At 40.7% G+C, this 144,179-nt stretch overlaps 2 protein-coding genes across 2 annotated transcripts; one reads left to right on the forward strand and one right to left on the reverse strand.

Annotated features, from left to right (window-relative positions):
* Positions 1–22,568: 22,568 nt before the first annotated feature.
* Positions 22,569–32,683, reverse strand: LOC307127722 (heat shock 70 kDa protein 12A-like). Its single transcript, XM_079819140.1, has 4 exons — positions 32,343–32,683; positions 32,013–32,225; positions 31,360–31,531; positions 22,569–25,072 (listed from the first exon to the last, which is right to left on the reverse strand). The coding sequence occupies exons 1-4, from the start codon at positions 32,628–32,630 to the stop codon at positions 24,033–24,035; spliced, it is 1,713 nt and encodes a 570-aa protein (XP_079675266.1). The 5' UTR covers positions 32,631–32,683; the 3' UTR covers positions 22,569–24,032.
* A 6,049-nt stretch (positions 32,684–38,732) lies between these two features.
* On the forward strand, positions 38,733–83,121 carry LOC307135689 (uncharacterized protein). Its single transcript, XM_079832264.1, has 15 exons — positions 38,733–38,802; positions 41,147–41,233; positions 41,355–41,399; positions 42,267–42,311; positions 44,191–44,238; positions 49,167–49,211; positions 49,936–49,980; positions 54,874–54,921; positions 57,597–57,644; positions 58,628–58,672; positions 58,966–59,013; positions 62,059–62,263; positions 68,797–68,898; positions 76,576–76,662; positions 82,217–83,121. The coding sequence occupies exons 1-15, from the start codon at positions 38,795–38,797 to the stop codon at positions 82,400–82,402; spliced, it is 1,092 nt and encodes a 363-aa protein (XP_079688390.1). The 5' UTR covers positions 38,733–38,794; the 3' UTR covers positions 82,403–83,121.
* The last annotated feature ends 61,058 nt before the right edge of the window (positions 83,122–144,179 follow it).

The following is a 144,179-nucleotide window of genomic DNA, read 5'->3' on the forward strand; positions in this document are numbered from 1 at the left end:
GAACATAATTGTGAAGACACTGCCTTTTCAAGTATTTTTGACAGAAAGGGTAGATTTGAGATTGGTCTATAATTGACTAAATCTGTAGGATCAAGTTGCGGTTTTTTAATAAGTGGTTTAATAATTGCCAACTTAAAAGTTTTCGGTACATATCCTAATGACAAAGATGAATTAATGATATTAAGAAGAGGATCTATGACCTCTGGTAGCATCTCTTTTAATAGCCTAGTTGGTATAGGGTCGAGCATACATGTTGTCGATTTTGATGATTTAACGAGTTTAGCCAATTCTTCTTCTCCTATAGCAGTGAATGAGTGTAATTTTTCCTCAGTGACACTAAAATGCTCTGTCTGATGTGATGCTGTATTAGACGGCTGCATGGTTAAAATTTTTTTCCTAATATTATCAATCTTACATGTGAAGAAGTTCATAAAGTCATTACTGCTGTGCTGTTTACAATCATCAGAAGTTGAAGCTTTATTTTTGGTTAATTTAGCCACTGTATCGAATAAATACCTTGGGTTGTGTTTGTTTTCTTCCAAGAGAGTTGAGAAATAAGCAGATCTAGCAGTTTTTACAGCCTTTCTGTATGTGATCATGTGCTCTTTCCACGAATTACGAAATACCTCTAATTTTGTTTTCTTCCAGCTGCGCTCCATTTTTCTGGCTGCTGTTTTAAGGGCCCGGGTGTGCTCGTTGTACCACGGCGTTGGACTATTTTCTTTAATCTTCTTTAAGCGCAGAGGAGCAACTGTGTCTAAAGTACTGCAAAAGAGAGAGTCAATAGTTTCTGTTGCAACATCGAGTTCTTCTATAATATCTGGGATGCTGAGCAGATGATACTGATGAGGGAGATTATTTAAAAAGCAATCTTTAGTAGCGGCAGTGATTGTCCTGCCATTTTTAAAGCGAGGGGGCGGCTTTGCAACCTTAGCTAAATTAAGTATACATGATACTAAGTAATGATCTGAGATGTCATCGCTCTGCTGCAGAATTTCAACGGTATCAACATTTATTCCATGTGACAATATTAGGTCTAAAGTATGATTATGGCGATGAGTGGCTCCTGACACGTGTTGCCTAACTCCAATAGAGTTTAGTGTGTCTTTAAATGCTAATCCCAATACGTCTTTTCCGTTGTCAACATGGATATTAAAATCACCAACAATTAGTACTTTATCTACGGCCAGTACTAACTCTGATAGAAAATCAGCAAATTCTTTGATAAAGTCTGTATTATGCCCAGGTGGCCTGTATACAGTAGCTAACACAAATGTTGAACGGGTTTTATCATGTACACTACATAGCGTTACATAAAGCACCAAAACTTCGAAGGAATTATATTTGAAACTAGACTTCTGAGTAATACTGAAGATATTATTATAAATTACAGCAACCCCTCCCCCTTTACCTTTCAGACGCGGCTCATGTTTATAACAATAATCTTGGGGGGTGGACTCATTTAAGGTAATGTAGTCGTCAGGTTTTAGCCAGGTTTCTGTCAAACAGAGCACATCTAGATTATTATCTGTAATAATATCATTAACAATAAGCGCTTTTGGGGAAAGGGATCTAATATTCAGCAACCCAAGCTTTATCAATTGTTCATCTGTATTATATATTTTGTTTATTTGTTGGACGTCAATTAAATTTTTACTGTTGAATGGTTTTGATGTTTTTTTGTATTTACTAATTCGGGGAACAGACACAGTCTCTATATGATAATATCTAGGTGAAAGAGTCTCTATGTGCTGGGATTTATCTGACTCCGGTAACGCATTAAAAATTATTCTACATTAAGTTACTATGGAGATTTACACTTTGCAGCTAGCCTGCTCCGGAGCAGGCTAACAACCAGGCTAAGATTAATCCTAGTGATTTATCGGCTAGTTCCTCCCTAAATCCTACTAGATATTAATGTGTTTTAGTCATTTCATGGTCCTGCATTAAAAAATTATGATTATTTTAAAAAAGTCATTCATCTAATTATGCGTACTGTTATTTTAGATATTATTGAAAACTGCTGTTCATTTCACTGTCAGAGGTTTGATGAATATATATATTATTCGAGATTTAAAGCGTTTATTGTCATACACCCAGTGAGGAAAGCAGATTTTCCTGAGCAATTATTACTTTGCTGTCCACAATGAATGCCAACACAGTGTAAAAGAACTATACTATAAAATATTAGAAATAGAATATAGAGTATGTATATCTATATATGGAAGTATAGAGTAGAAATGTACTGTTGAATGATAAAAAATATCAATATATTATATTTTATTGCAGTTGATGAGATAAGAAATGGCTCATGAAGTTGCAAATGTGGTTTCAATTAAGTCCGTAACGAGGTCAATATGTAGTATATATAGACTAAAGATTTGTGTGTTTACTATTCACAATGGCTTGCCCTTTGTTGAATGATGTAGTTGATGAGGAAGTTTTAATACTCAGACGAGCATTCAGGCATGAAAGGGTCTTCCGAGATAGGGCAGACCCATTGGCCTTTTCAGACGAATATCTGACTGAGAGGTACAGATTCTCAAGTGATGGCATCAGATATTTGTGTAGGCTGCTGGGTCCAAACATACAGCACAGGACAGCACGGAGCCATGCTCTCACTGTCCCACAGATGGTCTGCGTAGCACTGCGATTCTTTGCAAGTGGCATGTTTCTGTATTCTGTCGGTGATGCAGAAAACCTCAATAAAGCCACTATTTGCCGCACAATAAGAAATGTAAGTCTGGCATTGAAATCTCTTGTGCACATATTTATCACCTTCCCTGGCCACAGAAGATTCATCCACATCAAGGAGGAGTTCTACAAGATTGCAGGTAACACGAATAACAGATTACTACAAAATTTTACATTAGCACAGTCACAGTATGACACTCATTATTTTGTGTTACAGCTTCTCCTAATGTAATTGGTACAGTGGATTGCACCCATATTCGTATCCAACGCCCCTCAGGGGCACATGAGGAAGATTATGTGAACAGGAAATCCTTCCACAGTGTCAATGTTCAGGTAAGAATGAGTTATGGTTACTGTCAGCTACATAATTATTCTGTGCATTAAGTAAGGAATAATTGACTCCGGGCCGTTCAATTATTAGAATGATAATGCACACCCGAGGTGGTGATGCGGTCACGACGTGAAGCGGAGTGGCCGTTACACCTCGGGTGTGCATTATCATTCTAATAATTGAACGGCCCGGAGTCAATTATTCCGCTTATACTACGGTTACCACACCTCAAGACATCGATCCGATTATATATTTAATGGGATTCGTCCGGTTTTTGTACTTAAATCGCTATTGTGAGTAGGACTATTTCTTCCGCGTCTCATCCAACAGCTCTTTTGCTAGTTCCGAAACGTCATTTTAAAGCTGTTAACGAAGGCTTGAGCCGTTGATAGCATTCTTCTGCAGTTATTAATAAAGTTATGAGAGAGAGAGAGAGAGAGAGAGAGAGAGAGAGAGAGAGCAAGTGCTTGTGTGAATTAGGCTACCTCTGTGCGTCTCTAAACAGCGCTGTTATTACCTCGCTAGTGAAAAAATGTCACGTGTAGCCTTTAAGTTGCTCCACTATATAGGCGAACTGATCAAATCGTCAGGGCAGCGCTGACACCGTTCTGTGCAAACTGTAGTGTGTGTGCGAGCATGTGTGATTTCAGTAATGTGACAGAAAAGCTTGCCTTTGGTGTCTGCTTCCATCTGTTGGTTTTCATCTGGACTGTCTAATACTGCTGCCGCCCAGTTGTTGAACGTTTTATATTCACCGTAAATATTAAGATTTACTTTAGGAAAATCGTCTGTCATATTGTTGTTTTTTAGTCCTGTAATTTCCGTTATTACAGTTAACTATGCAAAGTGATATGGAACTGTAATGCGGTCAAGAGAGCTGCCTGGAACTACGTTCGCTGTGCATCTCCCAGAAAATAATTGCACACCTCAGAACGTTCATCAGCCAATCAGATTCAAGCATTCAACGGCCCCGTAAGTATAAGTAAGGAATAATTGACGACGGGCCGTTCAATTATTAGAACAATAATGCACACCTCAGAACGTTCATCAGCCAATCAGATTCAAGCATTCAACGGCCCCGTAGTATAAATGACCTTAATAGGCTATATATTTTTACAGATGATCTGTGATGCTGACTGCCTTATCACAAATTTAGAGGCAAAGTGGCCTGGCTCAGTCCATGACTCCAGAATCTTTCGGGCCAGTAGAATTTACCAGAGACTCTCTCTAGGTAAGCCACCCCATTTTTTAAGCACCTTGAACATCAAGAGTACAGTACTTGTAAGAATTATGTTTTGTATTCACAGGTGAGTTCTCTGGTGTGCTGCTGGGGGACAAAGGTTATGCCTGTGAGACATAGAAAAGAACAGAAGAAAAGAAAGGGCTCCCAGAGTTGCTTTGGATGTTGATTGGGACAATGCTGCCATATTCCCAGATAACAGAAATGGTAGACTTGTTAGAGAACAATGCATTGCATATTATTTCAGTTAATTTAGTTTTGATTTAGCCCATCCCTTAATAAAGGATAATGTAGGCTATATAACTTTTTCATGTGTACATGCATTTTATTTGGCATCAGTAGCACACACTGTGGTTATCTTCCCAAATTCTAGTTCCACTTCACTGGATCAATAACTATAAAGTGTACTTGACTTTTATTATTTTGCTGTTATCACTTGTCAGCTTGGAGCTTTGGAGAAAAGAAATTATGATGATTAATACATTGTGTTACAGTCATGGTTACAGTATGAACTGAAGTCACTTACTTCTCTTTCTAGTTTCTGGATTTCCAGTTCTAGTTTCCTCAGTGTCTTGCGTTTAATTTGCATCTCAAGGTCCATGTCCTGCAGCTTTCTTTTATTCACATCAATCTTGACTTCTGTCAGCTCGATCTGTCTCTTAAGATGTGTTGTGTAGAGATATCTGACCGTTTGTGAATTCTGTGAACACCTTTTAGTTAGCATAGCTGAATTTTTGCATAATGTAAATTTACTTTAGGCAATACTCACTATGTTACCAGGCTGCTTATCAGGCTGCCCAATGTCAGGATCCTTTAACAAATGTTATTTTCTATTAGTACCACTTCCCTGACTTCTTATCTATTATAAACTTAAAAAATGTGTCTATTTCCACAAAATTGACATGATACCTCGAGCCTTCTGGAGTCCAGCAACACGGTCTCATCATCGGCAGAAGTGCACTCCACTGCTATAGATGTGGCTTCCCTCTGCCATATTCATTACTGGTATTGATATTTTTGACAGAACATGCAAAGCCTATGATTTAATAAAGAATACTCACCGGCGAATCATAGTCTGGTGGCTCCAAAAGTGTAAGGGTGTTACCAGCCACTGCAAGGTAAGGCAAAGTCACACAGTCCACATAACAAAATATAAATGGATTTCAATATTTTCCATGTGCAGTAGTATGGCAATAATGTACATTGTATGAAGAGGCCAGTATCCCTTGCTGGCCCAGAGTCAGTGGCTGTCCCTCCCTGGATCCCTTCAATCACTGGCTTCCCTTTATTTAGGTCCAGGGCCAGCTCCTCTGCTGGGGTGAAGTCTTGGGTTGGAGGGCCACCCCCCGTACCAGTAATATGATTTTTTTTTTTATTGCTAAAATCAGCACAGATAATAAAATGTCAGCAAACATGTCACCTATGTTCTCAGCAAACAAGTCACTTACCAGCCTGCAAAATATTCTTGTATTTAATCTTGACTTGCTGCCAAGTCCTTTTTTGGCCAGACATGTTTGTTCTTTAAGAGGAATAGATAGATACAAATGATAAAATAGATTAGATGGATAAAAATAGAGCAAATGATCTGATTATAGATTACACCAAATCAATTAGAAACAAAACCTACATACAAATAGATAGTAAATAGTAATAGTAAAAAGATTAAACAGATTAGAGACATAAAAGAAACTAAATATATCAAATATATGTACATAGTGGGTAAGTGTTTGCAATTATTCTTCATGTTAAATGCATGTCCACTGGACACATTTAAGGCAAAGTATACAATTATTTTTGAAAATGACAAGTAACTGAAAAAGAATTGTAAATACAAGTAAAATTAATTGTAATTATGAGGGTTTCAGTGGAGCACTGTTTATTTGGACTACTTACGCATTCAATCGGTCCGCTATTGTTTGCCAAGCATTCTCTCTTTGCTTTATTACAGCAGCTGTATTGCCTTTTTTACAAATTATATGTTTCACTTCTTCATACGTTTCCATAAGAAGCTGTTGCTCATTAGGCGAAAAGTATGCCGCACGGGTTTTGTCCATTTTTGCATCGGTGATTCTGTGATCAATTTCGTGATCTTTTTAAGAATGCCGTGAACGCGCATTTATCCAAACTATATACACCTGGCTTGACATATCCGCGCGTTCTCATCCTGGCTCAGCAAACGTGCAACGGATTAAGCCAGGATGCACTGATTAAACTAGGTCAAGCCGCGACTGTTCTGTTATCCTGGCTTTCTTAATTCTACTTTTGTGCAATACCCCTCTGATCTGAACGACAGGAGATGAAAGATGAGTACCGCTAATATTATGCTAATGTTTACATGGCCGGTCCTTTAGCATTTCATTTAACCCTTTCTTCTCTGGTGTATTTATTGCAAAATCAAGTTCAGAACATGAATCTTGAGTGTTTTAGCTTTCAAATGATGCATAGTTTGTGATAGTTGATTGAATAAAAGTAAAGACACGCCCACTTCAGTCAACCTCCCCGCCCACGAAATGGTGCGGGTTAAGAAGTTAAAGGCTGAAATATGTGAGGTTTATCTTTTTATAAAACCTTTTTTGTCAAAACTTATTTGAATTTCATTTTATGATATGTGCCTATAGGGGTGGGCCGGGGATGGCGGCAATGAATGTTTCTGGACATTTGCCGTGGGGCGAGGGCTTCGATTACCTCTCTCTTTTTTGACCATACATTGAGCGTCAGTGTTAGTTCTGGCAGGCCAGGTAGTCAAGACGCTGCTATGTTATTTGTAACAACACTGTCCCGTCAGCTGATCTGCTCCAGCTGATCTGCTTCAGCTGAGCTGCATTAGCTGGTTAACTCCCCTCGCTGCTCAATGGCCAAAGCTCAAACAAGACGCCCTATTTAAAGCACATTCGGTTTGCTCATACATGCTTGCTGCTCGCTACTGCTGATCTGTATGCTGTTAAAATCACTCATGTTGTTAAACATTAAAATACTGATTCTACTCACCCTATTGTCGGCTATGACTTCCGCCGCTGTCGAGGAAGAATGGCAAGACTCTTCTGAGGAAACCCGGCCCTTACCATTCCAATCTGACCAGGGGCAGGATGCCTGCCCGGAAGATAACGCTACCGTTCGTAGGAGTTCTCGGCGGTTGGCGAATAGATCCTCGTCCCAACCATGCATCGACGATTGGCCCGTGGCAAAAATACTGGAAACCCTATTTACAAATGACATTCAGCCTCCGCGTGGCGCCTCTCACGAAGACCTATTTGTCCTCCTCTGCGATTCTAAACTAAAACTAGATACCTATCTGGCCATTATTTCTGATCTAGCTCTCTCTTACGGTGGGGTTTTGTTCTACGAGTATCACAAGTCTTTTTCTGCAAAGGCAGCTATGTTCATTCAACGCTTTAATCAGAGACTTGACTGGTCCGTGGTCGATCTCGCGCTCATAAGTAGACACTTCACAGGTCACCAAATCCTGTCCTGCTCCGTTTGCGGCTCTCTCTCGCATTCTACTAATTTATGCTCTAAATCTAAGCCTATTTCTTCCATGTCTCATCCCGGCCCGAGCCATACATCTGGGCCCCAGGTGAAAAACTTTGGTACTCCTATTTGCTTTAATTTCAATGAAAATATTTGTAGGATGCATAATTGTAAATATTTTCATGTTTGTAGCTACTGTGGGAACGCCCACCCAAAGTCTGTGTGCCCGAGGAGAACCCGCTTCATTAAAATGGAGCGAAAGAAATAAAACCATCAACTCCCATTAACGTCCCCAAGCTGGGACAGGCGTTGAGAAAGCATCCTGACCGCTGTTTTGTGGATTATTTACTGACTGGTCTTGTTCAGGGTTTTTTTGCTGGCCTGCTGCATTTTCCTGCTGTATCTTTTCATTGCCATAACCTATTGTCTGCGTCTCAGGAGCCGGAAACTGTGGATACCTTGCTCGAGAAAGAGGTTAAGAAAGGATTCATTATAGGCCCATTTGATTTTTCTCCTTTTCCGATTTTTAGGGTAAGTACTATAGGGGTAGCCACTCGAAAATATTCGGGTAAAAAACGTTTAATTATCGACCTTTCTGCTCCCCACAATGGTTTGGCTGACAGCATCAATAGCCTTATTCCTTTAGCCCCATTTTCTCTGTTTTACAACACTGTCGATGATGCCATCAATTTCATTAAAAAGGCAGGACGTGGAGCTTGGCTTGCAAAAGCAGATATTTCCGATGCTTTTAAAGTTATGCCATTGCATCCCTCACAGTGGCATTTGTTCGGCGTCCAGTGGAGGGAAAATCTTTATTTTGCGGTTAGACTCACTTTTGGCTGTCGTAGCAGTCCAAAAATATTCGATACCTTGTCTGAGGCTTTGTGCTGGATTCTTCTTAATAACGAGAAATTATCCTTCGTCCTTCATCTTTTAGATGATTTTCTCCTGGTAGATTTTCCTTCCAAAAAATCTGACTTCTCTATCTCGACTCTCAAACGCACTTTTTCTGGATTAGGCGTTCCTCTCTCGGAGGAAAAGACCTTGGGTCCAGTCAAAGTAATCGAATTCTTAGGCATTTCTCTCGATTCAAATCGCATGCAAGCTTCACTCCCCCTCGAGAAATTAGCTCGAATAAGACAAGTTATGAAAGTATACAAAAAATTCAAAATCTTTTTCAAAAAGGGACTTGCTCTCTCTTTTGGGGCACCTTAATTTCGCGATGAGAATAATTCCTCAAGGCAGATCATTTATTTCCAGGCTTCTTGACCTTTCTAAATCTGCAAAAGCTCTCAGTGACATAGTTACTTTAGACGCAGGATGTAGATCTGAACTAAAATTTTGGTCTGTTCTTCTAGATAAATGGAATGGAATCATCTTTAGCTCTTAATCTGTATACTGATGCTGCACCTTCCATAGGGCTCGGGGGGATTTTCAAAAATGAATGGTTTGCGTCCACCTGGCCAGAAGAATTGCGTTCCTTACCTGCCGGTGATTCCTCGACAGCCCTATTAGAATTGTATCCGATCGTCGTTGCATGCATTCTGTGGGGTAAACACTGGGCTAGGAAACAAATTCTGTTTTTCTGCGACAACGAAGCTACGGTTAATATAATCAATAAGAGGCGTTCATCCGTTCCATTTATCAACAGGTTCATGAGACGTCTTACATGGCTGTCAGTCATTGGGAACTATTATTTTCGTGCAGAACATATTCCCGGTTTGAATAACCAAGTGGCCGATTCTTTGTCTCGTTTCAATTTTCAGAAGTTTCATCTCCTGTGTCCAGCTGCAGCACCATCAAGCCTGGAATGCCCACCTTTCAGCCAAACCATTCTAGATTGAATAACCCTCTTCAATCCTATATGCATTCTGCTGCACAGTACATGCGGGGGGGGGCTAGTTCTACATGAAAATCGTATGACTCTGCATGGTCTTATTTCATCAGTTTTTGTGCTTCTTCATCTGTAGCTGCTCTGCCTGTCAATATATCATATATTAGTGCATTTATAGTCCACTGCTTCGAGGATCGAAAACTGCAGCCTTCTTCAATCAAAAGTACGGTCGCTGGCATTCAATTCCATATGCGCTGCCTGGATCCATCTGCCTCCAGTATTTTGGGAAATCCTTCCATTCGCCTTTTGCTGAACGGAATCAAAAGACAATCTCCACAAGGCAATGATAAATGTCTCCCTTTTACTCTACCTTTGGTTAAACAAATCATATCAAAATTACGGGATGGGTGTTTTGGGCCGTACACCGATCTGTTGTTAGAAACTGTCATTCTCACAGCCTTTTTTGGTTATCTAAGGGGTGGTGAAATTTCTTCACGCACTCGTTCATTTGACCCAAATCTCAATCTAACAATTTCTGATGTCTCATGATCACCCTTTCACATTATTTTTAAAGCATTCCAAAACCGATAAAAATTCTAAAGGCGTAATCCTGTACATCTCTGAATCTAACACTATGTTTTGTCCTCTGACTTCCATGTTGTCCTATTTGAGGTACCGCCCCAGTGCTGATCCGCAGGAGCCGCGGTTCGTCACACAGGCAGGGAAAACAATGTCCAGAACCTGGTTTTCTTGTCACCTACGCCTCCTTTGCCAATTCTGTGGACTGCCCCCGGACCGCTATACTGCTCATTCTCTGCGCATCAGCGCAGCAACAACAGCGGCAGCATCTGCTCCGGTTTTAACCCTTAAAGCTATGGGGCGGTGGTCTTCTGCTGCTTACGAACGATACCTCCGTCCCGACGTTCGGGCTATTCTTGACGCTCAGAAAGCCATGAGCTCAAGTCTCTGAGTTGTTTCGCTAATAAACACATTTGATCATTATTTTGCTCGCGCTCTGCTCATTGGACAACTCCCCTGGATGCGCTACCAGCTGTTTAATTCCTTCATCTCAGAAGGTGGTTTAGTCATCTCTTCATAGCGCTTACACTGTAGACCGTTAAAAAGTTAAAAGACAGAATAGATAAATAGACAGAGTTCTAGGTAACGGCATGTTTTAGATATTGCGGTCTTGAATAGTCATTCCAGTAATTAATTAATAATTTTTACTATAATATAAATCGCTAAATTAGGGCGGCTCAGACGATCGTTCGAGACACTCAATTTCTGTTTTTGGGGGGGGGGGGGGGGGGGGGGTAGCTCATCTAGTCAAAATAAAGTAATTATAACTTATTGCAATTATCCGTATATATTCATAGATTACTAAGCATAAATTGTTTAAATAAATCATCCTCTGTATCTCAGAGGATTGCCAGGTGTGGTTTTTGTTGGGGGATATTTTAGCTCTCAGTCCTAAACTGTGAGCGTTCCCTAATGCTGCTGCTGCTGCTGTCCTCTGACTCTCTGCTATTTCATGGTGCTCAGGAAAGGTCAGAGGACTCCCTGAACAGAGCCATACCGCCAAATTTCAATTCAGGAACATCAACTTGTTTGCAATCTATTCAATAAAAAATCTTAATTATTATTATTGTTTGTGTGTTCTTGACTTAATGGACCTGACAGAAATTGAGCGTCAGCGTCAGTTCTGGCAGGCCAGGTAGTCAAGACGCTGCTATGTTATTTGTAACAACACTGTCCCGTCAGCTGATCTGCTCCAGCTGATCTGCTTCAGCTGAGCTGCATTAGCTGGTTAACTCCCCTCGCTGCTCAATGGCCAAAGCTCAAACAAGGCGCCCTATTTAAAGCACATTCGGTTTGCTCATACATGCTTGCTGCTCGCTACTGCTGCCCGCCACCTCCCCAGCTCCTCCTTATGCATAACGTGGCATTTTGCTTTTGTCATGTTGCCTGCTCTGTTCACAGGGGGATATTTTAGCTCTCAGTCCTAAACTGTGAGCGTTCCCTAATGCTGCTGCTGCTGCTGTCCTCTGACTCTCTGCTATTTCATGGTGCTCATGAAAGGTCAGAGGACTCCCTGAACAGAGCCATACCGCCAAATTTCAATTCAGGAACATCAACTTGTTTGCAATCTATTCAATAAAAAATCTTAATTATTATTATTGTTTGTGTGTTCTTGACTTAATGGACCTGACAGAAATGTGTTTGCATCCCTAAATATACTTATAGTAATATAATATTTATATATAATATTCTACTAGCCTAACCTACTACATTCATCATTTTAGGAGCAAAGATAGGCAAAATAAACAGATAGATAGATAGATAGATAGATAGATAGATAGATAGATAGATAGATAGATAGATAGATAGATAGATAGATAACTTTTTTCCCTTTTCAATTCAACAGGCACTGAGGGAAAATACTTTCTAACTGATTTCATCTTCATGGAAAGCTGCAATTTTTCGACATTTTCACAGGCAGTACTGCAGTCACTTCATACCAGTCAGTTGAACTTGATTGACATCCTCACAGTGGGGACTGATAATGCATCATACTGTCTGAAAGCCTACAGAGAAGTACTGAAGGGAGTCATGCCTCACAGTGTCCATACAACCTGCTTATGTCATGTCATCAATTTGGTGGGAGAGACCTGGCAACACTACAATTTCTTCAGTGAGGCTACATCTCTTGTGATGTGGGTTAAGTCTGCCTTCTTCAAAAAGCCTGGAAGGAAGAGAAGATGGTTGTACTTCTTGACAATGAAGGAGGCTGAGAAACCCAAGGTACCCCCTGACTCTGCAAGCACAAGGTGGAACAGCTGGTTTGAAGTAGGGATGCACCGAATCCAGGGTTCGGGTTCGGATTCGGCCGAATATTGGGCTTTTTGACTGGGTTCGGTTTCTGCCGAACCTCAGAATTTATTTCCACCGAACCCGAACCCGAACCCTAGGCTTGCGCTATGCTCACCCCGCTGGTCAAACGTAATGACGGCACTGTTGAAAGTGAAAATGGAACTCATGAACAGAAAACGTGGCAGTATACTTTAAGTCAAAAGAAGGCGATTCAAGTTTAGCTACATGTTCAATTTACAATGCCGATTTGTCTCGTGATGACAAGGACCCTAAACAACATCCGCTGTTAAAACATTTGCATATGAAACATCCGAGAGAATACGAGTTGTGCATGAAGGAATCTACAGACAGCAGCCAAAATGTATTTTATTTTACCGTGCAAACAGCCTATAGATCTATAGATCAGATCAAATATAAATAAAATTAATAAAATAAGCTATATAGGCCTACACTAAATATTTTTCACTTAAATAATTACCAAATTAAGATGACAAAACGAAAATACACTGAATCCGTAAGCTTTGAAGAACCGGAATTAGGTAAATAGGTAGATAATATACTATATATCTTTACATATATACTATTCTCTTAAAACCATCATTTCGTTATTTTTACTAACCCAAATAATGATTCATCCGCTAGGTTGCACGTGAGGGGGAAAAAATAGGATCCTTCCACTTAAGAGTTGAGCTCTTTTTATTTTAATATATCTCTTTACATAAATACTATTTTCTACTTTTAAAAAAAATAACTTCGTTATTTTACTAACCCAGTGTTTTGTATGTGAATGCTGTTTCACGTGAATATTACCACAGGAGTGAAGCACAAAGCTTTGTTTAGCCTAGAAAGGAAATAATGGTCAGATAGCACTTTTTCATTCTGTTTTGCGATCTGGATATGGTCACTCGATTTTCTGTGAATTTGAACAATAGGCCTAGTAGTCCATTTTATCCCAATGAACATGGACATCTCGTTTCTTTTCCCAAATCTTCACTGACGTCGCACCCATGTTCGCAGGGGATTATAAACGTTTCTTCCTTTCGTTTGCTTATAATTAATCTATAACTATTCACATCCTTTACTGTGGGAAAGTATAAAAAACCAGCCTGGTCTCATTGCGAAAATGTACCTCTGGCAACGTTTTTGCAAACCCCAAAATACGTACCAATATGTACATATCACTGCAGTTTCAAAGTGATATGTCCACTGGGTGCCGCCAAAAGCTTCGTTTTTTTCCCGGAACAGATGAGCGTCAATCTGACGTTTTGTGACATTGTTTTTTTAACGTACACCTACACTAAACCCTAAACCTAACCGATAGTGTTAACAAAAGCGAATGTGACAAAAATACAATAGTAACCATGTCTTGTTAGCTTCTGTGAACTCATCTTTGAGCTCTTTTATCATGACTTGTCTTTCACAGGATTCGTACCTGAGCTTTCATTATTACAAGTACAAATCTGTACCAGCTGAGCTACTGAGCAAACTTATTATATAAAAAAAGCCGACGCAAGTGACGCAAACTCCAAAATGTATTCATTTACATGAAAAAAAAAAAAACGATAAAAAGTGCTTTCTGTTTTACTGCCTCTAGTGTTCATTTCACTTTGAAACTGCAGAGATATGTACATATTGGTACGTATTTTGGCGGTTTGCAAAAACGTTGCCAGAGGTACATTTTCACAATGAGACCAGGTTGTAAAAAACACTGTAAGACGAATACCTTTTTACTTCAAATTTTATTTAACACAGTTTGTTCTTGTTATTAAACTTGGTAAGGCGCGTCAAGTTTGGTTTATTTGAATTGCGCATTTCACACACGCCGGTGATTTTTGTTTTGTTTTCTCTGGCAGTGAGTAATCAAACATTGCCTAAATGTCTTGACCCTGTGGAAAATAAAATCCGCTCTTCAGACCTTTTACAACAAGTGTTGCTTTGCAACATCAGTAGAACATATGAAGACGAAGATATTCAAGAAGGTGTCTATTCAGTGTCCCATTCCTCTCAAAGCGCAGAGCGGTAGGCCTATATGACGCATCTTTGCGGGGAAATAGTATGAATCAAATATTTTTCTAACTAATATTTAATTTTTATATATTCTTGAGGTTACCATTATTTACTGAAAATCGTTTTTGTTTTTTAGGCTGTGTTGTTTCACTGACGGAAGTGCTAAAATAAACACGCATGCTTATGGATGTTTCAGTCTCAAATGATTTCAAAATGTAGGCTATATATCTGGCATAGACTACAGTATTTAAAATAGCATATATACATTAGTTACATTCTCAATTTAATTTACAGAGCAATCCCTGCTAAGTTTTTAGTTTAACTAATACTATAGAAGAGGATTAGTGTGTGTCGCACACAACAGACTCGCAATGGTGGCGCTCCATCTTGATGTTGGCACAACCCTAGCACCTGTGCTCTCCGTTGGGTTGTTCTTTGAAACGACAGAGGACAACTCGGGGTAATTTTTCTATAAACCATCATGAAATAGCGTCGAGAAGAACATACACGACAATGTTTACTTTAGTAAACTTGACCAAAACAGTTAATGGTCAATAGCATCCCTACACTCCCTCTTTTGGGTCTGGCCTTGACGTGGCGAGGGGGCTTGCGTGTTCCAGTGACCCTGCAGAGCGATACCGTCGGGAGCTTGCTCCTGGTAGGGTCACCCTAGGCGGGCCGGTCTACAGGGTAGGTTCCAGACAAACAAAGACCCCAGCATGTCGGTATGCTGTGAGGTGGCAGCCCCACCAACCGACTATCCTGCGGAGGGCTAACAACCCACCCAGGAGAAACCCTTTTGTTACGAAACCGATCAGAGAAAGTAGCCGGACTGCTCAAAATGGTAACGGACCCCAGCCTGCCCCCGACCAACGAGTACGGATCAACCTTCTTCGCAGGACCCGAGTCGCCACATGGAATGTCCAGACACTCCTTCGCCCCGGAGCAGCCACCCTGCTGTCCCGAGAGCTCTGCCGCTATAACATCTCCTTGGCAGGGCTCTGTGAAGTTCGATGGCACGGCAATGGCGAAACAACAGCAGGCGACCATTGCTACTTCTGGAGTGGCCCCGAGAGACGGACAGGCCTTTATGGCGTGGCACTTGCCATCCCAAAGGCATTCCGCAAGACCCTCATCAGCTGGACTCCCCTGAGCGACAGATTGCTGTCGGCCCGCCTCCTCCACCAACACGGCAAGATGACAGTAATTGTTGCTTATGCCCCCACCGATGTCGCTGATGAGGATGCGAAGGATGCCTTCTTTGACCAACTCCATGAGGCTGTTGGCCAAGCCCCACCACACGACATCACCATCATCCTCACCGATGCCAACGCCACTCTGTCTAGCAGTGATCGGTCCACAGGCTCACCTGTCGGCACAACCTTTGCTGACAGGTCCACAAACGACAACGGTAACCGCCTACTCCTTCTCTGCCACCATAACAACCTCTGCATTGCTGATACCTGGTTTCCCCGGAAGCTTATCCATCACTGGACATGGTACAGCCCAGATGGCAGAACCAGGAAAGCGTTAGACCATATCCTCATCTCTCGACGCTGGAAGTCGTTTGTCACCAACTGCCGTGTGTACAGAGGAGCAGAGCTTGGCAACACAGACCATCGCCTGCTGGTGGCCCAGCTCAAGTTAAAGCTGCGAGTTAACCAGCACACCAAGACACAGCCTCGCCTGGACTCCTCCCTACTCAGTGACCCAAACATCGCCACAGACTTCAGCCGCGCCATCCACAGCACCTATGATAACCTGGCTACCGACAAGGTGAACGACTGGCAGACCTTCAAGGAAAGTGTCATCCAGTCAGCTCACAATGTCTTCGGATGCTTTCGACCTTCCCCGAAAAAGCCTTGGATATCAGAGAGGACACTTAACATCATCGACCGGCGGCGCGAGGCCCGGCTCCGAGGTGACCTGACGGAGTATCAGCGACTGAACCGTCAGCGCAATGTGGCTATAGCTGAGGATAGGGAGAACTTCTGGCAAGCAGAAGCTAAACATCTAGAGTCCGCGGCCAATAACAACAATATGAGCCGTGTCTTTAGTCTGCTGCGCAAAGCTCGTAATGGCCCACACATCAAGACAGCCCTGGTGAAAGATTCTGATGGCAACCTCATAGCAACTGAAGCTAACTGCCTCGAACGCTGGAAAGAGCACTTCAGCCTCCTTCTGCAGCACGGTACCTTCCCGGCTGATCCCGCCATCTCATCAGCCGCCAATGCTGCAGCCCCCAGTGCTGTCTGCAGTACAGACCCTGTCACACCTGAGGAAGTCAGAGCTGCTCTGGAAAAATTTAACAACAGGAAAGCCCCCGGCATCTGTGCAATAACCGCGGAGATGCTAAAATCAGGCGGTGAAAGCATTGTCGAGTGGCTTACCCACATATTCAATGAGGTGTGGGAGACAGAGAGGCTCTCCCAGCCATCAGAAGCAGCCGCCGTCCCCAGCAGGCTGGCTTCATGCCTAACCGCTGCACAACAGATCAAATCTCTGCCGTTCGCTTGCTGATAGAGAAGACCTATGAATTCCGTAAAGACCGACATCTTTACATCGGGTTCATAGATCTGAAGGCTGCATTTGACACCGTTTGCCACACTTCACTGTGGAGTATCCTACACGCCCTTGGAGCACCACCCAAGATCGTTGCCCTGTTCAAGTTGCTTTATAGCAACGCTCAGAGCTGTGTCCGCATCAACGGCAGAGACTCAGACTGGTTTCCCATCTCCAGTGGCGTTCGCCAGGGCTGCGTGGCTGCTCCCGACCTCTTCAACTGCATCATTGACCATCTGATGTCCAGGGTTTGTGAGCGGGTCCCCGGAGTGTCCTTTGGCAGTTACACCCTGACTGACCTGGAGTATGCTGACGACACCATCCTGCTCAGCACGTCCTACAGCCAGCTGAGAGACGCTCTGGGCATATACAGTGAAGAGGCTGAGAAGCTTGGCCTTCAGGTGAGCTGGGCGAAAACCAAGTTCATGTACGTCGGTGACGGACCGCATCCACCTTCCCTGCGGCTTGGCAATGACATTGTAGAGCCTGTCAAAAGCTTTGTGTATCTGGGATCCATAGTGACAGACAACGGGGACCTAAAACCAGAGATTACCCGCAGAAGAGCCCTGGCTGCGTCAGCCCTACAGTCTCTCTGGAAACCACTCTGGCGGCACCAGACCATCTCACGCAAGACGAAGCTTCGGATCTACAACTCCGCAGTACTCTCCATCCTGCTTTATGGCTCGGAGACTTGGCCCTTAAATAAGACACTGGCTACAAGATTAGATGGTTTTGATAGCAGGGCTCTCAGAACCATCGAGAACATCAGGTGGCCCCAGCGGGTTTCCAATCAAGTGCTTAGAGCCCGCATGTGCCAGCCCAGAGCATCCTGCCTAGCTGCGCAACGTCGCACCCGCTGGTTCGGCCATGTCCTCCGCCTCCCTCCTGACCATCCGACGAGAGCCATTCTCCAGTTTGATCCGAGAGCCGCAGGATGGAGACGACCACGAGGTAGACCCCGCACCCGATGGCTTGACGTCCTAGCAGGCGACCTCCAACAACATGGAGTTGCTGTGGAGGATGCAGAGCAGCTGGCACAAGACCGTCAGCACTGGAAACAACTGGTTCATCTGGTCGGCTCAACGCACAGGGATAGGACACCCCCCTACCCATTGCAGGAGCCAAAATAGAATAGATAGAATCCCTACACTGCTGTGGATGTTGTTAACTTCATTAATGTGTTTACTGTGATAATGTACTGCGGAATGCGGAATGGGAGTAGGATTCGGTATTCGGTCTCGGATTCGGCAGAATCTTAACCAGTGGATTCGGTATTCGGCCGAACCCCAAAAATCTGGATTCGGTGCATCCCTAATTTGAAGCAGTTCAATACCATTCTGCTCAGACAGTAAGAAACATCATTGAGCTGGTTGAAACTGATGAAAAACAAGAGGCCCTCCACTTCAAGCTGACCTTTATCTCTGAAGGGTGTGGGAAACTGGTTACAGCTCTGAAAGTGCTGGAGGGCACCCACACTCCTGTAGCAGTCTCTGCATACAACATCATGGAAGATCTTAGTTCCTTTTTAGTCAATGGAACAGCCAAAACCCTTGGCTTTGGGGTCAAAATTGATGAGCTGCTGAACCAAATGAGAATGCCAAAGAAAAGGGATATGTTGGATCACCTTCACGATGGATTTCACATTGCATTTGATTTTTTTTTAAAAAAAGCATTGGGATGTCCATCCTGCCAAATAAATCTACAAGATGATCAGAGTGTTTGATCGCAGACAGGCTCCTGCCATGGAAAGGCATATTGAAGCCAATGGCACACTGTGGGAATTGAGGACCCCGGCATCTCCAGAGCTCAATGAGCAGTGGGCTGCATATCAACACTGTGTCAGAAATGAAGGCATCTCAGCTTCCTTGGACCTTGCTGACCAGTGGAAAGGTAAAAGCCAAAGATTTCCAGCCATTGCAAACATTGCCATGTCCTACATATACTTCCCAGTCAGTTCTGTTGACTGTGAGAGGAGTTTCAGCAAGTAGAAGACACTGCTCACTGACAAGAGAGAGTCTCTGACTGAGCTCAAGACCAAGTGCCTTACCATCATGTACTTCAATGGAGATGTGGGCAAAAGATTGGAAATGCCTTAGAAAGCAACACATGCCTGCTTATATCTACAAGAAAGTAGTTTTAGGTTGTGTAGGTTGTCTACAAACCGGAAGGTTGGTGGTTCGATCCCCGGTTCCACCTGACCAAGTGCCGAGGTGTCCATGAGCAAGACACTAATCTAACCCCAGCTGCTCCCGACGAGCTGGATGGCGCCTTGCATGGCTGACACCGCCGTCGGTGTGTGAATGAGTGTATGAATGAGTGTATGAATGGGTGAATGTGAGGCAAATCTCACACGATGGGGATCAAGACAAAAGATGATCCAGCGGCTGTTGGAACAAGAAAAGGCCATCACACTGGTTTTAGCTTTTATGACAGGTCAACCAGACACCTGGTGTTCTCGTGGCAAGATGTAGAGGTCCTTGATTCTGTGAACAAGGCTCTAGGTCCTCTCCTTGAATTTACTGATGCATTCTCTGCTGAAGACTACGTCACCATCTCATGCGTAAAGCATGTTCTTCAGTTATTCAGTAATAACATCCTACAGGCAAAGGAGAATGACACAGACCTCAGAAAGGCAATCAAGAAGTCTGTACTGCACTACATGAACAGCAAATATGGAGACACTGTGACTGAGGAACTGATCAATCTGGCAACTCGTCTTGACCCACGTTTCCGCACTGAACACAAGAGCGAAACCGAGAGCAAAGCTATCCAAGCCAGAGCAGCTCGTGAGGTGGAATCCCTTCTATCAGAGCATACAGCTGCATCTTCTGAACCCCCTCTTGAAACAGAAGAAGACACCCAACTGACTCAAGGTGCCTCCAAGAGACCAAAGAAGACCCTTGGAAGCTTTTTCAAGGGTGCAGCAATAGAGAAGACAGCCGTGTCTGAGAGAGAGAAAATCACAGCTGAATTACACAGCTACTTGAACTGTCCACCAGCAGACAGTGAGTGTGATCCCCTTATGTGGTGGAAAATGCCTGAGGCGAACATTCCTTTGATCAGCCGTTTAGCCAAGAAATACCTATGCATCCCTGCCACCAGCGCTGCCTCCGAGAGGCTGTTCAGCACTGGCGGGAATATAGTAACTTGTCAAAGATCAGCTCTTAAGCCAGCATCAGTGAATATGCTGGTGTTCTTGACAAAGAATCTAAAGCTCTGACAGTGATGTGTCTGCCACGTGGATGGCTAGCTAACTATTTGTGTTTACTTGTACAGTTCCAGCACTGACATTCTAACTTGACTCATTTCATGGTATATCCATTTTATGTTTGCACAAGTTTCAGCACTGATATACCTGATGGTAATGCAAAAAGATGCATTAGATGGAAGACAGCATCTAGATGCAAAAAGATGCAAGACAACTGTTATTTAAGTTTTAATAGCATTTTTATTTTATTTTTTATAAGCAGTGAGTGTTTTACATTTTGAAGGTATGTTTTGCTGCTGTTGTTTACATTTGTATTTAAAATTTTAGGTACATTTTATTAGGTCACAATATTGTGCAGGCTCCTGAAGAGTTACAGGGTTAAATTACTTTAGTTATTGTTCAACTAAAATGTTAAGTTATGAAAATGCCTTTCTTTTTGTTTGCACTTATAAATGCTGTTGCCTGACAGCTGCAATCACCAATAAAATTTTGTTCCATATATTTATTTTCTTATCGTCATAAATATCGTTATTGCAAATATTCTTGAAATATCGTGATATAATTTTGAGGCTACATCGCCCACCCCTGCGCACATACACAGATACACAGTCTCTCCAAGGTTGAAGTTGGTTGAGCTCTGGTCCAAACCAGAGAAAGTTTTCCAAAACATACTGATAACATGTGCTTTTCTCTCAGTGAGAGAGACAGACAATAGTACAGACCATATTCATCTTGATTCTTTAGGGTTTCAGTAAGAGGAAATATAAAATAAAAATAAAATGAAAGCCAAATCCATATTTCATCTCTGGAAGCCGGGATAAATGAGCAATCCCTGTTATTGCATTACTGTCGAGTTGGAGGTGTGTGATGCCTCCAAAATCCAAACACACGACAACATGTTCTGAAATCAGCTGTTTTTGCGAAACATCACACACTGGGCGTGTGGTGGGAAAGACCCTCAGTCACCACTCAGAGACCAAATACAAACTTTAGAAAATAATAATGTTGTGTAAAAGGTGTATAATACTATAGACACCGCCACTTGATTGAGAGATTTATTTGTGATGGAATAATTACTTTATAATTTTATTGGAGTTTTACACACATGCTGTACAGTTTCTCTGAGCTGTGCATTAATAACAGGAGTGGCTTGATGCAGCACAGGAGATGCAGAGAACTTGATCTTAAGAAACTTTAATTAATGCTGTCACGTAACAAATCTGTTTCAAATTGAATTAAAGATTAAATGAATTGCTAATTACAAAATTGAAATAAAAATGTAAAGGGTGTACAAATACTATAAAATCGTGAATATAAATAATTGGGAATCATGTTTTTAAAACAAACATTTATCATTGATCTATTATAACGTTTATGGTGGTTTGGTCGTTTGGCTGTTTCCTTATAAAGGTTCAGAAATTTGTGGGGTTTTTTTGTGTAATTTGTCAAGTTTTTTGCCAGGTGGCTTTTTAAATTAGGCATGATGTCATTACGTTGTTGTCTTGCCGCCAGCCAATCGCTGCATTACTGATCGTGGTTTCGAGTATCGATGCATCTGCCCTCTTCCGGAAACACAAGAATGTGCAGTAATCTTAGATCATTTAATCCAGATATTTTAATCCAATCCGCAAATTCGTTTGAAGAACTAAATTAACCAGACATCATTTATCACGATTAAAAGATCTGGGATCTGTCAAATCATCTCAGATGTATTAAGCGAGTTACGAAGAACGGACCCATGAGCTCAAAGATAGTAGTGTGCTTAATAGGTGCGTTCATCCTAATCCAACACACCACAGTTGTTTAATTAACTCAGAAAACAGGAGACCCGGATGCAGAGATGGTAAGCTAACAGGCTAGCGAAATGCTAACACGTGATAGTGATTTAGATTAAAAGCTAGTGATGTCAGATTTAATGTGGTAGGCAATATTAAACAATATATGGCGATGGGTAAGTTGTATTTAGCAGTTTAAACAACAGGGAATGGTATCAAATAGAGATTCAAAAGCAAGCAAAGCACACGCGAGCACAGCAGGTGCAAAAGAAGACAAAAGAAGAAATTTTGAAGAATGTTTATAACCAAGCAGACTATTGACTACCATAGTAGGGGAAAAAAGTTGCTCTCTTTGCTTTATTACAAACATTCTTCAAAATATCTTCTTTAGTGTTCAGCAGAACAAAGAAACTCATACTGGTTTGGAACAACATGAGGGTGAGTAAATGATTTTTGGGTGAACTATCCCTTTAACTTTATGAGAACACACCAGAATAAACTGATTTATCTTCAGGACTTGATCATTTAGATGCTAGCAGAGGCTTTGGTCATCAACACAAGGAAGACACAAATGTAATCAAGTTAATTAAATTTATTGACAATAGATATGCATAAATCCCACATCTACTAATACCAACAAATGAATATGCACTGCTAATAGACAGTAAAATAATAACCAAAAATACATATTGATGCAATGCTGTTGAACTGAAAGTACATAATATGGTTATAATATAGCAAAGCATTATCCCTCAAGAGTAATGTGAATGGGACATAATAATAGAAATAAGAACTAATTAAGGGGCAAATCTTGTGCTGAATTTTGGGGAATTTTAAAAATCAATTTTGATAAAGGGCAGGTACTTGAGCAACACTTGAGGTATTATCTGTGCACATGCCTAATTTTGATCATCGGTTTTGAAAAATGACATCAAGGTTCTGATATTAGTGCCAAATGTATTTCAAACACAAACCGGTAAGTCAGGATAAAAGGAGATGCAGTTGGTGAAGTTTGTGACAACTATTTGTTGTTTTACTTTACATTTTTGTGATCAATTTACTAAATCTTTAATATTTCTATCACTTAAAATATCACATTTACATTAGGCTTGCTACGATAGTCAGTGTTGCCGGTGTTACCGGTGTTCAGACTCAACACCGGTTACATCACTTCACATCACCGCCCCACCGTCGTTTAGATTTTTTTATAGTAATAAAATAATTTAGTTCAGTTAGAGAACAGATAATACAAATAAAAACTGAACGTGTCTGCTTAATAAAGCATGATCCGACTGTGAGTCTCAGCAGGAGTCATTCATCAGATTTCATTCATTAGAGAGTGAGGAGCTGACTGAGATGATCACGGAAGATTTGGTTTCAAAGTGAAACGTAAAAGCGCATATTTTCATTAAAAATAATAGGCTAATGAACCCACAATTCAAGCAACCCGCCACCGAATTGACGCTAATTCAAAACCTTTTGCAGACGAACTGTCATTCATTCATGGATTCACAGAGCGCGCATTTACGGACGAACTGTCATTCATGGTGTGTGCGCACTGGCGCGTTTTCAGTTCAGTTTTCAGTTGCATTATGAAAGCCCGAGCGGTCGTGTGCATGTTACTTTCGGTTAGATAGAATTAGTGATTTAAAAGCCGAGTCGGTGATACTGGTATTACCGGTGTTGTCACTCGTCGATTAACCGGTGAGAAAATTTCCTCACCGTCACATCCCTAATTTACATGAAAAGATATATGTATAAAGAAATATAATAGATCTGAATTACTATTAAACAACTGTCCCTTTGACTTGCAGAGTTAACATGGTATCATCTCAAAGCATTACATTTTGATCTAATAAAAAAGTTATTTTATTTTTTGAGAAATTGAGAGATTTAAGAGAAGTCATGTACTAAGTATTATTAACAACTGTATCTTCCTCATAACAATGATAATCTTTGATTGTTAAAAATGACATGTGCACATAATGTTAGCTTTCGGTTTGCTTAAATGCGTTTCCCATTATCCACACATATTTAACTCTTCATGAAGTGTTCATGAAGTCAAGTGTGACTGACCCGGTTTCTCCAGACTCCACATCAATTGCAGTAGCTTTCATTTCAGTGAAGCCAAATTGTATATTCAGAATGACCACACGGTCCATATCCCTGTTAGTTTTGGGCATATCAGCTGTTAGAGAGGCCATGCGTGTCAAGTCATCCTCATCCACAAACTTTACCTTTTTTTTTTGAGTGCTATAAAAGTTAAATCTCATCGCTTTTTGATTGGTTTCTACAGGGCGATATTCAAATGATCGAACGTCATCAAAGAGGACAGATTCTCCCTTGATAACAAGTTGTTGAAAGCAGACATCACAGTACACTTCTCCTAGGCTGTTGACCATTGTGCTCTTTCCCTTGTGAATTAATTCATTGTACCGCTGACATGTACCAATCCCATATGTGAGAGCACTGATGCGTGATTTTACTACTGAAGGTTTTTGGCCATATAGAACTGCGCCCTTTATAACAGCTGCCTGGGGATCAACTGGACAGAGAATCTCGTGTCTAGACCCAAATTTCTCTTTTAAGAAATTAGTCAAAATGCGAGATTCAGCGTAACCTCCGACTAACATTATGTACTCAATGCTAAACTCTGGATTTGACCACAAGATACGCTTTATGCTGTCGACAGTCGCCTTGAGACTCTCGTCAAAAAAGCTGCTCAGTTGTTTCTCGTTTATTAGGATCTGTCCATCTTCCCACTCTGCTCCCTCAACACCCTCAAAGTAACTTTCTAGACTTTTTTTTCTACTGGCAATTTCTTGCAATTTTGTTGGACAGTCGAGCAGCACAGGTCCATCAAAAGATTTGGACATCTCAATTTCATGCTTCAATCTCAGTGCTTGTGAAGGATATTCTTGCTCAAATTCATCAAAGACTTCTTCAGAAAATATACTTCTCAGAAAAGAGAAGAACTTCCTGTCTACTGCCTCTCCACCCATGCCATTTCCAGAAGCAGCATGCAATTCCTTTAATCGACCTTCCTCCACCACCTCATGTACTGTTATGTCAATAGTTCCACCTGCAAATGCATAACAGTGTTTTAGTCATTAGTTTTTATTCATATGTACAAATAAGTGATTTATGCCATATAATGTCATGTTTTGACCTCAAGGAGAAAAAGGCAGTTCTTGGCCAAACATTTGAACAGAAACTGAGACAAGGACAGAAAGTGTTAATGTGAAATTTTCCTTATTTACTCCCTAAGCTTATAGATGCATGGTGTGGTAAAAAGACAAAAGGAATTACAAACAGTAAACTGTAGAACAAATACATGTTAGTTTATCAAAACATCTCATACAATACATAAGAAATTTACTTTGCGACTGTATGATGCGAGTAAGAGGGTTGTGTGAATGTTAGCCATAACTTAAGATGTTTTCGAGTTCAGTTCTGTGGCTTGTCCTTGAAGGGAGATATGGCAGTGCACAGGGAACGATAGCAAGATAGCAGGACACAGCTGTCAAGCTGACCTCCCAACCGAGAGAGATAGGGACAGGGTGGACGGTGAGGTGAGGGAAGGAGGGGGTCAATATCTTAATCCATTTAGCTGATCTTTGGTAATTTGTCCGGACCATAATCAATCAATCCGTTCTGATCCTCAGCGTCAGTGGCGAGCGTCCGGTTCATGAATTGACTTGGACATTTCATCCAATTTCAGGGTCAGACCAGACATACTGCGTAGCAGTTCACTAGCCTGACCCCCGATGGAGCCCACTCTTACCTTCAGTCGGTCATACACATCCCCGAAGCACTCTTTAATTTCCACAGACAGCGGCTGGGTGAATTTGCTGGCAGCTGTCTTACCAATCTTCCGATAGGTCAGGGCAATCCCAAGGCCGAGAAATAGGAACCCCGCTATCAAAATGCCAATTATGAATAAATCCTCCACATCCTCCACGGACAGGACTTCCAGGCACAGGACTTGCCAGCTGTTCCAGGCGTCCCGCATGTAGCCCGCAGCGAAGGTCCCGTCTGGGCAGGTGGGTTCTCCCGGTGCACCCTTCCTTAGTGAGAAAATCTTCTCAATCGCACTGAGTGACCAGTTAATTCATTCCATTTCAGTATTTTCAGGAGTCCAGCAAGCAGGGGGTCATGAAAAAAAGACAAAAAGATCAGCGCTAAAGAAGAGCGAGAGCATATAGAAGGCACGTCTGCTCTGTATGAGATCAGGAAGTGGAAGATGGAAGGTATCAGTATTTTTGTATCTCACAAAAAGCAAAGAGCATTGGACAGCCACCAGAAAACCCCCCAAATACACTGAGAATTGGTGGGCTGGCATTTTGAGAAGCCTGGTTGCCTGGTTTAAGGGCCCGTGTTTCCTCCGACAGGAGCAGCTCACAGCGCCCTACTGGCTGATGAATGAGGAGCAGCCTAAATTTAGAATGGCCGATCGGGAAGGCTCTTGCTACTTCTGATGGTAGGCCATGGCTCACTGCATCAGACGGTAAAAGCTGATAAACGAGGAGCAGCATGGTTTGGAACCACCTGACCAGGAGGGCTCCGACCATTGTTGCCTCCGACGGCAGCCGCTCACGGCGACGGGCCCTAATAGCTGATGAATGTGGAGCAGCCCTAATTTAGAAAGACTGATCGGGAAGGCTCTTGCGACATCTGAAGGAAGATCGAGACTCCCTGCATCGGACGGGTAAGCCTTGCTGGCAGACGGGTGGAAGGTACAGCATAGATGTTCGTCCAGGAGAGCTCTTGCAGCGTCCAAAAGGAGATCAATACTCACGATATCAGACGAGTAAGTCTCACTGGATGGAGAAAGAGAAAAGATAAGTATTGACCAGGAAAGCTCTTGCAGCGTCCGAAAGGAGATCAAGACTCATGGTATCGGACTAGTAAGCCTTGCTGGATGGGGAAAAAAAAGAAATGGATGGAGCGTGACCGTGAGGGCCCTCGCGGCATCCGACGAGAGATCAATACTCATGGCATCGGAAAGGGAAGCCTTGACGGACGGAGAAAGAGAAGGATGGATTCTGACCGGGAGGGCCCTCGTGGCATCCGACAGGAGATCAAGAGTCACTGCATCGGATGGGTAAGCCTCGCCAGAAAGAAAAGATAGAAAGGTGTCTGATTGCTGGAGAAGAGATTTGAGATGTTTTTTGGACCCAGAAACATGTGATGTTTTTTTTTTGGAGGCGTCTATGAAAAGGGGTTCAAAAGAAGATTTAACCTGAGATTTCCTCATGTGGAGGTACGCAAGAACAGTTTGGTATGGTTGGATTGGAGACGGGATGTTGAAAATTTAGATCAAATGGTCTTTCTTGCTTCATTTGATATTGTTTCGCCATTGAGTACTGATAGGTCTGAGATAGTGGGGTGGACTTTAGGGTCGAATTTGGAGATGATCACGATTTCTAAGCATCTAAGGAAATCGAAAAAAGGTTAAAATAAACATGGTGTCTGGTGTGTGGGCTGCATTGAGGGGCTGGTAGCCTGTGCGGAGGGCGTGAAGACATTTGGTGAGATTGTCTAGCGTTAAGGGTTATCTGGTGTCGGGACGGGTGGGCTGGGATCTTTGAATCCCTTTGAACCATGAATCCTGATGGAAGCAGCAGAAAGGGTGTTTTAAGTAGCTTAGAATTTTGTAAGGAAAAGATTTTAGCAATGTAGAATTGCTTAGGACGGCGTTTGGAGCCATGTATACAGCGTGAGTGGATGGCGAGGCGAACTGCCGGAAAAGCCGTCTGTGCTAAAAAAACTGTCAATGAAAGGAGGTAAATCTGCTGTATATATACACCTCTTATCTTTGATTAAATTGATGAACTTAATGTGCTCCACTTGTGTTTAATTAGGTTTAATAATCTGAACGTGCTCCTCCCGAAATGTGTTAATAAAACATTACATGATGGGTGCGCGTTATGTCAAAAAGGCACCTGGGGGCGTATTACAGAAACATCTTAACTTTAGAATCCTATCTTATCTGTTTGGTAACCATGGCAATTTCAGTTAGGACCGCATTTAGGACAAAGGCTATTACAGAATGACTTTTCTTAAGTGCTTCATCTTATCTTAACTATGGATAGGAAAGGGGTATTACAGAAGCATCCTAACTCTACAAAAAGTCCTATAAGCCCTCTTAACTTTAGGACAACCCCACTGGTGTCCTAACTTCAAAACTTTTTGAAATCCAATGGTAAAAATCACAGTACAAAATTACCTTTTTGTTACCAAACCTTTTTCTTACCACAGTATCTTTTTCGAGAGAGCATTACATTTATTACTTTAGGAGGACCCAGGATGTGCTGTGCTTCAATGATAAAATGTTTGTAAATAATCAGACTCCCACGATGCATGGTTTTGCAGTTAGTTGACGAATTGCAACCAACATTACAGAGGCCAACGAGCCGTCACGGAGCATTACCGGTTGTTCTTCACTGGCATAATAAAGTTGGTTTGACGCTGGACGTTCGATATTCGCAAATTTAAGGATCATCTCTAAAGTACTTACGACATTGGTACCTACACATTTCTAACTTCAATAGCATTTGAACGGAATATGTAAAATCTGTGCATCAAACACCTAGATGAAGACTTTACAGTTGGTTTTGATACTGTAAGTAATTCTGTTCAAATGCTATTGACGTTAGAAATGTGTATACCAATGTCGTATGTAACTTTAGAGACGGTCCCTAAATTTGCGCATATCAAACGTCTAATAACGTAAAACCAACTTTATGCCAGTTCATTCTTCAAGTGAATAACGCCTTCTACTTTTCTTTTTTGCAAAAGACGATTTATTAAACAGCCGTTAACTTTTAAACGGAGCTTCAATTTCTGACGCACTGGAATTAAAAGCACGCCGTTGTTTCTCCATTTTGATTTTAGGTTTACCTCAGAAGCAGTTTGCGCGTTGTTGGTTGCTTGGTAACAGACCTGACAGTTGATTACTGAGCTCGATTGAGGGGTTTAAGATTTCCTAACTACAGATAAGATGAGATTTGGTAAGATAGAATAAGAATCCTAAATCAAGTTAAGATTTGCTTCTGTAATACGAAATTGTGAAAAATCCTAAATTAACTTATCATATCTTAAGTTAAGACCTAAGATAGAAAGTTTCTGTAATACGCCCCCTGGTGCAGATCCGCTGGATGGGTTTATCCTTCGCCCGGACCCACTTTATATTAGGTGGCCTTAACTACTATGTACTAACATTTTAATTAATAATTTGATACAATGCACTAATTGTGTACATAAATAATTAATTTCTGTAGTTACATTTGTAATTACACAGTTGACACTTCCCTTACACCAAACCCTACCCTTAAACTTACCCATACCACCACACCTGTCCCTAACTCTACCCGTATCCCACCTCATAATCAGCAAAGGTGTTTTGCAATACAATTTGAACACAGTAAGTACATTGTACTTATATTTTTATTTATTTTACATAGTACTTAAGGCCACCTAATATAAAGTGGGGCCCTTCGCTCTACACTGTGTGCAGAATTATTAGGCATGTTGATTTTCTGATCATATTTTTTTCCAGGCACATTTGACCAATTCCAAACCACAGTAATCCTAATAACTACTATTAATTTAGTATTTAATAATGTATAAGTGATATATAATTGTTCATGAAGGCTGGAAATGAAAAACACTTTATATTCAGGTGTGCAGAATTATTAGGCATGTTTTTCTTTTACAGATAAATTGAGCCAAAAAAGAGATTTAACTCAGACTGAAAAGTCAAAAATTATTAAATGCCCATGAGAAGGATGCAATACTAATGCAATACTAGACATTGCAGTTAAGGCATGACCATTGGACAGTGAAATGCTCGTTGGGTCAGCAAAAACATGTGGCGGAGAAAATACACATGTTAACCCTCTCGAGTCGGCAGTCGCGCCGGTGCGATCGGCTCTCTTTTTTTCTTATCAGTGCCAAAGAGACTCAAATAACTCTGTTGTTTATTATCCCCCTAAACTTACCCACAGCCCCACACTTGTCCCTAACTTTAACCTTAAATTAACCCATACCACCACACCTGTCCCTAACTTTACCCTTAAACTTACCCATACCACCACACCTGTCCCTAACCCTACCCTTAAACTTACCCATACCACCACACCTGTCCCTAACTTTACCCTTAAACTTACCCACACCACTACACCTGTCCCTAACTTTACCCTTAAACTTACCCATACCACCACACCTGTCCCTAACCTTACCCTTAAACTTACCCACACCACCACACCTGTCCCTAACTTTACCCTTAAACTTACCCACACCACCACACCTGTCCCTAACTTTACCCTTAAACTTACCCATACCACCACACCTGTCCCTAACTTTACCCTTAAACTTACCCACACCACTACACCTGTCCCTAACTTTACCCTTAAACTTACCCATACCACCACACCTGTCCCTAACTTTACCCTTAAACTTACCCACACCACCACACCTGTCCCTAACTTTACCCTTAAACTTACCCATACCACCACACCTGTCCCTAACTTTACCCTTAAACTTACCCACACCACCACACCTGTCCCTAACTTTACCCTTAAACTTACCCATACCACCACACCTGTCCCTAACTTTACCCTTAAACTTACCCACACCACCACATCTGTCCCTAACTTTACCCTTAAACTTACCCACACCACCACACCTGTCCCTAACTTTACCCTTAAACTTACCCATACCACCACACCTGTCCCTAACTTTACCCTTAAACTTACCCACACCACCACACATGTCCCTAACTTTACCCTTAAACTTACCCATACCACCACACCTGTCCCAAACTTTACCCTTAAACTTACCCATACCACCACAACTGTCCCAAACTTTACCCTTAAACTTACCCATACCCCCACACCTGCCCCTAACTTTACCCTTAAACTTACCCATACCACCACACCTGTCTCTAACTTTACCCGTATCCACCTCAATATCAGCAAAAGTGTTTTGCAATACAATATGAACACAATATAATATATATATATATATTTTTTGATGTAAGAACATAGTAGTTAAGGCCACCTAATATAAAGTGGGGCCATACATATTTGATAAAAGTCGTATTTTTACATGTTAGTAATGCCACCAGTGGGAAGAACAAGTGTATTTAAAAAAGTGTAAAAATAAGTTGTGTTTTATTTTTTTCTTCATTTTTCTTTGTGTCCACAATTTTCAATCTGAATTAGCCAATAATTTGCATATTGTTGCATCCCTAAATATTGTGTTTATTTGTTGTCAATTGTTTATATACTAACAAATTATACAGGTACATGAATGATCCTGTACTTTTAAAAAGACTAAAAAACGTATATAGTTACTAGGTTGTACCTCCACAATCCACAACCATATATTGTTTTCCATGATCATTTTCCATAGTTTCTTCAGTGCGGCACTCTGCTATGAAGCCATCAGTAGGGAGTTGCTTACAGTACACAGAAGCAGCTTCTGGCTCTAAGGCAATGACAAGTCTTTCAGGATCTGACTCTGTCACCAGACCGGCCTGAAAAAAATTGACTAGATATGTTACTATATCTCATAACAACGGCTCATGTAAAGGTCTGCAATATAGCATACGGTAAGAGAACATTAAGTTCTCGTTGTTAACATGTTGAATTGATATTACAAGAGTGAGGGAAATTATAAGAAACATGTCACTCAGGCTGAAGTCTCCATTTATTTTCCAGTTGTTCTCATTTCTGTCCAGTTCAAACATTTGAGATATAATTTGTGATTACTTTTCTTTTTTTAATTACTCTAGAAATGCCTGAATTGTGAGTACTTGGCAATATTATAATTGGTTGAAAAAGTATAAATAATAACACTTTTTTTTGAGGGTCCCCTTTAGACATTTTACTGACTATTAGTAACTTTGCAAGTACATGTCAACCTGCTGTACTAACCCTAAACTAAGAGTACACTAATAATACTGTAATGGGAGTTAGTTGACCTGTGATTAACCATTTATATATCTCAATTCTCACCTCAAACGCTGCTTCCCTCATAAACTGTTTGGCTGCTGGATCCCAGATCGCAGGAATAGTCAACACCCAAGTAACATCAGATGCATCGTAGCTCATTGTTAGAATTTTGTTCAGTGCATGATCCTTAAGGTATTTCAGACTCTCTGAGAAAACTGTCATTGCTTTCATTTGTTTTCCATTTTTAGCTGTTATCTTCAAATGCCTATGGATTACCTTTTCAAAGAGGAAATAATAAATTATGTTCATATATGAAACACATCCCCCAGTGTCAGTAACCATTCTTTGCACAAAAAATTGGCAGTAATAAAAGTAAAATAAATAATGCCTTACTTTGTCATAGAGCTCCATTTTGAAGTTCTCAAACAAATACCATTTCTTTGCCTGCTGTCTTGAAGATGACTTTGTGTATGTCTTTAGGGCTTCGTAACCAAAGTGCATAAAGCTCTGATGTTCATCAAACAAAATGCATGTACAAGTTTTACCATATATCTGGGAACCACTATGATTCCAGCTAGATGCAAATGTTTGATCCTGTTGAGATCCTGTATTAAATCTGAAGGCGTATCCACTGTATGATGTGCCAAAATCTATAGCAATGTAAAGAGCTGAATCTGCCATTGTGTTTGCGAGGTTTGCTAGAAGCTGTGTAAATCAGTACTCTTCAGTTCTGTGCAGATTTCACTTGTCCTTGCTCTTTTATAGTCATTGAATTTAGTTTCACTTTTGTTTATCCACCCACTCACACAAACAGGTCGAGTAGCCTAAGTACGGAAATATGAAAATAATGCCAATCTTTATTTTTGAAAACAAACTTCCAGACTGTAATGACTTCAGCACAAACAATGATTTGGAATTGGACATCTTGAGCTTGAGAACTGTTGGATAGAGAACACTAGCCTTGGTGGACCGTCAGATTTCCTTTGATGACTTTACTGTAGCACTAAAGATAAATAACCACTAGATAAAAAAAATTTGTCAAGACAGACTTTGAAGTTGTCTTGAGAAAGCCTGACCAGAAAGTTTAAAAAAAATTTAAGTTTGAAGGTTTTCAGTTTGAAATAGTTTGAAGTTTAAAGTAGTTTTAAAGCTTAAAGTTTGAATGTTTTAAAGGCAATATAGTAGATTTAGTAAACCGAGTTAGTAGTTTTAGTCTCAGTACTAATCTAATAACTTCCTCTTTAAACTTATACAGACTTTGTCAAAAAAATTGCTGATTTTCTATCAGAATTAGTACTGGCAGCAGATAAAGTCCAGGGCTATAAATGGAATAACAGCGATAACGCTACATTTGCATACAGTAGGATGTTTGAAAAAGTGTTTAAAGCATCTGAAATATCATGTGATGTTAAGAAATATGTGACAGTCGGAACTCAAAGAGCCGAGTCAATATCATAAGAAAGAATGACAAATTGATGGGACTAAAAACATGAAGGGACTAAAAACATTGGGATTTATATGTAAGAATTTTCATGTATTAATTGATTTTGAACTAAATCAACTTTAATCAAACACTTAAAGGGCAACGCAGCACCACAACGGTTAATGCAAGACAATAAACAGAAAGAACTGAGGGCTTACTTACACAGAGGGAAGTAAATTAGGGAACAAGGAACAGGAGAGACACTTACCGGAAACCATGACATCTGGGTAGTTGACAAATAGGCAGTAAAAATGCTTTTTTTTGTAAAAACAAAAAAAGAATGGATGTATTTTTGAAGAAAAAATACATACATTTATGTAGTGTGAAGTCTGTGTTTGAGAAAATATAAGGGGTCATATAACAAGACACATAAGTGCAATAGTTTATGCAGAAAGGACCTGCGATTGAAGCGCAGGGACCTCTAGATTATAAAATCTAACAAATATGGACGGTGAGGCACAGCCGGTCGCCGCACAGATGTCATCAATGGAAAAACCAGATGACCACGCCCATGAGGAGTGGAGTGTGCTCTGACTCGCAAGGGAAATTGAAGGCCCAAGGAGTACGCAAGAGCTATGGCATCTACTATCCATCTAGATAGTCTAGGCTTTCTGACTGGAAGACCTTTCGTGCGGCCACCAAAGCAAACAAAGTGCTGCTCTGTCAGACGAAAAGAGGCAGAGCGATTAATGTACGTCCTCAGGGCTCTGACAGGACAGAGAAGGTTCAGCTCCGGTTCATCCTGAGAAGGAGGAAGGGTGGAGAGAACTACCATCTGCACCCTACAAGGGGTAGATAGGATTTTTGGAACATATCCATGTCTAGGTTTCAGGACTACCTTAGAGTCGTTAGGCCCAAACTTAAGACACAAGGGGCTCACAGAGAGTGCCTGTAAGTCTTCCACACGCTTAACCGATGCCAACGCTAGCAGCAAAGTGGTTTTTAGCATCAGGGGTCAGAGGTCAGCAGTCTGGATAGGTTCAAATGGAGGACTTTTAAGGCCCCTGAGAACCACAGACAGGTCCCAAGTAGGGACCGTGAGGGCACAAGGATGGTTTAGCCTCCTGGAGCCCCTTAGGAAGCGAACAACAAGATACTTTCTTCCTATAGACTGCCCTGCTATAGGAGCGTGTGAAGCTGATATAGCCACAACATAGACTTTAAGAGTAGAGGGAGAACGGCCTCTATACACTAAGTTTTGCACCAGGAGGCGAAGACGGCCCACTTTGAGGCATAGAGGTGTCTTGTAGATGGAGCTCTGGCCTGAGAGATGGTGTTTAAAATATTCTCAGGGAGGCTTAGAGGCTCCCGTTGAGAAACCACACATGAAGGTCCCACAGCTCATGCCTGGGGTGTCAAATTGTCCCTCTCGCTTGGGAGAGGAGGTCTCGTCTCAGAGGGATTGGCCATGGCCTCAGGGGCGATAACCGAGACCGCTCCGAGAACCATGGTTGGGTCCTCCAAAGAGGAGCCACCAGAAGAACCATGTGTTTGTCTTCCCTGGTTCGCTTGATCACCTGGGGAATCAGAGCGATCGGGGGGAAAGCATAGAGGAGGAGGCTGGGCCAATCATGGGCCAGCGTATCCCTGGCTTTTGAGAAATATATTGGGCAGTGATGACTGTCTTCTGAGGCAAAGAGGTCAACCTCTGCCTTCCCGAAGACACCCAGGGGGAAGGTTGGGGTGCGACCATTTCTCTGAAGGAAGGTTGCTCCGAGACAGCATGTCCGGCCCTACGTTCAGTACGCCCTGTATGTGCGCTGCTCTCAGAGAGAGTAGATTGCACTGAGCCCACTCTAGGATGGTTTTCACCAGAGTAAAGAGGGGTTTTGAAGAGAGACCGCCCTGGTGATTTATGAAGGACACCACCGTCATGTTGTCTGATCTGACTAAGACGTGGTGCCCCACCATACCTTCCAGGTATTTCTTCAAAGGAAGAAATACCTGGAGAGCTCGATATACCGCCATCATTTCTACACAGCAGAGTTGATTTAACACTTTTTCAGAGTTTATAGTTCAGAGTTGACTGCTTTGGTGCCGTTTCTGGAAAATAAACAGATCAGCATTCTCTCAACAATGCTCAGACTTTAAGATAAGGTTACAGTCTGGGTAAGCAGTCTGGCTCTCAAGTCTCTGATTCTGGGTGACTCCTTCATTTTCCCTACATCAATGTTGTACACCGTTGTCTGCATAAAGGTGTAAAACCTCACTAGTCCACTATCATAAGACAAATTGAGCTCAAAATGTGTCTAGAAAAGTTTGTCAAATGCCCCAAGGGAGCAGGTTGCCTGGCATGGGATGAGATGCTTATCCAAGGTGATGTAGAACCTGTCAATCTTGCTTTTCTGATGTCCAACAGCAAGGAGGTCCGGATGCTGATGCTGGTTGTTGTTGAGGTGCTCCTCCAAACTGCAGCATGACCAGGGTTAGGATGGACACTGAACATTAGACACAAGCATAATGTGCAGTCACAGAGAGAACAAACATTGACTCATTGGCTAATGAAGTATGGGAATGCCTATGAAGACTTGATTTCAATTTCATTCATGTTTGAGAAACCCACAAAACATTATTAAAATGCCACTACCTTATGAAATTTTACAAGTCTTTCAACAGCATCACATGCACTCATTTTTGGAGACTTCAGTCCTGGTGGTGGTGGAAGGAGATGTATCAGTAACAGAAGGGATGCCATTTCCTGGTCGTAGACTGAAGACAAAGATTTGCATGAATGAGTTAACTGAAAACTTCAAATGCAATAATATTTGTTTTATTAAGAACAGAGAGCATTTTAAACATTCATCTGTTGTGTTCATATTAGCCTTTGTTTTCTAGATTAAACAAATTCATCCGGAAAACATCCATCTCATAGGTTGTGTTCTTTGCTCATTTACAATATTTTGTCATCAAAACAATGCAAGTAACTATAACTGCAAATTTAGAAAATGCTCAAAGACAAGTAAATCTTACTTCTTGAGAATAACTTACTTCTTGCATCGTCAAGATCACTTCCTTGAGGACTTTCTGCTGACAACAACAACTGACTCAATTCTGCTGTTGATGTAAGCTGCTTGACTTCTTTTATGACATTTGGTCTGAAGAATGTGTCCCACTTTTGAAGCAGCCTGAAGGATATCTCAGCATCAAATAGGAGAGTGAAGTCTTGATCCACCTTTAAGAAAGAAAATATTAAACTATAAACAATACTCTCAAATTGCATGTCATTGAAAACATGTTATTCCAAACTTACCAGCCCTCTTGGGAAGGTGGAGAGGATATCAACACTAGAGCCTGGATCTTTAACAAGATTCTGGTGATGCTGGAAGGTCTGTCTCATCTTCTGAAAAATTAGGGACTTGTCGTGGTATGGTTGAGCAAAGACATGGCTTCTTTGCAAGCATCCCCATCAAGTTGATCTTCAAAATTAGTAGCCCTTTGGCATTTTGGGCCTCCTGGAGAAACATCAAGAGGGCTGTCTGGTGGCAGAGATCCTTGACGAATTTTCCTGTGTTTTCATACGCCAGGCGATGTTTCATAGAAGTGTTCCTGAAACAGAATTTTTTTTTAATTCTGTCATGTTCAGGCCAAAATCTCAAACAATGAAATGTCAATGTGATAGAAACAGCCTGCGTTACAGCATTGCTAGTATGACATTAAAGTACCATGCGTTTGAATAACAATGTCTTGCGTAGCCTTTCTTGGAATATGGATCTCTGAGAGAAGGGAACAGCTTCACTATGCCAAGGGCATACTGTTCTCTGATTGCTTTAGTAGGGAGTTGCCTAATAGAAGATATCAAATTAGTTACCTTAATTTACACAATGACCATGCAATTATTGGTAAAAAATAAAATAAATGCAAAATCAAATACCGCAGTCGCTCCCAGTAGTCTACAAAACTCTTTCCAAAATTTGATAGATCCCCTATCGGAAACCACGTCTATCGGGAGGCCATGAATACGAAAGACATGATCAACGATAGCAACCACTGTCTCCTTGGCTGAAGGTTATTTGGGCAAGGGAACAAAATGTGCCGCCTTCTAGAATCGGTCCACTATGGTGGCCTGTAACGAAATCTAGCGCTATGTGGGACCAGGGTCTCGAAGGGACAGACAGCAGTTGAAGGAGCCCATCTGGGGGACGATTGGAAGTCTTACCACGAGCACAGACTGTGCAAGCCAAAACAAAACTTCCAATGTCGTTAGCCATCTTGGGCCACCAAAATCATTGCTTGACCAAAAAACTGGTGCGAGTAACTCCTGGATGGCAAGCTACATTAGAACAATGCCTCCACCAAATGACATCTGACCGTAACCCCTCCGGCACAAACAACTGACTAGGTGGACCCCCGGGCAGAGGTGTTACCCCTTTTAAGGCTGTACGAACCTTCGATTCGACCTCCCATATGAGTGAAGAGATAAAAAGTATCTCGGGTAAAATACACTCTGGGGTAGATGGGCGCTCGAAACGGTCAAAAATACGAGACAACGCATCGGGTTTAATATTCTTATATCCAGTAGAATTTGTTTAAGACAGTAAACAAAGTTATTCATTCAGCATCACTTTATTGAAATAACTCGGATCTGCTCGTCTGCTTTTCCCTTTGCTCATAGCTGTATTAAAAATATTGCAGTTACTCCACTACCATTCGGTAACAGATGCATGTTTATAAATCTTATATGAAAAATTCTTAATTTGTGAAACAACTCAACCAGGGGCAGACTGGGACTTTTTACCACAGCTGGTCTGCAACACAACACAATATAACACATCAGCTCAGTATGCACAGAATTTTATATTTTTTACAAAGCTACAGTATATTCCATACAAGGACAATTTAATATCCCCAAATTAAATATGACACATATGGTCTCAGATGATTTTAAATGTAGTGCAGAAGCCATGTGGACTGTATTTATGATGCCTTTCTAGTCGTAATAGCATTTGTCTTATTTGGGACTTGACAGTTCCTACTAACAGAACCAATAGAAAAACTGAATAAATACATGCACAAAACCTTTCCCAGAAACAGATTATACAGAAACCCTTGACATGAACCTAATCATTTACATTTGCAGTAAGCATTGAAGATGAGTATAGAATGTCAGATATAACATAAAAGAGCACCACTTTAATGTGTTCAGTGGACATTTTTATTCTGAATTAGAATATTTATCAACCATAATTATTCTTCATGTAAATACAATGTTGTGTATGGAAATAGTTTTTGAGTCTCTTGTATATTCCAGTAGTAACTACGCCCCTTTTTGGAAGTGGGCGGATTAACAAAACTGAAACTATATTCAATGATGAGAGAGAGAGAGAGAGCCATTCAGAGGACTGAAACATATTAATCAGTCAACATGACGAGGTGAGACAATGTTTTATTCTTATAATGAAAACGGATTGACTGTAACTTGTGTGTTTCATATAACCACTAATACCACTATTTACTAGCCTAAAAATCTGACTCATGTTATCTTTAGATAATGTTACTCAAAAAGACAGGGTTTGATCTACACGTTTTGGAGAGAGAACCATTTGCACGAATGTTTTGAGATTTTGAACCAAGTTTTTTTCAGTTGTTGTACCTTTTTGGTCAAGAAACAAAATTATGATTATTATTAACCCTTATTTTATTTTGCCCCAGATGATGAGCTTGGACAATACTGTATTCAGTCCAGTACAGAGTTAAATGTATTATTCTCCTCAAGCAGGATTTGAATTTGCCACCTTATAATTTTTTAGATAATACCCAAATGAACCAAGCCATACATGTTTATAATATTTTTCTCTGCAGTTAATTTGTGAATCGACCCTTTGCTGTTATTTGAACATGGCAACTGAGTAAGCACTGTGCAAAACAATTGGTATACAAGGCAAAAATACAAGTTTGAATCCTGCCTAGACTGGTTTTTAAAGTTGTTGATTAATGTCGACCATTGAGTGCTCATTTTGTGATTAGTAAACATAGATGCAATGTAGACAATACAGTCTTGGAGACAATACAGATGAGATGAAGGTCCTGCACCTAGACACGACCACAATGTGTCAGCAGAGACCGTGTGAACTAGACTGTCCCCTCCTTTACTTCACTTTCACTCTATACAGATGAAAACGTTATTGAAATGATTGGAAACGGCTAAAAAGCTCTGTATTATGTGTAACCAAACAAGTAATTTGGCAGTCAATTTGTAAAGAGAAACTACACCGCCTGCACACGTACTCAAACACGCTTGCGTACAGACTAAACATGAAATTGCTGACGTGCATGCCGCCACCGTTCTCACGGATTTGTAGACGGGGTAAACCCAGCCTGATCTGCCGGTGATTTGATTTCACCCTGCAACTCAGTCTGGAAACCTGTACATTCACTTCTACTGCTTCTGTTACACTTTTAGTGGGAACCAATCACAGACTGGCTTATCTACCTGGCGCGCTATTGGAGGGTTTGACACGATGACGGACAGAGAAGCGATGGGTCGTTGCCCGTTGATCACGCCTCATGTGGTCTGATTGGTTGAAGGACTATCTAATTTCGAGTCATTCAATTTATGCTTGTTTATCAGCCTCTTATTCTGTAGAAAATACAGAGCAGACTCCCCAGACCAAATGTTCAATTCTCTGGTGATAGCCAGACAAACTGATTTGTGTTTTTTTTTTTGTATTATTTACAAACTATTTTGCATTTGCAAGTTCCATGGCCACCTAGCAAAGCCACAATTCACATACAACAACATTATCTTCAAATTATGCTACATGTAAATACTCTTTTTTTTGTACAACAATACGAATAAGTACTACAAACTATAAAGGTAATGTAAATAACCAACTACTTTGGTAACTTTCTTACCTTAAATTCAGTCGGCGTGTTCCTCTTCGTTTAAAATGCAAGGGGTTTCCAGATCGACAAAACGGGGGGGAAGTAATTGTTTTGTACTGAGTAAATAAAACAAGATTATTGCTTGTTGTGTATGTGTATAAAAATTGGTTGGGATTACTAAGAAAAATTGTGTACAGGAAAAAAAATTCTCATTTTCTTGTGTTTTTAACAAATGCAGATTAATTCAAAACTAGATATACTGTATTCATGTAAAGATATAAATGTAACATTTTATTGTGAATTTCACAGATTTAATTACGTAACATTTACATCCACTCAGATTTAGTTTTTTCAGTGTGATAAAGATTCATATAAATAATATCCTTCTACCAAGAAATGCAGTTCTTCAGCAATGTTTAGCAGAATGGCTACCAAGCAAAACACACGTGTGTGTTTATAGAGTGTTTTACAATGGATTTGAACGCAGCTCAACCAAACATGCACTTTAGTCCTGCCACCAATATGATGTTTTGAGTAAAACTATTTTATTTTAGTCAAGTAACTGCATGTGCATGCTTTTCGCTGGCTGTGCCATTGTATTTCAATATAAGGCAAACTGAAGATTGAGCATGAATATCTAAATTGGAAATAATTCACAATCCGTGTAGAATACAATTGCCTTTTCAAAGTTTAGCGTTTGCATATCCTCTATGTCCTGAATATGCTTTAAATACATTTAATTCAGTGTTAATAGAGACCAGATGACAATCTCTTGATGTGATGGTGAAAGTTTAAAAAATGTAATTCAATGTGACCATCAGTTAAAAGTTTTTACATTTACGCATTTGGCTGACGCTTTTAACCAAATCAACTTACAGTGCTCTTATTACAGGGACAATCCACCTGGATCTATATGGAGTCGACTGAGGCTCTGGTTGATGCGACTGCTGGGATGGAACCAGCAACCTTCTGCGGATCAGTTCAGTGATTTAACCCACTAGACCACCATCTCTAGTTTGTGGTCTCACCAATCTCTATTTTACCAAATTTCTCTCTTTTTTATATCAAGTTTTTATTCTTCCTCTCAACTTTACATTTAGCGAAGAGGACATTGGAATACTAAGGGAAGAAAAGGAAAAGCTAAGGTATTTTTATTATTTAATTGTGTGTTTTTTTGTGTCTCCTCAAAAAAACTGGATGGGAAAATAATCCATATTACAAAAATAAAACAACGCAAATATTAAAAATGGTGACATTTTAAATTATTTTTTTTACATAATATATTTATGTGTACTATGTAGAATTATTATGTATATAGATACACACATACAGTATATATAATATATTTATATACACAGTTGTGTTCAAAATAATAGCAGCGTGTTTAGTTTTGAACACACTATTATTTTGAACACGCCCTTTTCAATTAAGGATTCTATTACTCTACTACACCTACTAGTAAAATATTTGCCATATAGAAATATAATTTTTACCAAAAACAGTGATTGATCTGCTTAGTGATGTTGGACTGCTATTATTTTGAACACAACTATATATACATATACCCTCCTGGGACCAAACATGACGGTTCAATGATTCGGGATATTGTCCTCTGCATTTCAAGCTGAAAGTGCCTTATTCAAATTTAAAATTAAATTAAATGTATTAATAATAAAATATGGTAATAATAATGGTAATTTCAATATAAGGCAAACTGAAGATTGAGCATGAATATGTAAAACAATATAGAAAATGAGAAAAAAAATTACTAGGACTCTGAGTTTCACAATCCTTGTAGAATACAATTGCCTTTTCAAAGTTTTGCATTTGTATTTCGTCTATGTCCTGAATATGCTTTAAATACATTTAATTTATTGTTAATAGAGACAAGATGAGAATCTCTTGATGTGATGGAAAATGTTTTACATGTGACCATCAATAAAAAGTTTTTACCAATTTTCTCTCTTTTTTATTTATCAAGTTTTTATTCTCTCTCTCAACTTTATATTTAGCGAAGAGGACGTTGAAAAAATAAGAGAAGAAAATGAAAAGCTAAGGTAATTTTGTAAATTTATTTAATTGTGTTTTTTTGTTTACATGTACTTACTAAATATTAAACAAATGCCAGGGCATTGTAAAAATGTATTTCAAATATACTTCCATTGATTAAATAAGGGCAATTATGATATTGTTAACAATCTTTAGCAAATCTTTAAAGCCCCACTGAAGTGTCGAAACCAGAAGTCAGTCTGAGACATATCGAGTGGCTCATCCCCTGTTTTAAATAGCTAGTAGTGTTTCATTTGTATTGCAGCCTGCCAAAGCAAGTGGTGCTCACTGCAGATCAAATGACGTCCAGCTCCACCTCTCTAGATGTATTAGGTGGATGTTGACCTTGTCCAGCTCCACCTCTGTGGACCAAATGGGTGGATTTATGTTTATGGTGTGTTATGAGCTGTGTCCCAAAGTGAAGGGCACGCACTAAACAGTCTTGCGTGTACGACATTTTATGTTGCAGCTGGATTCATATTTAAACGGTCTTTTTGCGTTTAATATTCGCAGATGCTAACAGAATAAACTTAGCCTACCTAACAATCAGCGGCTGAATCCGTTGCTCTGAACAGAACATGAGCAGCTTTTCATGAGGTTAATTATTTCAGGATTATTCCTCAACGCGTCTCAAAACGATGTAGCTGAAGTATAGCGCTTCACTTGATGTGTTTGTTTGAGTTGATGTGGGTGTTTGAATCTCATAGAACGTGCGCTCCGTGGGTGTGGTCGCATTACTGGATAATGAGACACTCGGGAACGACTGACATCTCTCTGGAGATGTCGACTCGAGGGGGTTAAAATATGTTATATTTAGCATTTTATATGGAGCTAATCGCTACACCTGCTAGCAGTTATAATGTAAACATCTAAAAAAAATTGACAACAATTTCAACAACATTTTCGGTTGGAGTCACCATCTGTTCTAAGCCCTATTTGCAATAATCACTTATTTTTGCCACCAGTTATTGATTACACTTTTAAAAGTTGGAAAAATAAGGGGATTGTTTGTTTTTTAGATCTTTTTATTGATAATTCTTTTGCCACATTTAAGCTGGGCATACACTGTGATTTTCGTCCGATTTCGAGCCGAATTCGGACTTGTGCGACTTTTTTTTGGGTCGGGCCGATTTTCAGCTTTATCGTGCGTCGTTTGTCATGAGGTGTTCGTGCAGTGTACAGGGGGAAATGAGAGGCGACAAACGTCTCGCGATCTGCAATCGAATGGTCGGATTAATTTCTGGCATGTCAGAAATTCTGGTCGCCCCTCGTGAAGTTATCGCACAGCTGAAGCAGAGCTACGAACTGATCGCCCTATTTCTCATCACTGCGCCTGCGCGAAAGCAGAAGTTCAACCATTTCATCTTTAATGCAGCAAGAAAGAAAACGAAAAGAGGAAGATCTTTAAGTTCTGTAGCCAGCTATCAAATAGAAGCAATGTAGCAATCACACTATGATGGGAAACGATCAGTTATGATAGGATATAATTGGTTTGTGCGATAAATCCCACTTCTTGTTTTCATGCGCGTAATAAAGTTACAGTTGTGAGTTTATAGAGTATTTTACAATGGATTTGAACGCAGCTCAACCAAACAATACCAAAGACCGGAACTATCCATTTTATAAATGCAAATTTTGTCATTGTTTTTGATAACCGTAAGGCTGTTGTATTCATACCAAAATCACCAAACATCAATTTTGATTTCATGGGGGCTTTAAATTATCTTACAGTTGTTTAGTCATTACAATACTCCTTGTTGTATTTTCAAACGAATGCATCTAATTTCAAATTTGATCAAGAGATATTTAATGCATTTGGACTTCAAGACGGCAAACATGTATGTATGGTTTAAAGATTAATATTAATACTAAGATTTTTAACTACAGGTCAGAACTCCAAAAATGCAAGGAATCATTTGCGAACTTCAGAAGAAGGTACAGTATGGCAACATATTTCAGTTTGAACCAGATGCCCTGACATTTGTGCTTATTTCTGTTACTTGTAACATTTTCATGGCTAAATTATGATTACATTGTATTCAGCACAAACTCTGCTACAATTATATGTGAGTAACATGTATGAAAACTTTTGTAGTTTTGAGAAAAATAAGTTTTTGTGTGTAGTTTGTAGAAAGAAATATTGGTAACACTTTCTATTCAGCCTTTGTATTATATAAACATTAAAAATGCAAAAATAATATCACAAATCAGTTTTTTATAACAGTAAAACCTTTCATGTAGTCGCGATGTTATTATGTGTCATGTTTATCAAAAAAACGTGACACCTAATAAGCTTGTTCGTGATGAACTACACTGAAATAAAGCCCACGTCACACCTCTCTTCATCAGTCTGCACTGGCTACCAATAGCCGCTCGCATCAAATTCAAGGCACTGGTGCTTGCCTACAAGTCAATCATGGGCTCTGCACCAATGTACCTAAACTCGCTTGTTCATATGCACTCCAGAAGCTTGTGTTCTGCAAGTGAACAACACCTTTCCTATTCTATTTGTTTTTCTTATATAAAAGAATGTGTACTGGGCTGAGACTTGTTACAGCACTTGTGCTGTGTGATAACACTGCACATTTTAGGCCCTGTCCACACGAAAACGGGTATTTTCAAAACCGCAGCTTTTTCTACGCTGTTTGGCTGTTCGTCCACACGCAAACGCAGTATCCGGTTACTGAAACCGGACTTTTTTGAAAACTCCGGCCAGGGTGAAGTTTTTTAGAAACTCCGGTTACAGCGTTGTCGTGTAGATGGTGAAACCGGAGATTTCGGCTTGTTAAGTCGAAATGTGCGCCGTTATCACTTTTGTTTATACATGAGTGGAGTCTATGCAATGGCGGACGTAACTTTTAATAACTCTGCTAACAGCGCTTATTACATATATACAGATACATGCGCAGTTATCTCATTGTATTGCAGAACAGAGGCGCCAGAATACAATAATACAACATAGTAAGGCAAGTGTGTGAAGCTTCAGTCCACTTGAGCCCTGCCCCTGTGTATATACAGTTACCTGTCACTGAATCCAAAGTAAACTTGTAGAAGGGTTTCACTGAGCCCATGGCATTCCTCAGTGCATATGGAGATAGATTTGTGTCTTTATTACATGCGATAAAATAAATGATCCGAGTGAAAAAAAAAAATTTGAGAGAAAAAGTTATCACAATGATAGCAAAAAAGCATTTCATGAGAGAAAAAAAAATATTTGAGAGAAAAGGTTTTCATACCAATAGCAAAAAATAATAATATTTGAGACAAAAAAAAGTTTTGAGAGAAAGTATTTTCTCATAGAACATTAAAAAAAATACATTTGAATTTTTTTTTATTATTTCTGAGAAAAAAAATCTCTCTCAAAATACTTTGAAAAAACTATTTTTTTTGCTATCAGTGTGAAAACATTTTCTCTAAAAAAAAAAACCGTTTCTCTCGAAACGCTTTTCTTTGCTCTCGATGCAATTTCTTGCTCTCGTGTCAGATTTTGATTTCACTGTGAGAATTGTGTCATGGGCGGGGCCACGTTCCTATTGGCCAGTCGGGTGAGCATCGTCTTGTCTTGGGAGTCGAACTGAATCATTACACCATTGTTCGGTTAGCAGTGTTGAGCATGGACACTCCAATGTTTGGGTAAGATGATGATGACACACAGCTGGCTTAGCAAGTTCAGCATCACTGAAGATTAAACGTTAACAAATAGCACTCATATTCAGGAATGAGTGTGTATTATATTATAGCCATCATGCTAGGTAAACTTGCAAACTCACCTGGTTTATATACTATTTTTAAATCAAATGCCAAATGAATGTTTTGATTTAGATAGTTTCACTGTAAGTGAAGTTTTCACTAGTTTCGTAACGTTAGTTCACTGACAACCGGGGCAATTTCCCCTTCATTATCACAGACGTATAGCCTGCGATAATTAATGCGATATGGCTCAGCCAAGTTCAAGTTGACATGAAGGCTATGCATATGTGAAATATATGCTATAAATATAGCAGCATAAATTTAACCTCTTAATGTTGCTCTCAGAGTGCACCAGAATGATGCTTTTGATTTAAACGTACAAATTTCCAGCCGGGGTGCATACCCCAGGACCCTCGTTGCGTTCCCCTGAACTGAGGTCCAACCATCGTCTCTAAAAGTTCTGAGGGAAACACTGCTTACATAGTTACATTATAATTATAACCAACGTTAATGGCAAACACCTTAGAGTTCAAAAGATCTTTACATGACTTCAATTCATGGGTTTATTTTTCATGTAGTCTCATCATTTCGAATACCCACACAGCTGTTTCATTTGTCTGATTGGCTCTACTTCATAGACTTCAAAGACAATGCAATCAATTCATTAGAAACACCTGTGGGTCCTCAAAATGGCAGATCTGGGACTAAATGGTACCCATAAATAGAGGAAATGTACATGTTTAGCCTACGATATATTGGAGGACATTGTTATTTTCATCTCATCAGTAAAGCCGGTTCCTTGATTAGTAGTAAATCGCCATAACCTGCTTTCAGATAGAGAGGCATTTACTACTATAAGTTCACTGACAAGCTGAGCAATATCGCATTAATTATCGCAGGCTATACGTCTGTGATAATGAATGGGAAATTGCCCCGGTTGTCAGTGAACTAACGTTACGAAACTAGTGAAAACTTCACTTACAGTGAAACTATCTAAATCAAAACATTCATTTGGCATTTGATTTAAAAATAGTATATAAACCAGGTGAGTTTGCAAGTTTACCTAGCATGATGGCTATAATATAATACACACTCATTCCTGAATATGAGTGCTATTTGTTAACGTTTAATCTTCAGTGATGCTGAACTTGCTAAGCCAGCTGTGTGTCATCATCATCTTACCCAAACATTGGAGTGTCCATGCTCAACACTGCTAACCGAACAATGGTGTAATGATTCAGTTCGACTCCCAAGACAAGACGATGCTCACCCGACTGGCCAATAGGAACGTGGCCCCGCCCATGACACAATTCTCACAGTGAAATCAAAATCTGACACGAGAGCAAGAAATTGCATCGAGAGCAAAGAAAAGCGTTTCGAGAGAAACGGTTTTTTTTTTTATAGAGAAAATGTTTTCACACTGATAGCAAAAATATATATATTTGAGAGTTTTTTCAAAGTATTTTGAGAGAGATTTTTTTTCTCAGAAATAATTAAAAAAAATTCAAATGTATTTTTTTTTAATGTTCTATGAGAAAATACTTTCTCTCAAAACTTTTTTTTGTCTCAAATATTATTATTTTTTGCTATTGGTATGAAAACCTTTTCTCTCAAATATTTTTTTTTCTCTCATGAAATGCTTTTTTGCTATCATTGTGATAACTTTTTCTCTCAAACTTTTTTTTTTCTCTCGGATCATTTATTTTATCGCATGTAATAAAGACACAAATCTATCTCCATAAGTGCATCGTGCCGTGGATGGGACCCATGTGGAAATCAAGCAGCCAATCATAGCGCGGTTTTGCGTTTTCATGTGGACGGAGATTTTTTTAAAACCGTGCTTGTGTGGACGCGATTGTTTTTTAAAACGGAGGAGGAAAAACTCTGGTTATAAAAATACCCGTGTACGTGTGGACTAGGCCTTAGAGTGGCCTTTTATTGTGTCCAGCCTAAGGCACCCCAGGGCAATCATCAGGCTATCTAATCAGCATCTTGATATGCCACACCTGTGAGGTGGATGGATTATCTCGGCAAAGGAGAAGTGCTCACTAACACAGATTTAGACTGATTTGTGAACAATATGTGAGAGAAATAGGCCTTTTGTGTACATAGAAAAAGTAGATATTTGAGTTCAGCTCAAGAAAAATGGGGGCAAAAAAAGTGTTGGGTTTATAATTTTGTTCATTGTATATAAAATATGTATATTTCTATATAATTTTATAAATGTAAATATAGTACATACATGCAAATATTAAATATGTATAAATATGAATTGTACACACATATATATTTTATAACCACAAACTTTTATGTTGGATGCAATTAATCGTTTGACCAACTAGCAGTTGGTACCCTTACTTGGTTCCCGTTAATTATTCTAAAATGGTGACAGAGTCCCATTTAACCCCAAGCACATTACCCTCTGGGCAGGAGAGAGAACGCTTCTCTTGGCGTTGCATCTCAGCCCCAGAGAGAGAAGATGAGCAAGGATCGATCTCGATGATAAAGCGCAAGCTCTTAAGACTTGGCCAGTATCAGCCAATCGTCTATGTAATAAGGCTGGGTCGAATGGAAGGACCCGATTCGGTAGTCAGGTATAAGGACATTGCAATCTGGAGAGAGAGAGAGAGAGAGAGAGAGAGAGAGAGAGAGAGAGAGAGAGAGAGTGAGCGATAGGGATGGACCCATCTCTCGCTCCTCAGCCAGATTGACACGCAAGCACCACGATCGCATTGTGAGTGCTACACTTTGAAACAAGAACTTAAACTTTAAAGACTGCTACATACTCCACGAGAACGTCATTTTGTTCTTGCAGCCCTGGTTTAGGAGTTCTTGCAGCTTGTTCTCGACACATCGTCTGAGCAGAACTTTTTTCTTGTGGCTGTCCAAGAACTATTGTGTGATTGGCCAGAATTTTAAAGTGGGCAGGGTTAATGCGGAGATATTCGGCACCTGTTTTTCTCGTGAAGTATGAAATGCCCTGGCCAGAACGAACTTTGTTCTTGTTCTTGGTACCTCGAGAAAATGAACACATTTCTTTGTTCTTACGGAGTATGTACCAAGCTTAACTGTGAACAATTCACAATTCTCGCAATCCCCATTCTCAAACACAAGGGGAATATTTTGATGTACTGTTTAAAGATGAATATTAATTCTACTGTTTTTAACCACAGGTCTGACAAAAAGAGCCAGAAAACAGAGGAGGAGTCCAGAAACAGGTACAGCATGTAATTAACATAATACAGCTTGAACTGAACCTTGAGTGGTACTTCAACAAACAATGGCCCTGTTTACACATCCGTCTCAGTGCTCTGACCACATGTGGTCAATAAAGACAGTGTAGCGTCCAACTCTCATGTGTCTCTTGTGAACCCTTGTGTTTGGATTTTGAGGAGAGGATCTTTGAATATATGATTACACACACTACTCATTTTGTCAGGGTAATACTACATGTCTCCTTATGCACCATGTCTCCCAAATGCACTTAAGTCCTGCCACCAATATAATGTTTTGAGTAAAACTATTTATTTTATTCAAGTAACTGCATGTGCATGCTTTTCATTGGCTGTGCCATTGTATTTCAATATAAGTTAAACTGAAGATTGTGCATGAATATGTAAAACAATATATAAAAATAAAGAAAAATTACATAATAATACAAAAAATATGAACTGAGCATAAACGCTTTTCTAAATTCAAAATAATTCACAATCCTTGTAGAATACAATTGCCTTTTTCAAAGTTTTGCATTTGTATTTCCTCTATGTCCTGAATATGCTTTAAATACATTTCATTTAGTGTTAAGAGACAAGATGAGAATCTCTTGATGTGATGGAAAAAGTTTAAAAAATGTCCTTCAATGTGACCATCAGTTAAAAGCTTTTACCAATTTTCTCTTTTTATTTATCAAGTTTTTATTCTTTTTCACAACTTTCTATTTAGTGAAGAGAACATTGGAAAACTAAGGGAAGAAAATGAAGAGCTAAGGTAATTTTTTTTTATTATTTAATTGTGTTTTTTGTACTTACTAAATATTAAACTAATACAAGGGCATTGTAAAAAATGTATTTCAAATGTACTTCCATTGATTAAATAAGGGCAATTATGAAATTGTTCACAATCTTTAAAGTCCCACTGAAGTGTCTTGAACCAGAAGTCAGTCTGAGACATATCGAGTGGCTCATCCCCTGTTTTAAATAGCTAGTAGTTAGGGCTGTGAATCTTTGGCTAGGAAGCAAATCAATTCGATTCACGATCCATAGGTTTTTGATTCGATTAAAGAACGATTTTTGACAATTCAGAACGATTCGATTCGAGACGATTCACATTAAAATTCGATGCGATTCGATTAATTCGATTCGATTATGCATTTTTTTTATATGCATTCATAGGATTATTAAAATGCTTCCCCTAATGTGTCTTGGGTGTGAATAACACAGCGGCCTTCAGAGGTCAGAGAGTGGGCAAAAAAAAGGGTAACACTTTACAATAAGGTTCATTAGTTTAACATTAGTTAACTACATTAGTTAACATGAACTAATAATGAACTGCACTTATAAAGCATTTATTTTACCTTTGTTAATGTTAATTTCAACATTTACTAATGCATTATTAAAATCTTGTAAAATGGCATTTGTAGAAATTTACATAAGCCAGAATTGAAAAAGGCTTTAAAAGTATTGTTAGTTAATGCTAACTATTGTGTAGAATGTTAATGGCTACAAAACCTTATTAAAGTGTTCCTGGCATTAAACACACAATGCTGCATGGAGAGACTCATATCATGCACTTTTCCAACTAATCCTAAACTAACTTTTCTTCACAGAATAGAAAGAAAACTCTTTGTTCTCTTTATACGGGTAATTTACCTTCTGATGATTCTGAAAGAAAACGCACCGGTGTCTACTGTTGCTATTAATGCGCATCTGATTGATATATAAACCTCTTATTTCAGTGTTGGTAATTTTGCAGTTTCCTTCGTATATTCAATTAAACGACATTAAGTTACATTTCATGTATCATTCATCAGAACTGTGTGTATGCATTTTAGACACTTACACAAATGTGTTTGCTCCGTCCATGCAATAAATGTTCATCCTTGAATAAGCAGGGTATTACTTCAACTGCTCAGGTAGGCCTACTGTATTTCCGTAAAACTTAAATATTTTATTTTATATAAAATAACGGTGACGTTCCTATGCAATGAAAGCGTTTTATTTCAACAGTAGTGACCTCGGTGACTTGGCAGTTGACAATGGCTTACGGTTTGACTCGGGACTATTCCTGTCTCGATAGAGAGCGGTCATCTGCTCATGTGGTCGCAGTGGCCGTCCTGAGGAGAGCTCAAGCATGAGCTGCTCAAACTCGTGTCAGTGAGCGACGGACGGAGCGGAGCGCAAGAGCACTCCAGTGAAGGCGGTAAAGCGCGTATCTATGAAGGCGAGCTGTGAGGGCGCGGATGACGCAACACAACGTCTCTATTAATTCACGCATTTAGTAGATATAATCTAATGTTAATTTTAAAGCACTGAATCGCTATTGAATCGCGATTAATTCGATTCTTAGCATTTTAAATCGAATATTGGCCATAATAAGCGATTCACGATTCAAAATGCACGTTTCAAGATCGATGCATATGCATCGGCAGGATTTGTAATCGATGCATCGAGAAAACAAGTGAATCGTTACACCCCTACTAGTAGTGTTTCATTTGTATTGCAGCCCGCCAAAGCAAGTGGTGCTCACTGCAGATCAAATGACGTCCAGCTCCACCTCTCTAGATGTATTGGGTGGATGTTGACCTTGTCCAGCTCCACCTCTGTGGACCAAATGGGTGGATTTATGTTTATGGTGTGTTATGAGCTGTGTCCCAAAGTGAAGAGCACGCACTAAACAGTCTTGCGTGTACGACATTTTATGTTGCAGCTGGATTCATATTTAAACTGTCTTTTTGCGTTTAATATTCGCAGATGCTAACAGAATAAACTTAGCCTACCTAACAATCAGCGGCTGAATCCGTTGCTCTGAACAGAACATGAGCAGCTTTTCATGAGGTTAATTATTTCAGGATTATTCCTCAACGCGTATCAAAACGATGTAGCTGAAGTATAGCGCTTCACTTGATGTGTTTGTTTGAGTTGATGTGGGCGTTGACACATGAATTGCCTCAGTATTTGAATCTTATAGAACGTGCGCTCCGTGGGTCTGGTCGCATTACCGGATAATGAGACGCTCGGGAACGATTGACATCTCTCTGGAAATATGTTATACGACAAACGTTGTTTGTCATGAGGTGTTCGTGCAGTGTACAGGGGGAAATGAGAGGCGACAAACGTCTCGCAATCTGCAATCGAATGGTCGGATTAATTTCTGGCATGTCAGAAATTCTGGTCAGCCCTCGTGAAGTTATCGCACAGCTGAAGCAGAGCTACGAACTGATCGCCCTATTTCTCATCACTGCGCCTACGCGAAAGCAGAAGTTCAACCATTTCATCTTTAATGCAGCAAGAAAGAAAACGAAAAGAGGAAGATCTTTAACCCTCATATGTCCTTAGTTTCCTGTTTACACTCAGTGCATTTGGGGTCAATATGACCCCAAAATTTAAAGAATTATTGTAAAAAAAATGTACATTTTTAATAATACATATAATATATTATTTTTTTTGTTTACTTCTCCTCTATACAGTAATGCTGTGTTTTTGGATATACAAAGTACTTTTGTACCTATTTACCACACAATTCCTCAACTATACCATTAGCTTGCGTGTGAAACATTATTTTTTTATGAAAAAAATACTTAAATGATGATCTAAATTAAATATAATTTGTTTCTGGATATTGATCTAGGTGTTAGCTGTACAATTCTGCCATCTGTTGGTCAAAGACAAACCTGAAGGAATTACAATTTAAGAAAGAAATTGTTTTGTCCATAGAGACCCACCAGAGGGCCACAGAGATCCATTCATTTTACTGGATGTGGCCAACTGCTCATATCATAAATTTTGTGATACATTTTGTGAATTTATACATGTATACACATTATACAAGACATTAAAAATAAATATTCTTTCAAATAGTAGAATTTTGGTAGTTTTTGATGCGTTTTGAAATGTCTGTTTTTACAAAATACCACATAAATCGCCACATAAGAAACACCTAAAGTTTCTCTTGAATCAAGCAAGTAATCCAAAGTCTCCAGGAGAGTGTATTTCATTGCCATACTGCCACAGAATGAACTTTGTGCAGGACACCAAAGACCCTCTTTTATACCTTTCGTGTGGGAACAATTTCTTTATTTTCAAAACAAAGTTGCAGCTCTTAGATCTCAGAGTAAACTTTCTCAAAGTTGAACAGGTTAGTTGCCTTTCATCTCTCCCTTGCTCTCTCTGCATGTGTGTGTGTGCATGCATTAGGTCTCACTGATTCACTCACATGTGTTCTACATTTGATAGCTGATTTCATTTGACAAATGATTTCATTTGCTGATTTCTGATTTCATTTGACAAATTCCATACAGATGCTCTTTGTGACAGTCACACCTCTCTCTCTCTCTCTCTCTCTCTCTCTCTCTCTCTCTCTCTCTCTCTCTCTCTCTCTCTCTCTCTCTCTCTCTCTCTCTGTGTCTGTGTGTGTGTGTGTGTGTGTGTGTGTGTGTGTGTGTGTGTGTGTGTGTGTGTGTGTGTGTGTGTGTGTGTGTGTGTGTGTGTGTGTGCGTGTGTGTGTGTGTGTCTGTGTGCGCATGTGTGTGTGTGCGCGCCCATGTGTGTGTGCATTAGGTCTCACCCCTTTTATCTTAGTTCTGCATTTGTGGCTGATTTTATTTGGCTGTGGCAGTCATACCTGTTTGTGTGTATGTGTGTGTGCGGGTGTGTGTGTTTGAGTGAGCATGTCTTTTCTACATTGCATTTTTGCTCTAGTACCAGGCCTTCATTTCTGTGTGAAAATTTTCAGATTTATGCTGGAATTATTGATTTTATTTGTCAATTTCTAAAAAAAAAATGCTTTCAATTGGAGTCACACCTGTGTGTGTGTTTGTGTGCACGAGCATGTGTGTGTGCAAGTGATCATGTTCGTTCCACATTACATTTGTGCTCTAGTACCAGGACTTCATTGTGGTATGGAAATTTTCAGATTTATTCTGGATTTATAGATTTTTTTTGACAAAAGAAAAATAAAAAACAAAATTTTTTCGATTTTTCCATTCATTTCAATGTGGGGTCATATTGACCCCAAAGGTCATGAGTGTGACTTTTTTTTTTTACATCCCTTTAGAACAACCGAATCAAGCCCAGTTTTTTGGTGTGTGTGTATGGTTAGATAACTTAGAAAAAGTCACAAGATTTCATTCCACTGAGATATAGGGAACCATTATTTTTAACTAAAGAAAAGTCGATTGGGGTCATATTGACCCCAAAGCACAAATGAGGGTTAAGTTCTGTAGGCAGCTATCAAATAGAAGCAATGTAGCAATCACACTATGATGGGTTTGTGCGAAAAATCCCTCCTCTTGTTTCCATGCGCGTAATAAGGTTACAGGTGTGTGTTTATAGAGTATTTTACAATGAATTTGAACGCAGCTCAACCAAACAATACCAAGGACCGGAACTATCCATTTTATAAATGCAAATTTTGTCATTGTTTTTGATAACTGTAAGGCTGTTGTATTCATACCAAAATCACCAAACATCAATTTTGATTTCATGGGGGCTTTAAATTATCTTATAGTTGTTTAGTCATTATAATGTTCCTTGTTGTATTTTCAAACGAATGCATCTAATTTCAAATTTGATCAAGAGATATTTAATGCATTTGGACTTCAAGACGGCAAACATGTATGTATGGTTTAAAGATTAATATTAATACTAAGATTTTTAACCACAGGTCAGAACTCCAAAAATGCAAGGAATCATTTGCGAACTTCAGAAGAAGGTACAGTATGGCAACATATTTCAGTTTGAACCAGATGCCCTGACATTTGTGCTTATTTCTGTTACTTGTAACATTTTCATGGCTAAATTATGATTACATTGTATTCAGCACAAACTCTGCTACAATTATATGTGAGTAACATGTATGAAAACTTTTGTAGTTTTGAGAAAAATAAGTTTTTGTGTGTGTTTTGTAGAAAGAAATATTGGTAACACTTTCTATACAGCCTTTGTATTATATAAACATTACAAATGCAAAAATAATATAATCACAAATCAGTTTTTTATAACAGTAAAACCTCCTTTCATGTAGTCGCGATGTTATTATGTGTCATGTTTATCAAAAAAACGTGACACCTAATAAGCTAGTTCGTGATGAACTACACCGAAATAAAGCCCACGTCACACCTCTCTTCATTAGTCTGCACTGGCTACCAATAGCCGCTCGCATCAAATTCAAGGCACTGGTGCTTGCCTACAAGTCAATCATGGGCTCTGCACCAATGTACCTAAACTCGCTTGTTCATGTGCCCTCCAGAAGCTTGTGTTCTGCAAGTGAACAACACCTTTCCTATTCTATTTGTTTTTCTTATATAAAAGAATGTGTACTGGGCTGAGACTTGTTACAGCACTTGTGCTGTGTGATAAAACTGCACATTTTAGAGTGGCCTTTTATTGTGTCCAGCCTAAGGCACCCCAGGGCAATCATCAGGCTATCTAATCAGCATCTTGATATGCCACACCTGTGAGGTGGATGGATTGTCTCGGCAAAGGAGAAGTGCTCACTAACACAGATTTAGACTGATTTGTGAACAATATTTGAGCGAAATAGGCCTTTTGTGTACATAGAAAAAGTAGATATTTGAGTTCAGCTCAAGAAAAATGGGGGCAGTGTTGCGTTTATAATTTAGTTCAGTGTATATAAAATACGTTTATTTCTATATCATTTTATAAATGTAAATATATTACATACATGCAAATATTAAATATATACATGTATAAATATTAATTGTACACATATATATTATATAACCACAAACTTTTATGTTGGATGCAATTAATCGTTTGACCAACTAGCAGTTGGTACACTTACTTGGTTCCCGTTAATTATTCTAAAATGGTGACAGAGTCCCATTTAACCCCAAGCACATTACCCTCTGGGCAGGAGAGAGAACGCTTCTCTTGGCGTTGCATCTCAGCCCCAGAGAGAGAAGATGAGCAAGGATCGATCTCGTTGGTGAAGCGCAAGCTCTTAAGACTCGGCCAGTATCAGCCAATCGTCTATGTAACAAGACTAGGTCGAATGGAAGGACCCGAAATTGGTAAGCTTCACCCCCAAAAGCAAAACTCAGGCACTTCCTGTGTTGTGGCAATATTTCTATTTGAAAATATGCGTCTTAAGATCGATCATGGCAAAACAATCATGATGTTGAATTTGAATTAGCATCTTAAACTTTAGGAACAGTTCTGAAGGAACAGTTCAAGCCTCGGAAATCTAATAACAGATATAGTCCTACACATTTTCTTTTTGGGAACCAGAAAATATCTGGGTCTGGGGGGGTACGTACAGCTTGGTGGGGAGTGCAGGCTCTTTAAGTGACGATGAGCTCCAGGAAAGAGATTGTGTCTTTGGGCTGGGGTCTCATCATATAACCACACACCCTTGCATCAACAATTGTCGAATAAGTTGACATTGAGGGCACAAAGGCAGGAGAAGAATAAGGTCTTCCCCATGAATGAGTTAACGTCATGGAGATCCTCAAGAAGTGCAGTTTTGGCTGTAATCTGGCCCTTGCACCAGTCACCACCTAGAGTAACTACTCACATGGTTTAGCATAATGGTAGGAGCCTGGATGAAAGGCTGTGCATAAATCTTTTGTCAGATCAGCTTGCTAACACAGCCATGGTTTGCAGCGCAGTACCGCCTTCGATGATGCGCTCCCAGGGGAGAGATAGCCAGCAAACGTCTCTCTGATCTGAGGCTGCATTGTATAACCACGTGCCTTCACACCTGCGATAGTCGAATGGGTCGACGTCGAAGGCACAAGTGATGTATTTATAAACGAGTTAACTCATCAATGAGGCTAACTTTAAGTGTTTTTTGGGGTCTCTTGTTTCTGTGACCAGAGTAATTTGGCCACTGCACGAGGGACCGCCCCAAGTTTCCCCCTTTATCATCACGGGAGGAATGCTTGGAGGCGGGAAACTCGGATCCAACAGGAAACACTAGATTCAGTGTATTCTGCCCGAGCCGAGGAAGCACCGGGGCACGATTCGGTAGTCAGGCAAAAGGACATTGCGATCTGGAGAGAGAGAGAGAGTGAGCAATAGGTATGGACCCGTCTCTTGCTCCTCAGCCAGATCGACACGCAAGCACCACGAAAACATAACTAAGGACCGGAACTAACTGTTTTTACAAATGTTGTCATTGTTTTTGATAACCGTAAGGCTGTTGTATTCATACCAAAATCACCAAACATCAATTTTGATTTCATGGGGGCTTTAAATGATCTTATATTTGTTTAGTCATTACAATACTGCTTGTTGTATTTTCAAACGAATGCATCTAATTTCAAATTTGATCAAGAGATCCTTAATGCATTTGGACTTCAAGACGGCAAATATTTGTATGTACTGTTTAACGATGAATATTAATTCTACTGTTTTTAACCACAGGTCTCCAGACAAAAAGAGGCAGAAAACAGAGGAGGAGTCTGGAAACAGGTACAGCATGTAATTAACATAATACAGCTTGAACTGAACCTTGAGTGGTACATCAACAACCAATGGCCCTGTTTACACATCCGTCTCAGTGCTCTGACCACATGTGGTCAATAAAGACAGTGTAGCGTCCAACTCACATGTGTCTCTTGTGAACCCTTGTGTTTGGATTTTGAATATATGATTACACACACTACTCATTTTGTCAGGGTAATACTACATGTCTCCTTATGCACCATCTCTTCCAAATGCACTTAAGTCCATGCTTGATTCGTTGGCTGTGCCAATGAATTTCAATACAAGTTAAACTGAAGATTGTGCATGAATATGTAAAACAATATAGAAAATTAGAGAAAAATGACTAGGGCTCTGAGCTCAGAATTTGGCCCAAACCCCCCCATGATTGAGATAGGAATAGTTAGAACTAGAAGTGAAGAGATGGGGTGCTGGAGGGATGCTGAGAAACTGTCAAGAAACAGAGGTAAGTCTGCTGTATAAATATATAGCTCTTATCTTGGAAATTGGTTTAATTATCTGAAGGTGCTCCTCCCGAACTTTGTTAATAAAACATAATCATGGAACTGCATGTACATGCTTTCCGTTGGCTGTGCCATTGTATTTCGATATAAGGCAAACTGAAGATTGTGCATGACTATTTAAAACAAAATAGAACATTTGAGAAAAATAACTTGATAATACAAAAAAATATATAAACTGAGCATAAACGCTTTTCTAAATTGTAAATCATTCACAATCCTTGTAAAATACAATTGCCTTTTCAAAGTTTTATATTTGTATTTCCTCTATGTCCTGAATATACTTTAAATACATTTCATTTAGTGTTAATAGAGACAAGATGAGAATCTCTTGATGTGATGGTGAAAGTTTAAAAAATGTCCTTCAATGTGACCATCAGTTAAAAGTTTTTACCAGTTTTCTCTTTTTATTTATCAAGTTTTTATTCTTTTTCACAACTTTCTATTTAGTGAAGAGAACATTGGAAAACTAAGGGAAGGAAATGAAGAGCTAAGGTATTTTTTTTTTCATTATTTAATTGTGTTTTTTGTACTTACTAAATATTAAACAAATGCAAGGGCATTGTGAAATGTATTTCAAATGTACTTCCAGTGACGGGCATTTTTGATATTGCTCACAATATTTAGCAAATCTTTTAAGTCCCACTGAAGTGTCTTGAAATGTGAATGCACGAATGCATCTAATTTCAAATTTGATCAAAAGATGCTTAATGCATTTGGACTTTAAGACGGCAAACATTTATGTACGGTTTAAAGATCAATATTAATACTAAGATTTTTAACCACAGGTTACAACTGCAAAAATGCAAGGAATCATTTGCGAACTTCAGAAGAAGGTACAGTATGGCAACACATTTCAGTTTGAACCAGAAGGAGTTTTGAATGAGTTATCTGTCACTTTAATTTATCTGACGTGAGCATGTTGGCTTTGCTCTGTAACTTTAACGTTTCGCGGTCGGAGCTGTTTCCAGGGCCCTGTGTTTTGGAATGCACTGACATTTGTGCTTATTTCTGTTAACTGTAACATTTTCATGGCTAAAGTCTGAGTACACTGTATTCAGCACAAACTCTGCTACAATAATATGTGAGCAGCATTGTAATTTTTGTGTGTGGTTTGGAGAAAAAAATATTGATAACACTTTCTATGCAGTCTTTGTATTATATAAACATTATAAATGCAGGCTTCATCCGGTGTTTTGAACAACTCCTTTCCTATTCGATTCGTTTTTCTTATATAAAAAAAGTGTACTGTGCTACACTAGCTGAGACTTGTTATAGCACTTGCACGCTGTTGTCCCTTGTTGGTCTGATTGATTCTATTGTTCTCCTCAGTTGTAAGTCGCCTTGGATAAAAGCGTCTGCTAAATGATTAAATGTAAATTATACTGTTACCAAAATATTTTTAAGTCACTGAAATAAGGTCATAAAACCCACAATGAGTATTTGTTCACAAGACATTTGAGAAATTGATCTTGTAACCTACAATATTTTATTCGAAACGATGTGAAAATCCTCCTGCCCACTCATTCACATAAAACAATATATTGATTTAAAATTTGTAAGAGATGTTTTGTGTCAGAAAGCTGTATGCAAAGAGGAGTGAATCCTCAAAAATATTGATGTGTTTCACACCTTGAAAGACAAAGACCTGATGGCCCACCCTGATTTGTGAGTTTCCAGCATCGCTGGATTTAACCAGCATAGAGACTGATTCATCCTTTATAATCTGTGAACTGTTATCTGTGATCCCTCTCCCATCTCCAACAACAATCCTCCAGCCCTGTCTCAGCTGTCTTGGTGCTGCCCTTCACCTTCTCCTGTATTGCCCTGTGGTGTGGATAAGCCTCAGGTCCAGCACTCATCAGCCTCACCCATTCAAGGGGATCCGTTTGCTCTGCCTCCATCCTCTGATCCTCTCGCTTCACCTCGGCCCTGCAACCTCGCACCCTCAGCACCACCAGAATCCCTCGACCTTGCAGCTACACTGGGTTCCCTCACCCCTCTGGCTCCCCCTTGGTCAGTCGTCACCCCTGCGCCATGGACTTACGATCCTACCGCTGCGCTTTGGATCTCCACCCCTAGGGCAGTGGGATCCTCCTTCCCCTCGGACTCGCCTTGGTCTTCAGTCACACCGGCTCCGCCTCAGGCCTTGGGAGTTCTGGTCTCCCCTCGGGTGCACGTCACCATGGCTCCACCCAGGTCTCCAGTGCCTGTGACGCCGCTCAAGGTAATCGGCTCTCCGGAGATCGTCGACCACGGCCATTCCTTGGCTCCTCCCTCCGTCTCAGTTCTGTTCTCTGGGCCCGTACAATCTGTTTATTTTGTTCCTTTTACGGCACGAGGACGCACCTACTCGGAAGGTGGTTTTTGTTTTGGTTTTCATCTGTCGCATGTCTTCCTTTGTTCTATGTTCCCGCCTCAATCTCTCACCATGGACACTGATCATCATCATCAAATCTGTTGTAATTTTGGTTAATTTATTTAGTTCCTGTTTGTTTTATGTTCAGTGTCCGGTATTGTCTGTGCACGAGCACACGGATTGTTAGTTGTATCTTATTAATAAAACTTGTATTTAACTCTATTTATCAAAGGAAACGTTGAAATGTCAGGTTTTATATAATGGAAGTCAAATTGAAAACATATTCCTTTTAATGAGTGGACAGAGTTATTTTTACAGTCTTGAAGCAAAAATTCTAGCCTACCTGATCGAGTTTTTAAAGGTCTTGTGAACAAATATTCAGAATGAGTTTTATGGCCTATATCTATGTGACTTAATTTTTTTTTCTCAAACCACGCAGTAATAGTGTTTGTTGTTATGGGAAGAAGGAGGCGGGAACCGGCTAATATTTAAAAGACTTTAATCAAATAAATAAAATGAAAGGCAGCAGCCCCTCACAGACGACTGCCAAACACACACATAACCAAACTTAAACAAAACACAACGTAAAATCCAAGCCTGGTCCTCTCTCGTCCTTCACTGTCGTCGCTCCTCCTTTATGCTCCCGTCACTCCTCCGTGAGACACAAGGCCGATGTGGCCGATGTGGCTGCTGCTGGCGCTCATTATCATTAAGCTCTCACGGTCCCTCAGCCTCGCTGCTCACCACATACCCCCATCGCCCTTCGCAGGCCGGGGGGTACTCCTGAGCCTGTGCTCTACCCCCCCCCCCAAGGGGCCCATCATGGCGGTCGCAACACCTGGGGGTAAAGACAGAGAGGTTATAGAATGGAGCCAGAAGCATGAGGAACGACAGAGACGAGAGGAGAAAAGAGAAAAAAGTCATTCTGGTCCGGTTCCTGGACACACTGCCGCTCGGTCCTCAGCAGTGCCATGTGGTGGACAGCTCGATCCTCCTCCGCCCCCTGGCGGCTGGCGGTGGCTCCTCCTGTCGAGGGCAGCCTAAATGGCGGACGGCAGCAGGCTCCAGCTCACAGCAAGTGTCGCCGACTCCTCCACTCCCTCTCGGACGGCAGCCACCCCACCCCGACCCAGGGGCATGGCAGCAAGCTTTCCGTCCCACCAGATCTTCACTTGCTCCAGCACCACCGCCTCGGGCAGCCCCTCGCGTTTGTGCTGAATACATTGTAATCAGACTTTAGCCATGGAAATGTTACAAGTAACAAAAATAAGCACAAATGTCAGGGCATTAAAAATCGATTCTGCATCGATGGATCTAGATTGTTATAATAGACATATTATAATGAAAGTGCAAAGAACTTATAATTACTCTGAAAAATAGTTGTCCCACCTCAAATTAAATAATTTAGCTCTTAAAAATAATAACGGGGTTCTAAATTTATAATATAATTAATTTAAACATTTTAATGATACGTTATGTGAATGTATCTTAAATATTAATAAAATGCTTTTAATTTTCTAAGGATGGGAAATCAAGCAACTGCTGAAATTGGAAGCCACGGAGAAGCATTTAAAGATATAAATAATCCCTGCAGAGAGGATGAGCTAAAAAAGTCTTATGACAAATTGAAACGTAATGTGTGGGCAAAGTATGTACAAGAAATGAATAAAATACAGGACAAAAAAGGAAGAATTCATCAAAAGGAAAAGGCAGAAAGAATAATAAAGGTAATGTATCATCATGATAAAAAAAGTAATATAAGGGATGCAACAATACAGTTACTCCACGGTTCAATACATACCTCGTTTTTTTTACCCACGGTTTTTGGTTCTGTTCTGATGGCTTGTCACATCAGTTTTTTGCTATTCTATTCTTAGGCGACAGGAACAGCAAGAGGTTAAGGAGAAAAAATACTTTTTTTTTTATTGCAATACTCTTTCTTTATTTTACTTAAAAGACTTGAAAAACCTTACTTAAACTTAAAACTTTACTTAAAACAACCTTTGTACACATTCCTTGTATAGTATAATATAAAATAAATAAATATATATATTATATAAAGATTTACATTGGCAGCTCAGAGCTGTACAACAGCATTTAAGTATGAAATTGAATGAATAAATGTAAAAATAAAACACTACATAGACTTCACTATAAAATATACATTGATTCTTATTAAAGCTACTGTATTAAAGTTTTTCAGTCAAGAGCAGCCAGTGATTTTCTCTTTGTCTTTTGTTGTTTTATTAATAGTTCACTCAAAAATGAAAATTGTGTCATCGATTTCTCACGCTCTAGTTGTTTTGAACCGGAATAAAGTTGTCTTCTGTTGGACATAAAATATATTTTGAAGAATGTTGGAAACCGTCTCAGGTTATGACTATAACCATAGTTCCCTGAGAAGGGAACGAAACACTGCGTCCACTAGGGACAGCTTTGGGAACGCCCACAGCGTGATAGCGTCTGATGCACGTATGTCAACTCAGCCAATGGCGAGAGTAAGCGTCACGGGCGGGTGACGTCACGTCCAGGAAAGGATAAATATACATCTGGTCCGATCGCACTTCAGCTAAACTGCCGAAGCAAGGGATCACAGGGATGCAGGGAGTATGGCAAAGGGACGCAGTGTTTCGTTCCCTTCTCAGGGAACTATGGTTATAGTCATAACCTGAGACGTTCCCTTTCGAGGGAACTTCACACTGCGTCCACTAGGGACAGCTTTGGGAACGAAATACCAAAACGCCATAATACCAAATGCCTGTCGTGTAAAACTGTGGCACATTCAAGACAGGAGCACATTCCAGGTCAAGATCATAGTATCTCACAAACGTAAGAGGCGAGGACCAACCGGCCGCATCGCAGACTTCTTTGAGGGAAACCCCCGATACCAAGGCCTTAGAGGCCGCCATACTCCTAGTAGAGTGGGCTTTGACAGCTAAGGGACACTGCTGATCAGAAGACCCATAAGCCAGTGAGATAGCCTCGACTATCCACTTGCTCATTGTATGTTTGGACGCAGGGAGACCCCTGTTCTGAGGTCCAAAACAAACAAACAATTGATCCGCTTTCCTCCACAGGGCAGCTCTGTGGACATAAGCATCCAGTGCTCGCACTGGACATATAAGGTTCAATCTTTCCTGGTCTGGATTAACAAATGGAGGAGGACAGAGAGCCTGCAGCACTATAGGCCGTGGAACATTGGTTAACACCTTCGGAACATACCCTAATCTAGGGTAAAGGTAAGCTTTAACCATCCCTGGTGCAAACTCCAAGCACGAAGGGGATATTGATAAGGCCTGAAGGTCTCCTACTCTCTTAATAGAAGAGATGGCAAGAAGGAAGATGGTTTTCAGAGTCAGAAACTTTTCTGAGATGATGTCAAGTGGCTCGAACGGAGCCGCAGATAAACCTTCCAAAACTATAGCCAAATCCCAAGTAGGAACTCTAGTGCGCACCGCAGGCCTCAGCCTCTTAGTGCCACGAAGGAAACGAGTTACCAACGGGTTCCTCCCCACAGTAATACCATCCACATGGGCATGGTAAGCAGAAATAGATGAAACATACACCTTTAGTGTAGCAGGGGTCAACCCAGAAGAGAATCGCTCTTGGAAAAAATCTAGCACTGAACCAACAGGGCAGTTGACTGGATCTAACTGTCGTTCTTGACACCAAGAAGTGAACAACCTCCACTTCAGGGCATATAGTCTCCTCGTGGATGGAGCTCTGGAGCTAAGAATGGTCTCCACTACCTCGGTAGAGAGACCAGACTCTATGAGCTCGGCCCCCTCAGCGGCCAAACCCACAGGTTCCACATTTCTGGGCGGGGGTGAAAAATTGAGCCCTCCGCCTGAGATAGAAGATCCCTCCTGATCGGAATCTTCCAGGGTGAGCCATCGAGCAGTGTTACAAGGCTCGAGAACCAAATCCGGCTCGGCCAGTAAGGAGCTACTAGCAGTAGACTTATCCCCTCCCGGCGAACTTTCTCCAGAACTCCCTGGAGCAGAACAACTGGGGGAAATGCGTACAGACGCCGCCTCGGCCACGTCTGTACCATGGCATCCAGTCCCAGAGGAGCTGGATGAGTCAAAGAGAACCAGAGTGGACAGTGCGTCGTATTCTGAGACGCAAACAGATCCACTTCCGCCTGGCCGTAAATCTCCCAAATGAGCTTCACCACCTCGGGGTGAAGTCTCCATTCCCCTGGCCTCAGCCCCTGTCTTGACAGGATGTCCGCTCCTATATTCTGGGCCCCCGGGATAAAGATTGCTCTCAAGGAGAGTAACTTCCCCAGAGACCACAGGAGGATCTGGTGCGCTAGCTTGCACAGTGGGCTCGAACGCAGACCCCCCTGACGATTTACATAGGAAACCACCGATGTGTTGTCCGTACGGACCAACACATGATGGCCCCTCAGGTCCGGGAGGAAGAACTTCAACACATTGAAGACTGCCATCATCTCCAGGCAGTTGATGTGCCACGAAAGATGATGGTCCCCCCACAGACCCTGAGCTGAGCGGCCTTCCATTACCGCTCCCCAGCCCGTGAGAGAGGCATCTGTCGTCAGGGTGACTCGACAACATTGTGCCCCCAACACCGGACCCTGGGACAGGAACCAGGCTTTCTTCCATATGACCAAGGCGCGGAGACACCGCCGCGTGATCTTGATCATACGAAAAGGGTTCCCCTTCGGGGAAAACCCTCTGGTCCTGAGCCACCACTGTAAGGGCCTCATGTACAGCAGGCCAAAAGGAATCACGTTGGACGCCGCTGCCATTAACCCCAGCAACTTTTGAAAATGCTTGACAGTGAATGACTGGCCTAGTTTGACTCTCTTTATAGCTGACAGAATCGCAGCAATGCGCGTGGGTGAAAGCACTGCCCGCATTGCTACGGAATCCCAAACCACGCCTAGAAAAGTGGTCCTCTGTACTGGAGAAAGCACACTCTTCTTTGCGTTCAGCCTCAACCCCAACTTTTGAATATGCGCGAGGACGACATCTCGATGCCGAACCGCCATCTCCTGTGACTGTGCCAGAATCAGCCAGTCGTCTATATAGTTCAGAATGCGTATGCCCTGCAGCCTGAGCGGGGCCAGAGCTGCATCTACGCATTTCGTGAACGTGCGGGGTGAGAGAGCTAGACCAAATGGAAGAACCCGATACTGGTACGCTTTGCCCCCGAAAGCGAACCTCAGGAACTTCCTGTGTTGTGGAAGGATGGAGACATGGAAGTATGCGTCCTTCAGATCTATTGTGACAAACCAATCCTCGGATCTGAATTGTGTCACAATCTGACTTAGCGTCAGCATCTTGAATTTTAGTTTTCTGACTGTACAATTCAGACGACGAAGATCTAATATGGGGCGCAACCCTCCATCCTTTTTTTGGAACTAAGAAGTACCGGCTGTAAAAACCCGACTCTCTGTTCTGTACAGGGACCTGTTCTATAGCCTCCTTTTTTAACAAGGTTTCTACTTCCTGTTCCATTATCAGAGCCTGCTCGGGACGTACTGATGTTACCAGCACTCCGTTGAAACGAGGTGGGTGGAACCCAAACTGAATTCTGTACCCCTTTTCTACCGTCTGCAGGACCCATAGCGATAAATTTGGTAGACGTTTCCATTCTGCCAGAAAATCTACTAAGGGAACCAGCCTCTCAAGGCTGGTCTCTGATATTTCCGCTGCAACCATCTCGGTGGCCTGAAGCATACTGGCAGCACCTAACCGATCTGGCTGCGTTTCTAACCTCCTTGGAGGCTGCGAGTGTGACACCTTGTCCTGTGGACGCCGAGTCACGAACTCGCTGGAAACCCCTGCGCCCCGAAGCACCAAGGGTGGCGGGGTTGGCAGAACGGTCCCCTGAGGGCAACGAAGTGGAGTGGGCACCGTATACTGAGGTGAACACCAATCCACCCCGCGGGGGGGCGCCCTCGGAGACCTGACGCTGCTGGCGTCAGGACCTCTTTTGGCCTGAAGCCTTCTTCGCCTGAAGCACGACCCTCAGGTCGGTCTTCGGCTTAGAAGGCTTCGGCTGAGAGTGCCGACCTGGCCCACCGTATCTCTGAGGTGGAGCACGAGATGCGACACTCTCTTTTTGCTGCTGCCTGTACGAAGAGCTAGACGGCTGGGGCTGCTCACGCCCAGCAGCCCCAGAGGGTTTGTGGCGGCGAGGGAAATATTTTTTAAAGGCCTCCGCTTGCTTTTTATTCTCCTGAAATCTGTCGACGACTTCATTTACAGCGTCGCCGAACAGACCAGCGGGTTCCACTGGCGCATCAAGGAGAAAAGCCCTGTCTTTATCCTTGATATCAGATAAATTGAGCCACAGATGTCTCTCTGTCTCAGAGATAAATCTGTGGCCCGACGTAGTTCGCGCACTGCCTCAGGGCTCACTGTTTCACCGCCATCCAAATCCCCCAGCAGTTCAGCCTGGTACGCTTGCAAAATACTCATTGTATGCAAACACGCACCAGCCTGCCCTGCTGCCGTGTACGCTTTCCCCACTAGCCCTGATGTTGTTTTTAATGGTTTAGTGGGGAGCGTGGGGGCCTTCAGGGACGATGCCGACGCAGGGGACAGATAACTCGCAAGCGTCTGATCCACTTTAGGCATCGCCCCATAACCATATTCTTTCAGCCCCCTTATATCACTGTATGTTTTTACTTGAGGGCTGAAAAGACGTGATGAATATGGTTTCTTCCATGATCTACACAGCTCACTGTGTAAATCAGGAAAGAAAGGAAGACCCCGTGGTGAAGGTGACACATTTGACGTCAAAAAGCGCTCGTCTAATTTGCTTTTCGGACGAGCGCCTTGTTTCTCGGCTGGCCAATCAATATTTAACTTCGCCACAGCGCGAGTAATCACGTCCACCAGCTCTTCGTGTGCGGGGGAAAGAGATGGTGAATCATCTTCCCCCAATCCGACGCTCAACGCATCCACCTCCTCAGAGCTGGAGTGTTGAAGTGACGGGCTCTCACTCTGGGCGGAAGAAGCCGCAGCGCGGGCTTCCGACACCAGCGATTGAGCGACAGATCTCCCGGGTGAAGGCAGAGAAAGAGCGCTCGCGCTCGTCTCAAACCCCGCCGAGAGATCCATCTGCGATCCCCATGATGTCCTTCTCCGCTGTGCCTCGGCAGCAGCGGGTCCAGAACCAGAGGGAACGCGATCCTGATCACCCTTCTCAAAGAGTGACAGGCGGGAGCGGAGCATGCGAAGCGGCAGCTTCTCACAATGCTCACACTCAGCCCCCTCGAAGGCTGACAGAGCATGCTCCACTCCCAAACACATCACACACAAATCATGTGTATCTCCACCCGTAAGGAAACGGGGACACGGAGGAGTACACTGTTTGAATACTGATGCATTCACCATTTTTAAACTGATAATTATTGTGCTTTTGACGGACAACAATAAATAGACAGAGACAGTTTTCACACAGATCGCTTAGCTGAGGCAGAAAAGCTGAAGTGCGATCGGACCGGATGTATATTTATCCTTTCCTGGACGTGACGTCACCCGCCCGTGACGCTCACTCTCGCCATTGGCTGAGTTGACATACGTGCATCAGACGCTATCACGCTGTGGGCGTTCCCAAAGCTGTCCCTAGTGGACGCAGTGTGAAGTTCCCTCGAAAGGGAACAACCAGTTACTGGTCCCCATTGTAGGAAATAATAATATGGATGTCAATGCTACCATTAACTGTCTGGTATTCAACTGTCTGTGTTCAACAGAAGAAATTAATACAGGTTTGGAACAATATTAGAGTAAATAATGACAATTTGAGAGGTGAACTGTCCCTTTAAGGACAAGCGGCAGTATGATCACTAGACTGTGCTGCTGTCAATTTAAAACTGCACGCATCTAATATACAGACACCCGCCAATTTTACTTTCTCTTTAGACATAACCGACTGTATTTATATTAACCTTGTGTATATTTGACAGTATTAGCACAGTAAGACTACTTAGTCCAGTAATCACGTGTTTGACAGGCTTTTAGTGTTCGTGCTCAGAAAAGCGCATGATAAAACCGTGCATAAGCAACCGAAATAAATGTTTAACAGGCAAGGCTTTAAAATGCATGCATATAATGAACTTTCGTGATTGTGAATAAGTATAGTTTCCCATGAGTGCAATTCACAAGCACGTATTGAACCGTGAATTCTGTACTGAACGGTTCAATATTATATTGAGAATTGTGGCATCCCTAATATATATATATATATTAAACTTATTTAAAATGTGTTTTTTTTTCCATAGGAAGTCTTTGACAAAGCAGCTGAAAACATGAAGGAATCAAGACAAAGTTTTGAATCTTTGTTCAAGATTAATCATACCGATGAACCTGACATGAGCAAGAAGGTGAAGGTTTACAGAAACAATACATGTTCCCATTCAGTCAGTCACTACAAGTTACGTCAGTGACTGACGAACTGGGATCGGGCCTGAGAGCCCTATCACCTTCGAGTGTTAACAGAACCAGCAAATGGACATTGGCAAGTGAGATTTGCATCGCGAACCACGTCCCGTGCTGCGGGTATATAAGAAGCGATCTTCCCCTGGAAACTTCAGCACAAAGAGCCTTTCCTCTGAAAGAGGCCCCGGCTGACAGTCACAATCACTTTCTGGGCATGTGAGTCATGCATCCACTGCAGGAAGATGACCATCTCAATGCTGAGATTGAGACTCAATTACCTCGCAAGGGGTGGAGTCCCCTCCGCTATCCCCAAATCTAGTTATTCTGCCCAGCAGAAGAATACTTTGTTTGTTCATGGGACGGGAATACCAGTACAAGGTCCTCCCCTTCAGGCTGCTCCTGTCGCCCAGAGTCTTTATGAAGGTCGCGGAGGCCGCCCTTACCCCTCTACAGGAAGTGGGAGTGCATATCCTCAACTATCTTGATGACTGTCCCATCCTGGCCCACTCCCGAGAACAGTTGTGCAAACACAGGGACCTGGTGCTCAGACACCTCAGCCATCTGGAGCTTCAAGATCTCTTTTCTCGGTATGGAGTTTGAATTGGTCAACCTGACAGCTCGTTTTATGAACAAGTGTGCTCAGTCAGTGCTTAAATTCATTCAAAGGCAGGACAGCGGTCACATTGAAAAAAATTCAGATGCTCCTGCTTCATATGAGACTGCTTCAACACTAGCTACACAACCAAGTCCCGAGATGGGCAGGGCACGAGTGACCATCACTCTGACCTGCCACGAAGCTTTCAGCCTGTTGTCAGACCTTGATTTTTTATAGGCTGGAGTTCCCCAAAAAGTGTCCAGGAATGTTGTTGTCTTAACAAATGTCTCCACCACACATCGGCTGCTGCATACATCAACTGTCATGGTGGTCTCTGGAGAAATTGAAGGACCTCCGACCAGCTCTTTGTCTGTTATGGAGGCCATAAGGGAAAAGCTGTCTCTAAACAGAGGTTGGCCCACTGGATAGTGGATGCCATCATCTTGGCCTATTATTCCCAAGGTGAGCCATGCTCCCTTGGGGTGAGAGCTCACTCCACTCAGAGTGTCCCATCCTCCTGGGTGTTGGCACATGGCGCCTCGCTGGCACACATCTGCAGAGTTGCGGGCCTGGCAATACCTAACACATTCGCAAGATTCTACAATCCCTGAGTAGATCCTGGTTCTTCCTGTGTGTTGTCTACAAACAGGTGATGTATGGGAGAAATAGCTCAGTGTCCCGCTTGCAGTGCCATTCCCTTCCTAGGATGGGATATGTGTGCTATTTGCTCCTCAAATGAGTTCCCTAAATGGTGAACCCTGCTTGGAGTTTCGTCAGTCCTTGGCAGGACCTTCCATATGTAGCAACGCACTCTGGCCAGTTCATATGTGAAACTCCACATGCTACCTCCCTATGGGCAGGATGTGGTCTCCGTAGCGTTCCTTTCCGGTTGGAAAAGGCACGCTTTCCCAGTGTTATCCAATTTCTCACTGTGTGGGGCAAGTAGGGACAGCAGTGATTGACTTCTCTGTGTAAGCCCTGTCCTTCTTCCGTCCTACGAATGCAGGGGTATCAGGTGGCTTTCATGGGGCACTGGAAGACACATCGATTGTGGCGTTTTTCTGACTTAACTCATAGTGACTGACCCCCATTCCCTTATGGAAGGAACTGAGATCACTGCTGAGCGATTGTGCACTTCTCAGCTCCTCAGCGAAAACTTGGTGTCTCTCTGCATGCTTCCTATATACCAGGGGTGGCGAACTCCGGTCCTGGAGAGCCACAGTCCTGCAGAGTTTTGCTTCAATCCTAATCTAACACACCTGAACAAGTTAATCAAGGTCTGATGGGTTACTAGGAAGCTACATGAAGGTGAGTTTTATCAGGGTTGGAGCTGAACTCTTCAGGACTGAGGCTCTGCAGGACCGGAGTTTGCCACCCCTGCTATATACCCAGGGTGTGGTTCGCGGTGCAAATCTCATTCGCCAGTGTCGATTGGCTGGTTCTATTAACACTCAAAGGTGACAGGGCTCTCAGACGCATCCTAATCCGCCAATCACTGACATAACGTCTTCATTCTCTACTTCAGGAAACCGGGGTTACAAATGAGGGCTGTCAAAACAAATGAGATAATGTACGAGTTTAACCCTTAAATGCATGACTGTTCCACCAATCATTCTTACATATTCGGGTCGTTAGCGACCCTGTGCATTTTTCTAACACAGATGGATCGCTAAACTGCCCCATTAGTATAAAACTGTCATATTATTTTTTTTACAATTACAAAATGATAAAACAAAACAAAACATATTTTGTTAAATTTTGACATTTTATTTGTTATCAAACAGATGTATAAAATATACAAGGATAAAATGTAAAAAGCATTGTATTTTATTTGTAAATCATTTCATTCACCATAACAATAGAGAAATCATTAAAATATTTGTTATTTTCTTTATTAACATCATTTTATCATGCTCAATTTTCATGGCTTAAAACAATATTAGCATTTATGTAACGAATACAACTTTTAGAAGTTGCGGAAGGAACATATAATTGCGCATGGATTAAAACTATGAAATCAGTGTCAAATCGCTTAAAAAATGTTGTCTACTCTCTTCAGAAATGTTAATAAAAATGATCTCTAATTTTCCTACACTCTCATCAGTGTAAACCTTTTTATCCTGTATAATTACCATATTTCAAAACTATTTCACCATACATGTTTCATATGGAACTTTTATAAAACGCTGCAAACGCACAGCCTGTTTTGTCAGATAAAAACTATAAAACTGCTGCAAAGCACTATAAATTAGTCAAATAACTTAAGAAAACAATAAGAACATAAATATAATATAAAACATTTTCATTTACAAAATCAACAAAACATTTTCACAATTAATTAGGCTACACTATTTCACATGAACATTTTGTCAAGTACTGTCTGTGTAGGCCTATATTTACTTCAAATTTGCTGAATTTTATAGGCTCAATGAGAACAATAGTCACAAATGACAGTGACTGGCTGGCCACACTCACTGCGCTTTCTGGCACCCGTTTGTTCTTCTTCCTCTGTGGGGTTCTGTTTCACAAAACTACAGCGTTTCAGTGCACTCTGGGATGCCCGGGGAAGTCTTGGTACCTGCGCTCTTTCTTGCATCCATAGTCTCAGTAGCTGAAGGCCAAGGTTCTCTAGGAAAATGCGACGTCTGTGAGGACTCGAAGCTTCCCACCCTGGAAACTTTGTGACAAAAACAACTTGTGCATTAATAGATGCCAGGTTGAGGCAATTGTAGAAATATGCCAAGGGCCAACGTGTTGTTCTCCTCTGTACACTGTAGTTGTGGCACAGTTGGTTCACGTGGTCCACATCACCCTTTGTCTTTTTATAGTCTAGAATCATCACAGGCTTCCCAGACACCTCATCGACCTCTTTTTTGTCATGCATACTGGATAGAAGTACAACGGTCTTGTTCTTTTTTGGCACATAGGACACCATGGCTTGCTTTTGGCAAAAACCAAACAGGCTTGATCCCACAGGTCTCCTCAGGCATGAAATGCAGGCGGAATTTCTGGCTTGTTTTTGCGCATTGTTCCCAGCAAGGTAATGTGTTTGCAGAGCAAATCAACAGCGAGTTTTGCACTTGTAAACCAGTTATCAGTTGTTACATTTACTCCAGAGGTCAGAATCGGCTCTACCAATTTCTTTACTACACTCTCTGCCAATCCTCTGCACCTCTGATCGCCTTCACGGCCAATGTATGGTAGACCATTGAAAGTGTATGCCGTAACAACATCACACATCAGGTTTCATGCCATGCCGTATTTGTCAGGTTTTTTGGGCATGTACTGCCGGAAGCTGCAACATCCTCTGAATAGGATTAGCTGTTCATCAATTGTCACATACGGACCAACGTTGTAATTTTTTCTACAATTTTCATTGAAGGCATTTCAGAGTGATCTAAATGGAGCAAATTTGTCATTGATTTTTCTCACCTGATGTGTGTCATGGTCATCAAATCTCAGAAATCAGAGATCTGCTGAATGCAGCTTTGAATATTGGCTTCCTACAGTGACCGCTGGACCAGAGAGATTGCAGAGACTTATGCTGAGAGCAATAGACCCCATGCAGATAGAGGACTCCTATCACGGCTTTCATCTCAGTTTTATCAACTCGTTTCCATGTGCTATGATCTCTGCCTTTAGACACCATATACATTCTTGCATACTGGTTAGTATTTTCAATCACCATTTTTCAATCAGAATATCATTATCAATGAAACATGAAAGTGCATCACTTTCAGTCAGAACCAGTTTTGCCTTGCCGCACAGCCCTTCTTTGGTGTGACAAATGTTGCATCCTCTTGTCCTGCTCGAAGGAGGGTCAGCTGATAACCAAACAAGTCCATTTTTGCTTGTGTAGGTACTCTGTCTCATCTGTGGGAACTTGGGCAGGTTCATTTTGATCAGCTGCTTCTCCATCATCATCACTGTCATCTTCAGAGCTAATTTCCCTGGTAGTGTCTGGCCCATATTCAGGATCCCAATTATCTGATACGATACTAAATCTATCGTTTTCTTCATCGTCAAAATCAACAATTTGTTCCCTGACAGCTTCGTTGTCAGATCCACCATCAAGAGAGGATAAAATTTGACCTTTGATCAAAATACTTGATCAGCTGTAAAAAGCTGAGCCATGACTATTTGTTTTATCGTGTCTGAGGTAAATTTGATTGACACCTCACATCATCGTTTCTCAAACATTGCCACCTTTAGGACTAAACGGGAATTACATTACATTTACAATCACTGCACAAGCACTGCAGAGCGGTTTCTTTTTGCACAGAAAAATATATGTACACTTGCATACCTCGGGTCACTATCGATCCTCTACAATTTTTACATTCAATTAATTAGAAAACAGATATTATTTTACATGTTTGGAGTTTTTTTCCTTGTCATATTGTTGATAGTAAATAGATTGAGGAATACGAAGAAGGTGGAGATCTAACTTAAAAAAATGAATGAGCAGGAGGGAAGCCATCCTAGGTGTATATGACATTCTTCTTTCAGACGAACACAATCAGAGTTATATAAAAAAAAAATATGTGATGAAAATAACTGGATGAGTTTCTCCATGGGACTCATCATCAAAGGGAACAGACCGGCCCTGCTGGGCAGAAACTGGCTGGAGAAAATTCAGCTGGATTGGCCAAAGATTCTCATGGTGGAAAAAGCTGAAGTGGCCTCTGACCCAGCATTGAAAGCAGTGTTGAGACAATACTCAGAGGTATTATCTGACAATCCAAGTGCAATAAAGGATTTTAAAGCTACCATCCGAGTCCGTCCTTATGCAACTCCAATCTTCCAGAAAGCGAGACCTGTTCCTTATGCTTTAAGAGAAGCTGTGGAAAAAGAACTGGAAAGACTAGAGAAAACAGGCATAATATGAAAGACTGAAAGAAGTGAGTGGGCGGCCCCAATAGTGGTCGTGACGAAAAGTGACAAATCCATCTGCATCTGTGGTGACTATAAAGTCTCTATAAACCAGAATCTAGAGGTGGAAACATATCCACTGCCCAACACTGAAGATTTGTTCACTAAGCTGGCAGGTGGAACGTTGTTTAGCAAGTTGGACTTGGCGCATGCATATCAGCAATTAAAATTAGACCAGCACTCAGAAAGATACCTCACCATAAATACTCACCGTGGCCTGTACAAGTACCATCACCTAAGTTATGGAGTGGCCAGTGCTCCTTCTATTTTCCAGGCTGTCATGGATCAAATCCTACAATGGCTGGATCATATCACCTCTTTCCTGGATGATATCCTTATCACTACCAGTACAAAAGAAGAGCATGTTAGGAGACTGGATGAAGTGCTTTCCAGACTAGAGAGGTATGGACTGAGAGTAAAACCTTCCAAGTGTCAGTTCATGCTAAAACAGAAGCAACCTTGGAGCTGGACTTCAGTGTGTGACACAGCTTTTGAGGAAGCTAAACAGCTCTTGCTCAGTAGTACAGTGCTTGTACATTATGATGGAACCCGATACCTGAAATTAGCATGCGAGGCCTTTGTCCGTTCATCTCTCCAATCTAGCTTCAGATTATAATATATTACAAAAAGTATAAACAAAAGGTATAAGAAGCTATACCATAAATAAAGAAAACAATTCAGTCAAATAAAGTCAGCGCTACAGGCTACAACGGCAAAGTTAAATAGCCTAAAAATATAACGTTATGAAACTTCTCTTTGCCCTCAGTCAAAACGGTTTGGCAGGCAACAAATGATAGATTCATGAGACCAAAAATCGTCTGTTAGATCTACACAAGACAAATGATATCTCAGGAAATTATAAATCCAGGAAATCAGGCAGAAGTTCAGAACCATAACACAGGAAATCAAGAGAGAGTGCTCAGAAATGCAGCGTAAAACTAAAGCTGGGCATACACTGTGCGGTTTCTGTGCGCTTTCAGCAAGGTTATCTGCTCACACTGTACGAGTAGATTGCATGCGATCGAAAAGCCAAAGCTCAGGATTTATGTGCTCACACTGTGCGGTCCGATCAAAATAGGCTATACACAATTTTTTTTTGTTTCGGGTGGGGAGGGGGGGTAATGTCACATGTCTGTCTTGTCTTGTTTAGCACATGTGGTGTGTTTGTTATTTTCTGTGTCATGTGCTCTCCTGTCTTTTGAATTTACCCCTCCCCTCTTGTTAGCTGATTATTGGTTGATTAGTCCACCTGTATTCCCTCATTAACTGCTTTGTTTGCTCCCTATTCAGTCCCCTTGTGTTCCCGTCCTTGCTTCATGTCTCCTGGTTCCTTATGTGTGGTATGTTCTGGTTTTCGGGGAGAAGTTCGTAGCGCTGCTTCAGCTTCTTGTTTCGCCTCTTGTTTCCCCGTGTACACTGCACGAACACCTCACGACAAACAACGTACGACAAAGCTGAAAATCGGCCCGACCCAAAAAGAGTCGCTCGAGTCAGAATTTGGCTCGAAACCGGATGAAAATCGCACAGTGTATGCCCAACTTAACAAGACTATGCAAAGATGGAGTAAAAACACAGGGTTTATATAGGCAGCGCTTAACAGGATAATGACACACAGATGGAAGTAATTAATATAATGGGTCCAGGCAGTGGGTATGGAAAATGAAGTTCAGTATCAGGAGATGGAAGGAGTACCCTCTTGTGGAGCTCATGGGCACTCCATATGATGGTTGTGACCCCATGATATAAAAAAAAACTGCATGGACTTAGATAAGTCATTGGGCAAGGTCATGTGTAACTGAATCAATACAATATTCTTGTATCTCACTCGAGCACATGACCCTTTTCCGACTACATCTCTTGCGATCTGGAATTATGAAATAGAATCATCCATATATACACATATCCTGCACTACAAGTCTTATTAAAACAAAATATTAAAATAAATATAAAAAAAGAACTGAATGTGTTAGTGCACTAAGTATTATAAGATGAATGAGGATTAATTATTTGTATTGATTGACAGCCCTAAAAAATACAATGTATTTTACTATAAAACTGTGACTAGCTAAAATAACATAACATGCTCATTTTGCAGCGATTCTACTACATGGAGATGGCCATCCAAAAACTGCAAATGATGATACTTTTAGAGGACAATTGTACATTTTACACTGATGTGAAGGTAAGTTGAAATCCAAACCTAAATTTATACATTGGCTTCATTTCAAAATATATTTTTTCAGGGAACAATTTTTTAATTGTGCGGCAGGGCTGCCAACTCTCACGCATTGACCGTGAGACGCGCATTTGATTGGTTTCACACGCTCACACGCTCACATGCCACACCCCCACATTTCTCATGCTTAAAGATGAGTTTATCTATAGATCTACCTGTTGAGCCCCTTGTGATCGACTAGTTATGCTTTCGGTGAGGGGGTTCAAGAGCGCCCACTGTCTGTGGAATTTCTGACATTTTCTCATATATGCGATGCTACTTCACAAGCCATTCCAAAAGGGGGATGAAAAAGGGTAGCTTGAATGTAACTTAACTACGGTCCCATTTACACTGCATGATTCAAGTGACCTAATTCTGATTTTTCTCTCTCATGTGGCACAGATCGGATATGACGTGAACGTGTAAGCACATTCTTGGGCTGATTCGCCTGTGTATACACTACAAAAAATGCTCTTCTTATTTAGTATTTTTATCTTGTTTCCAGTCCAAATATCTAAAAATTCTTAAATCTAAATGCATTTACTAAATAAGTAAAATAACATAAGAATTTTACTTGTTTTCTGAAGTGAGTTTTTGCTTAAAACAAGGAAAATTATCTGCTAAACTATTCTGTTTGGGACAGAAACAAGAATTCAATTAGAAACGAGATTATTTTTCTTACCCCATTGGCAGATAATTATATTTTGGTTGGCCCCGCCAAATCTCACTCCACGTTTTCAAGTTGGCAGCCCTGGTGTGGTCACTGAGAGTTGCATAATTGACACTGTATTTAGGTGGTTCTCTTTAGTAGACTGTTAGATTAGGATTATGGTTAGTAGAATAAGTTGACATGAACTTGCAAAGTTTCTGTTGGGTGACCATCAAAATAAAGTGTTACCCAACTTTGTACTTTCATAATTTTAGTCATATTTACACAGTGTTGGAAAGGTTACTTTGGAAATGTAATATATTACAGATTACAAGTTACCCTATTTAAAATGTAATACGTAGTGTAACTAATTCAATTACTTTGATGTAAGTTATTACATTTAATTACTGGATTACTATATTTTCATCTGTTAATCATTTTCAAACATTTACCATCTAAAAACAGAGATAGTTTTTTATATATATATATATATATATATATATATATATATATATATATATATATATATATATATATATATATATTAGGATAAAACACAATTCTAGATCAATATGCTGTAGTAAAAAACGTGTTTTTCTTCTTACCGGTATAGTACTGAAAACAGTAAAAATCTGCATACTATTCTTTTTGGACCACTGAGGGTTAAATGGCAGGAGGCATCGTGCACGTCAAAAACAGGCAAAGCAACGTATTTAATAATATTCACCATATGCTAGCTTTTTACAGAAAATAGTCAAAGTAACCCACTTTGTAATCATTAACATTTTCATAAGTAACGTACTCGGTTCTCTATCAGTCACTCACTGCTGTGCAGCTTCCGGATGGGATTGCTGGTCCTTCTCAGGGGGGACCTAACGTTTCATTCGGAGCTCCAGCAGTGGATCAGATGTCGATTGCTGCATTATACTAGATCAGTGGTTCCCAACCTGTGGGCCGCGGCCCACTAGGGGGCCTCAGTGATCCTCTGGGTGGGCCGCGAGATTCAAATTACTTTGAATATATTAATATGATTCATAAATGTTGTTATTGATACGTTAAATAATAAAAGATAAATTATATAAATAAAAATATATAAATTACAACAAAGAACCACCTCTCTCGTACGTATTCTGTGATTGTTTTAGATTCGGAGCAGCCCAAGGCGTTTCTAATCGCGCTGTGTGAAATACAAACTGAACGGCTGCTCAATACACTCAAACGCTTCATGAACACAGGATACGCAAACTACACACTTCAGTTGGATAAAGCAAACCAGTGTCGCTAAAACGTTTTGGATGGATGACGGTTGTAATGAAGGTAAAGATGATTACAGTGGCGTGCAGGAGTCATCCATTATAGGCACGCACGAGTATGTTATTATTGATGCCCAAACAAACCGTGTATGTACGCTCTCGGCTCACTGATCGCTATAACATTGTATTTATGCATGAACGCAGTTTAATATATTAACGTTGTTGTCAAAATGAATGTACTGTGGGTGTTTTATATAACGGATGCTCGCCGAAGAAATGTGTTTTGGAGGCACACGGGCATCAGCTTCATAGACTTGTTCAGACAGAGGAACTGTTCACTGAGGACATATCAGATGACTTCAGATAGCTAAGCTTCCATACATTCAGAATGATTTATTTTTCATTTGTATTGTAGTGTGTTTATTAATTATGAATGGATCCATATAGTAGTTATATGCTGTCCTTTGGCATCTCCCTGTGGTTGTGTTTGGTATGGCAGGTTGACTTGTGCATATCTGCACTATTGTACTGTATAACTGAGCAGAATAAGTACTTCTAAGTTGAATGTCTGCAATGTATATGTAGGAATGTTTGCAATGTATGTTTGCAAAAAAGAACACTGAAGGTTAATATATCTTGAATTTCTTTTGTTTAAAAAAAATATAGTCATGGGCCTTACAGTATTGATTCAGAGAGGAGGGGAGCCTTTGAGTAAAAAAGGTTGGGAACCACTGTATTAGATATATAGAGGGCTGTTATACTCTGGAAATAAAGATAACGCTGAGCTTCCCACTGTAATGGTGTGTGCTCATGCTGAATTCAGTGATTCAGAGTTGACAAACATGCTTTCCTGGGCTACTGAGTGCGCTCACTCTCGTTCCGAGTTTCGTGTCTGGGGGCACAACGCAATGCTTAAATCGCCTTGCCCTGCCCCCGTGCCTTTTTTCCTGGATGTGCATGGAAAACTTTGCAACTTTGGTACCAATATGGAATGCCAAAAGTGCCAATCTCTGCATAAAAAGTTTATTCCTCTCTCACTTCCCTTGATGGTGGAGCCTCCTCTGCCCTGCATGTGATGGTCCACCCTGCAAGTCTATGAGGCCAAAGCTCTCATAATGCACGAGGGGAGTTCTGAGACGGGGTTGATCACGGTGACTGACCATGATTAAAGTCATAGCGCAGGCCCTCAGCCAGACGATGTCTACCTTCGTGGTCCAAAAGCACCCCCTGGCTAAACCTTTTAGAGGTGCAAGTCAAAGTGCGCTTTCTCGATGGTCCCATCTCACACTGTGGCCTTTTCGGCAACACTGTCGAGGATTGTGTCCAGCAGTTCTCTGCAGTCCAGAAGCAGGCAGGCATTCAAGAGCTTGGCCCAACATGCTAACAGAGTCACTCGTGGGCTGTCCCTCAGTCTGCTCTTCTCCAAGGGCATCGGTACACTGCAGCAAAAAAACAAATCCGGCACAGCCAGTTCTACTGTGATGTCAAGCCCCCTGCATAGGCCACAATGCCATCCTAGTTGGATCCCTGTGTTCCACCTCGCTGCCCCACTGCACCTGTGGTCCCGCTTGTATGGTCTCTGGGGGCTTGGCTAGCTCTCCCCAGCCCATATCGCTGACTCCATCGTCCACAGGTCCTGAGAGAGGGTCTAAGCGAGAGAGGCCGTAGCTTGGCCGATTGAAGCAGCTCAAAGAGGAGTCCTTTGAGAGCCCTAAGAACAGTGCACAGGAGTGTTGTGCGCTGCTATGGCCGCCACATATACTTTGAGCATGGAGGGGGTGCAATCCGCATCCAACAGCTCTTGTTAAAACGACAATACCAGCTGTATGTCACAGGAAGTCGGGTCTTTGTTTTCTCTGACTGGTGTGTAGTCCGAAACTGACCACGTAAGGGCATAGAGGCTCCTCGCGGACGGGGCTCTAGCCTCACTGATGGTGTTTAGGACTCTTGCTGGAAGGTTAGTAAGTTCCCGTTGAGGGGCCATACATGGAGGGCCCACAACTTGGGTCTTTCCTGAGGGCAATCTGCCATTGGGCCACTGCTAGCAGCTGTACCAACTCGGAGAACCAAGGTTGGGTCTGCCAGAGAGAGGCCATCCTGATCCGTTTGATGACCTGAAGAAGAAGTGCGACTGGGGGAAAAGCATAAACGGGGAGGCTGGGCCATTTGTGGGCCAGCACATCCCTGTCCTTTGAGAAGAATATTGGGCAGTGAGAGTTGAAGGCAAAGAGATCGACCTCTGCCTTCCCAAAGATACTCCAGATCTGTTGAACCATCTGGGGATGGAGCGCCCATTCTCTTGGGGACAAATCGCCCCTGGACAGCATGTCTGCTCCCTGGTTCAGTCTCCCCGGCACATGCTCTGTGCAGGATGTGTTGTGCCCATAAAAGGAGGCATCTGGCTAGCTTATACAGAGGCTTTGATCTGAGTCCATCTTGGTGGTTTATGTAGGACACTACTGCCATGTTGTCTGAGAGGACTAGGACATGGTGACCAGTCAGATCTGGTAGGAAGGTTTTGTGGGCTAGAAAACCCCCATCATTTTGAGGCAGTTGATTTGCAGCCGCTACTCCGTGCTCGACCAGGAGGTTGGTCTGCCCTTGCACAGAGCTCCCCAACCGTCTGTCGACCTGGTGTGCTTTGGGACCTGGGGTTTCAGCCAATGCTGCAGAGGGTGCATATGTTGCATGTCCAGTGGAAGTAATGACGATCTAGACGGACTGATCTCATGAAATAGCGTATGTATGACACGCCAATTCGCTATGCCATTTTGGCGTGCTATCTAGATACATAATCGCTTTTTAGCGTGTTTATCAACGCCGTTTCATTCTATCCCCCTACACTGCCCCTACCCCTAAACCTACCCATCACACACATACACACACACACTGCCCCTGCCCCTAAACCTACCCATCACAAGAAACATTCTGCATTTTTACATTTTCAAAAAAAACATCATTTAGTATGTTTATAAATCCATTTACATTCACGCGGAATCACACAGCGTAGACATACACGCGGAATCACACGGCGTAGACATACACGCAGAGATTATGGTTAGTTTCGGCGTACACATACACGCGGAATGACACGGCGTAGACATACACGCGGATAGCTCAAAATGCGTACAGATAACACGCCATTTGGCTTTAGAAAGTGGCGTGTATGTTTACGCAAAGTCATGATGTCATGTTGATCTAGAGGCCAAGCATCCTCCTCACTGCGACGGGGGCTGACGCCCATAGTATTGGAAAGAGGAAAAGTGCTCTTTTTGTGATTATTTTTGTGTTTTATTTTGTGTTCACTATAACAGCGGTCAATTAAGTGGGAACTTGAACAGGCCTATTGTCTGCAATTGGAACATTGTCTCCAATAACCAGAACTAAACAGGGTGTTAGGAGGGAAACGCAAGCCTTTTTGGAGGTTGGTCTGGCTACAGTGAGACTCAACCCTTCCTTCTTCCTTCTTTGGGGATCAGGATGGCTTCTTCATCAAATGATTTAGATTTGAACAATTTTAAATTGATTTAAACAACAATTTTAAATCTATTTCAGCACATCAAGAATGAGCCTGATCAGCTATCTGCAAGATCAACTAATAATTTTACATTTATTTCAGCATATTATCCCGAATGAGCCTGATCAACTCTCTGCAGGATCCCTGACCCCTATCTGCAATCTGGCTTGTATGTGCTACAAGCAGGGCTGCTTGATGGCTTTACATCATCCACCATTGACTCTTGCCTGGAACGAAAAAGAAATCAGAAATCCTTTCCCACCAATTGCAGAAGAAACACAAGTGTAAAACAAATCAAAATACATAAATGAATATATAAGATTAAATGAGAAATCTGTTTAAATCTAAACCATACACAACTGGCTAAAAATGATAGTTTCCTATTTCATAAGAAGATTGATTGTACACATGGCTTGGTTTGATATAATTTATTTTGTGATTAAACTGATCAGTTTTTACAAGTTCTTCTGTTTGCTTAATACATAGTGATTGAAATGAGATATTTGCCTTATTGTCTTGTAGGCCTAATGTTGATTTGATCATTTAATGAACGAAATTAAATGAAAAAAGTAATGTGTCTGACGTGTGGTTATAATTGGGATTGTGTAATTGTTCCTTTATACTTTATGTGCCCTATTTTAACAGTGTATGGGTTAGGGTTAGAAGACAAGGCATGTCTTAAGTGCAATGTTATGCAATACATGAAATGGGCAATGTCTAAGGATAAGTATCACATGAACATTCTCTTTGGTGCTATTTAGGTTTTGATTTTCACTCGGCTTGCTCTGTTTCAGTTTTGCCTGTGTTCATTATTAGTTCCCTTTGTTACTTTTCACTACAGTTTTTACTAGAGTTGGTTCACCTCTGATTATCCAATGACCTTTGTTTGTATTTATGAGTTTCGGATCACGTTTGACGGTTCTCATTAACGTTTAGGTGATGTTTGTTTCTGTTTAATCTTCTGCCTATTCTTGCATTTTGATTGTTTATAAACACTATTTACATCTATCTTTTATGTTGTGCTTGCTGCCCTGCACCTCACCTGCAGCCATGATAATGTTTCTAGGTGTGAATTTGGAGGCCAAGTCAACAGCTCAAACTCGTTTTTGTGCTCCTCAAACCATTCCTGAAGCATTTAGGCTTTGTGGCGGCGCATTACCTGCTGAAAGAGCCACAGCCACCAGGGAATACCGTTTCCATGAAAGGGTGTACATGTGACATCTTTGACCTTGGGTATCCACTGGGGATCGATATGAGCTATGACCAGTGCATATTTGAAATAGCAATGTTGGTTTATGACCTCTGGTCTCCTCAGGGGTTAATATGACATTTAATTCATTTTTGAAGATTTAGAACACATATTTGTGTTTCCAGGTTCATTTTTGACTCAACATATCAGGTTGCATCTGCACACCACGTGTTGGCTTTAGCATTCCATCACAAGGGATTTCATGTCTCCTCATCTCCAGGAGAAAAATACGATTCTAATGAATTTTAACGCGCTCTCTCTCTCTCTCTCTCTCTCTCTCTCTCTCTCTCTCTCTCAAACAAACAAACAAACAAACAAACAAACAAACAAACAAACAAACAAACACACACACACACACACAGTGTACAGCTTTTTTTAATTAAATTAATGTTTTGAGCAAGCTCATATAATTTGCATATAATTTGTAATCATTATTTTTTTAAACTATTAGGTATACTGTTCAATTTATATATGTTATATAATAAAATACATGGTTAAAAATATTTTGGACTGAAAACTTAAGTAAAAATTTACAGAAACAATCTTTCCACCATAAACTGTCATTTCCACCACTTTCCACAACTACACAGTTTTTAAGAAGGAAAAATAAGAATAACCAATGATGTGGATCTAAATGTAGTTAGAAGTTTTCCAAATGGATTTGTCATTTTCATCCAGTTGTTGATTTAAAAGGCATGTCTATCGTTGGGGTATAAGTCAAGTCAACTTTATTTATATAGCGCTTTTTACAATGCAGATTGTTTCAAAGAAGCTTCACAGTGTAAAACAGGAAAATAATTCAAACAGAATTTGATTCAGCCGTACAGCCGCTCTGGAGAAAACAGTGATGTCATCAGCTCATTTCAATTATCATACAGTGACAATGTGGGCAGATCATTATTGTTTTTTATATAGTTAATTTAGTTTACTAATTAGATTAATTTTTATATTTAGTTGAACATTTAGTGTCCCCAACTGAGCAAGCCAAGCCAAAGGCGACAGTGGCAAGGATACCACTGTACGGATTTATTGAGGATGAGTAAACAATTATTAAATAGGAATATTCAAAAGATCGGAGTCATCACGCCGGAGACGGGTTTATTGCGGATGCCGTGTCGATGAGGCAGTTGCAGGGGGAGTCTAATTGACACGGTCTCTGCAGACACTTCAGGGTCCTGTGTTGGTCTTCTCTGGGCGCAGGTCCACCATCTGATCTGGATACGGCCCGGATCCGGCTGACTGCAGTAAACCTCGGGATAAAACAGAGAGACTAACATTAGCGTAGATGCCCATCAGGTGTTATGGGACGTGTTCCCGGTTCCGGCTGACCTAGTTAATGGAGCCTAACAATCATTTAATTGAAAAAGTGTTTTATGTGCAGTGTTGGGCACGTTACTTTAAAAAAGTAATTATTTATAGTTACTAGTTACTTCTTACAAATAGTAGCTGAGTTAGTAACTGAGTTACATCATTAAAAAAGTAACAAATTTCCAGGGAAAGTAACTACTGAGTTACTTTTTTTTTTTTTCAAAACTTGGATGCCCTAATATTAAATATGTTAAATGAATGAATTGTGCACTAAATAGAATAAATTATTATTATAAAACATTGTACATTAATGTACACTATTGTAATGTTGCTGTGGGACAATGTGAGAGACACCTATCAAATTCAATACATTACTGTAAATATTACTATAGTGTAAATATTGTGTAAATATTATCAGTACTATACTACTCCTATGGTAGTGGAGCTCACGTTATCACCTGGGTTTTTTAGCCACTAATTTTGTGGCTGAATTTGATTAGAATTACAACCCCAAATCAGAAAAAGCTGGGACAGTATGGAAAACGCAAAAAAAGAAGAAGTGATTTCTAAATTTACTTTGACTTGTATTTCATTGCAGACAATATGAACACAAAATATTTCATGTTTTGTCTGGTCAACTTCATGTCATTTGTAAATATGCATCCTTTCCTGTCATTCAGACCTGCAACACATTTCAAAAAAAGTTGGGACAGTAAAGCATTTACCACTTTGTAATGTCGCCATTCCTTTTCACAACACTTAAAAGACATTTAGGGACTGAAGACATTAAGTGATGAAGTGTTTCAGGTGTAATTTTGTCCCATTCTTCCTGCAAACAAGTCTTAAGGTGGGCAACAGTATGGGGTCTTCGTTGTCGCATTTTGCGCTTCAAAATGCACCACACAATCTCTATTGGAGACAGGTCGGGACTGCAGGCAGGCCAGTCAAGTACCCGTACCCTCTTCCTCCGCAGCCAGGACTTTGTAATGTGTGCAGAATGTGGTTTTGCATTGTCTTGTTGAAATATGCATGGACGTCCCTGGAAAAGATGTCTTCTTGAAGGCAGCATATTATGCTCCAAAATCTCTATGTACTTTTCAGCATTAATGGTGCCTTCACAGAAGTGCAAGTTACCTTTGCCAAGGGCACTGACACAACCCCATACCATGACAGACCCTGGCTTTTGGACTTGTTGCTGGTAACAGTCTGGATGATCCTTTTCTTCTTTGGTCCGGAGCACACGGCGTCCATTCCTCCCAAAAAATACCTCAAATACTGATTCATCTGACCACAGTACACGTTTCCACTGTGTGATGGTCCATCCCAGATGCCTCCGAGCCCAGAGAAGTCGACGGCGCTTCTGGACACTGTTAACATAGGGCTTCCTTTTGGCACAGTACAGTTTTAACTGGCATTTGTGGATGTAACTACGTATTGTGGTACTTGACAAAGGTTTGCCAAAGTAGTCCTGAGCCCATGTGGTGATATCGCTTATAGATGAATGACGATTCTTGATGCAGTGCCGTCTGAGGGATCGGAGATCACGGTTGTTCAGCTTAGGCTTGCGCCCTTGTCCTTTACGCACTGAAATTCCTCCAGATTCCTTGAATCTTTTAATTATGTTATGCACTGTTGAATGTGAAATATCCAAATCTCTTCCTATCTTTCTTTGAGGAACATTGTTTTTAAACATTTCAATAATTGTCTCACGTATTTGTTGGTAAACTGGTGATCCTCTGCCCATCTTTGTTCCTAAAGGATTAGACCTTTCTTGGATGCTGCTTTTGTACCAAATCATAATTACAATCACCTGTTGACATCACCTGTTTCAAATCACATCATTATTTAACCATTTTACCTCATTAATAGCCCTAAATTGCTCCTGTCCCAACTTTTTTTGAAATGTGTTGCAGGTCTGAATGACAGGAAAGGATGCATATTTACAAATGACATGAAGTTGACCAGACAAAACATGAAATATTTTGTGTTCATATTGTCTGCAATGAAATACAAGTCAAAGTAAATTTAGAAATCACTTCTTTTTTTTATTATTTGCGTTTTCCATACTGTCCCAACTTTTTCTGATTTGGGGTTGTACTTGCCACTGACGTGGAGAGACTCTTTTTTCCTGGGCATAAGTTGCACGTTACATAAACATTCTTACATTTTACCTCAACGAGGGAAAAGTAGCGCTTATACTTCCAGTTTGCGAATGCTACCTTTGAAGTCGTTGGACTTTGTGTGTGTGACTGTGCACATGCGTGTGCGTGTGTGTCATAGGTGTGTGTGTGTGTGTGTGTGTGTGAACTCAACCTATCAACCTCAACCTTGTCTCCCACCCACCAATCATCATCAGTTATGTGTACCACACCACCCACCACCCCCCAACACGCATGGCATGCACGCCCGCACACACACACACACCAACCAGAGAAAAAAAAACATTGCAGGTCCGACTGACAGAGAGCCTGTTCGGATGAAAACCGCTTCAGTGAGCTCAATTATAATAACGCCGCGTTTTTTTTCTCAGTAACGCTAATGGCGTTGTAACGGGAGAAACAGTAATTCGTTTGATTACTCATTACTGAAAAAAATAATTCCGTTAGTAACGCTGTTTATCTATAATGCCGTTATTCCCATCACTGTTTATGTTTATGCCATAGTAAAGAGATGTGTTTTTAGTCTAGATTTAAACTGACAGAGTGTGTCTGCTTCCTGTACAATGCTAGGAAGACTGTTCCAGAGTTTAGGTGCTCCACTCGCCTCTCGACATCCCAGGAGAAGGACCCTACCACCACCCCTGTAGGAAGGATGGCCTCGGCCGGTGCCTCCTCTGGGAGCCCTGAACAGACGAGAGAGGGCATCAGGCTGAACAATCTTGGAACTCTGCCGGTACAAGAGAGTGAGTTTGAACCGCCCAAAGAAGATGCCCATAGAGCCTGGCGTGAACTCAACCTCCTGACCGAACAGATGAACTCGAGGTTCTTATTATCCATCCAAACCAGGAAGGGCCTCACTTTCCCCTCCAGCCAATGATGCCACTCACCCAAGGTCTACCTGGCTGTCAACAGCTCCCTGTTACTAATGCCGTAGTTACGTTCAGCTGGGCTCAATCGACGGGCGAAGAAAGCACAGGGGTGCACCTTCCCATCCTGAGGGCTCCGCTTAGACATAACCCTGAGATCGGATGCATCCACCTTGACAATGAACTGCCTTTCAGGATCTGAAATAGAAAGAACAGGAGCAGATATGAAACAGGACTTAATAGCATCAAAGGACTCCTGGGCCTGACTGTTCCATCTGAATGTTATCTTGGTGGAGGGCCATTAAGGGTGCAGAGATCAAGATAAAGCACGATGAAACTAAATCTATCTGTGTTGTTTTTACTGCCATGTGTTTTGCTCCTGTGATTTCTACTATTTGGATTACCTTCTTTGTTTTTTAGTACAGTATATAATAAGTAAGTGCTGCCTCTATAGATATCAGTGTATGTTTTTTGCTAGTACTTATGTGCATTTAAATGTCTGAAACCTAAAATAAACATGATGTGGTTGAAAACACTGAATAGCTGTGATATGTGACAAGCTCTGAGCGCATCTGTCTCTGGCTCGGTATACCTGACTTTTGGCTTGTTTTTCCACATCAAACCCACTGACTGGGTGTGTATTTAATATAAACAGTCCTACTCATATCCTACTCATAGGAACATGTGATGGCAAATAAGAATAACTTGCTTAGCTGGGAAAACCTCATTACGTTTAAAGAAAAGTTTCTTTAATTCATAAGATTATGTATGGTTTAGCTCCTCCTCCTCTGGCTGATTTTATTCATTTTAAATCTATTGGAAACAGAGTAACTAGAGGTGCAACTAGAGCAGATTGCATAATTCCACGTAGGAAAACTTCCTTTGGTCAAGCTGCATGCACTACACTTCACACACACACACACACACACACACACACACACACACACACACACACACACACACACACACACACACACACACACACACACACACACACACACACACACACACACACACACACACACACACACACACACTCACTTCAATCAAGGGTCAATCCCTATAGGTTGTAAACCATGCTCTGTGTCTCATAAGAAACCACCACCAAAATAGCAACTAGCCCTCCAGCTCTGGACCCACGGCACCTGGATCACAAATTACCAAACAAAATGTTCAAATCAATTTTCAAATAAGTGGGTAAAACTTTAACAAAATTAACAAAACGTAACAAACAAAGGAAAAACCACAAACCACTCAAACCTGTAACCATTTGTTTCACTGATGGTATATGGAGCACTGCCACAGGCGGGGTACAATTCGTCACACTATTACCTGTGTAGTGTCACGGCCAAGAGGGTTACAGAGGTCAAATAAGGAAACACAGAAAGGTGGAAATGGCCACAAAATAAGAATAAAGGAAGCAGCAAGGAAACATAAACAAAATCTCAAAGTATTACAAAATCAAAGTATTACAAATCCAAACAAACTCAATTACAATTAAACTAAAGAAACTCAGATAGAGCAACCTAAATAAACTTAACAAAAGAAAACATAACGCTCAAGCATGAACTATACTGCAGACAAGCGCACATGGGCATGCTGAGCAAAAACAAAACATCAAAGTAATAAGGAACAAAACAGCAGCAATGAATGCTCTAAGCACACTTGGCAATAAAGCTCTTTCTGATTCTGAATTTATGCAGTTGAATTTTACCTATAAAAATTAGTCTAACCTGTCCATGCTGACTTCAAAACTCAATGCCTCATATTATTGTCATAAGGGAAACACATATTCGGATGTTTAAGTTTTTTCAATGGAAATTACATTAAATTGACTTTAAGAAATGAGTTGAACCGTATACATTTTTTGAAAAGTTGAAAATTGCTTTTATTATTTTGATGAGGTAAAACAATGTAAAAACACACATTGTGATAACTTTTTGATCATATAATTTTACAATGTTATGTTCCTTGTATGAAATAAAATAAATAAATAAATAAATATGAATATTGCTATTATCCTTTAATATTTTTCACATTCAAGATGCAAGGGTGCAACATAACGTTCTTATCATAATTAACATACAGCTTCAGAGGGCACTAATTAAATCAATTAATGAATCAATCAGGTAAATAAGTGGTGCTATAAATTGGGGAGATGACCACACAACATTGTCACCTGAATTTCTATTCTTGCTGGTGGACTCCAACAATGAATCCAAAAATGTATGGGGAGATCATGAATTATAAAACTCAAGGCACATATCCACTTGGCATAAAAAAAGAGCATAAATATGTTATCCGGAGACGTTGCTCCAATTTTCAAGTTGATGGTAAGCAAAATTTCTAAATACTCTAAATAAATGATAACTCCTCTAGACAGATCACTCCACTGACAGGAGTGAGGTATAGTGATACACCAAGACTTGGTACAAACAAAAAGTAAATACTTGTCAATGAACTATACTTATAATGGACTTGCCAGCAACTAGAACATTTACAAATAGCATGTTCTTTAATTTCAGTTTAATTGAGCCAAATTCTTCCATTGGGCCAAACCCTCCTTGCAGGTTACCTGTTTAGATTTTACTAACAATAAAGCTATTTCATTAGATGACCAACTTTTCCACATTTCCTCCAAAAATTTAAGAAGAAAAGTGGTCGTTGGACAAAATTCCAACAAATTCCATGCCAGCCCCTATGGAGCACACTGTGGAACGGAGAAGACAAAGCTTCTACTGGCCTGGACATTGATAAATGGGTAAATATTCAATTATTCCCTTTTTTCCCAATTATTCAACTTTGCTGTGAGACATACAAATGGATTATGTTTTGGAATGCATTTCTTGCTCATTTCTGAACATCAGGTTTTGCAGTGTGCCCAGTGCCAGTTCAGCAGACTGACCATCAAGCAGGAGTCCAAGTACATCCCAATATGTGTATGTAAACTATGTCCACATGTGCATTAGGGCTGGGACGGTATGGATTTTTTCTTACCGCGGTTGAAAAGCAAGAAATTCCCGCTCGACTTTCGTGCACAGCCGCACACGCACACCCCAGCGCAGGCAATTGAACATAATAAGGAACATGTTTATTTTACATTTATTTTTTCACGTTTAGAACAGGAACAATTAGAACAGAAATGGAATGATATCTGGAAAAAAAAAGTGCTGGCAAAACGAAATATAGACCAGGCTATGGTTTACATCCCAGCCTTCATATTTTTTCCTGAGAGAGCAGATCAGATCACGACTGAGAGATTTGATGATGGAACAGCATAAACAAAGACAAACAAAAAATTGTATTTATCGGTATCGATCAGTAATATATATTTATTTGTTTATTTATTTCCCATATTTTTACTTTCAGATTACAGTCGTCGTCATTAAACAATCACTTAAACTACAACGACTTTTGCGCACACTCGCCCATATAATATAGCCTAATATATTATTTATATTTATAGTATTTATATTTTTATATTACATATTTCAAAATATTCAGGCTATTAATTTACATTTACAATTTACACCTCGTGTGCGCTTTTGTCTCAGTGGTTAATGAAGACTATAACGAAGGCTCAAGGCTATTTAATTTAACAAAGTGTAGTCACTCGCTGCTCACACTACCTTGATTGTATATTATGCTACTTTTATTATTTATATTTATTTTTTATATTTTATAACATTTACGTATTTATATTATTTTACATATCTCGTGTGGTGTGCGCTTTTGTCTCAGTGGTTCAAGGCTATTTAACGAAGACTTTTTAGGCTAATTTAACAAGGCTATTTAGGCTAATGATTGTATATCACATACAAATATATTATTTATATTTGTTATTTATATTACATAAATAATTTCTACATATTATATTAGGCCTATTTTTACATATTTATATTAATTTATATATAGGCTATATTTCTATCTCGTGCACGCTTTTGTCTCAGTGGTGCTATTTAACGAAGGCTATTTAATTTTACAAAGTGTCGCTGCTCACACTACCGTGATTGTATAGCCTATTACTTATTATTTATATTTATATTTCATATTTTTACATATTCATATTAATTTATATATCTCGTGTGCGCTTTTGTCTCAGTGGTTCAAATATTTAACGAAGGCTATATTTAATTTAGCAAAGTGTCGCACACTACTGTGCTTGTAAGCCTGCCAGACGGATATCTTTTTCGATAGCCTTTTAATGAAATTGGAATTTCAGAATCGCATAGCCAACTTATATTTAATTCCCTAAAATAGATTATTTATTGATTATATTGAATGAAATTTTGCATGCCCAGCTTATTTGTAGTCAATCTTTCCCAAACAGAGTTGGAAGAGAGTAAAAACTTACCAGTACTAAGGAGTGCTGAGGCAGGTCCAGCTCAGTTTGTTCTTTCTGAAGCCGTTTTTTTTTTTTTTTTTGCCAGCTATGGGAGAAATCGGTCAGCGTTCGACACAAACCCATGGCCCGGGCGGTGCGTTCTTTTTCTGCGTTCATGACTTCTATCTACCGACCCGCTATTGTCGGCTGCGCAACCATGTGAGAGAATTGTGTTAAGCACGTGCAATTAAAAACTGAGGTCCTGCTTATGCGCCTGTATTTTATGCTTTAGTAAAATTAAATTCAAATTATAGGCTAAAAGACATTACACAGGTACAAATGGAATGTTATAATGGAACATTGCGCTCCCCAACTCGCGAAAGGTCGGATTTGCTCCATCTTTTATGTTTTGTTTAGAAAAACTTGAATCCATATAAGACACACGTCATTAGACACAATCCATGTCATAAGAATCAATGAATCCATGGAATTAGACAACGTGCACACATGGGCAGGCCAATGTTTTTTTTTGTTTTTTTTGCGGTGATGGCGGTGACGATCTCAGACCCGCGGTAGGCGTCACGTGACCGCGGTATTGCGGTAATGCGGTAACCGTCCCAGCCCTAATGTGCATGGGGTTTGAGACAGGTAATTCTTGAGGTCACAGAATTTAAATCTATTTATTGTGCTATTTGAATTTTAAGGTGGACAAACCTCTGGAACTGTTGGGTATGGATTTGATGGGGAAAGTCACCAGGACCAACCAGGGAAACAAGTATATTTGTGTCCTCGTTGACTACTATACAAAATGGTCCGAGGCCTATGCCATCCCCAATAAATCTGCAGCAGTTGTGTCGCGCTGCATCATAAACTTTTTCTACAGGTTTGGGGCACCAAAGAGGATACTCACTGACCAAGGCACTGAGTTTGTGAACCAGGTTTGTAGTTTGTTGAATGAACTAAATTCAGTATGCATGAGAAATTTCATGTATGCATAAGATTTGTTGGATTCTGATTTGCACACATTTATGGTTTCTTGTAGATTAATTTTAATATATATTTTGAAAACAGATTGTAGTAGAGGTTTGTGTGGGTGTGGGAAGGAAGAAGACGGGGTCGGCGTGACTGGGACTGTTTCTTTTATTTACTCAGAACTTGTAGAACACAAAACCCGCACGGTGGCGTTTCAATCTCAGATACTCAAAACTCGTTTCTTGACTGTCTTTCCAGCTTAGTTTCCACTCTCGGTTGGCACGTCATTCACAGTCCCAGTCCAGTCTCTCTCTGCCTCTCCCTCGTCCCGCAGCGGCTTTTATGCGGTCTCTCCACGCCAATTACTGCAATGAGACACAGGTGTTTGTGATCTGCACTTGACCTACTTACTCACCGCTTGGCTCCGCCCTCTCTCTCCCGCTGCAGACCTCGCGAAACCACGCCCCCTCCGCCACACAGATCAATGAAGAACTATGTGCCTTAAAAATCAGATTAAATCTAGACTAAAACCACATCTCTTTACTGTGGCATACACATAAAACACTTTTTCAATGAAATGATTGTTAGGCTGCATTAACTAGGTCAGCCGGAACCGGGAACACTTCCCATAACACCTGATGTACTCGTTACATCATCAGAAGAATGGTATCTGCAGTCAGCCGGATCCGGGCCGTATTCAGTTCAGATGGTGGACCTGCGCTCAGACAAGACCAACACATGACCGTGATTAGACTCCCCCTGCAACTGCCTCATCGACACGGCATCCTCAATAAACCCATCTCCGGCGTGTTGACTCCGATTGTTCGAATATTACAATTAAATAATACTTAAATCGATATGTCATCCTCAATAAACCCGTCTCCAGCGTGTTGCCTCCGATCATTCGAATATTGCACTTTAATAATTATTTAATCAACATCATCCTCAATAAACCCGTCTCCAGCGTGTTGCCTCCGGTCCCTCGAATATTCCGATCTATTATGACCTCTGACCTGTAAAGCTGCTAGAATAATAATAATAATAATAATACGCTGTTTGTTAATTGGCCAGAGGAGAACTGGCACCCCGACTGAGCCTGGTTTCTCCCCATGTTTATGTCACAGGCCGGGGTGGGCTGATGGCGCAAAGCCAGACCACCGACACCCCCGAACCACCACACCACCCTGAGGAGCTACCCCGCGGGACAGAAGAGGTCGGACAACAGGATGCACAATTGAGATTTTATTTATTAAAGGAATGTCTTTTAAAATCAAACAGTCTCTTTCTGTGTCTCTTCGGCACACATCAGCTCTGTCCTTCTCATCCACAGGACTGGATTTCCACAGGGGATGCACTCAATTCAGCAGCTCTGGTGTGCTTCAGCACAGGCAAGGATGTCAGCACTAACTCTGTATTTCGTACGAACAGGACTGGATGACAGCAGAAGATGAACTCAATTCAGCAGCTCTGATGGGTTTCAACACAGACAGGGAACAGGTGAAGATGTCCACATTAACTCTGTATTTCGTACTCACAGGACTGGGTTTCAGCAGGAGATGAACTCCATTCAGCAGCTCTGATGTGCTTTAGCACAGACGGGGAACAGACGAGGATGTCAACATTAACTCTGTATTTCGTACTCACAGGACTGGACTTCATGAGGAGGGAGACTCAATTCAGCAGCTCTGATGTGCTTTAGCACAGACGGGGAACAGACGAGGATATCAACATTAACTCTGTATTTCGTACTCACAGGACTGGATTTCATGAGGAGGGAGACTCAATTCAGCAGCTCTGATGTGCTTTAGCACAGACGGGGAACAGACGAGGATATCAACATTAACTCTGTATTTCGTACTCACAGGACTGGATTTCATGAGGAGGGAGACTCAATTCAGCAGCTCTGATGTGCTTTAGCACAGACGGGGAACAGACGAGGATGTCAACATTAACTCAGAATTTCATACTCACAGGACTGGACTTCATGAGGAGGGAGACTCAATTCAGCAGTTCTGATGTGCTTTAGCACAGACGGGGAACAGACGAGGATATCAACATTAACTCTGTATTTCGTACTCACAGGACTGGATTTCATGAGGAGGGAGACTCAATTCAGCAGCTCTGATGTGCTTTAGCACAGACGGGGAACAGACGAGGATGTCAACATTAACTCTGTATTTCGTACTCACAGGACTGGATTTCATGAGGAGGGAGACTCAATTCAGCAGCTCTGATGTGCTTTAGCACAGACGGGGAACAGACGAGGATGTCAACATTAACTCTGTATTTCGTACTCACAGGACTGGATTTCATGAGGAGGGAGACTCAATTCAGCAGCTCTGATGTGCTTTAGCACAGACGGGGAACAGACGAGGATGTCAACATTAACTCAGAATTTCATACTCACAGGACTGGACTTCATGAGGAGGGAGACTCAATTCAGCAGTTCTGATGTGCTTTAGCACAGACGGGGAACAGACGAGGATATCAACATTAACTCTGTATTTCGTACTCACAGGACTGGATTTCATGAGGAGGGAGACTCAATTCAGCAGCTCTGATGTGCTTTAGCACAGACGGGGAACAGACGAGGATGTCAACATTAACTCTGTATTTCGTACTCACAGGACTGGATTTCATGAGGAGGGAGACTCAATTCAGCAGTTCTGATGTGCTTTAGCACAGACGGGGAACAGACGAGGATGTCAACATTATCTCTGTATTTCGTACTCACAGGACTGGATTTCAGCAGGAAATGAACTCAATTCAGCAGCTCTGTGTTTCAGGGTGTTTATCCACTCAGTCGCCCGAACAATCTGCAAAAGGCCCCACACTCGTGTGTACACTGCAACAATATTCAACTCCACACGTGAAAACATCAACTCAACACTGCAAATCGCTCCACTCTTTACAATGAATAAGGCAGTATTCGGGTTCAGATGGACACCTTGATAGATTGAATCTTCATACGCTGGCATAAAACAGGACTCTATTTCACCATCATCTCCACGTCACTTATCTTCCTCATGTAACATTCATGCCACAGCAAGTTGGCTACTTAGCTGGAAAAATCCTGCTTCCTCAGTCCCCAGTCCTTCCCTTGCTCCTTTACTGCGGCTCCCGCTGTTTCTTCCTCTTTCCCCCCACCCTCCTTCGCCGTTCCTCCCTTGTCCTCGCTTTTCTGTTCCTTCCTTGTTCTCTTTTTTTCTCCTCTCTAATGTTAGCGTCTTTTATGCTTCTCACGCCCTGCTAATCAGTTGGGGTTTTCCTCTCACACGTGCCGGTGATTCCGCTTGATCGGTTCTCGCTGTACTTCTGCCCTGTTCGGGAACCGGCCTGGTGTTGCACCGGAAGTGTTCCTCCATGGCAACAACTCCGTGCAAAAAAAGGTTCCAGCCCTGGTCACCCCGTGACATTTATTTTTCTCCATTGGGTCACCTAATGGGGTTTTGGTTTCTTTGCCAATGTTGCCTCTGGCTTGGCGTGCTCAGTTGGGGACACTAAATTTTTCAACTAAACATCGAAATAAATCTAATTAACTAAATTAACCATATAAACTAAATTACTGATCGAATTATTGATCTAAAGCCCACACTGTCACTGTATGATAATTGAAACGAACTGATGACATCAGCGTTTTCTCCAGAATGGCTATACAGCTGAATAAAATTATGCTGCATTATTTTCCTGTTTAACACTGTAAAGCTGCTTTGAAACAATCTACATTGTTAAAAGCGCTATATAAATAAAGTTGACTTGACTTGACTTCCTCAATGTGGAGAGAAGGCTCTGTGCCCTGTACCATCCACAAACAAACAGGCTTGTGGAAAAACTAAATGGAACCATTTAAACCTTCATTAACATGTTGCTTTATGGGGGTTTTCTTTGCAATTGGTTACTCATAACTTTAAACTTCTTTTGGTTCTGACTCTAGAGCCCTGTGCAAACTAGTGGATACAAGGCCTGAAAAATGGGATGAGTACCTAGATGCTGTAATGTTTGGTCTTAGAACCAAGACGCAGCTAACAACTAGGCACTCACCATTTTTCTTAATGTTTGGCATGGAGGCACGATATCCTTGTGAGGTTCCTGAGACATGAGGTATGCTATAATTGACATGTTCCATATAAATATCATATAGTATCAATTAAAAGTTAATTAAATAATTTAAATCTTCAATGTTGTTTCTGGAAAGGTCAACAGCACAGTGGAATCTGTGATTGCAGAGGACACCGTATCAAAGGCCATTTCTTTAAAGAAGAAAATGGACAACATAGTAAAAAAAAGGGGCAGGAGAGGAGACAGAAGGTGGTAAATCAGGCACCATTCTCTGTAGGCCAGAAGGTCCTAAGAAAAAACATAAGGTCCCAGCAAAGGAAAGGGGGCAAGCTTGAGCACAGCTGGTTGGGACCTTATGAAATAACCTATGTTGAAGACAAAAGCGCAGATTTAAGGGACAAAAAGAGGAAGATATTCCCCAAAATCAACACTGACCATCTCAAACCCTTCAAAGAAGATATATAAATTATTTTATAAAGACTTCCAGATAGGCCCTGGGAATGAGTTGGAGAGTAAGGTACACATTTAATTGATTTTTAACAGCTAAGCCTTTCATGTGCACATTAATATTTTGTATTAATGTTTAATTTTGCTATGTTTGTCAAGGTTATAAATGCGTATCTGTCCCTGAAGGTGAGGCCTTCCATATGGACACGTTTGCCATGACCGACATGTGGGAGGAAAAGGATCGAAGGCTCAAGGTGTCTTGTAGATTTGAATGTTGTTATTTTGCATTTTATTACTGGTGTTAATATCCATTTTTGTTTGGGACTGTGGGAACATTCATTTGTGTTATTGGTACATAACTCTAGGATTTAGTGGGCAAGGATTTTTTTTCTTTCAGGTGGACCCAGCAAACTATGAGGTCATAGTGGGCATTGTGAACGAGGGCCACCACTGGTTTCTAGTTGTAATTATTTGTGGTAGTGAATAGTTTTCCTAGCTCCAATATTCCCCCATCGTGTTGTCTGGATATTTTTGCATTTTATTTAGGCTGTATACCCATCCCCCCAAAAAAAACAATTCTGCTTGACTCAATGGGAGAGTCCAACATGAAGAAGAAAAGGTGTTTGGAGACAACAGGGTATTTTTTTTGCAACACAGTCAGAAGTAGTGTTATTGTGAAATTATGTATGCTTGAAAGAAAACTGTACTATCTTGTTTGTAAAGCCCTGATGACAGAAAATGGTATTTCAGTTTCACAATGGGTGTGTGAAAGCCTGCCTCACCCACTTCAGAGGGATGTTACGTCATGTGGTGTATTCGCTTTGAAGGTGTGATTTTGATAGCAGAAAATAATGTCCATTGAAATGGGATGATACTTTGCAGTTCATTTCTTGTTACTTCCTTAGTTTGCAGAACACATTCTGCAAAATTCCACAGCTGACTTCTCCAATGAGCCACAAGATGTAACCCAATACAGAATGGAGATTGCTTTATTTTTGCTCCGCCAATCTGGTGTGGCTTTATAAGCTCTTGAATGTTATTGACCTATTCTTTTTGATGTGCATCACGTTCATTAGTGTTGTACTGTACCTCAGATGACTTAAGTGATCTGTGCCACTTTTGTGGGGAGGCAGAAACCTTTAAAGATGCAGAAGATGATGTAAAAGATGCAGATGATGAAGATATCCAATGGGTAACTATGGCTGCATTTTTGGTTGGTGTTGCATACACAAAATAAATAATAATAATATATTTTTATTTTTACAGATTTACTGTGGGCGCTGGTTCCACATGAAGTGTGTAGGCAATCCATCCACAGAAGACGGAAACAAATGTGCTTCTTGCAATAAATGACTAAATTATGAAGCAATTATTTTTGGAGTTTGCGTTTATATTTCACTTTGGGTAAACTGTTACACCTGAAAATCAGTGTCTGAAAACAAGCAGTAGCCTATGTCCTTATTTCTTTCAAAATATAAAATGTGACATTAAACACCAGTGACCATCTGACCAAAGCCTTAACCTGTTAAACTGCAACCCCACTTTGGGGCTCACAGCTGAAAACGACCTACCTGAATTAAAACAATTATAGCTCCTGAGAACAGTGTGCTACAGGCACAATTAAGGTATCTTTGGAAAGAAGACACTTGGGACTCTACTAAAAAGCAATCAGAGTTGATAATTCTCAAACAGATAAAAAATTATAATAGTTGAAATGCCTCAAAAATTATTTGCACTACACAGAATGTTGTATTATTTCATGTAAAAATATATGAAAATAGACCTGGAGGAATCCAGTTCAGTTATGGATTGAAAGCCACACGACTTATCAGTTTATATTTCAAGTTTGAGGAAGATATAATGAAAAATGTGGTTCCTGCAAGCTTTTTTCCAAGACTATGTCTGTTCCATTTCTCCCTCCGCCTGCTTGAGGCACATCCCCAGAAATGACATCTCCCAACTAAAACAATTGCAGTTGCTAAACAATTTGCACTACATGCACAATTTAGACATCTTTAAAAAGAAGACACTTTACAGTTTATTACCCAAACATTAAAGTAGAAAAAAACTTAGAAAGACAAACAGTTATAGAAGTTGAAGTGTCTTGAAGATGATTTGTGCTACAATGAACACTTTATTATTTGATGTAAAAATATATGAAAATAAGCCTGGAGGAATCCAGTTAGTTAATGAATTGAAAGGCAAAAGTCTCTCCTTAAGCTTCATGAGCACGTGCACGGGTTGAAGCGCTATTTTTAGCACGAGTGTAATGTTTGTTAATAGATTTAACGTAAAAAAACATCATTAATCTTGACAAACTATATATCATTCTAAAGGTCTAAACCTCAAGCATCGAGGACAGACCACTGTTTTTCAATGAAAAGCTTATAACGGCTGTATTTTTGCATGAATGTAAGCAATACACATCTAAACAATTGATAAGAAAAAAAGAGCACATACCGTAGTTTCCTAATTACGAGCCACACACGCATCCAGTGCTAAAAGTTTCCAGAATGAATGGAAAGGTGAGGGTCCACTGAATAACATCCCATAGAGCATTTTAATCCAACGAAAGAATAACGGTGTAATATTGATGGTTAATCCTTTGTTTACATCGCATTTCCGCGGAGCGGAGTATCATACTAGACTGTTATGCAATAAAATAATGCACCAAAAACCGTCTCCCGGTAGCATAAAGTGGCATGGGTTTAAAGCTTAGAATGTTACGAACATATTACAACTAACCCCACTCAAAAACATGCAAAGATAGCCGCGATATAGTCAAAAATATCCAACCATAGCACTCGTTTTGGCTGATGTCATGACGTGCTCATCCAATGATAATGTCTGTTTATCTGGAGCCAATAAAAGCATTGAATCGTCATGACTGACAGAAAATGTAGCCAATGAACACACGATTCCAACGAGACCTCTCATGTGTGTATTTGTCACATGGGCGTGAATATTTATTCATTTGAATGTGGCGCGCTCTCCCACGAGAGGCTGAGACAAGTCTGTGTGACTGTGACACACACACACACACACCCCCCTCCCCGTCATCTGACAGCTAAAGCTAACGGGCTCAATACATTGAAATCGGTTATACATTTTAAAATTGACAAGAAATAAGCAGGGTTGAACTGGCAGCTGGAAAACCTTGCTTCTAGAAACAAAAGTAAAAAAAAAGTACTTTTTGAACCTTTCAGGCCCTGTCCACACAAACACGGTATTTTCAAAACCGCAGCTTTTTCTATGCGGTTTGGCTGTTCGTCCACACGCAAATGCAGTATCCGGTTACTGAAACCGGACTTTTTTGAAAACTCCGGCCAGGGTGAAGTTTTTTAGAAACTCTGGTTACAGCGTTGTCGTGTAGATGGTGAAACGAGAGATTTAGGCTTGTTAAGTCAAAATGTGTGCCATTCTCACCTTTGTTTGACGCCAGTTTGTGCGCCGTTATCGCTTTTGTTTAACGTTACATGAGTCGAGTCTATGCAATGGAGGACGTAGCTTTTAATAACTCTGCTAATAGCGCTTATCACATGTAGCCTATACAGATACATGCACAGTTATCTCATTGTATTGCAGAACAGAGGCGCCAGAATGCAATAATACAACATATTAAGGCAAGTGTGTGAAGCTTCAGTCCACTTGGGCCTGTAGCCCATAGCATCCCTCCGTGGATGGGACCCATGTGGAAATCAGGCAGCCAATCATAGCGCGGTTTTGTGTTTTCATGTGGACAGAGATTTTTTTTAAACCGTGCTTGTGTGGACGCGATTGTTTTTTTAAACGGAGGAGGAAAAACTCTGGTTATAAAAATACCTGTGTACGTGTGAACTAGGCCTCAGAAAGTAAAGGCGGTCACACAATGACGCTACCCCTGGCAACAAAACAGCTGCCTTAATATACGCTTGGAAATGAGATGCTGATTACCTGAGCCTAGGGAAGAGTAATCGATCCCAGAGAGGATGGATGTCACTCCACTACATTTACAAGTTTTGGTTTTACTAGTGTTGTTATTTTTGTTCTCTCTTTATTTTCTTTCTCTAGTTTTAGGCCTAATAACATCTGGCAAAGGGACTACCAATGAAAACTAGCCCTTGGGCTAATGTAGGTACATTTACATTCATGAATGTTGATTAATGTACACTGTCCCTTTTTAAATAAATAAAAAAGAACCAATTAATTCATATTTGAAAGGGGCTTTGGAAAGAGTGTTTAAAAGATCAGGGTTGAGGAAGGAAGTCAAACTTAAAACACTGTTTGGTAAACTAAGGGGCAGTTCTTATCCATTCTGCAAAGGCAAATACAATAAATACATTGTTTTTTATTATATATATATATTTTTTTTTACAAAGGAATTGTGCAAAACTGTCTTTTGCTGTCATTTTTGGGGAAGCATTGTAGTTTAATTGGAAGCTTCTCAATCAACCCTAAAGGGCATGCCACTGCAAATATGACAGCAAAAAAAATAATAATAAGGGTTGAGGAAGGAAGTCAAACTTAAAACACTGTTAGGTAAACTAAAGAGCATTGTAATTTAACTGGAAGCTTCTCAATCAACCCTAAAGGGCATGCAACTGTAAATATGACAGCAAAACTGTTCTTCCGCCTGTCATTCATTATATCTGACTTTTGGCTTGTTTTGCCACAACAAACCCACTGACTGGATGTGTATTTATATACTGTACAAACAGTCCTACTCATATGAATATTGTTTTTCATTATTAAAACCGCACAACACAGTCAGATTTGTCTATTCAAAGTGTACAGTCAATGCCATATGAAACAGTGACAGACTGAAGTGGAGGGAACATCTCGGTTACGTATTTAACCCTCGTTCCCTGAGGAGGGAACGGAGACGTAACATCATGACTGACGAATGGGGGTTCGCTTAGAAGCCTATCAACTTCGCGATGTAAAAAAGCGCCCAATGGCGATGAAATGCCATGGGCATGAATTTGCATAGCGTAACTCCGCCCCACCTCGTGCTTATATAAGGAAGTACGCTGGCAATATCATGTCACCTGCTAAGGAGCCGAGACTGAACTCGTGGCCGTTCCAGCGGTACAGCGGAAGTGGCAGAAGGACGTTACGTCTCCGTTCCCTCCTCAGGGAACAAGGGTTACATATGTAATGAGAAGTTCCCTTTCGTTCAATCACTCCGATTAATGTCAGTGACTGACATTACACTGTCCCAATTCAATCATGCCACTTAGCTGTCATCCAGTGCCCTGCACAAGTGTGAGTTCCCTGTCGTAAGACTAGTACAGACGAAGGACTCCAGCTTAACACAGGAATACCAAGGTACACTGGGAAGCATATTCCACGTGGAAACATGCACCAAGTGCCTGCCCGTAGGGAGGACTTAAGACCTAATGGGGCCCGGAGAGGGGCTGCATACGGAGAACATCTGGGGAAACCATGGCGAATGTGTTGGTTGTCGCCCAGCCTGCAGTTCTGCAGATGTCTGTAGCAAGGCGCCATGCGCTAGAGCCCAGGAGGAGGCCACACTACAGTGGAGTGAGCCCTCACCCCTAGGGGGCATGGGCGGCCCTGCAACTGGTAAACCAAGACAATGGCGTCCACTATCCAGTGAGACAGCCTTTGCTTGGAGAGAGCTCTTCCCTACAGCTTCCTACTATAACAGACAAAGAGCTGGTCTGAGCTGCTCTGCCCGCGCCGCCCTGGCCGTCTGAACTCTGTGGGCCGCCCTGGCCCCCTGAACTCTGCGGGCCAGCCTGGCCGCCTGAACTTTTTGTTTCCCCCGTCCCTCCCTGGTCTGTCCCTCCCGTCCTTAGTGGAGCGTCTAGTAGCCGCTCCTTAAGGAGGGGGTAATGTCACATGCCTGTCCTGTCTCGCGTAGCACATGTAGTGTGTTAGTTTTGTTGGGCATGTGCTCTTGTCTCTGTCTAAATCCCACCCCCCTTGTTATCTCGTTATTGGTTTAATTTGCCCCACCTGTGTTCCCTCATTCCCTCTTGATTTGTCCCCTTTATGAGTTCCTTTGTGTCTGCAGTCTGTGTGGTATCGTTGTCATGTCTACGTCTCCCGTTTCCCTGTGTTTGGTATGTTTTGAGTTTGTTTCTTTTTATGAGTTTTTTATTATGTTTTGCCCCCTTGTGGGTTTTGTTTTGTGTTTTATTTATTTTGTTAAATAAATATCACTTTCTCCCGCAATTGAGTCCTCACCTCAGTTTCTCACCCTCACGTGACAATTGGAAGCTTCTCAATCAACCCTAAAGGGCATACAACTGCAAATATGACAGCAAAACTATTCTTCCGCACGTCATTGATTATATCTGACTTTTGGCTTGTTTTGCCACATCAAACCCACTGACTGGATGTGTATTTAATACAAACAGCCCTACTCATATGAATTTTGTTTTTCATTTTTAAAGCTGCACAACACACAGTCAGTTGCCTATTCAAAGTGTAGGGTCATTGTGCTATGAAACAGGAACAAACTGAAGTGGAGGGAACAGAGCTTACCTTCAGAGGGGGAGTAAAACTTAATTGGATTATTTAAAAAAGCACAAATACACTAAGAAATATTTCAGTAGGAAGAATAAAAAAAAGATAAAAAGCTGTATTTGGAGACAACAGGGTGTTTTAAAATATGTTTAAAGCTTCTAAAATCTTATGTGATGTGTAGGAACACGCAATGGCAAAAGAACCAATGAATTCATATTTGAAAGGGGATTTTGGAAAGAGTGTTTGAAAGATCAGGGTTGAGGAAGTTAAACACTGTTTGGTAAACTTAAAACACTGTTAGGTAAACTAATGAGCAGTTCTTATCCATTCTGCAAAGGCCAAGTACAATAATCAGTTTTGCTTTCATATTTACAGTTGCATGCCCTTTAGGTTGGATTGAGAAGCTTCCAGTTAAACTGCAATGATCGGACTTCTTTCTTCTTTCATTTATTTATATAGCACACATAATACAACAGGTGTTGCCCAAGGTGCTTCACAAACAATCAGTTAAAACACTTAAGTAAAACTTACATACAAACAAACAAACAATACAAGCACAAACATTAAGACAGGAGACAGCAATATACTGGATCACTTTCACACAACGGGCCAGGCCACTTCAGACTGACCCCCATGCTACATCTAATAAGTGGGTTTTCAATAATGACTTAAACACAGCCAACGACTTTGCTGATCTGACAGAGTGCGGGAAGTCATTCCTCAGTTTAGGACCGACTCGCGAAAATGCTCTGTCACCTTTCCGTTTAAAATTTGTTCTTACAGTCACAAGGAGATTAAGATTTTCCGATCTCAATGACCTGGACGGGATGTATACAGACAACAACTCAGCAAGGTATGGTGGAGCCAAATTATGTTGTGCTTTAAAAACCAAAACAATGATCTTGTAATGTACTCTATACTCGACTGGCAGCCAATTTAAGGATCTCAATAAAGGTGTAACATGATCCATTTTCTTGGCTGACTTAATCAATCTGGCTGCAGCATTTTGTATGTTTTGCAAGCGTGCCAGAGCTTTTTTGTCAATCCCAGCATACAGTGAATTACAATAATCCATTCTAGAGAAGACAACCACAGAAATAGCTCTCTCAAAATCTGTCGGAGATAAAAAAGGTTTGGTTTTTGCTAAGAGCTTTAAATGGAAAAAAATAGATTTAACCACTAAGTTTATTTGTATATCCATTTTTAAATCAGAATCCAAGATAAAACCAAGGCTTTTAACTTTGTCAGCGATTGCAACTGACAAGGCGGTATCTTTTAGTCGCTCGGACACTAAGTGGGAATTTGGACCGAAAACTATAACCTCAATTTTATCCACATTTAGTTTCAAAAAATTAGCTGCCAACCAGTCTTTCACCTCCTGAATACAGGCTAATAGGTTACAGAAGGTATTACAATTTTGACTGTTTTACCGAAAAATAAATCTGTACGTCATCCGCGTAGCAGTGAAAAGACATGTTGTGTTTCCGAAAGATAGAACCAAGAGGTATCATATATAGAGAGAATAAAATAGGAGCTAAAATCGAACCCTGGGGAACTTCACACCATAACAGAGACCTCCGGGACATGCAATCATTTACACACACAGAAACAGATCTATCAGCAAGATACAATTTAAACCACTTTAAGACATTCCCCTTTAGGCCCACCCAAGATTCCAGACGCTACAGTAAGATGTTGTGGTCCACCATATCAAAAGCAGCCCTTTGTCCAGAGTCAAGAAAACATCATTAAGCACCTTCACCAGTGCTGTCTCAGTGCTATGCCTTGACTTAAAACCAGATTGAAACACCTCCATTATGGAGTTTGACCACAGGTGGTCTTGAATTTGCTTAAAAACAACTTTTTCTAGCACCTTAGCTAAGAATGGCAGATTTGAAATCGGCCTAAAATTATTTGGGTCGTCCATAGGGAGGTTCGGCCATTTTAATAAAGGAGTCACAACAGCATGTTTGAAATCAGTTGGACAGATGCCCTGGCTAAGGCATTTGTTGATTAAGTTCAAGACATTAATGTCCATGGTATCCACAATCTGCTTAAAGAGCCGTTGGAGGCATGATGTCATCTTTTGAAGAGGAAGGTTTTAAGTGTGCAATAATATCTGCTAGAGCAGATCGAGTCATAGGATAAAAGTCACTCCACTCCCTAGGGGTGTCCATGGTGACGGAGAGAGAACATCAGCCCCTACCTGTGGTATATGAGCACGGAGGTTCTCAATCTTCTCTTTAAAATTTTTTTGAAACTCTTCACAGGTTATAGTTAAGGGGTCCAGCTGCAAATTTTTGATTGGATTTATGGCCGCATTGATTGTATCAAATAACACTTTGGGATTATTAGCATTCTTTAAAATAGTCTCAGAATAAAATTTATGCTTGGCGTCCTTTGATACCTCCTGAAATGTAACCAAAGAGTCTCTGAACAAGTCGTAATGCACTTGAATTTTGGATTTTCTCCATCTCCTCTCCGCCTGCCTAGACAGTCGTCTCAGCGTGCGAATATCATCATTTACCCATGGCGAGAAAGTATGACTAGTATGTTTAACTGTGAGCGGAGCAATAACATCAAGAACTTCAGAACAAACAGATTTGAACCGCAAGAGATGTTCATCAACACTTAGAGAGCAGAGTGCAGTTTCAGAGCATGTGGTTGTATACTTTCGATCATAGAGCTCCACAAACTCAGCCACGCTGAAGTTATTTTTCTAGCCCGCTTTCTTGTCCGAGGCCTCATTAAAGTCTTTGCAATACACAGATTAAAAAACACTGATTTATGATCTGAAAAGGGCACTTCATCAACATCCTGAATTGACAGGTTATGAGATAAAACCAGATCTAACATATGACCCAATCTATGAGTAGGCCCATTTACCCATTGTATTAAGTCATACAAGTCCATCATATTCACAAACTCCTTTGAGACTGCGTCCTTAGCACAGCAGAGATGTACATTCAAGTCCCCGAGGATTAAAAAACGATCAAACTGCGTTGTCAGTCTACCTAAAAGATCTGAAAAAAATTCCGAGATAAAGTCTTTGTTTGCCTTGGGGGGGGGGGGGGGGGGCGATACATAAGTGCAATGGTAATAGGATTTATTGACATGATCTGCAACACTTGGAGCTCAAAGCTATTGTAAAGGGCAAACGCTATTTGTCGACATTTAAAATCATCCTTAAAAATAGTCATAATGCCACCTCCACGCCCAGTTTCTCGCGGTGTGTTAAAGTACAAACAGTCTTGCGGCAAAAGTTCTGACATCTGTGAAACATCTCCTACCTTCAGCCACGTCTCAGCCAAAAACAAGAAGTCCAGCTTGTTTTCCGCCATAAAGTCGTTCAGGATAAAGGTTTTGTTTCCAACCGCCTGTACATAGAGTAACGCCATGTTCAATCGCGCTTCACCGCTGGTCGTCTGCTGCTCACGGCATAAGGGCCGAAGATTTTGCTGGTTAACCCCTCTCTCGTAGACCCGAACCACCGCGGTGCGGCCAGGAGCGGCCACTTTTTTGGGGATAGCCGGCACAAGCCAACTACCCAACGCTTCCCACAATCGCCAGGTCATTTTCCGCCCCTTCATTTCGACCGAAGTTTGTCTGGAAGACCTAATGCCGTTCCGGGCTCCAAGAGTCTGCTTTAATCTGGTAATAATTCCACCACGCTTCCCGCGCTTTCTGCCGCATCTGCATTGTTTAACAATGAAGGGAAGTCGCCGCAGGTAGGATGGAATATCCTCCAGTAGTGGTGGTGGAGGAAGATGCGAATCTTTATAGTCATCTTTAAAAAAGGACTCAACCAAAACTTGGATGGATAATAGCTGAGAACGGTCGTAAACCAGCAAAGAGGAGGCATGTTGAACAAAACCCATTAACAATAACATAAATACTAAAACATAGATAGACAACGCAACAGGTAGACGGCATGCCACATACACCGTCGCCATCTTTCAGCTCTATCCTCAGGACTTCTTTAAATAATTCCCTAAAAACAAACACAAAGGACATGTGACAGTTTTGAAATATGCAATTATATTAATAGTAATAATACTTTTTTATGGTATTTGACTAAGGGTATTGGGGCGATTTCGGACACAGCCGCTTGGACAAGCCTCGAATCGAGCCAGATCCCTTGGGGGTGCAAATCGGGCTAAAATCTTCAAGTGTGTGGCCAGCCTTAGCAGACACCGCGTGACAATAAATTACTTTTCTCAAGAATCGAGTCAAGTAATGTATTTATTTTTAAATTTAAACAAATCGGAGCTACATTTTCAAATAAGTAACGCACATTGCTATTTTTTTTTATTATTAATTGACTGACGCCTCTCCTGTCATTTTTGGGAAAGCATTGTAGTTTAACTGGAAGCTTCTCATTCCACCTCAAGGGCATCCAAATGTAAATATGAAAGCAAAAGTGCCCTTTTTAGCAAGACATTGCAAAAATTATTTTATAATGTAGTTTTTGTTTAAATTTGGCACATGGCATTAATTCTCATTCAATTCTCCACGTGTTCCAACAACTTATTCTTCATAATTCTGCGGGACCACACAAGTCCATCCAACTCTCCGACATCCCTTGTCACAGCCACTATAGTGTTTTGATTGATTACACTCAAGAATAAGCACTGTTTGGCCACTCTAGGTTAACTCGGGGTTAGATTTTGATTGGCCAGTGATTTGTCCAAAGAGACACCTGTATTCACAGAGTTTGTGAGTTGATTGCACAGTAAAAAAAAGGATCATGTGATACTGAAGACTGTTATCAGACCTGTTATCAGGATCCTCACAGGTTATCAGTTTTTTTTTAATCTCACAATTATATTCATTTGAGAATCATATTGACCTGATACTGGCCCACATATGACATTGTGCCTTTGGCTCTCACTTTATTTTGTTGACTATATTCTAAATAAACTAAAACAAAAAAAAACCTTTACTCCTTCTCAGTCCTGAATCAAATGCTCATCATTATGCAGGTCATTATGGGTTCTTTTGTTCTCTCAGGTGTGAACCCTGCATTATTCATTAACGTTCACGCCTCCTCGTAGCCTAGAAATCTAGACGTTCCCTAACGGCAGAAAATTGCTTTTGCCGCGAGTGTAGTCTATCAACTCGCGGTAGACCTGAGAGCTGGAAAAACCAAACTCTGGTCAGGCCAATCACAGCGTGTGTAGAGTCGGTGGGCGGGTTTAACATAATGACGGCACGTCACGGCAGAGTTGCGGAGGTTCTGCGTGCTACTCGTAAACAAAGAAGCTGATGAACAGCAGTCTTTTGAATTGGCTTTGGCCGCGACTCTGGAAGACTTGGAGTTCAGCTTTTATTTGAGAAAAGAACAAAGAACGGCACTGAAGTAATTCTTAAGAAAAAAAGATGTGTTCAAAGTTTTGCCGACCGGATACGCCGAAAGTCTATCAACTAAAGTTAGCTCGGCTTCACCTTCTTCTTCGCTCTGGTTGGTTGTGGCACTCATGGCTATCCAATTGCCTGCAGAGGGAATTTGAAAGACAACCGTTTATCCCGCCCCTCGGATTGAGCCCTGTCAATGGTGAGTTTCCAGACCCAACATCTTGATGTGGGTCTGGCTTGTCAGGCAAGCCTCCTCGCATACTGGCTTTGTAAAGAAAAACTGTCTTAAAAAATTTAAAGCAGTGTATTGTTTTATGTGAATGAGTAGGCTCAATGATTCTCACATCAGTTTAAAGCAAAAACTCTAGGCAACAACACCCATTAGTCAAAGGTCTTGTGGACACATATCTATTGTGTGTTTTATGTCCTTATTTCAGTGGCTTAACATTTTTGTTTTTTCAAAAACCACACATAAATGTTATTCTCTCAAAAATACAAGCATGTATATACATGTTGCTCACATATTATGGTAGCCCAGTTTGTGCTGAATACAGTGTAATTACACTTTTGCCATTAATATGTTTATAAGCAACTGAAAAAACACAAATGTCAGAGCATGTCAAAACTTCTAAAGGGCCCCAAAACTGTGCAGACCTGTAAGAGTGAAACTACCAAGCAAATCAAATTGATTTATTTATCAAATTGATCTAATCCTTGTCCAGATATGAACTGCGATCCGTGCTGCGAGTGTAGTTAAACTCATTACACGTTCATGCTTGTGAGTCTACATGTGGAATGCTTTTTACATACATATCACTGCATGAAAAGTGGGATTTTCGACCCCGTAAACGCCTGTATACTCCTGGAAATCTCCCTAATTTTCGGCAGTTTTCGACAATTTAGAGGCAGCGAACGTCGCGTTCGTCTGTGCCACAAATTGTCGTAAACGAACCATGACGTAGGTGGAGCGCCCCCCGCTGAGAGACCGCGCGGAGGTGCGACGCCTCTAATTAGCATATGAATAGCAGCGAAACCAGAGAGTCAACGGCCAGACTTGAATTTACTCACTCACTATTGGCTGAAGCCACTACATTTAAAAAAGAAAAATCCCTCGTGATTGGTTGGCAGATCACTGCAAACCAATCATTATTGGTCCCCCTGGCTCATTATAAATGTAAACCCCAATAATAATAATAAATATATAATTTATGTTGTAATAATTTGTTTCATATTAATGTTATTGTGCTATGAAGTATTCATACCATCAAGGAATATATGGGAAAATTATACGGACCATGCCGTTTATTCAAACAAGGGGCTTCATTTATAAGCATACAGCTGTTCATTCAAAGAAATGGCTTCATTTATAAAACACAGCGGTTTACTCAAAGAAATAGCTTTATTGTTAAACACACAAGTATGTACAGTGCAGCAGTAATGTCTCGTAATGTAATGTAAAGTTCGGCGAGCTCCAGGCTGTGAGAGGGCGGTGGCCGCACAATCCATCCAGACACCCCGTCAACAAAGCCGTCTTCCTCATCAGATATGAGTTCAATGGTCGCGCACTTCCAAACGTCCACCTCATCAGCCAGCACACTCTCGCTTCCAGCAACTGTAATACAATCCATAAAGACAATAAGCAACCTGAAAAATACTCACATTGACAAAAAACGGATCTAATATAATAAATCTTACCCTTTTTCTTCTTGATCGACTCCGAGCTAAACTTCGCAGTTTCAGGTTGTTTGTATCTGAAGCTCCGGCGTGTCGATTCATAATACGTCTTAAAGGCAGCTGGAAAACAATTACATGAGACTGGTATTAATAAAAACAGTCACGGTAAAATTAAACTAGGAATGAGAAACACATTAGAAGTTATACTTACACACAATGTCGTCTTGATCAGCAGTTAAATCTGGACTCGTGGAAATCACTCCAAGCAGATAAGAGCTCACGGCTTCGTTATGAGGCGAGGATAGTCTGTGAAAACAAAATGTGCAGTTTTAAGCTCGGATCTATTAACGCATCCATTTCCTTATACAGCTGAATAAAAGCATATTCTTTCAATCGTAACGTTACATTACCCATGCTGTGGTTCATAGCGACTGCAGTTTGCCTCAGAGTTGTGAAGACGAAGACAGCCTCCTGAAAATGAGTCCAAAAAGTTCGTCGCGTCCATGCAGAGATTGAGTTGAAGACGGTGTCCTGTCATTGTTGATCACGAAAAAGGAAAGCAGCAAAAAACATAAAAAAATAGTTTAAAGCTCGTCTTCTACGCGTCATGGCCATGACCTCGACCTCGCACCTCATTGGACTATAGGGCTCTGATATGGAACGCGCCCGGGGCCAAATCTCAATACGAAACGCGTGACTTATGATCGTTTCAACCTTCAACACGCCCTGTTTTCCGCTTCACGCACAGTTTTAACAAGAAGACACATTTGAACGTGTTTCTTAACGCGCACATTCTGTACATGTCGAAGTGTAATATTTTTTTTTTTAAAGCAGACTTACCTTTAGATGTAGCCTAGGCTACATACATATTAATATAAGATATTAATTAATTGCTTAACTGACTACTGTGCTAGAGTAAAGTAGCCTAATGTTACAATGTATATTAAGTAAATGCTTAATATTATACAATTATTATAATTTATCTATATGGGTTATTGTTTGTTTTTTAAAGTTAGGCTATATATAATTTCTAAAAGTATAGGCTAATTTACACAGCACATATTTATAACTGAAAACACACACAACTTTATTCACTTTCACATAATAATGTTTTTGTAATTTGGTGTTTAGTTTGTTGTATAGTTTGTTTATACTGTTCTGTCTCTGTTTTGTTTCCAGGAACATCTGATGAGTGCTATAATACAATGACTTCATTATATTTAAAATATGTTTTGATATTCATTTTATTTATATTATTAATATTTTATTTACCCATAAACGTGTCTTTAGGAAGCCATAAGTTATAGAGACAAGAATAACTTTTGCCATTTAAATGCCACGTTAATTTACTGAGGACCCATACAGCCAATGATCATGTGTGAAAACACATACATAAATTGATCACTTTGAAATCAAAACTAAGGTTTGAGAAAGAAAGAATATGCATACAACAAAATATATTGTTTCATAGCAGCTTCAGTAACAAGTTCAAAACAAATTCTGCTGTAAACCGGCTCTAACAAGCCAATATAGTGTCAATATTCAGCTCAAGTGACTTCAGTGTTGATTCAGTTCAGTTGATTTCAGTTCAACTGTAAATTCCTCAGTTGTGCATTGTGTAGTTAGATATATGCAAAAACAACATTTTTGGAAATAGTTAAAATAGTTTTGCACAAAGTGTTGCTTTTGCAAGAGATGTCTGATGTTTTGTGTGTAGAGTTACAAGAAATGGAGCCATATTTTCAGAAATTGTGTGTAAGCAATTAGATAAAACTGTAAATGAATCCAGTTTATTTTAGTTCAGGACTCATAGTCCAGGTGTTAGTAATCTGTGCTTAATCTTTGCTCCAGGCAACAATTTTTTAACTCACGATTAACTAGATTAAGGCCTACTCTTGGCATAATTTAAACCCTGTCCAGGAAACCACCTCTTGAAAATCTACATTGATAATTCATAAAATGTGGTGTGAGCTCAATTTAAATGACAATTGCAGAAAAACACAATCTGACTTAACTATAAACACACAAACTTGTACTTTTCACATTTATGATTAATAGCCATTTAAAAAATCATTCACAGTGCAGGGTGGAAAAATTAATGTTGGTATGTAAACTGTATGCTTTACTTGATTTATTTGTGTGCTTTGGTTCATTGTCTTGTTGCATCACATAACCTCTCTAAAGGTTGAAGACATGAACTGCTGTCCTGTATTTTGTTTTTGTTTTTACATAACATTGGTTATTGCTAATGACATACAGAGTAATTAATCTACACTGTGAGCCCGGACAAGTTGAATCTACTTAAAAAAATTGGAGCAAACTGGTTGCCCTAAAAATGTAGTAATGTGTACTAAAACGAGTACATTTAACTTAAATTTAAGTTAACATTTTAACTTAAACTTTAAACTTGTTTTAGTCAAAAAAATTCAGAACCTAGATAAAACTCCCCCTGCTGCTACTCTGATTTGCATTTGTGTAGATCACAGCATGTTCATTTACATGATAAAGCCTCCCCTAGAATTAAGGGAAGGGGGGGTCATGGGGGGTCAACTGCCAAGCAAGGCCCACGTCAATTTACCACAATTTACGGCAGTTTTCGGTGTTGCCTGCAAATTGCCGTGCACAGTCGTAAACCTGAAGTTTCACAGCAATCTACAGTGCCACATACTGACGAAAATCCCACTTTTCATGCAGTGTATTTAACTTTTGTGTTTGTATGTAGCCAAATGCATGGAGGGTAACACAAACAACGCACTCTTATGACCATACATCTGAAAGACAACAGCGATGAGTTGAAAAGACGACAGACAAGAATGCGTTTCCCATTTGCCACCAATGGTCTCAAAGATCAACTTAGCTAACTATGCTTTTGGGAAACGCAGCCCAGACCCGAATCAGCCTTACATTTGAATTCTCTGATGTAATCTCATGCAGAATACAATGTAGTGATTGGAATGAAGTAATATAGCGATTTCTATTTAACAGTGGTATATTGTGCAACCCCAAACTAACCTGTTTGTGTGTGTGTCATTCACTGAAACATAAATTTAGCTGCAGCCAAGTGACTGCGCAACCCACCTCTTCCCACTCGGCGACTAACCGTTTGAAAACCTCTTAAGTTACTCAGTACTGTTTGGAATGTTTTAAAGGTGTCAAGAACTGGCTATTTTGTTTTTTTATACTGTTGTCTGAGGTCAACTTATGACGTTCGCATGCTTTTTACATTCAAAAACATCATAATGCATAAGTAATAGGCTATTTTCTACACTGGTTTTGAGGCTCTCTCAAGGAACGCTTGGTTTTTATGGGCGTGCCGCACTAAAGACTTGGAAGTAAACACCCACTGCTATGAATGGATAAGCTTTGCATATTATAATGAGCTTCGGCTCCACCGTGAGTGAACATGAGCGCTTGTTTTGAAAGCGTGTGAGGACGTTGGGGACATTTTTTAAACAAGTTACTATAGGAGCAAAAGCCGTTTGCAAAACATTTCCCCCAAATGTAAAAGTGTCTGCATTGCTCCCTGGGAATGCAGTCTGAAAGGTACTCTCAGCCACTGCTGTCTCACATTTCACACTTTTTGTAAATCATTCATTCGTTGTATGGACATTCTGCTCTAGGGCCACATTTTCCTACTCTCTGAAAATGTGTGTGTGTGTGTGTGTGTGTGTGTGTGACAGAGAGAGAGAGAGAGAGAGAGAGAGAGAGAGCATATTGTGATTCACCCTTATAGTGCATGTTCAAATTTCCTTAAACTCATCATTAGAATCTTATTTTTCTCCTAGAGATGAGGAGCAGACGTGAAATCCCCTACATGTGGTCTGCAAACGCAACCTGACATGCCGAGTCAAAAATGAACCTGGAAACACAATTATGTGTTCTAAATCTTCAAAAATGAATTAAATGTCATATTAACCCCTGAGGATACCAGAGGTCATAAACCAACATCGCTATTTCAAATATGCACTGGTCATAGCTCATATCGCTCCCCGGAAGATACCCAAGGTCAAAGGTGACACATACACCCTTTCATGGAAACAGTATTCCCTGGTGGCTGTGGCTCTTTCAGCAGGTAATGCGCCGCCACAAAGCACAAATGCTTCAGGACAACAATGAGTTTGAGCTGTTGACTTGGCCTCCAAATTCACACCAAGAAACCTTATTATCATGGCTGCAGGTGAGGTGCAGGGCAGCAAGCACAACATAAAAGATAGATGCAAATAGTGTTTATTAACAATCAAAATGCAAGAATAGGCAGAAGATTAAACGGAAACAAACATCACCTAAACATTAACGAGAACCGACAAACGTGATCTGAAACTCATAAATACAAACAAAGGTAATTGGATAATCACAGGTGAACCAAATCTAGTAAAAACTGTAGTGAAAAGTAACAAAGGGAACTAATAATGAACACAGGCAAAACTGAAACATAGCAAACCGAGTGAAAACCAAAACCTAAATAGCACAAAAGAGAATGTTCATGTGATGCTTATCCTTAGACATTGCCCATTTCATGTATTGCATAACATTGCACTTAAAGGGTTAGTTCACCCAAAAATGAAAATTCTGTCATTAATTACTCACCCTCATGTTGTTCGACACCCGTAAGACCTCCGTTCATCTTCGGAACAGAAATGAAGATATTTTAGTTGAAATCTGATGGCTCTGAAAGGCCTCCATTGGCACAATGGCACTTTACACTCTCAAGACCCTTAAAAGGTACTAAAGACGTCGTTACAAAGTCCATCTCACTACAGTGGTTCTAAAATAACTTTATGAATCGGCGAGAATATGAATCACTGAGCCGAATCATGATTCGGATCGCGTGTCAAACCGCCAAACTGCTGAAATTTGGCGATTCAAACCGCTGATTCGACTCGCTGATTCATAATGCTTCGAAGCTTCATGATGCCTTGTTTTGAAATCGTCATCACTATGAAAGTCGTTATTTAGGGTTTTTTTGCGCACAAAAACTATTCTCGCCAATTCATAAAGTTATTTTAGAACCACTGTAGTGAGATGGACTTTGTAACGACGTCTTTAGTACCTTTTAAGGGTCTTGAGAGTGTAAAGTGCCATTGTGCCAATGGAGGCCTTTCAGAGCCATCAGATTTCAACTAAAACACGGGTGTCGAACGACATGAGGGTAAATAATTAATGATAGAATTTTCATTTTTGGGTGAACTAACCCTTTAAGACATGCCTTGTCTTCTAACCCTAACCCATACACTGTTAAAATAGAGCACATAAAGTAAAAAGGCACAATTACACAATGACAATTATTACCACACGTCAAAGACACATTACTGTGTCTTAATTTAATTGTTAAATGTTTTAAAATACTTTAAACGATCAAATCAACACTAGGCCTACAAGACAGGCAAATATCTTATTTCAATCACTATGTATTAAGCAAACAGAAGAACTCAATTTAATCACAAAATAAATGACATCAAACTTAGCCATGTGTACAGTCAATCTTCTTATGAAATAGGAAATTATCATGTTTAGCCAGTTGTGTATGGTTTAGATTTAAACAGAGTTTTCATTTAGACTTATATATTCATTTCTGTATTTGGATTTGTTTTTGTTTATTCCGCAATTGGTGGGAAAGGATTTCTGATTTCTTTTTCGTTCCAGGCAAGAGTCAAAGGTGGATGATGTAAAGCCATCAAGCAGCCCTGCTTGTAGCACATACAAGCCAGATTGCAGATAGGGGTCAGGGATCCTGCAGAGAGTTGATCAGGCTCATTCGGGATAATATGCTGAAATAAATGTAAAATATCAAAATGCATGTTGACTAAATTCAAGCATTAAAGAGAAAGCAGTGTCTTCACTTTTATCTTTTTACACATTCATTTCCCACATATAATTGAATCAGGGAAGGAAAAACTAAAGAAAATAGCAACAACAGACTAGCATGTTGACTACTTGACTATAAATTTTGCTCTCCTTTCTTTCTGGCCAGCAAATTTTTCAATGACTCTCTGATTAAAGTCAGTCATCTCAGTAGTGTCATGATGTTTGCATTGTTCAGTTAGATATTTGAGGTCTCTTAGGGAAAGCAATAAAGGGCATTGCTAACAACACATCCAGCCAGCCACCTACGTTTCTCATAACAAGCGCGTGAAGCTCCGAGTGCAGCTTCATCCTCTGTCACTGGCCTGCTGCTGGATTTGTAAATCGCGTTGGTCCGGGATCCTTTATCCTTTTTTTTCTTCCAACAAACACCTTGTGAAGGAATTTGGTTTAACTGCTGCCATCTCTACAAAAGTTATCATCCCAAGGTTTTGGCAGAGTCGGAGTGACTGTGTCACCCCCGCACTTTCGCTTTAGTGGCGAAGAACGGAAAGTTGAATGACAGGTGACGAGAACCAATCAGATTGGATAAAATAACACTCATCCAATTCTGATTCGCCAGGGACGCAGCGATCTGCGTCCGGAGGAGGATCTTTAAGAAACCAATTAGAGACCAGCTTCAGGTCACATGCTGCCCGTATATTTTTAGACTCAGATAGACATCCATTTGTCCGGCGTCCCTCGCGCATGAAACCGCATGAAACATATTGAAGAACATATAAAATAGTTAACCGATCAAAGCCAGTTTTTATTAAATGCTGAGGCTCTTACTAACAGCCGGCACGTCGTATGAGTAAACTATTTTATTTTTATTTCACTTTTATATAATTTTTGTATACATGTAAATTTCTGGAATTTTGATGGGGGCGGCGCCCCAGCGCCCTCTATTGACCAGCCGCCACTGCCCCACAGATAATTTATTATAACGTGTTGAAAATGTCATTTTGAGGCCTGTCTATAAAAAGCGCTGTTTTGGTGTGTACCGCTTTAAATGTAAATGAGCTGCATATCCCTGCCCTGTCTTTAGAAGAGGGCATAGCATATACATCTCTCCTGTGCATGGCAATAAACATTAGGTAGACACAGCATGGCTGAGAGTGAGAGAATCGCTATTCGTTATGGTATTCATCCATACATGTATGAACCGGAGTCCGACCCAGATGATGAAGAGACTCCGGCAGAAGAAACACCAATGAGAATGGACCAGGACAAAATAAAATTAATCCACTGTGTCTTCAGCGGCTCTGATTTCGGGAGAAAATGAAGACTTCTATGTTGATTCTTACATCCCACAACAGTACACCTCGATGGCTTAGAAGACATTCTTGCCGTATAACTGGTCTGGCGTCAAAACAATGGCGGATTGCATACAGGTCTCACAGGGCGGGTCTACGTTAAAATGGCAGTGTCAGTCAAACCTTGCGGGCGGGCCTTTGCAGTGTGATGTCACACGTCAGAGAATCTGAGAACAGCTTGTTCTGAAACATTGCTTATGATTTTGGGGATTAAAAAAAAAATACTGGGTGGATTTTTATCATTATAGGGTAGTTGTTTACACACACTGTCAACACACATTTATGTTCAAACATCATGTAAAAGTGGATTTTGCATAATAGGTGCCCTTTAAATCAATTTAAAATATTACAAATCTAAATAATTGAATGAAGAAGCAATCCTGATCCCCAAAGAAGGAAGAGGGAAGGGTTAAGTCTCGCTGTAGCCAGACCAACCTCCAAAAAGGCTTGTGCTTCCCTCCTAACACCCTGTTTATTTCCGGTTATTGGAGATAATGTTCCAATTGCAGACAATAGGCCTGTTCAAGTTCCCACTTAATTGACCGCTGTTATAGTGAACACAAAATAAAACACAAAAATAATCACAAAAAGAGCACTTTTCCTCTTTCCAATACTATGGGCGTCAGCCCCCATCGCAGTGAGGAGGATGCTTGGCCTCTAGATCGTCATTACTTCCACTGGGCCTGCTACCCATGCACCCTCTGCAGCATTGGCTGAAACCCAAGGTCCCAATGCATGCTTGCCTTTCAGGTCTCCTCCACCTCAAGGTGAACCAAAGCAGTATCAGAGCCCTGGACCCTTGTTGGTACCAGACCGTTCTGAACATGGGGTTGGTCTCGAGGAGGAAGGTGGTTTCGACAGATGCCTCCAACAAGGGTTGTGGAGCTCTGTGCAAGGGCAGAATAACTTCTGGCTCCTGGCCGAGCACGGAGCAGCGGCTGCAAATCAACTGCCTCGAAATGATGGGGTTTCTTTCTAACCCACAAAACCTTCCTACCAGACCTGACAGGTCACCATGTCCTAGTCCGCTTGGACAACATGGCAGTTGTGTCCTACATCTGTATAAGCTAGCCAGATGCCTCCTTTTATGGGCACAACACAACCTGCACAGAGCATTGCCAGGGAGACTGAACTAGGGAGCAGACATGCTGTCCAGGGGCAAATTTGTCCCCAGAAGAATGGGCACTTCATCCCCAGATGATTCAACAGATTTGGAGTATCTTTGGGAAGGCAGAGGTCGATCTCCTTGCCTCTGAAGACAATTCTCACTGCCCAATATTCTTCTCAAAGGACAGGGATGGGCTCGCCCACAAATGGCCCAGCCTCCCCGTTTATGCTTTTCCCCCAGTCGCACTTCTCCTTCAGGTCATCAAACGGATCAGGGTGGCCTCTCTCTGGCAGACCCAAACTTGGTTCTTCGAGTTAGTACAGCTGCTAGCAGTGGCCCAATGGCAGATTGCCCTCAGGAAAGACCCAAGTTGTGGGCCCTCCATGTATGGCCCCTCAACGAGAACTTACGAACCTTCCAGCAAGAGTCCTAAACACCATCTGTGAGGCTAGAGCCCCGTCCACGAGGAGCCTCTACGCCCTTACGTGGTCAGTTTCGGACTACACACCAGTCAGAGAAAACAAAGACCCGACTTCCTGTGACATACAGCTGGTATTGTCGTTATTTTATTGTCGCAGTGCTCAATACTCCTGTGGCCTCACAATCTTTAGGCAGAAACAACCTGGTTTTTCACTTTCTAAAAGGGGTCAGGAGGCTCAACCTGCCTTGTCCCCTTACTATCCCTATATTACTATCCCTATGTGGGACCTGTCCACGGTTCCTAGGGCTCTCAAAGGACTCCTCTTTGAGCTGCTTCAATCGGCCAAGCTCTCACTTAGACCCTCTCTCAGGACATGTGGACGATGGAGTCAGTGATATGGGCTGGGGAGAGCTAGCCAATTGCGGCCTATGCCATCCTGCTGGGGGCTTGACATCACAGTAGAACTGGCTGTGCCGGATTAGTTTTTTTGCTGCAGGGGACCGATGCCCTTGGAGAAGAGCAGACTGAGGGACAGCCCACGAGTGACTCTGTTAGCATGTCGGGGCAAGCTCTTGAATGCCTGCCTGCTTCTGGACTGCAGAGAACTGCTGGACACAACCCCCCCCATTGTTGCCGAAAAGGCCACAGTGTGAGATGGGACCATCGAGAAAGCGCACTTTGACTTGCAACTCTGCAAGGTTTAGCCAGGGGGTGCTTCTGGACCATGAAGGTAGACATCGTCTGGCTGAGGGCCTGTGCTATGACTTTAATCATGGTCAGTCACCGTGATCAACCCCGTCTCAGAACTCCCCTCGTGCATTATGAGAGCTTTGGCCTCATAGACTGGCAGGGTGGACCATCACATGCAGGGCAGAGGAGGCTCCACCATCAAGGGAAGTGAGAGAGAGGAAAAAACGTTTTATGCAGAGATGCCAATATGCCTCCATACTGCAAAATTTTCCATGCACATCCAGGCAAAAAGGCAAGGCGATTTACGCATTGCGCTGTGCCCCCAGACCCGAAACTCTGAACGAGAGTGAGTGCACTCAGCAGCCCAGGAAAGCATGTTTGTCAACTCTGAATCTGATTCAGCATGAGCACACACCATTACAGTGTGAAGCTCAGCGTCCTCTTTATTTCCAGAATATAACAGCCCTCTCTCCAATGCAGCAATCAACATCTGATCCTCTGCTGGAGCTCCGAATGAAACCTTAGGTCCCCCCTGAGAAGGACCAGCAATCCCAGCTGGAAGCTGAACAGCAGTGAGTGACTGATAGAGAACCAAGGTTACGTTAGTGTGTTACTAATGAAAATGTTAATGATTACAAAGTGGGTTACTTTGACTATTTTCTGTAAAAAGCTAGCATATGTTAAATATTATTAATATGTTGCTTTGCCTGTTTTTGATGTGCACAATGCCTCCTGCCATTTAACCCTCTGTGGTCCAAAAATAATAGTATGCAGATTTTCACATTTTCAGTACTATACCGGTAAGAAAAAAAACACGTTTTTTACTACAGCATATTGATCTAGAATTGTGTTTTATCCTAAATATATATATATATATATATATATATATATATATATATATATATATATATATATATATATATATATATATATATATATATATATATAAAACTATCTCTGTTTTTAGATGGTAAATGTTTGAAAATGATTAACAGATGAAAATTTAGTAATCAAGTAATGAAATGTAATCACTAACATCAAACTAATTCAATTAGTCACATTATGTATTACATTTTAAATAGGGTAACTTGTAATCTGTAATCAGTAATATAGTACATGTCCAAAGTAACCTTCCCAACACTGTGTCCATATGACTAAAATATGAAAGTACAAAGTTGGGTAACACTTTATTTTAATGGTCACCCAACAGACATTCTTCTGACTATAAGTAACTTTGCAAGTACATGTCAACTTCTAATTGAACCCTAATCCTTACCTAACAAAAGGGAACCATCAAAATACAGTGTCAAGTATGCAATTCTCAATGACCACAAAATTCAAAAATTGTTCCCTGAAAAAATCAATTTTGACATGACGCCAATGTATAAATGTAGGTTTGGATTTCAACTTACCTCCACATCAGTGTAAAATGTACAATCGTCCAGTAAAAGTATCATCATTTGCAGTTTTTGGATGGCCATCTCCATGTAGAATCGCTGCACAATAAGCATGTTGTGTTATTTTAACTAGTCACAGTTTTATAGTAAAATATATTGTATTTTTTAGGGCTGTCAATCAATACATATAATTAATAATTATAATACGTGCACTAACACATTCGGTTCATTTTTTAAGGAAAGAAAAAAATATTTATTTTTATATTGTTTTAATAAGACTTGTAGTGCAATATACGTGCATATATGGATGATTCTATTTCATAATTCCAGATTGCTAGAGACGTAGTAGGAAATGGGTCATGTGCTTTGCATATTGTACCAAGGCTGCCCCTAATATTCAACTAATCATCTTTGCATTTTGCAATCTCTGCAGCCAAAAACATTATCTATAAATTATTAAAATGTTTAGACATCTCTTTGGTGTTTTTCATAACACATTCAAAATCATTACTTTAGTCGCTGCACTGTGGCAAGCTTATGTGTCACAAGTCTAGTTCTGTCTCTGTTGTGTTTTTGGATTGTCACATGTTTCTTTGTTCTTTTTCCCGCCACTCCTGTGTTACCTTGGTTATGTATACCCGTTGTGTTGGTTAAATGTATGCCTGCTTGTTTTGAGAAGATTCATCAGTAAAACTTCCCTTGAGTACTATATTCACCTGTCCTTGCCTTCCTGCCTGAGCGATCCGTAACAGATGACCAGACCAAAACAGAAAAACGGACCTTACAGCGAAGGACTTCTATTTAAAGATGGGGATTTTCCTCTTCCCGCTCTCTCCTGAGAGAAACCCTTCGGCTGAGGATCGCCTATGTGGACTTCGGCAGGACGGTCGGCCGCTGGAGAGGTATGTGGAGGAATTTACTGAGCTTGGTTATCTGGTAAACTGGCCAGATGCACCGCTTAACGCGTTTTTTCTGATGGGCCTGGACGAGGACACTATTCGTTTCTTGGAACCTGCCTGTTCCTTTTCCCTAGTTGAGACAATCAACCTTATTTTGTGTCTAAATTGTTCTGAGTTCGAGATTGTAGAGGTGCATGAGACTGTGTGTCTTCCACGTCCAGTCCCCTCAGAAAAACACGCGGCCTGGTCAGTTCACCCACAGCCAGTTTCCTCCAGTGGGCTGTCCCGTGTGGACAACGGCCAAGGAGGAGGTTAAGCCAGAGTTAAGCCCTCGAATTCGGCCAAGATGGCTGCTACCTCACCGGAACTACAGGACGGGTGGCTTATGGACTTTTGGAGCGAACTGGTAATGCCCACTCCTAGTCTCCTTCATTCCGCTCCAAACCTCCAAGCTCTCGCTCCAAATCTCCTGGATTCCACTCCAGTCTTCCCAAGAACCCACTCCTAGTCTTCTGGATTCCACTCCAGACCTCCTTGAACCCGCTCCTAATCTCCTGGACTCCGCCCCTAGTCTCCTGGACTCTGCCCCTAGTCTCCTAGACTCTGCTCCTAGTCTCCTGGACGCTGCTCGCTGCTCCTGGTCTCCTGGACTCCGCTCTTAGCCTCCTGGACTCTGCTCCACGTCTCCATGAGCCAGCTCCACGTCTCCATGAGCCAGCTCCACGTCTCCAGGATTCCTCTCCAGGTTTCCAAGGCCCCGATCCAAGTCTCCTGGATTCCGCTCCAGGCTTCCAAGTCCCAGCTCCCAGTCTGCCAAGAGCCCGCTCCAGTCCAGCCCTTCACGAGGCCGCTCCAGCCTTCCACAAGGCCGCTCCAGCTCTCCTCGAGTCCGCTCCAGCCCGCAAGGCCGCTCCAACCCATGAGGCCACTCCATTCCACAAGCCCTCCACTCCTCCCCTGAATTTCCCCAAAGAAAATTATTTGGGGGTGGGGGGAGTGGCGGGGGTATTATGCTATTTTGACTCCTAAATTCATGTCGTGTCGTGGATGACAAACGGCACACTACAGGTTACTTGCCGGCAAATTAACATGTGATGTCATCAAGAAGGCGGAACTATCAACTGACAGGTGTTATGAGTGTTAAACAATGGCTACTATGTTTTTTCACTGGATGTCTTCTTGTCAGAAAAGCACCAAAAAGAAAGAAACCCTGACAGTTGACATGTTCCTACCTTGCATGTGAGGACAGTATGGAATCCTCAAAAGAGGATGTGAGGTAAAATATGTTTTTGTTTTATTTTTAGTCAGTAGCATTTATCTTTTTTTCACTCTGTCATGGTAGCCCCTTAAGGAAACATCATAAAAGCAGGAGTCTACCTGTTTATGTCAGAAACGGTTAGCTCCACAAATCTTTACACCAATACTGTTGTCTCTGTGTACGGAAGAGCTTCTGTGCTCCTATTGGTTAATGCAAATTCTATTCGGTCGTGGAAGACCTAATACAATTAAACATTCTAGTCTTTCTGTCGTGACGTCATGAAGCATCACAGACGGGGCATCGGTTGTCGAAAACTATGACACACTATTCGTGATGAAGCGATCGATTCTTGATGCTGAAATCATGTAGTCTGAACCAGGCATTAATTGTTTTGATGTGTTCCTTGTTTTGGTATTGGTTCTCCTGAGTAGTCATTATGCTCCCAGTACCTCTGCTGGTGTCCTTGCTTTTGGTGGGTCTAGTGTTTTGTTTCTCCAAAAAGTATGTAACTATAACACTTAGCTTTCAAATGAATATTGGTATAAACTTGACCTCGACAATGATCAGAGGTTTTTATTCCAGAAATCATATGAAATTGTTTTAAAGAATTAAGAAGTTAATTTTGAATCCATTTAATTTAACAAGATTTCAAGTAGTGAAGTATTTACACTCAGCAGAATCTGCAACATCCCCCTTTACTTCACTATCCCTTTACTTTACTATCTGTTTACACTCTAAACATATTCCAATTGCATCAAAGCAATACATAAGGTGGAGATTTACAATGTGTTGTGTAATTAAATTTTTGGCAGAAAATAATGTCCTTTAAGGCCATTAAACATACAGTATTTAAACTAATTTGTTTTGACAGCCCTAATTTTTATGCATTTGAAAACGTCTAGGTTGCCTATTGTAACCCTGGTTTCCTGAAGCAGAGAATGAAGACGTTATGTCAGTGACTGGCGGATTAGGATGCGTCTGAGACTCCTATCACCTTTGAGTGTTAATAGAATCAGCCAATGGACACTGGCGAGTGAGATTTGCATCGCGAACCACGCCCTGTGCTGTGGTATATAGCAGGAAGTGGCAAACTCCGGTCCTGGAGAGCCTCAGTCATGCCTCGACACCCCAACAGGTGGTGGAGACATTTGTTAAGACAACAACATGCTTGGACACTTGTTCTAGGGGAACTCCAGCGCTTAGAAAAGCAAGGTCTGACCACAGGCTAAAAGCTTTGTGGCAGGTCGGAGTGAAGGTCACTCGGAGCATCACAGGAGCATCTGAAATTGTTTAATTGTGGCCGCTGTCCTGCCTTTGAACGAGTTTAAGCAGTTAAGCACTGACTGAGCACTCTTGTTCGTGAGACGAGCCGTCAGGTTGACCAAGTCCATCTTCATACAGAGAAAAGTGATCCTGAAGCTCCAGATGGCTGAGGTGTCTGAGCACCAGGTCCCTGTGTTTGCTGTTCTTGGGAGTGGGCCAGGATGGGACAGTCATCAAGATAGTTGAGGATACATAGCGCCGCTCACTGTCAACCATGTCCTCTCGAGACCCATAAAATTTGTAAATTGATTATTTTATAGAATATAAAACAAACAAGGATTCTCTGCTCGGCCCTCCACCACCAACGGAAGCCTTCCTCGTCTCTTGAAGTGCAGATGTCCATATCTCTGGGTTGCCCATCTCAGGAACACAGCTTTGACCCTGCCAGGTGGCAGCACTTTGCGGGCAAATCTACACCAAAATTGTACGCTCCACCTGTGGGATCTCCAAGTACCCTTTGGCTGCCCTGTCATCAAGGGTAGTGAGAGTGGAGGAGGCTCCAGAGCGTCTTTGGGCAGAAAAAGGTGCCTTCCACGACTTTATTAACCTCTCATGCAGTTCTGGGAAGAAAGACACTGAAGTAGGGTGCTGCTGCTCAACGGACCCCCGACCCGAGATACCATTATCAAACCTTGAGGGTTCAGGACATGGTCGAGGGTTCCAGCGATAGACATCTGGTCCTCCAGCACAGCCCCGAATGAGATACTGAGTCCCCCGTGACAAGGATGGGTCACAGGGATTGGCCCGATGAGAAAGGTCCCACTGTGATCCTCAGATCACCCTGCGTATCAAACAAAGTATTCTTCTGCTCAGCATTGAGATGGTCATCTTCCCACAGTGGGTGCATGACTCATCCACGAATGCTACCTCAGGGAGCTCACGGCCCAGAAAGTGATCATGACTGTAAGTGACACTATATGAATGGCCATTCTAGCTGCATCAGATGACTGTCAGCCGGGGCCTCTTTCAGAGGAAATGCTCTTTGTGCTGAAGTTCCCAAGGGAAGATCGCTTCTTATATACCCGCAGCACGGGACATGGTTCACAATGCAAATCTCACTTGCCAATGTCCATTGGCTGGTTCTGTTAACACTCAAAGGTGATAGTGCTCTCAGGCGCGATCCCAGTTCGTCAGTCTACATTGTTTCTGTAATCCTTCACCTTCTTGCTCATGTCAGGTTCATCGGTATGATTAATCTTGAACAAAGATTCAAAACTTTGTCTTGTTTTCTCCATGTCTTCAGTTGCTTTGTCAAAGACTTCCTATGTAAAGAACACATTTTAAACAAGTTATTGTATCGTATCATTATATATATATATATATATATATATATATATATATATATATATATATATATATATATATATATATATATATATATATAAATAGTGGTGGGCCGTTATCGGCGTTAACGTGCTGCGTTAACGTGAGACTCTTATCGGGCGATTAAAAAAATATCACCGTTAATTTATTCTCAAAGTTGGGTTGGGAGCTGGGTCTATACTACGCAAGCTATGATGAAGTCACCTTGATATTTTAGCGCGGATGTATACCTAGCCCAATGGCACTGTAGGGGCGAGAGAAAGAGTCTTCGAACCTGTGTGTATGCCTACTAGTGTTGTCAAAAATATCAATATTTCGCTATGTATCGATACTGAAATATCTGAAACGATACAATACTCATTTTCTACATTATCGATATCAGCTGCGCTCTCCTCTCCGAACAATAGCGAGTTGACACGCACCCGCCTCCTCTCATTCAGTCCGGTTAATCCTCTGAACATTGCGAATGGGTGTTCTGCTGGACTTTTGTTAGTATTGGTGTGACCGGTCTGAATTTCGCGCGGGGTTACACATTAATTCTACTAATTCCCGCAGATTTCGCGCTCGCATCTGAAGCGCACACACACAGACCGTAATAAAGCCGCCTCTGATATACAGGTGCAAAAATGAGCTCCTTTTTCCAGCTTATTAATGGTCAATTACACTCAAAAATGTCTCAATGCCCATCTTGGTGAGTTTTAACGTAAACACAGTCGTAACCAGCTCACAGGAACAGTGGGATCCATGCGTGTGTCAGGTCTTAAAGGGACAGAAGTTATTTATTATTCAAACTATAAAAAGACAAACGATCACTTACGAGCACACGTATTCTGAATGCCTTCGGCAGAATTCAAATGAGCCATTTTAATCTAGATTAATCTAGATTAATCTTGGAATTAATCTAGATTAAAAAAATGTATCTATGCCCACATCTAATATATATATATTTCATCCAAAATTAATCTAGATTAATCTAGATTAAAATGGCTCATTTGAATTCTGCCGAAGGCATTCAGAATATGTGTGCTCGTAAGTGATCGTTTGTCTTTTTGTAGTTTGAATAATAAATAACTTCTGTCCCTTTAAGACCTGACGCACGCATGGATCCCACTGTTCCAGTGAGCTGGTTACGACTGAGAGCGCAGCTGATATCGATACTGTAGAAAATGAGTATTGTATCGTTTCAGATATTTCAGTATCGATACATAGCGAAATATCAATATTTTTGACAACACTAGTAGGCATACACACAGGCTCAAAGATTCGTTCTCTCGCCCCCTACAGTGCAATTCGGCTAGGTATACATCCGCGCTAAAATATCAAGGTGAAAGTCATCCTAGCTTGCGTAGTATAGACCCAGCTCCCAACCCAACTTTGAGAATAGATTAACGGCGATATTTTTTTTATCGCCCGATAAGAGTCTCACGTTAACGCAGCACGTTAACGCCGATAACGGCCCACCACTAATATATATATATATATATATATATATATATATATCGTCGCTGCCCGTTGAAACTCACGTATGTCCAAAACGGTTACTTTTCAGGAAGTTAAAAAAACACCGTATTTCAAAAGCAGTTGAATGTAGCGTTGTCATACTTGGTACGGCATCTTTACATGTAACCATATTCTTGCCAGTGTAATGATATAATCCACATTTGACCAAAATTGAGTTTAAATGGACATACGTGCATATTTTACAGTAACGGTGGTCGATACGCGTTCTTCCGACCATTAATTAGAATGGCCAAGTCGCGTTTCATATTGACAGAGGAATACGTGCTGGACATTCTCAGCCTCTGAAGCGGTGATAGCAGAATGAGTGAGGCATGTTCTAGTGACAATCATGACAGTAGCATTACAGGCTATAATTTGATCAGTTTGACTAAGAAAAAAAAAGTTTGAATCTTATCAATGAGACCAAGTTTATTTACATACTAGCAAGCAAACTAATCTGTGAAGAACTAGATTAGAACTAAACTGTGGAGAGCTTCAATGTCATACTTTCGGCTATCCAGTGCTGAGCTTCAATGAAACTTCACGAGACCGGAGAGATGCTTCCACAGGGCGGGAGATACGCGGCGTGATTGACAGCTTTGACACCAAATGTATATACGTGAAAATCAGATGACATGATTTCACAACTTTTCATTGGCCATTTAGATATGTGAAGCTTACTGTATACGGAAATTAACCTGGACATTCAAATCTCAAAATCGGCAAAATGGACATACGTGGTTTTCATCGGACAGCGACGTAATATATATATATATATATATATATAATTTCATAGAATTTTTTCATGATGATACATTACCTTTATTATTCTTTCTGCCTTTTCCTTTTGATCAGTTTTTTCTTTTTTGTCCTGTATTTTATTTATTTCTTGTACATACTTTGCCCACACATTACGTTTCAATTTGTCATAAGACTTTTTTAGCTCATCCTCTCTGCAGGGATTATTTATATCTTTAAATGCTTCTCCATGGCTTCCAATTTCAGCAGTTGCTTGATTTCCCATCCTTAGAAAATTAAAAGCATTTTATTAATATTTAAGGTACATTCACATAACATGATTTTTTATATCCAGATCATATAAATAATGATATTAAAATGACATGATATTCCAATTTAGGACGCCTTGATTACTTTTAAGAGCTAAATTATTTAATTTGGTCAACTATTTTTCAGAGTAATTATCAGTTCTTTGCACTTTCATTGTAATATGTCTGTTATAACTTATAAGAATAAGCTCCTTGTCATTGTAATTGCATATATTTATATGACTGAATGAGAAAAAAATGTATATAAGAAGAAGAAGAAGTTTTATTTATATAGCGCCTTTCCATAGCTCAAGGTCGCTTTACATTGCACATTACAATACATTTAGATACCCACATATACATCTATATATACATCACATGATACATATAATTGCATTATCCGAAATGCTTGTTGAAAATAAATGTTTTTAACTGGGACTTGAATGCACCCACAGATGAGGTATTACGTAGTGTAAGAGGTAGCGAATTCCATAATTGAGGAGCATTAATACTAAATGACCTTCCACCAACAGTTGACAAACGGAAACGAGGGATGGACAACAAACCAAGTTCAGCTGATCTAAGGGACCGGGCAGGGCGGTAATGGTAAAGTAAGTCAGACAGATATTGGGGAGCAAGACCATTTAATGCTTTGAACGTTAGAAGCAATACCTTAAAGTGTATACGTGATGCCACAGGTAGCCAGTGAAGGTCATGAAGCAGAGGAGTAATGTGAGCAGAGCGCCTAGTGGAAGTGAGAACTCTTGCTGCTGAGTTTTGAACATACTGTAATCTTGCGATAAGTTTTTTGGGAAGACCAAGAAATAAGGCATTGCAATAGTCCAGATGTGAATTGATTAATGCGTGAATTAAGGTTTCAGCATCAGCTATAGTGAGAAAAGATCGGAGACGACCAATATTACGGAGATGGAAAAAAGAGTTTTTAACAAGAGAAGAAATGTGAGGGCCAAAAAATAGATTTGAATCGAATAAGACACCAAGGTTACGAATCAATGACGAAGGCTTAATGTGTGTTCCATCAACATCAAAAGACTGGTTCATCCTTTTGACTGAGGCAGTAGAACCAATCAATAATATCTCAGTTTTCTTATCATTCAATTTAAGGAAATTCCGGGACATCCAATACTTGATGTCCCTGATACATGCAGTGAGTGAGTCAGGCAGAGATGGCCTATCAGAGCTGGTGGCGAGGTAGATTTGAATATCATCAGCATAGCAGTGGAACTGAAGTCCATGCCTGCGTATGATGTCACCGAGTGGATATATGTAGATGATGAATAATAGTGGGCCAAGAACCGAACCTTGAGGAACACCCTGTGTAAGTGAAGCAATATGATCACGTAATCTGCACACGTTCATATTTTAGAAGTTGTGGTAGCTGAACAATCATCAGGGAAAAATAGAAACTAAAAGGTTCGCCTGAACTAGACTCAAGATTTTCATCCAAGGTTTTACTTGAATTTATGTTTGAGTAAAAATAAAGTTATTTGATTTGAATCGGTTTTCTTTTTTAAAATCAAAATGGTTTTGATTTTTGAGTCATTTTACTGTCGTATTTTTTTTCCTTACATGCTCAGCAAAAGGTCAAGCTAGCAAAAGTCATTGTTCAACTTTAACCCTTTGAGCCCTGAGCTGTTTTCTGGGCCCTGGAGGAGTTTTAACATGCCCTGATATTTGAGCTTATTTCTGTTACTTGTAACATTTTCATGGCTAAAGTCTGAGTATGCTTTTTCAGCAAAAACTCTGCAATAATATGTGAGCAGCTTGTGTGTAAAAGTTTGCAGTTTTGAGAGAATGGCATTTATTTCATTAAAATCTGTTAAGTTTCTATTTGTTTTGTGTACAGTCACAGGGCCCAGAAAAGAGCTCCAACCCCGCAAGGTTAAAGTTACAGAGCAAAGCCAACATGCTCACGTCAGATAAATTAAAATTGACAGATAACTCATTCAAAACTCCTTCTAGTTCAAACTTAAATATGTTGCCATACTGTACCTTCTTCTGAAGTTTGCATATGATACCTCAGATTTTTGGAGTTTTAACCTGTGGTTAAAAATCTTAGTATTAATATTGATCTTTAAACCGTACATAAATGTTTGCCGTCTTATGCTACATTCACACCAAACGCGAATAGAGCATCAAAAGCGTGTCTACTGCATCTAGTTGGACGCTTGAACATTTTGAATCCATTCAGGCGTCCACAGTGAATTGGACGCGCATATAATTCACAAGTTCACACTAACAATAAGTCAGATAGAAATAATGGTAAGCGTATTTGGCGTGCTGTCCGAGGAGAGGGCTCCGAGCTCGGTATTTGGCCCGAACCCAGAGTACTCCCCCCGTATCTCTGGTTAGGAAAGTAACCAGGTAAGTGTGAGGAAGATGGGGTGGTGGAGGGATGCTGAAAACCTGCCAAGGAACATTGGTGAGTTGACTGGGTATTTATATGATCCTCCACTTGTGCTGATTGGGTAGACATGTTGATTACTGATTGCTGACAGCTGGTTTGAATGACATTATGATTGGATAGATAATTTGAACGTGCTCCTCCCGAACTTTGTTAATGAAACATCATATCGAGTGATTCATGAGAGCAAAGATCGGTCATTAGATCTAGCCAGACAAGTTATATCTCATGTTTAATCACTACAGAGACATCAGAGCCAGCGGCAGATGTCAGAATGACTGGCCGAGGAAAGGCTGCTCTCGCCGGGTTTAATGATAATGATAATAACTGGATCTCACAACTCCAAAAATGCCAGATTATTTTTTTAAATAGGCGATCTCTTTATAAATAAACCACAGATTTGAGCTTTAAACAACTACATTCCCACCTGAAAAAGTCTTAAACCTACATTTTGTGACACAATAACAGTAGTATTTTTAAATTATGCAGGGTTTCTCATCACGTCACTTTACCACGTGACTGCAGCAAGCAGGCTCCTGATTGGTTAATGTGGCGCAAATTGATGCCAAAGTTCTGATTTTTCAACTCAGGCTTCAGACGCGAATTCGCTTCAAACGCGTGAATGCACAAAAGGCACCACACACGCGTATTGCTCAATTTGCGTCACGTTTGCGTCGAACAAGGCGGAATCGCTTCCATCGCGCAGCGCGAAACGCGTCTAATGCGCCGTAGGACCTTAACATTGAAATCACTCTCTCCAGATGCTCTATTCACACCTGGTGTGAACGCACCCTTAAAGTCCAAATGCATTAAGGATCTCTTGATCAAATTTGAAATGAGATGCATTTGCATTTCAAGACACTTTAGTGGCACTTTAAATATTTTTTAAAGATTGTGAACAATATAAAAAAAAACAAATTTTAATCACTGGAAGTACATTTGAAATGCATTTTACAATGCCCTTGTATTTGTTTAATATTAACTAAGTACATGTAAACAAAAAAACACAATTAAATAATGTAAAAAAAATTACCTTAGCTCTTCATTTTCTTCGCTTAGTTTTACAATGTCCTCTTCACTAAATATAAAGTTGTGAGAAAGAATAAAAACTTGGTAAAAACTTTTCATTTATGGTCACATTGAATTACTTTTTTAACTTTTACCATCACATCAAGAGATTCTCATCTTGTCTCTATTAACAGCGTTACTTTATAAAAACGAGGGTCTCTTACACTTTTTTGATGTCAGAATTTGTCATATTTGTGTTTATTTTTGTAATATGGATTATTTTCTCATCCAGTCTTTTTGACTCGGCCTCCCTTGCCTCCTCGGAGGAAATGCCCCTGCTGAGATCTGCTCATTATACATTTTAAGTTGTTTACTTGTTAATGTAACTAATTAACTATACTGTACTGTGGCTGCCGTTGCTGGGGATGCTGCACACTGGTGGTGGTTGAGGAGAGACCCCTGATACGATTGTAAATGTTGTATTGTAGTACATAGTAAAGCGCAATATACATGCCTCATTTATTGATTCAATATAAAATGCTGCTAAAACATAGATGCTTATATTGTGCTAAACAATAATATTTCATAGTGAGGAGCAATAGACCCCGGGTACTGTACTGCCAGACTCAATTTGGCCATGCGCATAAGATTTGCCCCGCCTCCGGACTACGCACTGTCAACTAGCGGGCTCACTACAGATGCTGCCCAGATTTACACATCAAACGCGCCTTTTTTAAACTGTCGCTGGATTAATTTCTCACAGAGTACAGAACCGGCAGGTCAATGAGGACAGAGATATATATTTGCATATATTACCAGTAACCAATACATAATGTATACAAATCAAGCCTCTGTGGCTCCCTCCGATCGCCACCAGAGGGCAACATCGCCTGAGTATTAATCCTCATTCCGGACTCCATTTCCCATGATCCTGTACCTGGTGCTGATTACACTTACATCTGAACTCTATCTTACGACTATTTGTCGACTATGTTACTGCTGGCGCTCTCTGGAAGACTAACTTACTTATCATTGCTTGAAAACTACAGCAAACTACAGTAACTTAAATAGCTCAAAATACACTGCAAAGTAATAGTTTTTATAGTGAATAATTTAATTAATGATTTAAGTAATACTGTGTGCTATATTTACATTTTTGAAGTAGACATCAGTTTGGATATTTCAAAACATTGTTAATTATAATAACTAACGGAAAGAACCAGATGTTTTTTAATCAACCATGACAATTTTTTTTCTAACATCTGTTTTGCTGAAACCTGGCTAAGACCCTGATATATTTATTTCATACTGACCAATCTCACGGCTTAATTCGGATTATAAAATTCTCAATAAAATGATTAGGTTACGTTTAGAGCAGGTTTTGCCTAGTCTAATTCATATGGATCAAACTCCCTTAATTACATAACATGAATATTATTTATTCTGAAAAACAAATAGATTCTCCGGCGTTTGGTCTTTCTTTAGATTCAGAAAAAGCTTTCAACCGCATAGAATGTCCTTATTTGATAGCCATTTTGCAAAACAATTTATTTCGGCCCTAAATTTAATTAGTTTGTATGGAAATCTGTCTGCAACCGTCCATACTAACTCACTTACTTTGTCAAGAGGAACCAGACAGGGATGTCCTCTGTCTCCGCTACTTTTTACATTAGCGCTGGAACCCCTGGTCATTGCAATACAGACACACATCCTCCTATCTCTAGCCCAGTGATTGATTTATGTACATAAAATATCATTGTTCGAGGATGATGTAATGCATTCTGATACTCGTCAATGAACTGTAACTTAGTGAATACTTGTCACACAAACATGAGACAAATTTCTAAAGAAATGTTAAAATGTGAATCAAATAAAATATTCTCTGTTTATGTAATCTGTTTGAAAAGAGAGAGATGTCAGTCATTTGCGAGCTGCCTCATTGTCCACTAATTCTATTCAAAGGCAAACTCAGACGCGATCCATGCAAGTATCCTCGTCCGCATCAACTAAAAAAAAATTAATAGAGTTTAGTATGATTCATATACTTTGAGGAATAATCCTGGAATCATTTACCTCAGAAGAAGAGCTGGCTTCAGTTTCATTTCGAGGAGCAACGGATCCAGCTGAGGATTGTGATGGGTAAGTTTATTCTTAAATTCTTTATTACAATCACGATATAGACTTGTGTCTATAAATATTAAACCGACAGTTTAAATTTGAATCCTGCATGCTCTGCATGGTTCTGTGTGAATGAATGGAGATGGCACGAAGTTAGTTTACTACACATACTTACAGTAGTAAACATCAATATAGTTTGGGAAAAGCCAATATGGCATATTCACACTGCCCGATTTTAGCCCTGATTTTGACTCTCGCCGTCAGGTTTTGCAAAATCGCCGACATATGCCCAAAACCATAGACAAATCAATGCTACACGAGGGACAATCACGGCCTGTGAATGATCAAAGACTGTGAGATATTTGGCATGCTAAATATTTGGACCTGTCAGCGATTCAAACTCCTGCTGTGTGAAATGAGCTCTGACACAAAAATGACATTGGCGATGACCTACAGCTAATGAACGTGTTTGTTTGTTTCATTTCACTGCGGATTCTTTTGTAAACAAGGGTTTGCAGATAGAATGAGATTAAAAAACAATGATGTGGCTTCAATATTGGATCCAACAGGAATGGTGGGACACACTTATGTGAGTAAAACATGTTTTTTTTATATGTGATAGTACTGCATTGTTACAGATCGTTTGATATCTACTGATTATGTCTATGTGTCTAGCTAAACATAATTAGCGATAATAACTTACCACGCTGTCACATGCTGGGGTATCCTTTGTATTTGAGGTGATGTTGGTTCATTGTCCTGCGATTCGGGATCAAACCAGGGTAGAAAATAGCCCATTACTTATTCACCATGATGTTTTTGAATGTTACACACAAATTTCATAAGTTGACTTCAGAGAATAGTATGAAACTATTTAAAAAGCCAATTCATGACCCCTTTAATGTGAAAAGTGCTTAACGTGGCTTATTGTACAAAGACAGTGGCATTAACTAACCAATAAAATAACAGATAAATAACAGATAAATTACTGGTAGTATTAATAATAATAGTAAAAATAGTAGCCTAACAATATAATAGAACATTTGATCATTCTTCACACTGACCGATGGATCGGAGACAGGAGATTTCTCACTGACCGATGGATCGGAGACAGGAGGTTTCACGCTGACCGATGGATCGGAGACAGGAGGTTTCACACTGACCGATGGATCGGAGACAGGAGGTTCCACACTGACCGATGGATCGGAGACAGGAGGTTTCACGCTGACCGATGGATCGGAGACAGGAGGTTCCACACTGACCGATGGATCGGAGACAGGAGGTTTCACGCTGACCGATGGATCGGTGACAGGAGGTTTCACGCTGACCGATGGATCGGTGACAGGAGGTTCCACACTGACCGATGGATCGGTGACAGGAGGTTCCACACTGACCGATGGATCGGTGACAGGAGGTTCCACACTGACCGATGGATCGGTGACAGGAGGTTCCACACTGACCGATGGATCGGTGACAGGAGGTTCCACACTGACAGATGGATCGGTGACAGGAGGTTCCACACTGACCGATGGATCGGTGACAGGAGAGTGAAGGAGAGTGAGAGTGAAGGAGCGCATTGAAGCTGTGTGTAAGTGTTTTTTCTAATTACTCAGTTTGCTGGATTTGCTCAGCGTATTACACGCTAACATGTGGATACATTTCGATTCTGTAGTTATTTTTCGATAATTTTACTGGTTAAGATAATTGTATTTGAATTATAACCAGGGCTGTTTTTGCCGGCCGCACTCAATTGTTATTGCGGGATATTCGCACTACTAGTGAGTCATAGCTCAGTACATTCTAGGCGCCATAATCCTAATAATCTGCAAAGTGTACCTATTTCCTCTGCTACATTAATGTCCATTCCAATTGGTCTGTGGAATTGCCAGTCTGCTGTAAACAAAGCAGACTTTATTCCATCTATTTCCACTCATTCACATCTCAGTCTCATGGTTCTAACTGAAACCTGGATCAAACCAGAAGACACTGCTACTCCTGCTGCTCTCTCAGTTGTGACTTCACAACTCTTCTGACCTCATTTGACCTTAAGCGAGTATCTACTACAGCCACTCACAAATCAGGTAACCATCTGGACCTGATCTACACACGCTACTGCTCCACAGACAACACTTTAGTTACTCCACTGCACACCTCAGATCACTTTCTCATCACTCTTAACCTCCTACTGACTCCGGACACAACACGCACTCCTCCGCAGATCACCTTTCGGCGTAATCTACGCTCGCTCTCTCCCTCCAGGGTTTCTGCTGGTTTCACCAAGTCAAATTTAAGACTTTTTAAGACCTTTTTAAGACCATTAGGGATTATATTTAAGTCCTATATCACGCAATAAAAAAAACGTACAAAGGAAATGCAGAATCACAAAATTACTTGCAAAGCAAATTAATTTATTCAAATTGAACAAAGTATTAGTAAACTTGCATTTCCTCATAGCTCAATCTCAGGATTTCACTATATATATATATATATATATATATATATATATATATATATATATATATATATATATATATATATATATATATATATATATATATATATATATATATATATAAATATAAATAAATAAATAAATAATTTTTTTTTTCTACTGAGATCAAAATTACTGATTTTGTGGTGGTCATTTCCAGTTTTGTTTTTTGCATAGGATGCCACATTTACCATATTACCGTAGATGCACAATAGTCACACATGACAATAAAACAAACAAATGCATGAATCTTGCATTTTTGACTTGTATACATCTTTGATATTTATGATTGTTTATTCTATATATATATATATATATATATATATATTTTTTTTTTTTTTTTTTTTTTATCATTATTTTTCTTTAAAATTGTTTTTCTTTTATATATTATTAGTTTTTTTTTTTTTTTTTTTCTTTCTTTTTTTTTTTTTTTTTTATATTTATATTTATTATTATTAATTCAATTCAATTCAAATTTATTTGTATAGCGCTTTTCACAATACACATTGTTTCAAAGCAGCTTTACAGAAAGTGCATTTCATAGATGTACAGTAAAAATGTTAGAAAGACAATGTTAAAGAATAATGTTCGAAAAAGTTAATCAATCGTGTATTAATTTAGGCCATAACAACGCTGGCGTTGAGTCGTCTCTTCACAGGCGTGGAGTCGTCTCATCACAGGTGTTGGGGCATCCGAAGTCTCCATGAGAGGCTGGATACAAACTGGAGCTGATGAACTATTTACCTCGGGACTAGTGTCCCGAGATAACAACAGAAAAGCAGATGGGAAATGATTAGCGTAGCTGCTGTTCAGAATATTATATTAATGCTTTTGATCCGATTTAACTGTAGTATAAAAAGATAATTATAATGTGAATGCTTGGCTAAAGAGATGCGTCTTTAATCTAGTTTTAAACTGGGACAGCGAGTCTGAACCTCGAACAATATCAGGAAGACTATTCCAGAGTTTAGGAGCTAAATGTGCTAAATTATTATTATTATTATTTTTTTTTCTCTCTGTCTCTCTCTCTCTGTCTTTTCTCTCTCTCTCTCTCTCTCTCTCTCTCTCTCTCTCTCTCTCTCTCTCTCTCTCTCTCTCTGTCTCTCTCTCTCTCTCTCCTTACACAGAGTGACCAGGTGTCTGTAATTTGATCAATTAATGGCTGGTTAAAAATGAGCTTGAGATGTTGTTTGTTATACACACCCTGACGAAGGCATGTAAAGCCGCAACGCGTAGGTGTACCTGTCACCAATTTTAAATGTTTAAGCCATGAAAATAAAGGCTTTTTAACTTTTTCAACACACCCATCGAGTGCCTTGGACTACCTTTGTTTCTGAAACTTAATTATCCCATACAACCAAAGAGCACCGAGACTTTACACCCTGTGCAGCACTTCTTGCATTCCTGGCTTTAATGCATGAATCTTGTTTGGTATTACAAAAAAAGGCTGGTAAAGTGGTGTGCTATCTAGCTTTAATAACATTATCGCTTTGGGTGGGAAATATGCCCAAAATCTTACAAGTAAGCAATTGCTTAATATAAGTAAAACTACGTTTTTACTAATAAGTACTAAACTTATTAACCAATTACAATAGGACAAATAAATACAACCTAAAGATACGGATACAAACAGTGCTTAAAGTTGAAGTAACGTTTTTTTCCCTGTTGTTGTTTGTTTAACATTAACACACAGACAGGAGCACCAACATAAGCTATATTGGTATGCTTTCACTTTAAGAACTACAGTAATGTGCAGATACAATACTGACACACGTCCCAAACTTTTTTACTCAAGAGTCAAGACATAACCGCCAATAAGAACATAGAGATATTAATGTGTGTATGATCGTTCAAGAGTGAGCCTAGAAAAAGACACATTCGGTACACTTGCGCGAGCTGACAGGCGGTAAACGCATGCACAAAATCCACAGCCATTCTGACATCGGTCTGTGTGTCTATTGAGTTTGTGATTTACATTGCTTTTAACTAACTCTTATTAATTAACTCTTTTTAGCGCTATCGGGCATATCATACTTTTATTTGGTCATTATGCGAGATGTGAGAAAGATTCACCTTCGCTTTCACGATCGCGTGAACTGGAAGAACTGGAGAACTGAAGTTGAAGAATAAAATCCGTTTGATGCGTCTTTGGTACAATCCGAAAGAGACCCGCGCCAATAACATGAAAGCTAATTGGCTGCAATATAAGATGCATGCTGGTCTCATTTGTAGTTGTAATACAGCGAACTATAGTTGGACTAGCGAAAGAAAGAACTACAACAGCCCGGAATAAACACACACACACACAAAAGCGCTGCGGGAGCATTTCAATGAGCATTAGAGGTAGCGTTACATGGACGCAGAACAATTTAAGACCTGTTTAAAACTATTTAAGACCTAGAACTCAAAACTTCAGAGAATTTAAGACTTTTTAAGGCCTAAAATTTAGATTTTGAAATTTAAGACATTTTAAGACTTTTTAAGACCCCGCGGAAACCCTGTCCCTCTCGTCTATCCACTATGGTTTCATCCTCACTCCCTCCATCTGCTCAGTTGACACTAGACACTAACAGTGCTACTGACACTCTTTGCTCCACTATAACATCCTGCTTAGACAACCTCTGTCCCCTTTCATCCAGGCCAGCCCACACCACCCCCTCTGCCCCCTGGCTGTCTGATGTTCTCTGCGAACATCGCTCTGGACTCCGGGCGGCAGAGAGGAAGTGGCGCAAAACTAAAAACGCTACTGACCTAACCCTGTATCAGTCTCTTCTCGCTTCTTTCTCTACTAATGTCTCCACTGCTAAAACTACATACTACCACAACAAAATCAACAACTGCTCTGACTCTCATGCACTTTTCAAAACATTTTCTTCGCTCTTTTGTCCTCCCCCCCCCCTCCTTCGTCAACTCTTACAGCTGATGACTTTGCATCGTTTTTCACAAACAAAACCTCCTCCATCAGCAGCCAATTCTCCACACCACAAACCGACACACACATGTCAACAGCCATCACACGCTCCCCTCCTTCTCTCTGCTCTCCGAAGCAGATGTCGCCAAACTCATCCTTTCCAATCATCCCACTACCTGTCCGCTTGATCCTATCCCCACCCACCTCCTTCAGGCCATTTCTTCTTCGGTTACTCCTGCACTCACTCACATTGTCAACACCTCTCTTCACACCGGGACCTTCCCCACAGCATTTAAGCAGGCTCGGGTAACCCCACTGCTTAAGAAACCCTCTCTAAACCCAGCACTTTTAGAAAACTACAGACCGGTCTCCCTTCTGCCTTTCATTGCAAAGACACTTGAGCGGGTTGTGTTTAATCAGCTGTCTACGTTTCTTGAACAGAACAACCTCCTGGACCAACCAATCCGGTTTCAAAAGCGGCCACTCAACTGAGACTGCCCTGCTCTCGGTTACGGAGGCACTGAGGCAGGCAAGGGCAGCCTCCAAATCCACAGTACTTATCTTACTGGATTTGTCTGCTGCTTTTGACACAGTTAATCACCAGATCCTCCTGTCAACTCTCATGAAGATGGGTATCTCAGGAACTGCTCTCCAGTGGTTTAAGTTTTACCTCTCAGGTAGGTCCTTCAGGGTGTCATGGAGTGGTGAAGTGTCTAAGTCACATCATCAAGCCACTGGCGTTCCCCAGGGCTCAGTGCTTGGACCACTTCTCTTCTCTATCTACATGTCATCATTGGGATCTGTCATTCAGAAACATGGCTTTTCCTATCACTGCTATGCCGACGACACTCAACTCTACTTCTCATTTCAACCAGATGATCCATCGGTTGGTGTTCGTATCGCTGCCTGCCTAACAGACATTTCAGCCTGGATGAAGGAACATCACCTGCAACTCAACCTTGCAAAGACAGAACTGCTTGTGGTCTCAGCCAACCCAGCACTGCATCACAATCTCTCCATTCAGTTAGGCTCATCAACCATAACTCCGTCCAGGAGAGCCAGGAACCTTGGGGTTGTGATTGATGATCAGCTAAAATTCACTGACCACATTACTGCAACAACCCGGTCCTGCAGATTTGCACTATTCAACATTATGAAGATTAGACCCTTCCTATCAGAGCATGCCACACAACTACTGGTACAAGCTCTTGTTCTCTCCAGACTGGACTACTGTAATGCTCTTCTAGCGGGCCTTCCGGCATGCACTATCAAACCCTTGCAACTGATCCAGAATGCAGCGGCGAGGGTGGTCTTTAATGAGCCGAAGAGAGCGCACGTCACGCCTCTCTTCATCAGTCTGCACTGGCTACCAATAGCCGCTCGTATCAAATTCAAGGCACTGGTGCTCGCCTTCAAAGCAACCACTGGCTCTGCACCAATATACCTAAACTCGCTTGTTCAGACTTACACACCCTCCAGGAACTTACGTTCTGCCAGTGAACGACGCCTTGTGGTGCCATACCAGAGAGGCATGAAATCGCTGTCACGGAACTTTTCCTGGACCGGCCCCCACTTGGTGGACTGACCTGCCTATCTCAATTTGTGCGGCCGAGTCTGTAGCCATTTTCAAAAAACATCTAAAGACACATCTCTTCCAGCAGCACCTGACCAATCAAGAATAGCACTTATTCTATTCATTGTCTGTCTGTCTAATTTATTTATATATATATATATATATATATATAAAAAAAAAATTCTGTCCTGTGTGTTCTGTGCTAGATTAACTGAGACTTGTTACAGCACTTGCATATTGTTGCCCTTGACTGCTCTAGTTGCTTCTATTGCCCTCATTTGTAAGTCGCTTTGGATAAAAGCGTCTGCTAAATGACTAAATGTATGACTGATGGATTAGTCTCACCCAGACTGAGAATGTGTTAAAAAAACCAGATATTGTGTCAAATCTGACTTATGAAGTCTAAATTGTATTTAAATCTGTGTATTTATTTATGTTTATCTTTTTATCTGTGCTTTTATACCTTTTATATTGTGAGCTATGGTAAGGGGTAAAAACTAAAATGTCCATGTAAAAACTTCATTGTTTATATTTTAAGAACCACTCACCTTTGATCATTGCCTTCCGTGCAGTGCTTGAGAACCAGACTCATTATATTTGTTGCCTCTGTATTTATATTTTATACTTGATAAACAAACAATTAACCATATTGGTATATATTTCAATGCTTATATACAGATTAAACATTAAGTTTAATTACTTATTAACTACAAATAGAATTGTTCCGTGTGTGTGTGTGTGTGTGTGTGTGTGTGTGTGTGTGTGTGTGTGTGTGTGTGTGTGTGTGTGTGTGTGTGTGTGTGTGTGTGGGCATGTTTTCGTGAAATATCAGGACACAAATGTGTATAATGACATGGGTATGACACAGGTATTACAAAAAGAGGGTGAAATATGAGGACGTTGCCCATGTCCTCACTTTTCAAAATGCTTATAAATCACACAGAATAAGTTTTTTTTCACAGAAAGTGAACTGCACAGTCTCCTGTGAGGGCTAGGTTTAGGGGCAGGGGCAGTGTAAGGGGATAGAAAATACGGTTTGTACGGTATAAAAACCATTACGCCTATGGAATGTCCTCACATTTCACAAAAACAAACGTGTGTGTGTGTGTGTGTGTGTGTGTGTGTGTACTTGTCTACCTATCTAAAGCCGCGTTTCCACCGCAGGAACTTTACCCCGGAACCAGGAACTTTGGGGGGGAACTCGGTGTGTTTCGACCGCAGGAACCAGGGTCTAAATGAAGTTCCGGGTAAATATTTCCCCCTCCAAACGGCCCTGCTTGCGAGGTGGGACTTTTCAAAAGTTCCCGAACTTTCGGGGGTGGGACTTGGGCGCTGAACATGCTGATTGGTTGAGCTCTCGCAGCTATTTTTTTTTTCCACCGCCATATTTACAAGTCTTTTGCGAGGTTCGTTCGGTGGGTTTTGCGTTCAGTAAATATTTTTTTTGCAACAATGGAGTTCAACAAAAAATTCGACCGATGGACCGACGACGAGGTTCATGCTTTATTGAGCATATATGCGGAGGAGGACATCCAGCGGGAACTGGAAACGGCGACCCGCAATGAAAAGGTATAACTGAAGATATCGACTCGGTTCCAGTCACACTGGAAAACAGTGCAGAGAGAAGTTGAAGAAATTAGACAAGATTACAAGAAATTAAAGGATCATAACAACCGGAGCGGTTCCGACCGGCGTATCAACAAGTGGTATGACCGCCTGGACGCGTTGCTGGGACACAGACCGTCCTTTTCTGGCGCAGCGGTAACGAAAGACTCGGCTAGTGCGTTGTTGGAAACCATCCAGGAATCCGAGTGGGTTGAAGGTAAATATATCATCTTGGTATCATCTATTAAACTCGTTGCAGTGTTTAAACACGTTGCAGTAACTTTTTTCAACGTGCTTTTCCAGACGTAACAAGTGGCCCTGATGAATCGCAGGCAACGGAGACCAGCGTGTTTTCCCCCGCGGTCACCAGTACGTTATAAAGCTGACAAAAATGTGTATATATTTTAAAACTGATGTGTAATCCTTAATGGTTTTGTTGTTTTTAATTGTAAACTTAAATTGCCCATGATAAAAATTGCACACTGGGCATTGTTCAAGCTGGGCAAACAATTGTTCATTATTTGTAGTGAAAACACTTTAAATAATTAATTGATGGTTTCTATTGTTTCATGGTTGCCTTGTGTATTAATTTCCATGTGTTTCTGTGCAATTTTTCTTCTTAGGGAAAAGGAAAAGGGACTGTGACTTTCTTGATGCACTGAGGGACATGGATCGGATGCTAACCGGGCTGTCCTGCAGCATGGACAAGAACAGCCTGACCAGTATATTCATATAATATATTCATAATATATTCAGCTGTTACTGGAGAGCCAGGCCGAGGAGAGATGAGGAGGCAAGAGTTGGCATTCCACCAGTCAGAAGCGGAAGAAAGCAGACTGCAGCAGAGGGACAGTTTGTCCAGTTGTTCAAGAAGTAGCCACAATGACCAGCCGCTTGAATGAAGCATTTGCACTACCACATTTGT

The sequence above is a fragment of the Gobio gobio genome (assembly GCF_949357685.1).
Source record: "Gobio gobio genome assembly, chromosome: 1".
In the NCBI taxonomy this organism is placed as follows: domain Eukaryota; kingdom Metazoa; phylum Chordata; class Actinopteri; order Cypriniformes; family Gobionidae; genus Gobio; species Gobio gobio.

Bases quoted from the DNA above. Each gene is read 5' to 3' on its own strand.
- LOC307127722 (XM_079819140.1), bottom strand. From the start codon at position 32,630: ATGGCAGATTCAGCTCTTTACATTGCTATAGATTTTGGCACATCATAC. The intron at 32,226-32,342 runs GTAAGGCATTAT...CTCTTTGAAAAG, and splicing joins AAATGGAGCTCTATGACAAA to GTAATCCATAGGCATTTGAA. The intron at 31,532-32,012 runs GTGAGAATTGAG...AATTTTTTTCAG, and splicing joins TGAGGGAAGCAGCGTTTGAG to GCCGGTCTGGTGACAGAGTC.
- LOC307135689 (XM_079832264.1), top strand. The intron at 42,312-44,190 runs GTAATTTTGTAA...TTTTAACTACAG, and splicing joins GAAGAAAATGAAAAGCTAAG to GTCAGAACTCCAAAAATGCA. The intron at 62,264-68,796 runs GTAATGTATCAT...TTTTTTCCATAG, and splicing joins AGGCAGAAAGAATAATAAAG to GAAGTCTTTGACAAAGCAGC.